Source organism: Catharus ustulatus, chromosome 1 (genome assembly GCF_009819885.2).
Source record: "Catharus ustulatus isolate bCatUst1 chromosome 1, bCatUst1.pri.v2, whole genome shotgun sequence".
Classification (NCBI taxonomy): domain Eukaryota; kingdom Metazoa; phylum Chordata; class Aves; order Passeriformes; family Turdidae; genus Catharus; species Catharus ustulatus.
In genome coordinates, this window is record NC_046221.1 from 111,682,221 (window position 1) to 111,811,651 (window position 129,431).

The 129,431-nt window shown below is 38.9% G+C and overlaps 1 protein-coding gene across 2 annotated transcripts; it reads right to left on the bottom strand.

The window, feature by feature from the left end:
- Window positions 1-4,695: 4,695 nt before the first annotated feature.
- Window positions 4,696-91,564, bottom strand: ROCK1 (Rho associated coiled-coil containing protein kinase 1). Of its 2 annotated transcripts, XM_033064086.2 has the most exons (33): window positions 91,464-91,564; window positions 57,101-57,182; window positions 53,341-53,441; window positions 52,395-52,532; window positions 51,047-51,222; window positions 48,348-48,432; window positions 46,677-46,821; window positions 46,253-46,391; window positions 45,739-45,830; window positions 45,398-45,557; window positions 42,978-43,044; window positions 39,525-39,613; window positions 37,887-37,935; window positions 37,166-37,301; window positions 36,687-36,778; window positions 36,325-36,571; window positions 34,570-34,676; window positions 33,329-33,479; window positions 32,290-32,450; window positions 31,180-31,364; window positions 30,408-30,477; window positions 28,916-29,010; window positions 27,485-27,650; window positions 25,944-26,037; window positions 25,454-25,542; window positions 24,941-25,129; window positions 24,625-24,790; window positions 18,252-18,322; window positions 13,602-13,690; window positions 12,393-12,471; window positions 12,018-12,279; window positions 11,071-11,278; window positions 4,696-6,214 (listed from the first exon to the last, which is right to left on the bottom strand). In XM_033064086.2, exons 1-33 carry the CDS (start codon window positions 91,554-91,556, stop codon window positions 6,211-6,213), a joined length of 4,077 nt encoding a protein of 1,358 aa, XP_032919977.1. In that variant the 5' UTR covers window positions 91,557-91,564; the 3' UTR covers window positions 4,696-6,210. The 2 variants fall into 2 exon arrangements, 1 of the variants encoding a protein (XP_032919977.1); XR_004418407.2 differs by lacking the exons at window positions 4,696-6,214; window positions 11,071-11,278; window positions 12,018-12,279; window positions 12,393-12,471 and adding an exon at window positions 18,828-18,876 and having other exon boundaries at window positions 13,607-13,690.
- Between the last annotated feature and the right edge of the window lie 37,867 nt (window positions 91,565-129,431).

Consider the following 129,431-nt stretch of genomic DNA (forward strand, 5'->3'; position numbering starts at 1 on the left):
TTCTGGCATCGCCAGTGCAACACAGACAGGGAGCTCCTGGAGCGGTCTAGAGAAAGGCAGCAAACATGATGGAGGGACTGCATCGTCTCTGTCACGGCGATACACTGAGAGCTGGGCCTGCTCAGCCTCGAGATGACTGAGAGGGGACCTCATCAATGTGTATAAATATCCAAAGGAAGGTGTCAGGAGGATTGGAACCAGGCTCTCCTCGGTAGTTCCCAGCAGTAGGACAAGGGGCAAAGACAGAAACTGATGCGCGGGAAGCTCCACCTGAACATGAGGAGGAGCTTCTTCACTGTGTGGGTGACTGTGGACTGAAATAGATTGCCCAGAGAGGGTGCGGATTCCCCCTGACCGGAGATATTCCAGAACCATGTGGATGCAATCCTGAGCCGTGTGTCCTAGGACAGCCCTGCTTGAGCAGGGAGGTTGGAGCAGATGACGACTATGCTCCCTCCCAACCTGGCCCATTCTGTGACTCTGATTCTGTGAGAGCTGAGCCAGGCTTTTGCACTCCCAGGGGTCTGCCCAAAAGCTGTGATTGCACGAGGCAGGGGACAGGAGGCAGAAAAAATAAAAAGGCCCTTGTGGATTAAATAGGTTTGATTTATACGAAAGGGTGAAATAGGAGCTAAAATTATCAACAGAAGAACTTCATTGTGAGGAGAGGAGATGAGTAATCAACCAGCAATGATTTTTAGGCTTGGTGATAAATAAGAGCACTGAAGGATGTGATGTGATGGTAACAGCCAGGAGCCTTCAGCATGATAAACCCCAAGTTGTAAACATTAAAACCAGTAGACCTGGAGACCTGAATCTCAACTGCTTCCACAAAAACTGTTGGTATTAGGATGTGGTTAAAGAAACCAAAGCAGTGCTTTAACATACAAGGGAGAGAGTGAGATAGGAGAGAAACATCCCTTCCTTGGACCCCTCCCAGCTCCCACTTCTAGAAACCCAATGCTCCTCTGCTCCTTACAGGTGCAACTGTGAAGAGCTTCTGCCACAGCTTTTACCACCATCTGGTTGTTGGCATGTGCACTTCTGGCCATGCTTTTGTCAAAGAGTTCATATCCTAAACAGGAAGGATCTTGTCCTTCCTGATCCCCAAATGTGATTTTCAGTTCCAAAGAGTAGAAGAATGAAATATAAAATGGCCATAAAAATAATCCAGAGTTTGAATCTAAACCTTAAAATGTCTATCTTTTCAGTTTGTTGTGGAGAAGAAGAGCAAAAGTTGATTTTATTGTCCAGTGTAGGCTCCTAGATGGGACAAGGAGGTTTGGGGAGCAAGGATTACGTTTCACACAGAGAAGCTTCAAAGGGTGTTACGCTGAAATTTTGCTGGATTATGCTGGATCTTGAATCTAGATGGAGTTTACAATTACTAAAGTGATTTAAGTGTTAAAATTGACCAGCAGAAGTGGCGAATCTTTTGTTACTTGGACTTGCTGAAAGCAGCTTTCTAGAGAACCTTTGATCCAGTTCTGGGGTGAGATCCTGCAGACCATTTATTCAAAAGAGAGCAGATTCCAGCTGCCTGCCTGTGATACCCCAGTCGAACATTTTGCTCTTTATACCAGAAGCAAGATATGTAGAGTCACGTTTACTCATGCCAGCTAAATGGAAGTGGAATGCTCTACAATCTGAATCCTTCCCTTTAGAGAAACCCTTAGCTGATCAGGGCTCAGGCAGTCACAGACTATGCATTTCCAGGATTTGGGAAAGGCACTAGAGGGTGCTGTGCTAAAAGAGAAGAAATGGGGTTTGTATCTGCCGGAAGAACCATCCCGGCCTCTGCAAGGTGAAGAACCACTGTCTCCCTTGTTTCCTCCTACACCATGTAGCCTCTTCCTGCAGTAATAGTTGTGTGCCTTTCTGCTCAAGGAGGGGATCCATAGATGCTGGTTTTCCTGAATCTGACATAAAGGAGTGTTGACATCAGGAGACAAAGAGTGCAACCTGCTTGATGACATTGAAGTTGTAAAAGATTGGTTGAACATTATTAAAGGCAGCTTTTTTCTTAGTAAAGACAGGCCCCAGGGGAACCTTGGGTGGGGGCATGGGGACACTGGAAGTGCTTGCCCTGGCTGTGTCTCTGTGGCCTGTGACAGAACCATCTGAGCAGGGCTCCTTCCCCTCCTGAGCTGGTTGGATAGAGGCCAGCTTGGAGCCAAAAGCTGGGGCTGTGTCATCAGCACCGTAGTGCAGGTAGGCCAGCAGGCCTGGCAGGCTTTATGAGCACTGGAAGATGGCTCTGAGCAAGTCCAGATCTGTTTAGAAAAGGTTTTTAATGCTGTGAAAGCTCCTGTGGCCAGGTTCTGAGGAGCACAAGTGGTAGGTGAACCCTCAATACAGCAGAAGATGTGGGGAAGGAAACCAAACCCTTTTGCAAGGCATGCTTTAGGCACCTGTGTGATGCCTGGGATAGAAGAAAGATGCACTTTAAATAACAGTTAAATAACTGTATTTGTATTTTTTAAAGGTCAAGATGAGTTACCCTCATTCAATATATTCACAGGTACCTTTATTAATGAATATTTTATTTTCTGTGGGGAACATAATGTTCTTGGGAACCTATCACAGAATGGTTTGGGTTAGAAGGGACCATGGGCAAGAATGCCATTTACTAGATCAGGTTGCCCAGGGCCCCATCCAACCTGGCCTTGAACATTTATAGGGATGAGGCGTCCACAATCCAGTGTATCTATCTTCTATGTATCTCCAGTAAAGAAAATGTAGCAATCCAGGAGATGTTTAAAGTACCAACACCCCTCCCCCCCCCCCCATTTTTGTTACCTTTTCAGCAGTTCTCAAACATTTTATATTCTGAGTCACAAATGTACATCCAGGGGAAGGAACAAGAATAAAACTCTTACCTGCCTTTTTTTTTTTAATGTTTGTAATTAAATTAATTAATTAAATGTTTGTAATTAAAAATATCCCAGCAGAGTTCACCAGCTCAGAGGGAAGCTGTCTCCTCTTCTGGCTACAGCAGGAAAATCCCACATGCAGAGGAGGCCTTATTCTTTTATTACCAGGCTGTTTTGCTACAGTTAGCTACTCTTTCCATTTTCTTTCCTGTAGCCTTCAGCAGGAATAGGGAGGCTTGAAGAGAAAATTAGATTTTTCACATTCTACCAATGCCAGCGAACCTAATACAGTCATTAAAAGTGAAGAAGTGGAGGCAAATTAACAAAAAATTATCATGTAAGAATCTGAACTTTTTTATTTCTCAAGCAGCTTGTAAAATTACAGCTTCACCAGTAAAAATGCAACCAGGGTGATTTATGATGGCTCTTCACAGCTTACACATTTCTATCTCTTGATGACTTTCAGTTGAGATTGTAAGCATTACTTTTCCTAACATTAGAAATGTTTGGCTGCTTCTTTTTATTCAAAGCGTAGCTATTCCTGTAGACAGGCACCTTGCTTTCAGTAAACAAGTGCCAACATCAGTTCACCAGAACACACAAACTGTAATTTGCACGTCTAGACTTTATTATTACAGCATTTTAGTTGCAATTTATCCCAGACACACGTCAATGTAATTTTACACTTCTTTATGTCTGCTGCTGCTTTCCCAAGCAAAATCAGCATTTTAAAAAAACTGCAAAACTTCAGCACTACTGAGAAACTCTGGACATGCAGTAGGTGCCAATCTGTAGAATAAAAAACATTTTTCCACAATCCCTCTTCCCACTAGTCATTAGCTATTCATAACAGGGCTTATGCTACTTTTCAGATTCATGAAATATGAAATTTCAAGATACTACTTTTTATACTCAAGAAAAAGATTTTGAGCCTGCAGAGATAGCCAGTTACACATAAAGGAAAGCAGAAAAGCAATCCACAACCTAATCTGAGTCCACAGGCCTTTCCAACTGCCCCAAATTTCCCATTATAATGTACATATTTAAGTAAGATCAGTTTAATCATCTTACTATATTTTTCCCTTCCCTGTGTGTGACAGGAGATTAAAGCAGGTCATAATTATCCCTTGATAATTGCTTGACAAGCTCACAGTCAATGTGACTGGTGATCTGGAAGTTTGTCTTCACTGTGGTCCAGCCACAGCTTGGATGTTGCTGACATTTCAGATACAGCAAGCTCAACACAGAGGAACTTGCTGAAGTTACATCAATGGCTTCTATTTATCTGCACTTCCCAACTCTGTGACCTTCAAAGAACATACAATCATTCGCATGTAATTTAGCCTTACTGCTCTATTGTTCTGCAGGCCTTGGTGGATTACCCAGGGAGATTTATGGACAGCTAGCTTCATGGGATGTACAGACTGTTCCAAAAAAGCCCAAACAAGCCTAATCCCAAAACCACCTAACAATAAAAATTGCCTTGTCTTTTGAACAGTGTTTCCTCCCACAAATAAGTGGAATTTCTGAAAGTCCAAATCTGCATCATGAAGGATGAAGCAATCACAAGGCCAGCTCAGGGTGGTAGTTGAATAATAAATATAAATAAGGCTACTACAGCAGGCTGTAGTGAGAATAAGGAAATGAAAACGTTATTTAAAATGGTATTTACTTATTCATGTGGAATAGTAAAAAAAGAAAAAAAAAACAAAACGCAGCCCTAGGCATTATGCTGTAAATACACTTGTACTTGGAAACTGTTGCAATGTCTGAATGCTTAGAAAGATGTATAAGCTGCAGTCAGGAGAAAACACCATGCCAGTCATTTTCAAAAGGGTCTTTCCATAAATTACTTTATTTCTCATTAAATGAGCACAGAGTCATTACCATATTAATAACAGATATGTTTATTATTACATATCCATCAGTGCGGCTTTCAATACCACTTGAAACATGCAAGTCGTCCTAAGGACGAATCAGTTTTTCCAGTGCTTCTTATTTAATACACAACTGCAAAGCCATTATAAATTACTGAGGAGGTATTTGGTTAAGAAATAAAATAAAATAAAACCATACTGCCCATACCATGAATGTATTCCTGCTACAAAGCAAGAGTCTGACAGCATTTACTGAAATTCCTGAATTACCCAGAGCTTTTGCGTCTTTTTTTTTGTTTTTTGCATTGCCTACACATCTCTTGGCTTATGAAAAAGAATCAGTCTTTCTTTGTAAGAGGAATTCTCACTCAAAGATTGTACTTAATTTAGAAATGCATCTAGCATCTACAATACTTCAACCAATTAAAATTCAGTAAAAACTACTGATATGCAATAGTTTTTTAGAGGTTTCTTTTGTTTAGTTTTAGGTTTCTACATTTATCGACATGGCAATAATACAATTATCTGAAATTAAGGCACTAAAAGAACAATGTAAAACCAAGTAAATGTATTCTAAGAATAATTTACAGTTCAAACAGTGCATATATTTCTTAAATGTTTGTTAACTTAATGTACGTTATCACTTAAAATTGTAAGGCAATACATTATACAGTAATAGAAATGATGTACCCCAAAATATGCGTCCAAACTCGGTGGTTCTTTTTATTGTTAGTTTCTAATGCCTCTAACAACAAAATAATTCAGTATGGCTTGGCAAAAATGCATAGATTAAAGGCAATTACTTGTTTTCCCCCTTTTACAAACCTGCTGCATCAGTATTTTGTAAAGCATAATGCAAAATATTTAACACTTTGATCCATTCCATAGTGGGTGGTTAGCATAAAGGCTGTAAAGAACTCTGCAGTGAAGGCACTGAAGTTCAAGTGATAAGGCTTCATTTTAAGCTAGTTCTGCAGTCTTCAAGAGCACAACTTAAGAGTCTTGAAAGCAATTGCAGTCCTTCTCACTGAGAACCTTCCTCTTCTACTCCATTTCATACGCTCATCTTGACATAAATATCCCCTTCACAGGGTTAACAGTCCTTTTCTTGGTACTGGTACGAAGAAAGTTGGCTGCATTTTATTGTGACTGACAGGCTTTTTTAAAAAATCCAAAAGGCAGCACCTTTTTTATATACCTAGCTAAGCTTTATTTGCTTTAACTTGCATTACATAGTAATAATTAATCTAATCTACCTTGAGGCAAACCCGCAATTAAACACCCTCAGCGTGCTTTTGTGCCAAAGCAAGGAGGAGACAGTAATAGCAATCTTAACCCTGAAGCCTGTGATAGTTATGTTGAAAGGAACAACAGCCCGTCTGCACTGCTCTGTGTGGTTAAAAAAAGCCCTGTTTCTCTGACAGCATCCCATGAGGTTCCATTAAGCACTGTACATGTGGTTAGCTGGAACAAAGAAGAAAACAGACAATTAATAACAAATATAAAAATTAGCTTTGTAAAACTAGTGCGTGTTTGCCAAGAGCCTCAGTGAAGAAAATACTTTAAAAGACTTTTTTTTCAATTGACAAGGTACAATACTAACATCATACCTACATCATCTTCCACACTGTTCTCAGTTTCAAACATTAAGCAGAGAGATCAGACAGATGATAATATTACTGCAGCTTTGTAAGTAAGCAATTAAGAGTCAACAATCATTGGTGTATTCATGGCAAACGCAAGGTGAGCCTCTTTCACTTGCAGGACAAGAAAAGGCTCTCTAGGCTAAGAGCACGCACATGCAGTTGCAGAGCTCATCTGATGCACAGGAATTTTGGCTGGTTGGTTGTTTTCCTCTCCAAACATGCATTAACTTGACCAAGTGCCCAACTCCAACTATATTAAAACAAAAGGCCTCAGCTGTGCTAATACAATGTGAATAGATGAGCAGACTGTAAGCTATGAAGTGTAGGTTCCGATCTCAAAGCAGTACTGCAAATGCCAGCAAGTTCATCATGAAGTTCTGATTTATTGTCTTTAGTCATAAGTTGTTAAAATGAGGAATAGAACTTAGGATGAACTTTTGTATGTGAAGCTCCTTTCAGTGGGTCTGAGACACCTCTTCATGAAGTCAAGGAACCACTGCCTACCAACTGCAAAGAAAGGTGGGTCAGACCCATGAATGAAATGTACTGAAATGTCTTCAAGCATGTGTTCAAGTCAGTATCCTTTCAACAAAACAGTTAATGCCTGCTTACATGGTAGGACTCCATCACCGAGAGCAAGTTCTGCTATACTGGCTGACAAGAGAACAATTTTCAGATACTTAGTAAAAGCTAGACATGTATATCCCATAAAAATCATTGCTGCTTCTCTTATTCCCACACCCAGGTAAAATGGTGAAGGAAGAGAACAACTGCAGGGTGCAGCACCTTGACTTCATAGAGGCTGATCCAATAATTGATTGCCTCCTGAGAGGAAAAGAGCTTGCTGTTCCTCACCTTCCTGACCCCAGGAGAGCGTCCTCCTACTTACCTTGCCAAAGCCTTGCAGCTTTGGCAATCACTGCACTTTTCAGTGCACTAATCCACTCACTAGCTTGGCACAGTTAGTCTACATTTTTCTGACAGTCAGGGAACTGAATTGTGTACCTTCATGGAAAGGTCCAAAATGGATCATTTCAAGCACATATCTAGGATCCAAGGACAGAAAAGAAGGAAAAGAAGACGGAGAGGGAAAATACTCCCCTTTAAGTAGCAACAGGCTGTCAAGTTAGCTCAGCTACTGTGCTGAGCTACCAGTTAAGTGTTCAGTACATAAGCTACGCTGTGGATTTATTTAGTAAGCTAAATTTAAACATTGGTACATTAGAAGTGAATTTTCCTAAAATAAATCCACTGCCTCTTCTTTTTAAACACACAGGACAGAATATGTGGTGGTATCAGGGTGCAGGGCACAGACTATCCCGGCAGTACTCGTCTAGTTCATAGATACAACTCACAAAAAATTTGTCTGAGAAAGCCACAAAAATGTCCACAGTATAACTGCCAGAATGAAGAGTACTAACCTGGCTTTTTTCTAATGCTTCTTTGCTCAGTGGAACTCTGAATCTTTACATTGTTTGCTTGCATTGCTCTGCAGGCGCCATGCAGGCTCCACTACACTCCAGTCAACCCAGTGTCAGCTGTCTGATGGGGACAGAGTGTGTCACAAAGACACCCAAGTAGCTCCTTGAGCATCAGGGAGGTGCAAGGGCCCCCACCTGCCTCTTGCAGACATCTCCAGGCAGCATGACAGGCAGGAGCACACACATACCCAGCACTTCCGCTGCTCAAGTGCTGTGCCTCTCTAAATGGCTTATGCTCAATAGGACTCTTTCTCCACAATCAGTGACTACAATTTGCACCATTAAAACAGAGTTTCTTATAATTAATTACATGTTCTAAGAAGCTCTGTCTTTGACATCATCAAGAAGCAAGATATCAGTTATATCATCGAGTTCACTGATGGATTTAGGGTCAGTCTAGAAAAGTAACGTAAATGTTAACTGTTTGATCAATGGTCACAGATAAATTCAAGAAGCTAAAAATATAAGGTACCATGCAAGTATTAACTTCTGAATTGACTGAAGATCTAAGAGCTGTATTTCTTCCCAAGAACTTGGAAGATCTCCCTGGGTGATGGAGAAAGGTGTGAGCAGAGGTTGTACACCAGGGCAGATGGAGAAAATGCAAGGCTGCAGTATTTGGAACAGCTGATCTGACCTGATATTCACTCATGCAAGACCATTACCATCACCCTTCCTCTTGTTCTTGAGGCTTTCCCCAAACCACTGCACCTTCGTCTGTGGAGTTAGGGTTGGATTGTTTTTGTTGACATGCTTTGGGATTTTTGGCTTTTCTTTAGGCAAAACATTCCTGGATTCATTCTCTGCTGAAAAATAGATCAGTTCACCCTGGTAATCTGTGAAGCATGAACTGACACAAGATAAAGCTCAGGAATGTGCAGCTGTCCTCCTTCTGGTGCTGGTGAGTTATTAGACTCATTGTACCTTTAGGATCTTAAAAACAGCTATTAATAATGGTGTTTCTCTTTTTTAAAAAATATTTCATTCCCTACTTGTGTATTTCTGCGATTCTGTAACACTGGCAATAGGACAATGCCAATAGGATTAATAAGAGTAATAGTCTGGGTAACTGATGTCCCCAAACATACCCACTCCTTTAAGAGCTACTGTAAACTTTCAAATATCCAAATCTGTTCCTTCTATAATAGATTAGCTGCACACTTGTCCTTGCTAAAGGCAACTACCAACCAGCACTTCTATTAAGACAGAGTGAAAAAGAATCAATTAATTGATTTAAGAAAATTGATTCTCCTCCCGTAAGAGTATGCATGCAAGCTGGTTATTACACCTACCAGGGGCCCTTGCAAGGATAAATGGAGAGCATACTCAGAATGCAATTCAAAGAGTCTTTTGGAAGAGAAAGTCTACAATTCTAAACATATAAATGTGAAATAAAGAAGAATGCACTATCCTTACCAAGGCAAGGATAAGCAGGGGTGAGGAAAGAAATCTGTACACTCAAGAAAAGAGGATGATTTTTTAAATGTACTATCAGTATCTTTCAAGTATTGTTTTAGATTATCCAATTACCACATCTTAAAGATGCAAGTAAATGTCACATTAAAATAATTATTTCCAATCCCACTGGCTAGTTGGTTGGTTGGTTGGTTTAGGAGGAATTAGTTGTTCTGTTTGTTTTCAGGTTGATTTTACTGTCCAAGAGCACTCTCTCTTTAAAGATCCTTAATGCTAAAGATGCTACTATTTAGTAAGCAATCCCTGACTTTAAAGTCTTTTAAACACGGTTTATCCCTGTGTGCTTTTCCACTGCACTCACCCTTGTTTTCCACAGATTTTTACAGTGAAGACAGCAAAGAAACACTGTCCACTTCCCAGGAAATCTCCCCACAAATCAGAAGTGTTTCTGTATTTCCGAAGTTCAGCTAGATTAAGTGCTGATGTTGAAAACTGTAAAATTACACCACAATTCTGTTGTGTTCCGACCATTTGAACTGTAACTAGTAAATTGAGACTTTGTTCAGGGTTTGTGATGATGGTTTCTCTCCCAAAGACTCTGGCTCAGTTACATGTTCTTAACTGCTTTTCTCTTTATGTCCTTTCCCTCATGCTGTTGCATGATCTCTAACACCAAACTGACCACAACACCACTGATTCTTGTATTGACAGCTTTGTATTTGAGGCCAAAAGTAATTTTCCTTTATGGGATTATCTTGAAGGCCTCCACTGAATATATTACTATCTCAAATATCCTGGGAGTGTTCAAGGCCAAGGTTGGATGGGGCCCTGAGCAACCTAATCCACTCTGGCAGTGAGTTGGAACTAGATGACCTTTAAGGTCCCTTCCAACCCAAACCATTCTATGGCCACTTATGTTTTAGGATGGAAGTCTTGGGGACAAGAAAATCAATGCCCTTTTTATCTTTCATATTTTTTCTCTTCTGTTCCCTTCAAGGAGGATGTTTCATGATGTACTCCACGTCTCCTTATATGCAAAAGTCTGCTTTTATTGCATTTCATGCCAGGAATGTTTGGTAGCCCTGCCAACCTGGGAAGACTCTTTCCTTACTGAGACACTAGCTTCCACTTCATACTGTCAATTCAATTGGCTATTTGGAGACAAAACAACACACATACTGTATCTCAGGAAGCTAATAAAAGTTAAAATCAGATTACAGTAATCTAAGCATTAAAAAAAGTGTATTTTGCACCATGTCTTGGTTAGAGTCACAGTTTACAAAAATGACTGCTGGGATAGAAGACAACTGGGAAGGAGTAAGCAGGGAGGAAGAATACTTAACTGGCCTCACAACAGAAGAACTGGCCTAACAGAATCTGTAAGTTTCTCATTTCAGCCCCATTTGGGGAAGACTGCTAGTGTACGCAAGCTCTGAGTCCATCCATGGATGGGATGACTGTGGATCACCCTTGCTGCTAAATGCCATTACTGACATACCCACTGAGCCTTGCCTTTAAACAGGAAAAAAAATGCAACCAGCTCCCTCCCAAGTATTGGCAGGCCAGGTACCACCTCCTTTCTAAATGTTAAGAACGGATAAATTTACCATAACAACAGGAGAATTCTGCTCCTTCCTTTGAGATTTGAGCAAAGCTTTAGATTTAGTTCAACAGCCATAACTATGGAACTATTTCACAATTTCACATGGAATAGGACTTATAAACAGAGGGTTTTTTTAGCCAAGAAGATCTGTAGCTTTTCTAATTTATATCTCACCTGGTTTTTCCAGAAGTATTTTTAACAACTTTTCGGAATGACTGGTTTGCTGAGGATCTTGTAGACAAAGTTCTAGGAGAAGCACGAACAAAAGTAGATGGTGGAGTCTTAGGGATCTTCTTTACTAAATGTGTCACCCACTTCTTCTGTTCATCTTGACAGGATGCCAACAAGAGCATATCCCTTGCTGAAGTCACATCGTAACTCACTACAAGGAAAAGGGAGGAAGATGATTCAGTGAAAACCAGGGCTCCTTATCAAAGTAAGAGTTATGACACACCAACTGTGCCACTGGAAGGAATAGTGGCACCTATATACATTCTTGTATTGGGTTTGTTTATATATTTTTGGAAGACAACAAACAGCAGGGGAAATTATGAATATAATTTTTTTCACGATTTGTCATTCTGCATTAAGATTCTTGAGTCTAACATGAATATTTGAGAAATGAGAAACTTATACTAATTACGATTTGTGTGGGTGCCTTATGGCCAAGTTCCAGAGTACATGCTCTGAATGCTCCACTTCACAGCAGCACAGAGAAGAAACTTTTATTCCAGTCTGTGAGGTGGCTGAAGAACCACTCTGCAAGGCCTCAGCAGAGCTTGCTGATGCAGCCACTGCAATTGTCCCTAGCCTGGGTCAGATATAAGTGCAGATGGAATGGTGTGGGCCCAATACTTGGACACAAACTTCTAGGGAACCTTGTGCTCTCAGGGCCCTCAGCAGACCTCCATCAGTTATACCACCATAGGCCTCCTTATAGAGCTTTGCCAAGCTGCCTGTTCATAAACAGTGTAACAACCTATTGCTTTAATAGCAACTTTCACATCTAAAATAATAGAACTTTATTTATAGGTTTAATTTTAAACTGAAGTGCTTTTATTCACCTCCAGTAGTTTAGCAGGTTTGGCTTAACCACAGAACAGAACAAAGCATGACTATACCTTTGCATGGTGCAATTAATTCCTCCTTTTTATCCAAGTGGTCCCTGTGGCACTTCACATGGCATCTTCGACATTCTAGGGCAGCAGGGGGTTTAAAGACATGCCAGAGAGGTTTGGCACAGGCCTCACAGTTGGCTGGAAAGTGGTATAACGTGGGAATAAATTCATGGCCTTTGTGATTTAGAAAATTTGTCTTCTCTGCCGGCTGCACTGGTTCTACCTCCAAATCCTTCCTGCATTCCCCCTCATTAGCATAGAGAATCTGAAAAAGAAGATTACTGTGTTACTGTTGAAGCACTAAGTACTTTTGTACCTTTTTCAAAGAAGCCACCACTTTTTCAAGGGAGTTAAATAGGAGAATATACTTCTTTTTACCTGGAATATTTTAGGAATTTCTTCAGTTTCAGCTCTATACACATCTCCTTGAGTTACAGGTCGGACATGAAACAGCTTACTAGATTAGAAGAAACATGAATCAGAAAATGCTAAAAGGTTATGTATGGTTCAGAACAATTATCAAATTGCTTTGAAGTTCTTAGAAATTATGCAAGCAACACAACCTACTTCAACACTGCAATATGATTTTAGGAACTAATTCATCAACCATATAGATTTTGTCTACCTACACAAGACCAAAATATTTCACAGAACGGAAAGAGGGTTATCTTACAATGGATTCAAGATCCATCATGGTGAAATTACTTAAGCTTTCAAATACTTCCTGAAAACACTACAAAGTCTAACATTATTGCTAGAAAAGCTTACTGAAAACCTGCATGGAAGCAACCATATTAAGTAGAATACTATCCAGTAGATTTTTTACTAAATCATATTATGGCTTGATGAACAATCTATGCCAAAACACCACGAAAGGAAATCTGGGGCACCAGCAGTTGAAAATGCTATTTAAATTGGACCAAACACCGTCTTATACTGGGTCAAGACTCTAAGTCCATCTCTCCCAACATCCTGTTTTCAACAGTAGCTGTAGCAGATGTTTATGAAAAGAGAGTACGAAACAGTTCAAAGAGAAAATAACTCTTTTCCTGGCTATGAGCAATTGGCAGCTTAAGCACTTCCTGAGTTTGAGATTCCTTCCAGACCACTGTATTTGTTAGTCCCTGATACATCTATTCATGAATTCTAAAACCTTTTTTCAATTACTATTTTGTAAGATCCCATAATGTCAATAAGCTGTTCAAACATCACAGTCATGTACCAAAGAGGGACTTCAGTGATATTTGACATAGTTTTCCTCATGTATAACCAATGTAAAGTAATCACAATTAATATATTTTATCACTTTAAACAGAAAACAGCTGGAAAAGTTAGAAATGTTTTTGACTAGAACAGCAGTGATCCTTTCTCCTTTTCTCTAACTTTTAGCAATCATAGGACAAAGAAAAAGTCAAAGTTCTGTTAAAGGTACGCTGAAATACAGAGAGACAGATATTTTCCAATCAGTATGGGAAATTAAAAATTATTTATGGACTTTTTATTTCAAGTTTCTGGATTTGCTATCTGCTATTTCACACATACAACACTTGTCAATTTGTATCCAAAACTAACAATGGCTTTACTTACTCTATATCTAGTACCATAGATGGATTAGACTGGTCCTTGTCTTTTTCATCATTGTAGAACAGTATCTTTTTACTGCTCACCACAACATACTGTGGAAAAAAAGGGTAAAACAGTTGAAATTGCATTTTAAAAAGCAATTATTTATCCTAATATACTCCCACATGCCCATAAAAAGCTAGAGTAAATGAAAGGTTTCAAATTAACACCAGGAGATATTTAAATGATCCTAAAGGCAGCTACAGTATGGAGGGCTCTGCAATGCTACAGCTGCAGTGACTGAATTGTCACTGGATCACTCTAAAATGGTTGTGATGACTCTGCAAGTCCATCTGTACACACATGCATAAATTCCAGTTCTACTGGGAGATTACTATGCAATTTACACAATGCAAAATTATCACTTATTGGCAATGTTGTAAAAACTTCTCTAGTTCTACAGGGCTGCAGGACTCACTGGTACTTCACAACAAACTGCTGGTAGGCTAAAACAGAGTCCCATGGCTCCTGCTATTTCCTGCACTTCCAATTTAATGCACTGGTAAAATAAAGAGCCAAAATCAATCAGCAGAAACAAAGATTCTGTTATGAATTTATTGAGATAGTTAGGATCAAACACCTCTAACCTAAGCACTTCCCAGTAAGTTCAAGACTAGAATTCACTGCCTGCTGCTCTTCACTGGGAGTTGCTAGTCCAGCATCTTTGCTCAAACTGTCCACAAGCATAAGCTCAATGACAGCTGTAGCTGTTTCCCTCCCCTGCAGTTTCAAATATTTTAGAAGGAACTGAAAGATCTAAAACACTAAAGAGGATTAAAAGGAGGTAAACTGGCAGCTCTGTCTACACTGATCTCCAGATTCACATGTAATATAACCCAGAAGGAAGAAAAGCACCAAGTGAATGCACCAATAGTTCACCTTGAATTCCAAGTACTGGCAGGTAACTGGATGGGTTTCTGCACAATGCAGATACTGATAATATGAACTCCTTCTACAAGGGAAGGTTTCAACCTCATTTTATATAGGACTTGAAGCTGACCTCAAAACCTGAGTATGAAAATCATCCTAAGTTTACACAACAGCATTTTTAAAATGGGCTGTGCAAGGTGTAAGCTACAGTTGTAAATTTCAATTACTGAAATGCATCTAAAAAAAGCCATGAAAGGTTGTTTTGTCACAATTCCTTAATAGAAAGTCTGATTAGCTTGAGTAAGTACTAAGGTGTAATAGTGTGAGCCTCCTGTGATTTTTCCCATTGAAGAAAAAGACTACAGTAATTTCATGATTATAAGCCGCACCTGATTATAAACCACATGTCCGGGTGTCAGCAACTGTCTTGGGTTACAATGCAGAGTGTGATAAAAGGTATCTATTCTATCACCATCTGTTGAGGGTGGGGGCAGTGATCCTTATCTCCGTGGGAGATATTCTGTTAATGGGCCATCCATTGAAACCAGGCAGGGCATTGTTCTTTATCTTTTCACAACCCATCCTTCCTCCAGACAGTCATTTCTGCTAATGGCCCATTGAGTCCCACTGTGTGACTGATAAAATTACTTCATCTCATGGGGAGATGCTCCAGCCAGGGGCAAGAGCCCAACATTTCTTACCAAAATAAAAATAGATTTTGGGACACTAAGGGAGCCCCTTTTTCCACTGGACTCCAGAGGAAAACCGGATTTCTCCACATCACCACTGGACCTTTAGAGGGAAACTGCACCTTCTGCAGGAGCACTGCTCCAACTGAATCACATCTGTCACTGCAGGAGGATGCAGCCACCATTTAATGGGACTGCTACCAACACCCTGCCTGACGGGGTGTCAGGTTGTACTCCGACTTTGTCAGGGTTTGGAGTTTGTTTCTTTGTAGTACTGTATTTCTAGCTTAGTTTCCCTAGTAAAGAACTGTTATTTCTAATTCCCATATCTTTACCTGAAAGCCCCTTGATTTCAAAATTATAATAATTTGGAGGGAGGGGGTTTACATTCTCCATTTCAGAGAGAAGCTCCTGCCTTCCTCAGCAGGCACCTGTCCTCCAAACTAAAACAGCAACTTTTTGTTCTTTGTCCATATATAAGTTGCACCTGATTATAAGCCGCACTTCCGGGTTCGGACCAAAATTTTAGTCAAAATGGTGCAGCTTATAATCGTGAAATTACTGTTCAATTCCTTTATTCACTCCGATAGAAAACTAATCTCTTTTTCATCTTTAAAGTGTACACCTTTGCCTTTCAGAGATAAGAGCAGGCCCTTAAGATGACAACTAGCACAAATGCAAATTCTGACTAAAGGAATTCAATTATCACACAATATATAAGCCTTGGTAAAAGAACAACTTAACCTCACAGAAAAAAGTTTTGTACAACAGCGTCAATATCCTGTTGTGAACACATTAAAAAAAAAAATCTTCTGGTGGTAGTTCTGTTCTACAGTGGTTTTTGAATAATATTTTATCATCTTCACTTGGGATGAAATGAAGCTCCAGATAAAAATAAGGGTAACCATTTCAGTGTTAGCTTTAGGTATAATTGAACTGCTTATTCTCAAGTTAAGTTTTCCACACTCACTCCTTTCTAACTTAAGCTAAATAACTCAGAGGGCATGGGGCAAAAACATCAGTGCTACTGACATTTAAGTCAGAAATGCAGCAGCTCAAGTTGTAAGAACTCAGGCATCAATCCAGCTACACTCCTAATGTAATTTTGCTTTTCCTTCAAATTAATCTGGGCATGCCTATAATTGAGGTTGCATACACCTCCTACCTTCACAAAACTGAAACTGCAGGAGAATTTGGAAGAGAAGTACTTGAGGAGACTGACTACCTGCCAGCTTGTTTCAGCTACAGTACAGCTCTGCCAACAGAATGCACATGTGAGTGAACATTGTCATTCATTACTGTGTCACACTGATATGAACCTCAGCTAGTTAAGGAACTTTATCAGTACAATTTATTTAATGACTGAGCCATCCATCTGCAGCTCAAATTCCTCCAAAGTATGAGAGCGTTCAAACTAGGAAAGTGTGAATGGATTAACTGCCTAAAATATCTTGAGGCAAGTAAACATGTCTATACTGAGCATGCCTGAAGAAATTCTGATAGTCTTTCACTGGAAAAGCTGCATTTATGAAGAGTTAAACTTAAGTTATCAGAGAATGCAAAAATAATCTCAATTTTTACAGAACAACTATAAAAGGGTGCTAGAAGCATTCTGACAGAAAAATGACACCGTATTTTATATAATCCAGAACAGAACAAAGCTACCTGATATGTGCCAGATACAGTTAATTCTATAACAAGAGGATTCAAGCAGCCTTAGCAATCAAACAGATCTACAGTACTCATCTGCCATTTGGTTTTGTTCCTGGTGGTGAGCACCTTTGCTGTGAAAGGTAAAGCACCTTCTCTTCCTGTATTCCTGTTTTTATTGTGCCTGTCTTAATCTTGCTTTGTGCTTTCAGCAAATTGTTAATTCAACCCATAAATTCTGTATTTGTTCCTCCCTTGCCTAAAGGGGTGGGGGGAAGGTGACTGGCCATCAGTTGAAATAGGGCAGAACTTACCACTCACTCCCAGCAAGCCAGAATGTGGTGGTTTTAACTTACAGACAAATCACCAGGGTCTGATATTGATGTAAAAATAGGCAAGTCTGGTACTCAAACATTTGGGAGTGTAAAAAGAAGGCCATGGAAGCCCACTGCAAATATCAATACTTCAAAGAAGGAGTACAGCAGCTAAAGGCCCAAAACAAACACTCAAGTGTTTCTTTGAGAGGAATGAATCCCTTCTCCTTTAAATTTTATAGGAATCACTTCCAGCTGTTGTAGAATGTGAATGTAAATAGAAGAATTTGAGAAATACCTTTCAAGAAGAATCAGAAAGTTACTCCAAAAGTGTCATGATTAACTCAGAAATTCCCAGTAGCAGTCTTTGCATATAAGGAAGATGAAAGAAAATAAACTTTCATACAACTAGCTTTTAAAATTTTAAAAATTCAAGAGACCATGTTCCATTTTGTATTTAGTTGTACTAAAAGATGTCCAAAGGGTGGAGCTGAAAAGCCAGAAAAGATATTCAGAAACTGGTTCTAAGTATCTCAATTTGAACATTGGATGTTTCAAAGAACCAGATCATAACCTTTCCAGAGGCAAAACAAGACTGCTTTGGAGTGGGAATTCCAGCACAGAGATCCAGTTTCTGAGAGTAAATCAGTTATTTTTAAGAGAAACACATCCTTTTAAAGGTAAGGGAGACAGAAATATCCTTGGAAATCATGTGTGGCAAGTTATAGTGTGACCTTCAGAACATTTAAGTGTGGTATTCCCTATTCTGTGCTGCCAAGTTGCACAAAGAGGTTCTTTTTCAGTAACAGAATTATAAAGATGCTTACTCAAAGAAGAAACGTGATTTTTAATGGTTCAAAGATGCTCATTGTAAAGCATTTCCTCCCCTGTTGTAAATTTGCACAATGTCATTACTAAAGATTTCATACTGAACTTGAATTTTCTTGGGTTTTTTTTTAATAATATACACACACTAAATTATTCTTAATTATTTTGTTTGTTTCCTAAATATGAGTTGTAAAACCAATTCACCACATGCCTAGAAACCTTTCCAAGGAAATTGAGCAAGAAAGAAAAAAAGGCATTTGTACCTGTTTTTTCCAGCCATGCCGCCTTATATTTCCTTTGTTTGGTACTGAAAGCCAACCTTCAAGTCTTGATTCTGGTTTTAAAAAAATGTATATTTAATAATTTTGTGTATTTGTAATAATAAAGCAGAATAGCACAAAAGCAAACTACTACTAGAAAGGAAGATGTACTACATGCAGTAATGGGCAATTACCTATTCAGCAAAGCAGAATAAAAAGCACAGCTAAATAAAATGAAGATATAAGCATTTAATTCATGCTTAATCACAAGCCAACATCTGATTACACAGTTACTGCACAATAAAAGTAAAGCTGTTTTCCTTGATGCCAACATCTAACACTGTATGTAAATAGTTTGCAAAGAGCCAGGCAGGAAAGACTTTGCTTTGAAAATACATTACAGTTTAAATTAAGATATTTTCAATGTAAACATTATTTAACATTCAGAGGGGCTATATGAAAATACTCAGCAGGAAGATGCAGGAAGTAAAACAAATCAGATCCACATTTTCCACAGAAAACAAAAAAGGAGAGAGAGCACAAGAGCAAGCAAAGCTACATGGGTGTCCCATTACTCACAGAAGATAAGCATAGGAGATAATTAAATAAGGAATGCAGGAAGAATCAACTAGATATAAAGAATAAGAGACAAGTGTTTTACTCAAATTTTCAGTGAAAATTTCTCTGAAGAGAAATGTAATACCATATTTTCACACCAATAAACTACTGAAATAATTCAGCATGATACAAAAAAGGGTCACGAGAAAATTAGCATTCTGCCTAATGTGGACTGTTGATTTAAAAAGCCTTTCCAGCTAACTGAGAGTGGTTTCTAAAATTTTAAATTATGGAGCCAGGTAATAGTAGCACTGAAAACTTAATTAAAATTTTCTGAAATGTTCTCCACAACTATTTATATCCTGAGGAGCTAGTGGTTCTTTTTGTCCTCTGTGTGAGGTGTATCCCAGCAAGCTCTGAAATGCATTCAAATGTATAAAAGTTATTGTCCATATGCTTTGCTATGTAGAATTACAATGGGACTGACAGCCCAGCAAGACATTATAATTAGGCAGGTAAAAGCCCTTCCCACACTGGCAGACATATTCAGAAATAGACTATACTTAGGAATATGGAATAATTTCCTATCATTTCTCCACATAGATTAGCTTCAAAATACTGGAGGACCACTCAATTACTGATATCAACTGAAAGAAAAGTATGTCAGCAGAACTCATTCCAGTAAGAAAACTTCCCCGAACCACACCCCCCCAAACCTACCCCCCTCTGCTATCCCAGACTCTCTCCAGTTACTGATACTCAATAGCTTTGGAAAAAAAACCCTATTTCCTTCATGTCTACAGGCCTCACAAATAATGCTAACCTTGTTTTGAATATTTTTATTTATTTTTACATTAAAAGAAGATTCTTCCATATTTGGTAATTATAAAAACTTCCTAAAACTCAGGTTTCCATTGCAAAACAAAGTGATGAGTTGCTAATAAAGAACAAAGTATGGGTGACTGACGTTCAAAAGAAATATAGGAAGGATGACTTATTAAAAATAAAAAAAAAGCAGCATCTGTTGAAATTGTGCCATATGAAAATCTGGAAAGATACAATTATGATGAATTTTAAAAGATGCTTATAGGAACAGTAGAAGCTTTTCCTAGGTTCCCTTCTATTTCAGATTGTTCTGAAAACAATTGCAAAAGAAGCAAGAAGAAAATGAGGTATTTCAAATTAATCTGTTGACATTCTTTTCTGTCTACTACTAATCTATTTTAGGGAACAAATTCTATTTGAATGAGAGATGATTTCTGAGCTGTGAATAACAACTTGCAGTTGAAAGCAACAGTTTCCAAACATACTCCTTTTCAACAAAGCTAAAATTCATCTGGAACCAAATGTACTCTTGAAAGGGTAGATGGTTCATTCCAACCTCGCCACAAAGGTTCCTCCCAAGTAATATTTATAGTGCATTTTCATTTCTCTTGATGGACTTAGATAGCACAACTGCAAATGCTCATCTGGCCATTTCACAAATACTTGATCCAGAAGACTAATATTTATGAGTGTTCTGATTAAGTAGTTAAGAAAATATGGGCTATCTAGACTATTAAAAAGAATCTTCCATTCCTGTCTTTAAAAATAGGCTCAAAACTATTGCCTGACAACTTCCCTATATTTTGAAAAAAACACCAGAATTGATACCTCATATTTGCAATGCAGAAAGTCCAAGATAGGCCTCAAAAATATCTGATGGCTAGCTGGATCTGAATAGGATATGACGAAAGAATTCCATCAAGGCTACAGATCTTGTAGTTGTCTCTGAATATATCTTAAATGTAGATTTGCATTCTAAACATCTTCATGGCTAGTATCCAGACTACCAACATTCAGAGCAATTCATTATGATAAGTGTTCTAACTGTTACGACTTCAATAAAATCACACAAGACAACTATGACTTTCCTGCTTTACGAGACTTTTTGTTGTTCTGAAGCTACGTAATGTGGGTGTTTTCATGAACAGCAGAGCATCTCTTTCCAACGTTCAAGAATTCCTACTCCTAAGAGTCTTCCACAGCAATCAAAAACCTGGAGATACTATCTTGCCAATTCTTTCCATTCTTCCAATTTGGACTTTTCCTTCTGCAGACTGCCTTACGGTAATTTCATGTGGATTTCACCAAGGATTTCTGACTGGATCTTGCTTTGGGGCTTATTCAGGTTTATTCAGGATACGTGCAGGTACTTCAGGAAGTCCTATTTGAGCCCAATAAAACTGCTGGTTTAAATGCTCTGCATTTATTATTACATCCTATCTTTGCACAAAACATGATTTACAACATATGCTGTAAACTATTATGTGCTGCAGTTAAACCTGTAGGACAGCTTAATTGCTTAAATGATCTTGCCAATCAGATGAAAAAAAGCAATTCACAACAGGTTAGGTGCCCTGTAACAAAAATGAGAAAAAGCCCTTCTCTTCCTGATTATGTTCCATCCTGACAAAGAAGAATTCAGTTTACAATCATGCAAGTAAGAAGACTCCCTAAGTCCAACCAGGAGGAAGAGGCATTCCAAAGGCATCATTTAAAAGCAAATACCTCAGCTGTTTCAGCAAGGACTCTGTTAACACTGAGGACACCAACTGAGATCTGAGCTGCTATCTGAATCAATAATCAGGAGTGAGAGTTACAAAACATGCCTAGAATTGAATACAAGGAAAAACCTTCATCCACATAATATTTCCCATGTAAGTAAGCAAAAGCCTGAGAATAGCCTGGATTGTCTAGAGGGGCCAATCCCCACCTTGGGAGAATGTAAGCTGTCCTAGGAGCTACGACAATTTGTGGGAGTATTTAGGCCAATGGCAGACAGAAAAGGCCTCCAAGAGAAATATAGCTGTAAAGTGTGCTATAATGTGATTTCTCTGTGTCTATTTCTAAATAGAAAATTTTTTTCCTTAAAATTTTTTAAGTATAAAATTTTTTCTCAATTAAACCAGATTGTCCATTGCCAGAATCATGACCATGGAATTGTTCTTTTATAGATGCTTATATTATTTTGTATCTTTATTTTTTCCCTGGTGCTGTTTTCATTGTGACAGGAAAAAGAATAAATCATACTATAATTACTTATTATAAATTTCAACCATTTATTTGCTTAAAAGGAGTGTCTTTGCCTTAAGAACTGGTGCATCAACTAGAGAATCCTACTGACTATTCATCACATCCAGCTGTTAAACAAGATGTTATTCAAGGTGCTCTGAAGGAATGGCCATGTTTGGGCTATGGAAGTGATGGGAACTTGGCACACAGTTGAAGACAATCAACATCATACACCAAAACTGCAGCAAATGAGCTGTTGTAATATGTCACCTTCTGTTTTGTAGAGTAATTACTTGGTTTGCAGGTAAAAAAAACCTATGTGTTGGATAATTTCCTCTTTCTGTTGCATGGGCTATTTCTATTCTAAGTATGGGGTTTTTTTCATCTTTATAATGTTACTGCACTCCTTTTTTGCCCTCTGCTTGGCTCTTTGACAAGTGTGTGAAATTTGACTGCACTAATGTCCCTTAATCTCTTTTAATTACCAAATTGCTTCTTATTCAGATCCTGATCAACCCAGAAATTCACTCAAAAAAAAAAAAAAAAGGCAGCATGTAGGGACATGATCTAAATCTAGAGAAGTCCTAATAATATATATTAGAGGTCCTATAGAGGTCCTACCTGTATCACACAGTAAAACCAGCAGGACAACTGCAGTAAAAATCAGAGGCATGTGTAGAAAAAAGGGCAAAAAAGAGAAAAGAAATGAAAGGCTAGCAAAAAGAAACAGTTGAGGGCTAGTAAGTAGATACCTCGCCCAAGAATACTAGAACTTGCACTAACTGTGATGTTCCAATTAACAAAGGAAATTAACAGCTGACCTGAAAAGATCTTGCACAGACTGAAATTTCTACCTCAAAATGGAAACAACAGGTTACACAGCCAAAAGCCTGGCTACACACATCTCCAGAGGTAAAACTGAAAATAACCTTCCTTAATGAGGCAAAGAAAGAGCTTTTTCCTACAGTCCATCCAAGATCTGAGACACAGTGGGGTCATAGTGACACTCTATTGCCCTTAAGAAAAAAATAGGGAAGGTATCATCTATACCTGGATGGAAGCATTTGTGTTTTCCATAACACACAACAGCCATCAACTGAAAATGCCTCAAAAGGGAAGTGAGGAACTGTTTTGAGTAGAATAAATCTGGTCTGTTTCGTTGTAGAAAAAAACCCTAAAGCTCTCTATTTAAAAGAGTTCAGAAATTTTCTGCTAAAATTAGGAACTACTGTCTTCTTCAATTACAAGACACTTAAAAACAATAAGGCCTGATTTTAATTTGTAATTTGAGGGGAGGAAAAATCACTTTAACAAGCAAAACCTCTCTGATTTCTTTTTTATACTCGTTAAATGGAATACACTGAAAATTAGTATCTATGAGAAAAACTCCTGAGAAGTACTGATACTTCAGAAATACCAGAAGGAATTCCTAGAAGGTGACAGCTAAGAAACAAAATGTTCCTTAACCAATCTAATAATAATATGAATTTCCAATGGAAGTTTGCCTTGAAGATATTGTCAAAAGTCAAAATCTTTACAAGATGGCCATACATAGATCAAGCTCCAGAGTGCAAAATGCTTCTTGAACAAAATGGAAGTTGTGAAGGAAAAGACTACCATTATCTGAACAAAAATCTATTCTAAAATGAAATTCATTACAGTATTAACTAAAAATAAAGATCTAAAAATACACTAGGGGAAGATAGGAAACAAAAACAGACACAGAAAGGAGTAACTACATCAAAACATGGACTAAGACTGATAACCTACCTGAAATTTCAATCACTCTAAGACTCCCGGAAAAATTCTAGTATGTGGCAATTTGAGCAGCATGAAGTGCATTAACAGGAAAAGATAGATCTGAAATTATTCTATTTACTTCTATCTGACTACTCATCCACTGAAGTCATAAAATACCCAAAATTGTATTCTGGTTTTGTATGTCTAAAAATATTTTTCTACAGTGAAATTCAGATGCATCAAAAATATTTTTAAAATTTCACACTGAATTCTAAAAATTACTTAACCATATTAAAAAAGATATACCTAGCTATGATGTATGGAAATTGCCAAGCACACCTGTACTGAGAGAAACAGAAGTGGATCATGTGGAACTACTAACTGATTACACTTTTCTAACACTGGGGAAGGGGAGAGGTAAATAACTAATCAGTCTAACAGTGAATCTCAAAGTACAGTGCCTAGTATTGATACATGGAAATGGGTGGCTGCACTGTATTATATGTTCTTATTTTAATCTGCTAAATCAGAGTACCATACAACCATAAATGTACTATGGAAATTCCTCCAATTATTTTTCACACCAGCAACTAATGCCAGTTGTCACAGAGGTGCTACATGACTGAGTAAGAAGAGATAAGATCAAGACAATTTTGCATTCAAGATACAAAACACAATCATGATGTTGTAGTAGTGTTGGCCCTGTCTTCTATTCACCAAACACTATATATTGTAATCACTGTACTTGGAAAACAAGAGATGTAAAGATACTCTTTCCTCAAAAGTGCACATAAGCGATGCTGATGCCAAGCTATACAGTGGGAAGTGTGATGTGAGAAAAAATTAAGACTTAAATATAAGCAACTAAAATATAAAATAAAAAAAAAAAAGAAATGAAGTGGAGATGTGACAAAGAATTAGACAGCCAGAAGATTTTAAGAGGCAGTAACTTGTTTGAAACAATACCTTCTGAAACTATGTGTATGCAACATGGCCAAGTAGTTCAACTCTGCTTTTCTCATACCTGAAAGATTTCCATCTGTTTCATCTGTCGGAAGACTGGCAACACTGGTAGAATCCATTCCTTGCTGGAGGTCCATGATTTTCCTTCGTAGTTGTTCTATGTCACTCTCTTTACTATCCAGCTGCATCTGGAGCTCATTCCTGTATGTAGATTCTTCTGCGAGTTGCTGTATTTATACACACATGCATAGTTACTGTCTTACCAAAGAACATGGCAGCCAAGTATTTTGAAAACAAAATTTAGATATATATATATATATATATACATATATACATATGTACTCCACAATGTGATTTAAAAAAATTAATTATTTTACCGCTTGCATTTCGTTAAGCTCCTTTTGGTATTTCACTACCATCTGATTGAATTTCTCTTTTTCTTGATTAAGTTCTAATTGGAGCTTTCGGTTTTCCTTCTCCTTCTTCCTCAAATCTTGCATGTTAGCTTTCTTTCTGTCTATTTTAAAATCCTTCCGATTCATTATCTCAGCCAGTTTGTTGACAGCCTGTTAAGAAAAAGGAGAACTAGTAAGAAAAATGATATATGCAGCATGTTTTATAAAAAACTTCTCAGTTCCTCTAGTTACAGGATCTGATACAAAACATCCCTTCACCAAAAGTGTGGCCCTTACTCAGAATCAAAGTGATAGTGAAAAGTACACAGCATCAAAACTTCTTCTTTCAAAAGTAAATTTAACAACGCATATTGTACCTCATGGTTAATATAAATTTAATTTGAAAAGAACTAAGAGTTCACAAAAGCAAAACACTTGAAATTCTTCTGTTAATGCAAAGTAATTATCACTATTAAGTTGCATAAAAAGTTGTACCTGTGTCTTCAGAGTTCTTTCAGTGTTTATGCTCTTCTCATAATGCATTCTAATATTATTGATTTCCTCCTCTTTTTTCATTTTGTAATCTGTTAAAATAATATTCAACTTTGAGGTATTTTAGTACAAGGTAAATATTTTTAAACTTAATTACTTCTATAAGTGCTTTTTTTCCCAGTCTGTTTTCCCTGTTGCTTCACTTTTTGAGAAAAATACAATTTGCAAAGACAAAGATTATTAGTTTAACATTACCGCAATGCCAGGAAATTACCAGAAGGATGCATCAGAAAGGCACAAAGATGAAATACTAAAGCCAACATCAAACCCAAAATAATACAGCAGATAAATAGCAATGTCTTCTTCCACTTCCCATTTCTCCACATGTGAGAATTAATATGAATTGATGGATATGATTGATTGATTGGTATGAATTCAGATTCAGTTTTGCTTCAGAACAGATCAACAGATCAAAACTCCAAACATGACATACCTTCCTCTTGTTTCTTAAATTTTTCACTGATCTCCGTGTTTTCCTTTGTTATTAAATCAACATCTTTGGTTAAAGTGTTATTAGTTTCTTCCAGCTACATAAAAAGAAACACATTTTAGAATAAAGAACTTGACATAAATTCTAAAAATATCTATAATACTATTATTTAAAATATCATTTACTTAGAACACCTTCTGACTATGTGAACTTTTAAAAAATGCTACTACTCTTCTGTGCCGTTTTACTTTACCAGAAGGCTCAAAATACACCTGTCCCAGAAAAAAAAAATTATCATTGCAGAACTGACAACACTGTAGTATGGAATCAAAAATGATACTTAAACAAAGTTAAGAATGGAATGTGAGAATTTTCAATTAATTTGCTGTACTTTGGACAAACTTGGAGTCTTGATACTTTGAATCCAGACAGAAAAGCAGCTGACACATGCTAGGACTCCAGCATTAAAGTCTAGAATAGATACAAGGCATATACTGCTAGATAATTGCCATAAATCATGAAAATCAGGATAAAAACAAAATGAAATTTCTTCTAAGACAAGGCAGACATAGGTAAATATGTACAGAACTTGCAAAAAAAAAAAAAGAAAAAAGTTGGAAAGGAAAACCATGACAACTTTGAATTTGTGAGTGCTACAACCAGGATCACTTAAAAAACAGAAATATTTGTATTCCTAAATAAGGGTTTTGTTTAAAGCCTATACAAATGATTGTGTTAAAAAAAATTATCAGAATACTCAAAATCAAAACTATATTGGCAAGAAGGTATTCCTTTGATGCCACAGAGATAGTCTTCTAAATGCTGCTTATGAAATAGTGGTATTCTCGAGATCTCAAGCTTAAAAAAGCAAACTCATTAAACAAACACTGTTTGTATTATCTTTTCACAGAGATGGAATATCCATTAACAGAAAGCTTGAGCAACTGAGCCAAGTTCAGTTACACATGGAGTTTTACACCCCCAGGATTTTTAAGAAACATGCATAGCTGATGCTAAACAGGAAACAAAACTATGCTAAAATAACTGTGCTACGTATGGTCTGCTGTTTGGGACTTCTCAGTTAAAGACATTTATCAAGCTCATACTAACATCCAGAAGCCATGCTATAAAGTGTCTTCAAAAGTTACATTTTGAGGTTTGGGTTGTGAAACTCAAGACTCTCAAGTGATTTTTTTATTAAAGACTAAGTTACTTTGCAATGAGAGTCTCTAACACACAGCTCCACAAATTTACAAGACTCAAATAATACATTTGGCAATGACCAGAAGTAAATACAAAAGGCTTAATAACTGAATTATAGACATTCACTTGATTTTCATTCTGACTTCACCACAGATTAATGAATTTTGGTTTTTAGGGAGGTCACATGATGAAATTTAAATGTTTAAGGTTCTAAGTGACCCCAAAACTTAAGATACTTAATTAGCTATCACTTATGACCAAAAGATTTCATTAATTAAAACCATGAATTTTAGTTTCCAGTTGGAAGAGATTTATACAGGTATTGATAACAGTTAATTTACCCTTCTTATGATGATGTCCTTATCAGTCAATTCTTGTCTGTGCCTTGATGCAGCTTTTTTGCTTTCCTGATTCAATTCATAATACTGTTCTTCAGCAAGTGCCCGTGCCAACCGTTCTGACTCAGCTTTGGTTTCAGCTAAATCCAACTGGGTGGCCAGTGTTTCTCTGTAAAAAGGACATTAAGACTTCTTTTTCCCATGCAAAACATGCTAAATTTTCAGGAAGACTATCAAACCCAAATAATACCACTAAGTAATAGTCACTATCTTAGTTTCTTAAGAAAAGCAGAGTTACAAAACTGCATTCTGTACACCTGTATCTTTTTATGGTGCACACAAGCTACAGCAGCAAGCTTACTATACTTTCATTAACATCTCAATCACCCATGGAACACCAAGATGTATTCTCCTGCCTTTGAGGAGCAGAAAATAAAACTAAATTATATGTACAGAGTGGTCCATCAAATGATACTTAACCTACATTTGCCCATTGTCACAATTCCCATAGTTATATCTAAGTGAGAAATGCTTAGAATGAACATAGTATTGCAGAGAACAGTGAGGGAATAGAATACAAAGAATCTATAAAAAGAAGTTAGAAAATAAATAAAAGACCCCAAGAAGAATAAGGGAAGTCTTGCCTACCTTCTCCTCCCTCCCCATTTCTTTATGATGGTTACCACTCGTGAACAACTTTGCAGAGACATGTGTATTTTCCTCCTACACCTCCTTAGCACAACACCTTTTCTTTGTCCCTTTCTTAGTCCACCAAAATGCACACTGTACATAATCTCTGCCCTTCAGACTGTTTTCCAATGTTGATGCTCAAGCAGAACAAGAGATATAGACTTTAGAAGAAACTGTACTTCATGCCTAAGGCTACAGTATCCCTCTTCAGAACATGAAATAAATTAGGAAATTGTAAAAACAAGCTTAAATTTTTTTTCTTATTTGATAGCTTAGAAAATAGTACATCACAATTAATGGTTGCTAATAATAACAACTAGTTTTGCTGTAATCAGAAGTATACTAAATTTCAAAGCTTTTTTTACCTTTTTAAACTATTTTACTGACTATAGAAATATATTAAGTAATTATCAGGATAATATAATCAAATCTTAAAAGTTGGTAAGTGAGATGATTACCACAAAATGGAATATTTTTTAAAATTTTTGACTCTTACTAAATTCTCAGATAAGTCATTATTCTTCTTACAGACATGTCCAAAGCAAATATAAATGGCCATTTTCAGCATTGTTAGTCAGTATAGGTAACATCCTATGTCTTTGTCACTTACAAGATGTTACGGAACACTTTTGAGGCCTTTTTCTAAGGGAATTAAAACATCTGAGATCTGATTCAAAGTATTCATGAGTGAAACAGTATTGCATGGAAAAACTTAGATGTATATGAGAAACATAATGGGCATACTTTTCATTTTGCAACTCCTGCATTTTTCTTTGCGTTTCTTTATTCTTTTCATCAATTTCCTCTTTCAGTTCCTTAACCTGAGTTTTGTAAAGTGTCTGTAAAACAAAACATAAAAAAAAAGACTCATTATTCAAATTCCATACTGAAATTCTTCCTTGTTTTCTACTTAGTTTGAATTTGTCAAACCCCAACACACGCCAATACTGTCATTAATGAAATTTCCTCCTTCCTTCCTCTCCCAGATGCTTCTTTCTATTGGGTAGGGAACTGATATGACCAAACTAGTTTTCAATTTTCTAGTGTGTTTTCCTACATTGCTACAAAATACATGTGCTGCAAAAGAAAGGGAAGGCACTGTGACACAGCAGAACAGGTCTCCTGGACACAACACAACAAAACTGCACCCTCTTGAAGCATCACTCGTCTCAAAATGTTCATCCAACAAGCCTAACACCATTCTGTGCTTTCACCTGTTGCAGTCTCTTTGTGTCCAAGTACTGTTTTTCTTAGAATCTTAAGTTTTTTCTGTACGAACTTAGAAAGTGATTCAGCTGAAGTGTGATTTACGTAAATGACTTCTGTGAATTACTTTTGGTTTTTATTACTATATTGTTATTATTAACATCACCTGTAACTCTGAAAGTTAAAATTTCGTTTTCCACAGTAAACTACTTTTGCTAAATAGTCAGACTGAATTATGAATGTCTTATTTAAAGAAAAAAGAAGAAACTGAGAAACACAATGCTCTGCATCTTCTTATTAGCAGTATGTCATGGAGAAATGCACAAAAAGCCCCTGTAACAGATCATGAAATGACAATCATATGCAGTTCAGTAAACACAGAAATTTTCATTGCCTCTCTCAGGAAAAACCAAATTTAAAAGTATTTACCGAAGTGAAATGAGTCTGTCCATATTCACAAATGTATCTGAAGTTTGGGTATTACAGAGAATCTTACAGTATTGTTTCTCTTCAGAGATTAAACAGATCAAACGACATCTATGAAATACACATTTTGACTACCTGGAGTACCCAGTAAGGTTCTTCAGAGATTCAGGTGCAGAGAAGGTAGTTTTTTAGAATAAGGAATACATGTAGAATGCTACTGAGTCTATGGTTCTTAAACATACGTTTGGTAGGTCAATACCATGGAATATTTTCCACTAAGTTTGGAGATTTTGAACTCTCTTCAAAGTTTGCAATTATATCAGAAAAATATCTGCTTTCCAACCTCAGAATAGGAACAACTCATTAATAATTCAGGTAAGAGTTATTCAATGTAACATCAGTTTTGGCAAACAACAAAACAACATTTTAGATATACCATCTAATGTTCTCTAATATTTTGTTCTTTGTATTTCAAGCAGGATTTTCTGAACTGCTGATTTATGCCAGGCTGTTTACTTACATTAAAACAGTTTAAGTTTCAACTATTCACTGTTAAATGATTTTATGCCAAAATTTAACACATGCAATTCCTTACAAGTCTTACCGAAAAATACTGCTCAGCTTCAAGCTGATCCTGAAGCTCACGCATCTGACCTTCATTTCCTCTGTACTGTCTTTGAAGGAATAAAAAAAGGTAAACATTTAAAGTTAAAAAAGACAATTTCTAACCAGAACAGCATCCTACAATGATCTTCCATTTGCATATGTATTCCTTCACAAAGAGCAACAGTCAGTTGTGTCCTACAATTCTGATTTAATACAGTTCTATTCTAAATCAGTGACCATTTCAGTATGTAATTTAGAAGCTGAGAAGTACTCTAAATAGAAAAACATTAAGCCAGCTGAAAGAATACATGATAGAAGTCTAGTTAATGAAAAATGTCTTCATATTAAGTAAGTTTAAGAAATACTGAGAAAATAAATCAGGCAATTAAAGGGAACTATTGACTCCCATGTACTAGAATTCCCATATGATTTAATAAGTAGCATCAGAGTCAATCCATAAAGAAGTCATTCAAATAAAATAGGAATATATACATACATATATATATGTGTGGGTGTGTGTGCCTTAATATAGACTGGTGAGCCAAGAACTGTTCTGAACCATAGCTCATAACAAAAATATTCCAACACTGAAGGCTACACAGAAATCATAACATGCAGCTACATAGGAATCATAACATGCAGCTAAAAATACTCTTAGTTTAGGAAAAAATGCCTATGCACCAGAGAACTTTATTCACTAGCAGGAACAGGTAAAATAGTGCATGTATAATTTAGCAGTTTTTTCCATTTTACTTCAGGTTTTTACTTACTTTGCAAGTTGAGCCAACTCAAATTCCAGTAATCTCTTTGCTTCCAACAAGGTATTGATTTCCTGTTTCAGCTGCTTCTCAGAACCCTTCAAGTTATCAGCTTCGAAAGCTTGTGCCTTTAATTCGTTCTGTGCTATAATTCGCTTATTTGTCTCTTGTTCTAGCTTAAGTGTCAGATTTCTTACCTAAACGAGAAATATTTCAATTTAGGAGACTTTGCTAAATAACAAATTACATGTGGCTCAAGAGGTTTCACATATGGATTATTTAAGATTAAACACCACTGACTAGATGCTACACCATGTACCATATATCAAAATATTCCTGACTCTCCAAACACTTCAGTACAATAACCTCACACAAAGCTACTGCCCTTAGAACCTACGGCTACGATACGATACTGCAGGATGATAAAGCTTTCCCATTTTTAGTTTATTTCCAAGTCTGCAGTTTAACTCACCAACAGTTAATCAACAATTAGAAAGAATTGCTAAAAATTGATTCTAACAATTAGTTAGAAAGACAACAATTGAAGAAAACAAAATTGTCTGCAAACCTCTCCATGGATTTCGTATCTTAAAAACCTCTCACCCTAGGAAAAAAATGCAGCTTACCAACCACATAGAAACTAATTTACATGAGTTGTGACCCCTAAGAAAGGTGTCAGAAACTTAATTCCCACTGTCTTGTAAAGAAAATGTAAGGATGAAGCTATTATTCTTAGTACCTAGTTTTCACACTCAATATTCTAATTGCATTTCTTTGAACAAAAGGAAAGAATGCCAACTAGAAAACACAAACTCAGACCTGTAAATCATCCATATCAATCAACTGCACAGTCAAATTCACAAGCAAATTTTTTCTTTAGAAAAAGAGAAAACACAAAAAAAAGTGTTATACTGAATTGAGGTTCAAATATGCAAGACATGCTAGAGTTAAGAAACAAGCAGAAATTACCTACAACTACTTAGGCCAACAACTATCCTCAACTTTGCTGAGAGTTGTATTATATCAGGAGCTCAGTACAGGTGAATTTGATTTTTTGTTTCTCAGTTCAACTCTAATTTCTTATTCATATAGAAAATTATTAGTGATGAGCCTTTTACTTACTTCATCTTCCAGTCTCTCCTTTTGCTGAAGAAGATGTTCCAGTTTCTGCTGAGATTGCTTCAGGTCAAAGTCCAACATGGAACACTGTTTTTCAGCTTGAACGATTCGATTTTCTGCCTTTTCTCTTGCTGCCCGTTCTTCCCTTATCTTTTTTTCCATTTCTAAAAATATTAGGGAAAGAAAATTAACAAAAGTGAGTACATAGCATCTGCAGACATGCTTTTGTAAAAACAGTCATAAATATCTTAATGTTTTTCAGACCCTTTTGTTCAGCCATTTAAGCTATTCAGTTGTTTGATGGACTGATTACTAAGCAAAAAGATCCTGGCATTATTACAAGGAACACTACAAAAGAAACATAATTCCAATCTGCATTCAAAGCACAGGAATATCATCATGATAACTGAAAGACAAATAGTGAAAGAAATAAAAACCACAGATTCTTGAAATAAGTATTTTGAAGTAAGGCAGGTTTATTTCCATGAATTGATAGTAGCAAAAGAAAAGATGCTACCATTATTGTTAACTCTAAAAACCACATTTAGGTTCTGATGACCTTCACAGAGAAAACCTGACACATTCAATTACAAGATCAAGACACACCTTTGATTCATGGATATACATCTGTAAAATAAAGTTCTCACTTCACTTCAGACAAGCCTAATACAAAACTGGTATTTTTAATGCAGTTACACGGAAATAAATGCTCTAAGACATCTCTCTTAATAATGCATTCTTTAAATTCTGTTTAGCATTAGACAGAATTTCAAGATTCAATAGCATTTTAGAAGCCAAGGAAGGTTTTGAAATAAGGTATGCAAAACATGAAGAAACAATAGAATTTTTATGAAATAGCATGTTAGGGAAAAGAATTCAAAATGTGTGGTTTTCATGTTTTAATATTTAATATGAATTTTCTTTATACAAGGGATCAAACACTTGTGCAAGAGTACTACATTGTAAGACAATGTGCATTAAAATATCATAATCAGAACACATTTTATTACATATTTACCTGAAACTTTCAGGAAACACTTACCACACATTGCAACTGATCTTGCCTCCTCTATTGACTGGTGTTTGTCAGTTAACCGCGCCTTAGTCACTTTGTGCTCATTGACTTCCTGTTCTAACCGGTCTTCTACGGATTTCAGCTTGTAGTTCAAATCTATCTCTAAATTATTCTTTTCCTAAAGGTAAGGATAAAGTTACCAGATTTCTGTAATACCTGAGTGAATCACATTGTTAGTCCCTTTTCTAATATTGAATTTCTGTAATCAAGAGATTATCAATGTTATTTTCCATGCTTAGCAAAAAACAGTAACAGACCAGAACTGTATTCAGTGCACTGGAAAAAACGTCATTAACTTTTTTTCAGTAGTCTATAAGTTTGTAAGAAAATGGAAACTTCTCAGTTTGTATAATCAATAGTCACCTAAATTGGAAATGTACATCTAATGAACTGCCATCTTAGAGCACAGAGGGATCTGAATTATCGTTACCTGGATGGACTTGGGTTATTTCATTGCTAGGCTTGCCAAGCATTAACAGTAATTCACCAAACAAGCACTGGACATGTGCTTTGAGAGACGAGGACTTGCCTTTGAATGGCTGCTTCACATAACAACAACTTAGAATTGCTTGTCCCTTCCCTCATAGGCTGTCATATCTCTGCTTTATTCACACAGACCACACAGCACAGCAAGTCTCTACCTGACCTCACTAGACAGAGTTAACTCTGCAGTTTATCTGGAGAAAGGGTGCAGGATTTCCTTTTAACTTGTTTTTCCATCGTATAGAAGGGATCAGAGATATTAGGGGAACATTCTTCTACCATGCAGAAGGAAGGATGGAAAGACAGAAAAAAATCCACACCAAAGTTTATCAAAAGGCTGCCTGGCACTGATCCAGTCAAATTAAAATCCAGTAAAGGCCAAGAAAAAACAAAAAACCACTATTTTAAAAAGTTCATAGATTTTCAGAGGCAAGTCTTTGCAGTCACAGTTAGGCAGGCAAAAAAAAATTCCTTGCTACTGGCAATATGACTGTGAATCCAGTGCTAATGAATGACAAACACAATTTTTATGCCCAATGCTACAAGAACTACCTGACGACTTGTGAGACCATCCTGATGGGATTGTAAATCAGCAGTACTTAGTTAATAATTTAAATGCAAGACTCATTTAGAGCAATAACACTGGACTTGGAAATATCAATAATATTTGAAAATACAATCAAAAGCTGACAAAGAGCATCAGCCTCAACATCATTTCACCATACCTTTTCAGAACGATTAAACATATCCTGTGCTTGTTTTCTTTCTGCATCCGCTCTTTCAAAATTGTTTTTCGCAGTTTTTAATTCTTCTTGTAAAGTTGCAATCACAACTGCCACAAAAAATTAAATACCACTCAGTATTAGTTATTTTACATAGATCAATTGGCTTTGCAACTTTTGATTTCTGGGCCCATAAAATATTTCAAATACATCAAATTTTTCCAGCATGCAAAGGCCACACATTGTAGAGGAAACTGACCTATTTAGATGCTCTTTATGTATGTCATCAGTAACAACTCACAAAAACTAATCATGCAAAAATGGTTTCTGCCTTCCATGACTTCCATTATCTAATATTCAAAATTTCTTTCATTAACCTAAGTTCTGTTATTGCTATGGAACAAGCACCTATAAGTGATGCTAACTTAATTAATGGGAAGGGCAGATAAGGTACATTACACAGAACATAAGTCTCAGATGATTTTTGGGTACTAACACAACATGTATTCATCTAAGTGTGACCCAAACTATGGGAAAGTCAGGCACTGAAACAGGTTCCCCATGTAAGGTGTGGAATCACCACTCCTGAAAGTGTTCCGAAGATATGTAAATGTGGCACTTAGGGATGTAGTTTAGTGGTGGATTTGGCAGATCTGGGTTAACAGTTGGCCTCAATGATCTTAGAGGTCTTTTCCAACCAAAACCATCCTATGATTTTAAGTGATATGACATGGAAAAAGGAACTATTCCTCAAACCTCACAGCATCTACCCTTGTGTGGCATAAGAGTTTATATGAAATACTAAGTAGAATCACATGGTTTGGAAGGACCACTGCAAACCATCTAGTCCAACTGCCCTGTCACATGCAGGGACACCTCTCACTAGACCATGATGCTCAAAGCCCCATCCAATCTAGCTGGAATCACTTCCAGGGACAAGACAAAAACAGTTCCTCTGGGCAACCTGCCCCAGTCTCCTACCCTTACTGCAAAAAATTTCTTCCTATATCTAATGCAAATCTACTCTCTTTAAACTTAAAACCATTGCCCCTTGCCCTGTGACCACAGACCCTGGTAAAAAGCCTCCGTCTTACAAGCTCCTTTTTAGTAGGGAAAGGAAAGTCCCCCTCAAAAGCCTGCACCTCATGGAAACTCAATACTGCAGACAGATGGTTCAAAATGGCAAGAGAGTCAGGGTCCTTTTAGGCACAGTCATGAATTAATGCATCTGAATAGTTTCTAATATGGAAAATCAATACAAATAGTAGAAAGTTTTGAGCATCTTGAAAAAAAGGATTACACATCTGCATCCTTTGTTGTGTTCTTAACCTTGGCTATAAAAGTAATATAGAATCACCATAAAAGAAAACAAATGCCATTTAACAAAAAAACCAGCCTTCTCCACAAATGAAAGAAGAGCAAGTGCAGGATATACCAACTTGGCTGCTGCATAAGGCAGTAAGACAGTGTTGCATCTTCTGCAACATTGTATCAGCTCTTCATATTTTTGCACCACTGGACTCAGACTTCTAGTCAGTGCAGCCCCAGACACAAAATAGTGTGTGACACTCTTTGATTTTGATAGTCTCTGTCCCTCCCAAGAGCTGCTCAAAATGATCAGGAAGCCAGATTAAATCTTCAGAAATTGCTCAGTCACACTTTGTTTGCAGGCTGGCTTTCCTCCCATTATCAAACTCTCTTCACTTTGGTAGGGTTATTACAACTTTTTTTGGTAAAAAATAAATTCAGAATAATTACCCTGTAGTTCTCCAATCATTTCAGATCCATGACTTCTGTCCCTTCGTTCTGACTCCAAAGCTGCTTGTAATTGGTAATAATCTTTCTCCACCTGCAGTTTTTTGCTTTCCAGAACTCTGCATCTTTCCTGCAGTTCTCTATTCAGTGATTCTACCTGACTTAATGACTTGCTCATTTCCGTGTTACCCTTTCTCAGTCTTGCAGCTGTGTCAGATTCTGTCCTCAGCAAATCATTTGCTTCTTCTAGCTGTTAAAAATAAATCAGACAAGATTCTCAAAAATAAAGATTATGGAACGAGTTTTGCTACATTTGAATGCTCAAATCTAAGAAATAATGAAGACAAGAAACACAAACAACCTACTTGTTTTTGTAACTGTGTTATCTTCTCATTTGAAATTTGTGAATGCTGGCTGATTTTTTTCAAGTCTTCCATCTGATCTTTGAGTGTGGACACTAAAGAGAAATTGCACCATTAATACAGCATACTGCAAAACCCCCAGGGTTTTCTTCTTGTTTTTTTAGAAAAAACATGCTCCAAAATATTGTTTTGCATTGAGAGGCTTTTTGTTGACTTTTTGCTTCTTATATAAATATTTTTATGTCAAATTTTGTGCTTGCAGACCAACAACATAGCATAATGTTGCAGAGAACAGAATTTGAAAATAAGAACAAAAAAACTGTGTTCAAATAAAAATGAACTCCAAATCTCTGTTCATTATTTGAAAAGATCCCTTTTCAAACTTTAAAGTTGCATAGCACTTAAGATACTATGATACTAAATTATTCCTCAAAACACATCATATACCTCCTCAGTGTCAACGTTTGGACAATACTGCATACCTTCATTTTCCACATTACGTCTTTTTTCATTCTCTTGTTCAAATTTTCTTTGGTACTCGTTTATCTTATGTTGTAATACCATCTTTTCCTTCTCAATCTGAGACACTGTTGTTTCCAAGTTCTTCCTTTGATTTCCCTAAAATCCAAATAATTGGTATTGTTATACTTATATTTGAAGGAATGATCAACAAACCAGTATCTCTACAACTGATAAACCAGGAAACTGATGCATTGTTTCATATGAATGAATTTCTGGCTTCCTTGGAAAGGCTTTCAGAAAAGACAGCTTTTTAAATTTCTACAAGACAAATTTATACAATTACTAGAAAAATAGTTGTTAAAGCTATTATATCTAAAGTAACCATTAAAATTATTATTAGGAGACAAGAGAAGGACTCAATAGAAAATCATCTCTATTTTTCTAGTAATTGACTTTGATAAACTCCAGAAAACTTGCAATGAGCAAGACTAAGTAAAATATTTAGCAGAGTAAACAGAAATCAGTATGACTTACAGAAAGGAAAGTTTTTGAAAATGTAATAAAATACAAATAAAAATGTAATCTCCCAATGCTATGTATTGAAACATGATCGTTAGGTCTCAAACTTGAACACAGAACAATTTTCAAGTCACAGAAAAAATATCTTGGAATCATGAAAGTACTATTCCTAACTCCACTCTTTACCTAACTGAGGTATCTTCAGTGAGGAAAAAAAATTACCTCTTCATCCAGTTCTTTCATTATCTTGTCTAGCTTTATGTTTGAAGATCTAAAAATAAAACAAGATCATTTTATAGATACATTATACATACTGTTTTTCTAGTGAAATGATTTGTGACCATTACTAAAGCAAACATTTTGACTAATGTTATTTTGCAATGAGTATTTAAAGCAGAAGAAAATCAACCATTGCAAATAATTTAAAAAAATAAAATATATCACTAAGTATTTATCAGCTTTGTCGCAGATTAAATCTGCGAAACTTTAGGTGCCACATTTTATTCCTTAATCTGCAAAAAACAGTGTATGTACATAACAGATTATCCTTAAGATCAGAATGCTCTGGTAAACTGCAAAGACTTCCTCTAGTTGTAACCTCCAAATATCTCAAATAGTTCATTAATTCCAAAGTAGACAGCTCCCTACTACAGTTAATGGTATATGAAAAATATTATTTGAAAGTCACTCTGTTGAACAATATATTCGAAGATTGGACTAGAGAGGGAGTGCGGCAAAATGCACAATAAAACCTCATTTAATTGGTAATAACATTGACACATCCATTGCATTTCTGTAGGCAGCTACCCCTCTTCAAAGAGGCAACAGAGAGGACCCAGACAAGGATGTCTGGCAGGTAAAAAAAGAGGCAGTTACTATAGTTAGTAATAGCTCCTATCTACTAACTCTGCAGTGAATGGCATGACATACCAGAAGACACAGTTGTGCTCTGACAACTTCAGTAGTACTGCAGGAAGACAGCTATTGAAAATTCTTCAAGAATGTACGTCCTGCTTGTGGAGAGCAATCAGAACGTGCCAACAGTGAGCTTGTGTTTAGGTAAGCAACAGTGTCACACAGCCTATATTCCCACCAGACCATTTCAATTACCAGTTTATACCTAAGGAGCTTGTACAACTACACACTATGGTTCTAATTCACAAGTCTAAATTCTTCCTGCATCAGATACCTAGTGTTGCCTCCTGGGATTATTTAATCCTTCAGGAAAAGAGCTCAGAAGGAGAAGCTAACTGAAGTGGAATTTAGTTTGCATGACTCTGAGTAAAAGAGTCTTGAGTAAAATCTTCTCTGATTATCAGAGAAGAAGAAACTCAACTGTTTGCTCATAAGTGTGACTGCAAGAAAAATACCAATTTTCACATAGCTGCTACTTCAGCATGGTAGAAACAGAACTTAGGAAAGCAAATAGGTGTTCTTATATGCCAGCCATAGAAAAAAAAAAGTGATTTTCCTACAAGTACCCTGTATTTAGGAAACAACAAATTAATTTTAATAATCCAATATATGCCATATATACAGAAACTAACATTTTCAAAAAAGTCAGCATGGTGAGTGTGTACCTCAGTCCAATAACACATCTGAATACAGAGATATCAGGTACACTCAAACACTTAAGGGTTCAGAAAGAATACATGTTACATTGCTGTTAATGAAAAAAAAAAAACTTCTTTATACCATACTCAGGAAAATTTTAGAATTACTTAAACCCGTGCCTGGAACTCCCTTGGAGAACTACAACACTATTATTAATGTTATCCTGGTAATCCCTAAAGCAGTAACACAGAACTGAAGTGTTAGATATATTTAAATTATGTAAGCAATTGAAGTTCAAAGTCTCACCTGCACTTCTGCTCCATTTCATCTTTCAACTGCATTTCATTATGTAGCTGTTCTTCTAACTCATAGATCATCTTCTGCATATTTTCCAGCTTTAAGTATATATTTGTACATGAAAGAACATGCATTAAATTTAGAAACTTTTAAAAAGTATTTAATAATACTCATTTCTGCTTACACTGTATCTCAGGTTACTTTCTCCTACCAAAATAAGACATTTTACTTTACTAAAATGTGATGCACGTCCCTTTCTCCCTGCCCGCGCCCCACAATTTAATTACAAGACATAAGACAGGTTTTTTTCATTTGCATGGACATGAAATTTTAGGTATCTTCAAAATTCACAGGGCTAAGCTAAATCAAATCCTTCTTGTTTTACATATTTTCAGTATCTGACTAAAGATATTACTGCAAAGATATAAGAAAGCACTTTAGTTAGTCTCAAAATTTCTTCCAGCATGAACCACCATGTGTATTTTGCAATGCATCTTCAAGCTCCCAACAAGTTCAAGAAGCAGAACCAGGCCAGTCAGTTACTGGCAATGGGGAGAAAGTGCTCTCACCATCTCTTTAGTCAGAGATCATTTTTACAGCTAAACTGTATCAAGGTTTGAAAGATAGTAACACACTTCAGATGCTAATACAGTACATTACTGCATAGTATGTACTGTTTGCCAGCAGGATAAACTCAGAAATTAATTCTTTTCATGTAGTCTCAAAATATTTTCTCTCTACTGAACATCTAGGCACAATAATCCTATTCCCACACCAAAATTCTCAGTTAACATGATGGTGTCAGCTTTGAACAAAGGAGCTCATCAAGTCAACCTTGTGTTGATTCGTTATAAACTTTTCCATTGATAGAGTAAGGATTTCAGCCTATTAAATTTCGACACATTTCCCTCAATGGTCTTGGAACTGCATAGAGAAGCATTAGATTTCTGATCTAGACTCTCTTCAAAGCAACATATTCAAGTGGTTCTGATATCTGGCTTTCTTGTTTCCTGTTTTAACTCCAAAATCTCAAAGAACTTCCAAAAATTAGACATTTCAGCACTTAACAGAGCAGCTCTGGAAAACAAATTACTGGTGTGACATAGAACATAACACTATGTGGATCAGACAATGCTTGGAGTTAAAAACAAAGGATGGTTTCTAAATCTAAACTTTGAGGAAAAAGGAAGGACAACACATTTATCTCCTTGGTATGAACCACCGAGAAATAAAGTAAGAAGCAAGACTATTTAAAGGCTCTCACTTCAATAAGAAAGGACCACAGCAAATGCCCCAAAACTGAGGATAACAAAGGTTCAATGTGATCACTCTTCCATTTCTTTTTACTCATGTTATAGCCCTTCCAGACAGGGTGCACCGAGGAACTAAATGGGATAGATGAGAAACAGGTCTAAAAAGACATCTGGCAACTGAAGCATTTCTGTGCTGACTCCTACTAGCTTGGACTGCTATCGCATCCTCTTGCGTCTCTCTGTCTCTGCATGTTCTCACATCAGGCTGTACCCCAGGGGACCCATCTGAGCTTGCTGAGCAGTCTAATTATATCAGTAGAGACAACAGGCTTCCGGACAAAGTTCTGCACAATCTGCTATCAATAGAATAAAGAATACCTCAAGAAAATCCTGAGTTACAATTAACTCAATATAAAAGAACTCCTTTAGGTTTTAGTTTGTTCTTAGTTTCTATTTTGAGTAGGAAGCAGGGGAGGAAGGACTACAGAAAAGCCTCTCTGCAACAGAGAAGAAAAATCCCTCTGTAACTGTCATACTTTTTTTTTCTTCTTTTTATTGAGTCTGGCTTTGAACCCTGAGCAATGAAGAAAACTTAAGATCCAGTACAAAAGAATTGGTTAATCTCCTTTTTCTTAAAATCTAAACTGTTTACAAGTGGTTATGGCAGCACTAAACCAAAGAAAGCAATCAGATCTTTAAAGAGGTTTGATATCCAGTAAATGACATTGAATTCTATTTTTGCACAACATCATGGCCTAATTCTGCTATGTTTTACACACTTGTAAAACAATTAATTCCTTGGAAATTTGTGGCATCCCTGTTTCTCCCCAAAGACATTCAAAATGCAGACATTAAAATGCAGAGAGACCAGATAACATCTCGTGTTATATTTCCAGAACTAATTAATTTGCTAACCATATGTCAACATTACCGTTTTCATTGCAGCATGTAATGAAAGAAAAACAGCTGAGAAAGAACTGTGGGGGAAAAATACCTTGTAGTAAAGACTTAACATTGCTTTAAACCTTCCTATATCACTCAAATTTTTCCAGACCTTCACCTCCCAAAACTGCTAAAATCACATGCCATTTGAATATGCCTGACAATATGGACAGGACTATTGAGGATTCTGTAACTACAGACTGAGTAGTATTCCACTGAGTATGCCAAATCCATTCAGTAACTCTCTCCAAAGTCAACCAAAATCCAGCACACAGTTTTAAGTACTTTCAAATATTGGAAAGTCTGGCTTTGGTTTTAAATTTTACTGTACCAACAGCTTATAAGGAAAACAAAGTGTACCAAACACATCAATATACATTAAAAATCAAGACGTTTCAATAAGTAAATTCAGTTGCCCAATAAAGGACATAATCAGTTCCCCTGCCCTACACAAATTTTCTCTGGGTAGTGCCATGTGCTATTAAACCTTTGTATTGTTAGTTTAAGAGAAAAGGGAACACAGATCAGTATCTTTTCTACTCATAACAGAAAACAGAACAAAATAGGAACAAAGTAAATCATAGTCAAAGTCAAGATTTATTCTAGAGTTAATTATCCTCTGGAAAGGATGTGATTTGTAAAATATCAAACCATTCTCAGGGAACAGCTTGATTTAGATCAGAACTTACATAGAATCCAAGCACTCAAGTCTGAAACACCTTAGCATATTTTCCTGGAAATCTGACTGTTGAGATGCTTGGGAATAAGTAACTGAAAAAATTCCTGGGCATTTCTTGCTAGGTGAACTGCTCTAGAAATGCAGATCATCAGTGCCCCAACTCCCAACAGCTTGTGGGCAAAGTTGTGAAGGAGCAGAATGCCCAAGCTTGGTACATTATTTTCCACCTCCCACTGAGTTCACTGGAAGTCCAGACTCCATGGTTGCCACAAAGCACCCAGGATCAATAAGGCACTCTAAAAACACTGCATAAGAACTTTGATATTTCTAGAGATATAAACTGTGAATCCTTTTCCACAAAAAGTTTTAGCTATTTTATTCAATTCAAGAAAACCAATGTTATACTAAGAAGTGAAATTCTGCTTTTCCAATAACTTCATTAGGGAGGCCATACTAATGAGCTAAAATTATGTATTAATTTCTCATATCCCAAACAGTAAGATAATTTGAGACATTGCTAACTCAATCAGTTTATGCCTATAAATGCAGTAGACTCTTTATTAGGATACAATAAAGATGAAGACATACCACACTTTTGTCCACACTGGAGCCTGTTCTGTTGTCATTGGAATTTTCTGCAGGGACACCTAAATACCTGCAAAAACATTTTTAAAGTTATATTTTAAGAGTTATTTAAAGGCAAGATTATGAAGAAAAGATTAAGATAATACAGACATCCTAAAATATAACTCCCAGAATTACTGCTCCAAAATGTGGATAATCAAATAGTAACATAATCAGATTTAAGCACATTTAATTGAAAAATTCAATTTATTATAAAGGTTAAAGTAGAAAGCTACAACAGAAGGCCTCTAGAAAAAAAGGATTTCTGCCAAATACTAAAACAACCACTTTTCTTTTTTTTAATAGCTATTAAAAAAATCTTTGCTTTCCTTAGTTACAACACTCTCATTGGCCTCCATCCCATAAATATTTACTCAGGCACTTATCTAGCAAGTAGCAATAATGAAGCAAAGTCTGCAGAGATTGTGTAACTTTCAACAAAGTTACTAAGAGTTCCACACACAAAACATTTGCCCTGAAGCCAGTGTTCTTACTTTGCGTAAATGTTTTCTAAAAATATCATAAATTTCTAGTTGTAATGATTCTGGAGAGTCAGGTAAATAAATACAAATTACTGTTTTCAAATTCCTTTGGTATTTGATGTGATATTCTTGGCCTGATTAACTGATCTAAAGAGAATAAAGCATCTATTAAGTGCAGATTACATGAGAATTAACTCTCCAACACATGAAATGAGAAAGATGGACACATATTTTTTGTTTCATGTTGATATTTTCAGATATAAAAAACCCACTCCAGAAGATCAAGGAGGGTAAAATCAAAGGCATCTCCAAACCATGGTCAAATTAAACATCAAGCTGGCTTTCAGAAAATCAAACGACAAAGTGGAAATGAAACAGTTTCCCATGGAAACAAGTTTGCTGTTTGGAGCACAACAAGCCATCATATTTTACACACCAGGGTTGTTGAGCAGTAAGAATGTGATACTTAGACAGGCACAGCACCAGCTCCATCAAATCTAGAAGGCAACTCACAAGCCAGATAAGGCTCAGCTGGTATTATGTCCAAATACAGATTTAATGCTTGAACTATTTTCAGTACAAGAAGGAAAAAACGTTAGGATTACAGGTTGAGTAAGCATGAATGGTAATTTCAGATTTTTCAAGGCAATCACACCAGCAGAATACTACAGGACAAAATTCAGTCCTAGGCCAGTATCATAGTTCTAGTAAGCCTACAAAGTTACAGTAGTAGCAGATAGCAGCAGAGCTCTTCAAAGACAGTAACAACACAGCCACTTAGTTCTCTAAATTCCTGATATTGTCCCCCAAAAAGGAAGATGGGGATGAAAGAAATTCTGTTATTCTGTTATCCTAATATGCTACTTCTTGAAAATATATTCCAAAATATTCCTGCAAGGCAAAAATTAAAACTTTTCGAAGTTACAGACTAAAGGTGCAACAATAGGGGAAACTCCTGAACTGCTGAATTCACCCAAAGTGTATGGAAAGCCTGCAAGTCCTTCTATGCCTTACCATGGCAAAAAGTAACAACAAACCCAACTCTTTGCAGAGATGGAAAGAATTTCACCACAGGCTTGGAAAAGTGTTTCCTCTTCCATGCAAGGACGAAAACCAGATTTATTTCCTTTGAGATTTTCCTATCCAGAAATGCTATTAAAACAGCAGTCTCTATCTGACAGTTCTGCTAGAAGTTTTAGCCCATTCTAAGCCTGACTGACACCACAATTAAAAGCAGCTTTCCAAGTATTAAAGAGTGGAGATTCTTGAAAGTAGATATCCATAGGGCCTACAATAATAATGACTGTTGAAAGCATGAATTAATACAGCTTTAACTGATGTAATTTAGAAGTCTTTTAAGCAATAGCGAAAGCCATAAAGCATCACAATCTCACTCTGTCAGCGGATGTGGACTTAAAAAAAAGAAAAATTATGAAGCAGAAAGCAGGCAAGTAGGAAATATTTCTAGTAAGCTGAGGTTTAATTTACCACACACTAAAACACTGATGTAAAGTATGGAAACTTCATATTCAGCTCAGGGACAGTAATACTCAGTAAAATGGACTTTCAAACTCTGATTCATGACTCTACATACAGTTCAGTGCTCTGCAGGCAGCTCTGCCTGGTAGTGGCAACAGTGGATTTTTCTTGCTTAGTCTCTGCAGCATCACTATAAAATCTTCTTGATGCAGAATAGGACACTCAACAACACAATGTGATATTTTAAGCTAATGATGCCTAGCAGTACTCGATATCATTGTTAAAGTCTTCAAAGACTCTAATTTTTAGTATTCTGGATGATGAATAAGTATCTGAATAGATTTAAACCTGAATATTGGTTGGTAAGAGTCAGAAACAGTGGCAACAAAGAATATACCATTAAATTGTTTTCTGCATACATACCGACGGTTGCTGTAGTATGTAAATCCTACAAAAGGAAGTTGGTTGCCCACAAATGCTTTGGGAATGGGAAATGTTTCTTCCTCTCCTTTGTCTTCTTCCAGGTCATCAAAATTACTAGTGTCAATGTCACTACTTAAGTCAGGCACAACTGGTGCTACAGCTATAAAAAATGTGAAATAGTATGATAACAATCAATATATTACTCAAGTCACTAAGAAAATTTTGCTTGGTACAGAGTAAATAAAACTTTAAACTCCTTTAAACAAAATACACCAGTCCTTTTGCTAACATGATACATAGATAAGCCAGACCACCATTTCCAAGAAAAGCACTATACTTACTGTCTCTGAGTGTTTCCCAAGCCCACTGATCATTTTTGAAGAAAAGGTGCCGTTTAATTTCTTCTACACCATTTCGTCCTAGCCTGACTTCCCTGTTAAAGAGTGTTTCAGTTAAACACATGAGATTCCATACATTATTCTGAACGAAAGACAAATTTTAAAGTATAATCTAACAACCAAGACAATAAAATACTTCTCAAGCTACAGTAAAATGTAGACACAATTCAAAAGTTTTCATAAGAAGATCTCTACATGAGCACAGCAGTTATGTTTCAGAACACAGTCTGGTTTTACATTTTGTCTATAAGAAGCTCTGCTGCTTCTGTTTCCACCATCATGGACAGCTCAGGCAATTGCCAAGGTGTTACACTGCATTCATGCCCAGGCACTAAGAATTTCACTTCTTTTAGGCAGTTTAAAAATGCACACAGAACAAATACTTTTTTCTTTCAATACAACAAGAAATACTCTTAATGAAGGCTTATTTTCATTATGAGTAAAGCATAAACCTTACCTATCAGTTAAAAAGGCGCAAATGAGGTTTTTTGCCTCTTTAGAAATGTCACTGTCATCAGGGAAGGTAAGGGAGTTCTTATGGTTCATAATCTTACTGTACGTTCCAACCAAAGAATCTGCATAAAAAGGTGTATCGCCTGAAAAAGCAGAACCACGAACATTAAAAAGCAGATCAAAATTATTGTAGACTTGATTTCCAGTATTTGACTTACATATACAACAACGTATGCAACCAAGTGAACAAGAGGAAAGGACAAATGCCTGAGAACTCTGCCAGAATTTTTCCAAAATATATTCTGCAAATGCCAGGATCTGTAAACCACAGCTCATGCCAAAAGAGCAGTAACGTTAAAAACAAGAGTGGTTTTAACAAGGGAGTCTATCTAAGCAGTGCAGTCAATTCTGATGATCCTACTACTCACCTACAAGCATCTCATACAAGAAGACTCCAACTGACCACCAGTCACATTCCCGCCCATAGTAACCATCCCCTCCCTGGGACTTCAATACTTCAGGAGAGATGTAGTCTGGTGTTCCCACAGCCGTGTCACATCGTACCATTCCTTCCTACAAAGGAGAGGAAAATAGCCAGGCCCAAATATAAGATCCAAAATTGTCACTAAGTTCCATGGGCTTAAGCAACATCAACAGATCCACATCAAATTTTGTCAACAAACATTTCTTTCAATTTTTTTTTGTTTTAGTAATTTTGAAGTCTGCTAAAGCCAGAACAAAACACTAGATCTGTCAAACACAATAGAAGTTACTTTATAAACCTCAGGTAGTATCCAAAAAGTAATGAGAATTGCATCTAGCCCCCGCACACATCACATAGTCACTCATGCCAGTATAAATGTGTCATTTGATGACAAGGTGTACTGTAAACAGTGAAAGCTCCTCTGTTAGTATAAATGGGTCAACATCAGGGATTTTGACAAGAGGAACAGCTGAACTGCAAGTTTTTGGCCTCTGGCTCAAAATACTGAACGCTAGGAAGACTAAAGGTAGATAAGGCTTTGAAAAGCTATGTAGAGAGACTTCAAAACACGTAACAGGTGTGAAGAACGTTTGATGTTCCTCATACCCCTGAGAAAGGTCTGGCAGAACGGAGATCAGTCACACTGGAGTTGTCATCCAGAATGCTAAAAGTTTAACCACATACCCTTTTCCAGTGCCATCCAGGCACTTCTGAAATAATCCTATGCCATTCCTAGAAATGGATCAGTGGAAAAACTTGCATAAAAATATATACCTAAGCAAATAAAATAAATATTAATCTGTGCTGCACATGCAGCAAATCCTAAATTAAACTCCTTTTCTGAGTAGTTTTTCTTCTAGAAAGAAACCTTTCCAAAAGACCAGAGGAATCAAAACTAGGCTCAAGACTACTAGGATTTTCACACACAACCTGCACTTGATTTTCATTGATGCCCTTCATTCAGCAGCTAAGTACAGTAATTTATTCAAATCTTCTGGAATACAATGAGAACATATTGTACTTATTACACCAACATTACTAAGTACGTTTTTTTAGTGACCTCAGAATACATTTTTAAAAAACAAATAATTCTATTACACCTGTTTCCTTCAGATTTGCCCTCATGCTATGTCAGTAACAGCTAATAAGTACAAGTGGTATTCAGCAACTGGCATGTCAGTTTTGATTCTTTCATTTCTGGCACACTATGTAAAAATCATCTTGGTTCTTGGCACTAACTTTTCATACCAAAAACTTAAAGCAGTAACACTGAGCATCTAGAGACAATCAAAGGCTTGACTTCAGAAAGATTCTCTGGAAAACAGTACTTGAAGAACCATTTCTGCACTTTACATTGTCACTGAATAAGATGCATGAATCACAGAATCATAGAATTATTTGGGTTGGAAGGGACCTTAAAGATCATCTAGTTGCTTTTACTAGGTCATGAAAAACAGTAAGGGAACAGAGTGGAACTTTACATTCGTCTCATCTAGCTTAAAACTTTTCAGTATCTTTTCTTTTCACTTTTAATTATGTTTTCCTTTCACAAACAGGAAAGTGAAATTACAGAAAAGAATTTTAAAAAAACAGAAAGAAAATTAAATATGTTTACCTTGTTCATTTTCATACAAGTACCAAAATCTGCTAATTTTAAATGACCGGCTTTATCTAGCAGCATATTATCAGGCTTCACATCTCTGAAAGAAGAAAAATACATATATTAAAAAGTAAAAATTCAATTTAATCGATTTAACTTATGAAAACAATGGAAGTCAACTGTTTTACAAATGCAACATTGCATGTAAACAACAACATTAAAGCACCATTATTACCTCAATTTTTTTCCGCTTTCTCTAAGTATCATGACCAACACGGACTGCTCAACTACAGCATTTTTTAAAAGTAGAACACATGTGACAATACAGCCTTAAGTCACCAGATTTACTTGAACCTCAAGTTCCTATAAAACACTCACCGGTTACATCAAAGAGGCATTGGAAACAGCTTCTTTTCTGTACTGCTTCTATTCCAAGGGAACAATTGGATGTCATTTTCAAAATTCTATTATTGTGAACAAGTATTTTCCCATGACTCAAGAGAAGTATTAACTTATACCACTCTCCACCAAGTACTTTCACTATAGAAGTTTTCATAAAGTAACTGGTAAAGTGCAGCATGTTGATGTCACTGAACATACTGAAGCAGAATAGCAGTAAGAAATAATTATCAAGATAGCATAACATAAATTTCAGGAGAAAGTATATTTCAGAGACCTCAACGGAGAACTCTGGCCATAACTGTCAGATGAAATGCAGTGCAAAAGTAACAGTATATTCACAGAATAACTTTGGTTGGGGGGGATTTTTCTAAGACTCTCAGTTAAACTGCCTGATCAAAGTATAGTTACAAAGTCAGATTCAACCTCAAAGTTACATTAGGTTACTCAGGGTCAAACCCAGGCAAGTCTTTTTTTTGAGAATGAAGAATCCATAACCTTTCTCTTGTACTGTTTGACCTCCCTCATAGCGGAAAAAACAACTCCTAATGAATAGGGAGATATTCCCCTGCTGCAACTTGTGTCATCCACTGCTTTTCATCTTTTCACCATAAAACTTTAAGTTTGGTCCACCTTTTCTATCCTGGTGGGCAGCTGGTGACTAAAGCTTTCTGTCCTGCCTAAGTACAGAGACAGAGTTGAACCTGGTATCAAACCTCTGGGGAAACACTGGTAGCTGTCTGTTGCCAGACAGTACAATGTACTCAGAGAGTATCTAAACAGTTCTACCTGTTCAAACTGTACCTTTGTAAGCCAGCTACATCTACAACCTAGTTGAAGTCCAGAAAAGCATACTCTGCCTTGTCAGTGAAGCCCATCATCTCAACCCAGAAGGTAATTGTTTTGGGAAGGCATGCAGGAATCAGTAGGAATCTCCTAATTCCCACATCCCTTTCAAGGTGATAGAGAGCAGTATCATACGGCTGCTTGGCAGCTCCTTCACCACCCATGGCATATCCCACCGTGTGTCCCGGATATGTGCACGTGCAGTTTGCACAACTGGACTCAGCTTGATCTTCCTCTGCCAGATCAATTCTTCCTCCTCTCCCAAGCTCTGGCCACTGGGCACAGGACCTGAGAGGCCTGAAAGCAGACCTTATCAATGAAAGCTGCGGCAAAAGCAGCAGCCTCAGCAATTCCCATGTCCTTTGTCACTCAGTCCCTGATCCATTAAACAGTAGGCCCATATTTTCATAAGTTCCTTTCAATTCATAAGAGTTGAACAGATTAACTACAGGGTAAAACAAATTCCAAAAAATATCCTGGTGTCAAAATAATCTAAATTTTCACAAAAAAACTTCTCTGTGCTGCTGGCATCTTCAAATGCCTGCTTTCTAAAGCCTGCAATACACATGTACAAATGGTTCATTCAGCCAGATAATTTACCCATTAGATGCAGCATAGCTACATAATTAATGATGTACTAGATCCTACTCAAGCAATGGATTAGTAGTTTATTTTGCTTTGTGTTTTTGTTTTTTTTGTAAAAGTTTATGTGTTAACACTAATCTTTAAACCAAATTACAAACTGAAAATATATATTATTATGTATACTACACACTACTCAAATTCTTCCTGCATTTTCTGTTGAAAAAATTATTCTTCTGCTCCTAGTTGATACAACTAAAAGCTAGAAACAGATACAAGTCCAAATATCAAAAAGAAAATCTCCCAACCTATCCAAGAATTGACTACACTTTCACTTTAGGGCAAGTACATAATACGAAACTAATCCAAGTCCCTTTGCTCTGTATCTCAATTTTCCATCTTGCCCCACACGAGAAAACATATGGCTAGGAGACTTTCCTCACATTGTTCACAGATTCTTTTCTAATGGGTCACTGAGGCTTCAAATGCCTAGCAGAGAATTAATTCCTAACAGTGGAAACTACTGTGATCAAATTCCCTAAACAGCTTTTTCTAATCAAAAGGAAAGAACCATTTTGGGGTCAACCTGCTCATACCATTTTTGTTCTTGTTATCTCTTGGTAAAGCGTAACAGTTTTATTGCTTAATAAAAATTTATTTTATTTTATATATACTGAGGAACCTCAGCCTGCTGAAAACCTTTACCTTGACTATAACACCTTAGACTTCCAGTTTCTGATGTCAACAAATTTTCAATTTGTAAGATGGAATAATCATGGAATAACAATAAAGAAGTAATATCTTAAATTTTAAAACGGCCTAAACTGAAGTAATTCTGGCAGCATCAGGTAATAAAGAATCCTATGTAACATCTTTTTCATTCTCACCTGTGTATAAAACCCATTGAGTGAATTGCATCTAATGCAAGTACAACTTCAGCAGTATAAAATCTTGCCCATTTCTCTGGAACATCGTAGTTACTCATTAAATTCACAAGGTCCCCACCCGGCATGTATTCCATCACCATGTAAAGGTAACGGTCATCTTGGAATGCATAAAATAACTGCAAAAAAGCAAAAACAAAAAATAAGCCACTTAATGTTCCAGTCGTCTTTAGTATTTTGCTTGTTGGCAAATCAAAGGTATTTCTGTGCAAGTTGATTTCCAAAGTAACAGAACTGCTACAGTAACTGCAGCAACTCTGCATCATTCAGCAAAGCTCCTAAAAAGAAGTTAACCTCTAGATCAAATTTTAGTCAGGTCCTCCATTCCTTTATATTACCCTGGAAGAAGTAGAGTGCTGGTTACAAATTAAGATTAGTGAATTTGGTGCAATAAATATTGAGACCATTTCATTACATTTAAACAAAATGTTTTTCTTACTGGGATGTCAGTTGACCCATACGCAAAGATAAAACTACTCTGTTGCAAACATCTGCCTAATTCTACTTGTATTATCACTAAATGTTTATGTTTCTATTGTCAACATTTATTTATTAGATAGAAAATGAACCTACACTTCAAACAACAAAAATACTTCCCTTTAAATTGTCAGCTTTCTGTTTAACATGAGTAGTGCAGGCAGATTTTTCTTTACTTAAAATTGTATGAAATTCCTAAGTTTTATTCTGAACAATCACACCCAGATAGTAAAGCAGTTACCCATTTCACTCAGGTAAATCTTAAACAAGTTTGTGTAATTCCAACATAACAGAAGAATTTATATGCTTAAGGCTAAGAACAGTTTAAATTAACAAGTTGACATGTGCACGCACAATGCTCGATGATTGGTTCAGGTATGCTCCTTAGAACTTCAAAGGCAGCAGCGCCTCCCAAAAACCTGTCAGTGACAACACTGAAATGGGGAAAAAAATAACCAGAGCCAGCAGCATTTGCAAAGATACACAGAAATTAGAATATACAGAAGCTCTGTCTTAAGTATGTCTTTCTGGTATGACAGATGATTCAAATAACTACTACAGAGCAGATGCACCAATATGTATCTGGCAAAGAGCTTTAATAATAAACAGAATAGTTTATCTTGTAAACGTGACAAAATATGTTTGAAGCAAGTGTGATGCCTGCTCTTCCGTATAGCATTCCTTATCTTTGTCATGTATTCCCCAGCAGACAAAAAAACAAAAAAGAGACTTTGAAACATGTAATTCCAAGTCATGCAGTGCTGCAATCAAACTATTCCATAATGCCAATATTTTAAAAGTAATATCATTTTACCTGAACAACCCAGGGACTATTAGCAAAAGCCATAATATCCCTTTCTTCCCAGAAGAATGCAGAATCAGATCTTTTTATCATTTCAAATTTGCTCAGAAGTTTCATAGCATACACTCTCCTTGAGGATTTATGCCTTACCTGTGAAGACAAATGTGACATATGGAACATACTAGTTTGCCATATTACCATATGAAGAACATCACTGAGAACATTACTTTTCCTGCTTTACCATTTAACACGTTTTGTAAGACTCTTCACATTACTATAAAGGATTATATACTGTACGTTCACAAAATAGTTACATCTGACAATGCATTACTTTTAAAATACTTCCTAGAACTTTTCAACACAGAAGTCCGTAAGCATATGAGTCACGCAAATTGCATGTATGGGCCCTTAAAAGGACAAATATTGGCAGATAGTGTTGTTAAATACCATAAAGTTAAAACTACAAGCATTTTCCAGAGTTCATTAACAGATCTGTGCACTTGCTGCTGTACTTCCAGCTTCTCCCACCAGCCCTCGATTAAATAAAGCAGGATTAACAAGCCTGGCTGCTAACCTATCACATACAACACACATCTCTCATCTGTGAGAACTATGTCCACAAAAATCTGGTGTAGTCCCTGAACTGGCAGAAACTCTTCTACACCTTAAGGGCTCTTCAAGTGCCCACGTAAACAGTGGTAAAGGCTAATTTTCTTGATTATGAGGAACACATTCCATTTTAAGAGAGAAGACTGCAATGCAAAACAAGTTCTTGTGTACTTGGACAGGACCGAAATAGGACATTTTCAGAAACATTTCCATCAAACGCAAAGGAATAAAATTTCACTGAGCCAAAGGTTTTAATGTTTTAAGACTGCATCTTCTGAACACTACACTAAAAAAACAGATACATGAGCAAATACTACAGAATACGTTCAAAAACAGAAACTTAACTTACCAACTGAACCTCCCCAAATGCCCCTCTACCGATCACCTTCACCACTTCATAATCTTCAGCTTTCATGCGCAGATCTCTCATTTTATTTACTGTGTCTTTATCTATATAGAACAAAATTCACATTTCATATATAGTCAACTTAATTGAACCCATTAGTCTAACTCTAATTTTTCATCGTTTTTAGAAGAAGTGCTGCTCAAAGAACCTATCTTCCCATTGAAAAATTCTCTGCAAGAACCTTATTCTCATGACCACAGTTACCAAAACCTGATACAAGCTAATGGAATGACTCTACTGTACAATCCTATTAAAGGAGATCTTAATTTAGGAATTTCTTAAAAATAATAACGTGCAAAACAGGAAAAAAAGCTATGCAAAAATTTCATATCCAGCATGATCCTGCTTGCAAGCTGATCAGTACAAAAAGATTATTTCTGAATAAATATGCAACACAGCTGGGAAAGTGTATAACAAAATATACTAGAAGACACTTGAAAAAATATTTTTTAAAAAAAGCTTTGCTTTTCTGCACTTTAATGATTCTTAATACACAAAAAAGTAGATTTTAATTTAAAACATGCAGTGGGAATCATTGCAATTATTTATATAAACCTGTCATTCTATAAACTAGAATAATTTACAAACTCCCAGTGGGTAGATATTCTAATTCCAAATTTGGTAAAAGATTAAAACAGTCTATTTTAATCCATATGGGTCAACACTGGCATGAGACTACGTAGAAAAACTTCATGCCTCAGTATTTCTAAAAGCCAGGAAGTTCTACTAAAACAGATATACTTCTAATAAAAAAAAAATTGCAATGGTATTTTATTTTCAAAAATAATATTCTAGGCCTAAAAGCAAAGTTTAAAGAGAAGTAAGGACAAGGAAAGAAAAGGGAGGAGAAATAAAATATTTTAAGTTCATATGTTAAAAACTGACAAAGCAGTTGACAGAAAAGTATCATTAGATTTCTACCCACACAGGTCACAATCTAAAACAAAAGTAGCCTACCTACAATAAAAATTCAATAAGATTTTATTACTTCAAGAGGAACAAACATAGTTCTGTTTAAATAAATACTCTGTGGCATTACTATCTAATGTAAATCAACCATTTACAATGCAGCATAACACAGGCTTATTCCGGGAAATTATAGCAGAATTCTAAATTCTGACAAATTTTTCACACAGGGATCAAAATACTCAGTAGTTCCAACAAATAACGCATTGCCTTATTTGCCCTGGTGACAACTGACTTACAGAAGAGGAGGAGCAAGATTTCACAGAACTAAAATGCAGCAATTTTCATGACAGCAATTTTCTAGCTATTGTTAACTTCCTGCCTCTCACAACGGGAGGTTCACCTTTTCTTAATGAAAAAGCTTAAGCACAACATAAATCCTTTAAATAGTATTCAATCACATGCCTTGCCTATGAACAAAGCAGAATTAAGGAAAAGGCATCTGAAGAGCAATCTAAACTAAGGATTTTTAAATAATGTAAGCCAAGCTAGTGATCAGCTGCAAATTGAAATTTACTGCTTGAGATACCTACTAACACTCAGTCATCTTCAGACAACATGTTACAATAACAACAGTGTTGGAAATTCAACCTCTATATGATCAGATCAGTTAAACAATGTTTATCAGGCTGCAATACACTTCAATAGGCAGTTCCGTATCTCCCAGGAGCAGTGAAGGACCTGGCCAGTTATGCTGTATGAACAGCTGGGGTGGCTCCCACGGCAAAAGTCACCCTCTCCAACCTGCCCTGAGCTTTGGTATCAGGCTCAGATGTTGCCTTGAAATAAACTGAGTCACCACTGCAAAGCAGGGCTCACAGATACCTCTAATACTCATTTTTTTATTCTTTTAATCCTATATGGTAGGGAAAAAATAAGATTCTACATTTGCAAAAATCATCCTCATAACCTCAGCTGGTAGAGGCAGTTTTTGGAGACTCCACAAATATACAATGTAAATTAGAGAGAAGGAAAGAGAGGATAAGGCAACCAGTGTATAAAATAAAGGAAGCAAACTCCCATTTTATTTGCAATCTAGAAATTTATTTTAAATTTCTGCAATAATGTTGCAAATCAGGCAGCTAATACTGCAAAAAGACATTTTAAACAGTCTTCTAATAAAATTAAATAAACATGAAAATATCTTTTTTAAGAGAAATTCAAGGCAAACTAGACTTCACAGTTCCCTCTAAGGCCACTACTCACACATCCACAGCTTGCTTTCATATTTCAGCAAACACTGCAAGTGAATGTTTCAAAGGTAATTTGAAGGGAACTAATGTGTTCTGTTCTACACCTTCAGATTACTTCAGGTCACATCTTACATAGTATATAATTTATATCTAAAAGGTATTCATTTTCAGGTAGTAAATGTAAAAGTTTTGTTTCACTCAGCCCCAACTGCAGAAGTAAAGTTTTTTGAGACTCACTAATGATTTCACTACTCATAAAAATTACATTCAAATTATCTGTTGCAATGAGTATTTCCTTTGCCTGATAGAACTTCTCTTTTCTCCAAGAGTTTCACCACACCTTCTCAGCAAATAACTGAGTGTACAAAATGTGCATGCAACTCAGCATATGGTATCAATACAGTCAACTGTGAGAAGTTAAACAGAGCACTGGAGTTTAGGCTTTCAGTAACCAGCTTACGTGCAAGTAAGCCATCAACTAGACCGAGTGGACTCAAATATTCACACAAATGGAGATTCATGTAAAATAAACACCACAAATTCACTACCACAGGTCACAGTTGCACCCAATAAACCAACTGAAAACATTGTGGAAATAGAAAAAAAAAAAAAAAACCCACATAAATTTCAAAGCAAAGACAAAAATTATTTTAGTCAAATTACTTTATATTTACCACGAAAAAATTATAGAATTCAACTGAATTGCTTAAGCCTATAAAAATCTATGACTAGTAGCTTAATTTCAAGTTTTGCCCATTTAGTCAACAGGCAGAAGCAAGTCTTCAATCAGCAAACATTTCTGCCACAATCTTCAGAATTTGTCAGTTTGGCAGCCTTCAGACAAGTTTTCATTCATAAATGCCTTTTTGGGGTTTTCTTTGTTTTATTTTTAATTATGAAAATCATGGAACTATTATTTCTATTAAAAATAAATTTTTATAGCTTCGAAATGTTATGATGGAGTATAACATATATGTAGAGTATAATGTGCAGGAGATCTGCTAGTGGAAGAATACAGAGTAAATGAAGAGAATTCTGCAGAGACATCAGCTGCATTCACAACTAAACGCATCAGCTATGCAGCAGAAGATTTTCATGAAAAGAAACCTTTTATACTAAAAACTCAAAAGCTTACAAAATACATGCTTCAGTCTGTTAGTGAACAAAAATTTAATATGATTTCATGACATTGTATTCATCACTATGTCATTTCACTGTTAATTGCTTATGATATCTTAGTACATTACATTAGAAAACAAATTATAGGAATCCAAGGAGCTGCTCTAACAAAGACAAGAGGCCTTTCTCTGTGCCACTGCAGACAAGGCCATTTACAGGGCAACAGATTGGACAGTCAATTGCTGGGGATGGGATCTGCATAGGCAGCTGTCACTTCTCAGTGAGAAATAAATGAATAAGACACTTGCACCCAAAAACTCAACGCACCCCAAATCCCTAGCTGCCTTTCAAAGAGCTAGAACAGGTGTTTTCTTTTTGATATTACAGACTTCTGTTATTTAGTAAATTAAACACTAAATACTTACACCTGTTTAAGAAGTTATCAATGTTCTTGTTTTTTCTTAAGGCAGGAAAATCCAAGTCATATACCAAAGCATCTAATCCATCCTGAAAAAAAACAAACAAAACAATAAGCAAAATTAAGTATTTGGAAAAATAATTACACATCCTGCTAAAGAAGAGCCAAGATAAAAAACCAGTTGTCCCTATCAATCTTCCAAGCAAATGAAATCATTCACATTTATTTAATGACTGTTAGCAGTTACATGAAACAGCTGTTACTCCTTCACTTCCATGGGACTCATTAAAATTTAATTCCATATGCTTCTATGTATCATTAATTACCTTAATTAGCTCCATACTTACATGAAAATAATTACTTTTTCAAAATACAAAAAAGAACAACTAGTAGTTCTAATGAAGTTCAGTAATATTAAAAAGTCACAGTGCATCACACAGCAGGCATTTGTACACGAAATGGTAAGTGGTAAATAGGACAATGATGGTAATTTAATTCTCAGATTGAAACCCCTGCATTTTATCCACTGAATTCAGTGTCAATTCTCATGGACAAGATGTTGGCTTTATACATTCCAATTTAAATCTAGAAGCAAACAGCCACAAGCCCATCTGGCACTACTACCACAGCATACATTCCCATAAACAAAAGCAAACCAAATGTCATCAAAAAACCCAGCAGAAAAATACAATAAAGAAAGAGAGAGTTTTAAGGTCTCGTTAAGTGCTGTGAATTTTGTGACCTAAAGTTTAAGTCCATGATTTCCACTAGGTGTAAATGACTCCTCAGTGTCTTATCTTCTTGGAAAAAAACTAAACCCAGTGTTTTGGCTGAAAACCACAGATATGGCATTCACTGAAAAATGATCCAGTGTACTAGGGAATTACATAACAAAAAAAATCAAAGCTCATTAGGGAGTCTTCTCTCTCAGGTAAGTATTGTCTAAGTGATAACTGCAAAAACAGAGACAAATGTCTTAAAATATAAATTGATGGATGTTTCCAAAGCATGACAGAGATGTACTCGTCCATTCATGGTTAGGTGCTTATGTTACCTATTTGTAACCTGCTTGGAGTGAGATATTACACCAGACATATCTTTGATGTGATCAGTTCAGATCTGACTAGACTTAATTTGATTGCTTTCAGCTTTTAAAAGGATTTTTCTATCATTTTTTCAGGATTGAAAACTGATCCATCCATCTTTGCTAAGTATATCAAGCAACCATGCCTGAACAAAAGCTAGAGCATAAGCTTTTTGAAAGCTTATTTTCCAGGAATATATAGTTGAGAAGACATTTGATTTAGACTGAAATATTAATCTTTGATCTTTCACTTCAAATTCAAAACTATTTTTCACCTCAGTCTTTAGGATTGACTTTTAACTATAAAAAATTCCAAGTGCTATCAAAATCAAAATTATTTCTTGGCCTGCAGTCCTCACTTTTAAAGTATGTAAGATAGAAATTACTTCCTTCAGCTATAACAAGAATAAGCAGTAAAATCATGTTAGAATTTGAAAACGCTACACAGATAATCAGAATTACTTTAAAGGCTGGTTATTATTAAAATTGTCAATTTCATAAAAACATTCCTTTTTTTAAGCTACCTCTGCATACAGTGGCTCATCTTGAACTAAGAAATGTTAAAATGAAAATTTACAAATCAAAAAAAGCATCACAATATCTCACTTCTCTAAAATAAATTCATTTGCATCTTGTGTATTATAGGATCATTTTTTTTGGACTGACACTGATGATGAAAAGGGAAAGCAAATAGCAAGGAAACAACATTTAATGGGTGAGCAGTAGAAATAAGAGGGTAAGAGGCCAACAACAATTTGGACTCAAGACAGATGCAGAAATAAAGCTATAGAGGCAGGGTAACTGTAACTTAGTGAGAAATACTTTGCAAACTACTAAAAGACATCTCCTCCAAAGATACATGGTAAATATCCAGGAAATCCAGGGGAAAAAAAACTCAATTATTTGGTTCTGTTGAATAAATTCAACACAGAACCATGATAACTGTTTGCACAGCAGTACAAAGCCCACCAGTAGTTTCTGTGCATTTATCTCCATGCTATGTGAAGGAGCACGAAACCAGCCAGGAGGCTGTTGGGTCTCATCCAGTGATTTTTGAAAGCAAATTAGAGATGGCAATGAACTGTCAAAATTCGGGGTTCAATCTGCTGTGAAGCCTTCATATCTGTAGAGTCAATGGATTTCTCCAGGTCCACAGCCAACACAAAACTTCCACATACCAAGCAGCAGCACAGAATTCTCAAATCCTAGCTGGTTCTGGGGTTGTGCGATTGCCTGTTTCATTTCAGAGCTTGTTTCAAAAGCCAAAATTCAGTCTTTTTTTTAGAGGAAGGGAGGTTTTAAACAATGAATACAAAAGACACAAAAAAGGGGAATATGTATAAATTCATAACATCAATTTTACTTTTGTATCATACTTTTTCTTTCAAAATACTAAAATACAAGCCTATGCCAAAAGAAGTACAAAGTACAGAAAATGTCATGGCTTCCTTGGTGTCTCAGAAGTGTTAAGTATTTTGTTATTTTAAAAAGTTTTAATTTAAAGATGGGAAAAAGTATACAAATTCACTTTTAACAGTAAACTCACTTCTATTTACTTCACTACTGTTTAATTCAGAATTCACCATGTACAATGTTCCCTGTTCTGTTCTTCACCTTCCAGTTCTTAGATATGAACTCTATCAATTAAAATACTTAATTAAAAAACTCTGAAATACAGACTCAAGCTGTTGATCTCCCATTCATTTCAAATCATATTTCAAGATCATGCAAACAATATCTAAGGAAGCTACATGCCAAAAATTGTTTGTTTAAAAGACTCTTCAAGAATCAGCTCCCCTTCACTACAGTATCCTGAGAATAAACTATCCTGGTTCAAAATGTCCTTTTAAAAAAGGTAAGGATGGGTGATACTCTATAATTAAGAGATCTGCAAATTCCTAACTCTTAAAATAATTATTTTCTTCAACTGAAGTAAGTTTCTGAAGAAAAAAAGCAGCTTAGTATTATTTTAGTGTCCAACTGCAAATGCAAGACTACGCTTGAAGTAATTTTATGGAATCATAATTAACGGAAGTAAAATATTTGGGATACCTAGCATATAACATAAAACACGAAACAGCCTATTTCACTTACATTAGCTAAAGCAGAAGAACTTGCAAACACTACAAGCTATCCCAACACAAAGGGAAACACAGAAGCACAGCTATTTTTAAGTGGTATCACTCACTGGTGAACAAACAGGGAGGAGTACACAAGCTCAAAGTTACTGCTGATTCAAAGTGTTGAGGGTCAGAAAGACGCGAATATATTATGGAGCTGTAAAAATAATGGCTTGCAGAAAAAGGGTAAAGGCCAAATGAGACATGATCATTACTGCCAGTGGCTGCAGAGGTCTCTCAGCTTTCTTCATTCCATCTTGCTCAATCTTTCAAAATGTCACCTTTTTTGCCAACACAGAAAGAAAGGGACATCATCTTTCCATCAAGACCTATAGTAGCCATACTCTTGACCTCTTAAAGGATGACAAGATGTCATTGTAATAGGCAACCATACCTACAATAGTTCCACGCACTTTATTAAAATAAGGAGGCTTCATCTTTATGATGGATTTTTCCTCTACTTGCATGGGTTCCACGTATTTTTAGTATGTATCTTCTTTAAATACAGCACATTCCATACTTCTTGGAAACATATATTGTGGTTTAGAGGCATTTTCAGCTAACACTAAGTTCTACCTTATTTTGTCATTAGAGAGCAATTTTCCTATTTAGCTTTCAGGTCTACACAGACATTTTCCTTTTAACAGTTAAATTAGATTACTAAAATAAATTGGTTTATACCTCCACTTACATGGTAACAGTATTTCAGAGGTGACTAAAAAAGAACAGGGGAAAAATTTCATTTCTGATGTTCTTCAGTCAGTTTCATGGTCTGATACAGCCTTTTCTATATTATATTCATTCAATGAAATAATCAATAATTTCATTATCTATTTAAAAGACCTCATTTTATCCTTAAATTAAAAAAACAAAAAGGCACACTAGGGAGTTGTTACAACATGCGCAGTTCTTCCTTATGAAACCAACAATTCCACATATTCTGTTGGTTTCATTTCATTCATTACTACATACTTAAAAGCTTGAAAGGCATAGTTATAGGGAGTAAAATCAAAGGTCAGTCCAGATGCATAGACTAGCTCTGGAGATGACAGTAAGAGTATCCAGGAAAGAGAATATGTGCAAGTACTGCCCAGGTGTATGTGTGAGCCAGAAATGGCACTGTCATAGTTAACTATGACCAAATTTTTCTAGGCAACATTTTCTTAGGTGAATGTTTTCTGTCTGTTCTAGTTTCTTGCATTTACAGCATTGCACATATAGGAATTCCACCACCAGTAGGCTACATGAAAGTGTACCTCATTTCGAGCTTACCACTCTCTTCAGCCAAAAAAGGGACAATGACTCTCTACCCACCTCCCCTAGACCCAGCTTTACACACTTGCAGCATTTCACCACTGACCAACTCACTTCCAATTATCCTTGTATGAAAGCTATTTCAATTCCCACCATCAGCACCCTTTGGTGATTTGTTATTTCCACCACGTTCTTTTTAACTGGGGCAGAGGCACATGTGGAGAAACTGCACACTGTATTTAAGTTGTGAGCACATCATAAGTACACAATGCATTACAACAGTTCCTGTTCTGTGCTTCATTATATTTTCAGTTATTCATCAAAATAGCTGGTTAATTTTTAGAGTCACTGGGTACTAGACTGATTATTTCACAAAACTAGGCATTACAAATCAAAGCTAGTTCAACATAAGTACATAAAGATGAGAGATTTTTCTCCCACGCACTCACTCAACATTCAGTGATGAATTTTACCAACCACTTTTAATCAGCCAGGCACCAAAAAGTATTAATTTATTTAATTTGCTAGATCTTTAATTTTTACTCTTCTACCATCATTAATTGATCAACATTCACCATTTTAGATCCCTTATCACTGTGAAATACCATACACCTATTAAACTCCATTACCAATCTGTTTTGGATAGACTGATCACCAGCTTTCCCTTCATTCATCTATTCATACAACGAGCCAAGTCCAACATCCTTTTCCTTCACTTTCCCTTCAGTTTTTCTAGAAATACAGAATGATGTAACATAAAATACCATTAAAACATACATCAACTACACAATCTATTAACATTGAATTTCTCAGGTTGTTATGCTAACTTCTTTTGATTAGATTCATCTCAAATGGACTGGTTTTCTTCAGTCTTAAGCAGTCTCACATCAACTGGACTTTTCCCCTAAATTTTGGTCTATACTTACTTCCAAAGTTTTAATGCATCAAACTGCCATTACTACTATGACTATACTAGACTTATTCACTCTGCAACTCCATTCCCTAATCTCAAAACTCACTACAAGTATGTAATGCTGATTTTATTCAGATGTATGAATTAATATTAACACAATTTTATATGGATATTTGAAAGCATATACCATCAGCCAATTTCCAATTTAGCAAAACATATCTCATGATTCATAAGTGATATAAAGTAGAAAATTAAGTATATTATCTATATTATTCAGGGTATAATTACAGCATTTTTATATTTTGAAATTGTATTTCATACACATTTCATTATGACACAGTATCATCTAGCACATAATAAATAAAAATACATGAAATTCAACTGAAACTTTGTTATTGAGACATTTGATTATTTTCATTTATTTAACATTCAAATCACTAAAAAAATACTAATGGGTATTACCAGCATGCAAAATTTGCATTCCTTGGACAGACTGGCACTTATCCAACTTTAAACTCTTTGCCACTTTTCCTTTTTTCAAGAGGTGAAAGTCTTAAGATCTACAACTCTTAACTATCCTTATTTTAGTTTCCTGTATTGTAGCCATTTTCCTATCTCTACAGTAATATGACCTTCCCCCCCATACTTTCAAATCAACAAACCTGACTGACCTTGATTTGCACGTGTTCATCATAATTCACAATAATGTCCTGTCATACATAAGTGAATACTCTGGTCAAGTATGCCAATAGTGCTACATTTATCTATCTCTAATCAAGTACACAAAAGATCCCATTAAGTTTCAAGTTAATCACACTCATTAATTTTGCTGTCCAAATAAGAGAAAACTGCAATTTAGCACTTCATCTTTAAAGTGGACAACACAATGTAGACAGAGTTAAGGCACTTCACTTAAGAACTTTCATTAAATTATTAGAGTAGGCAAAGTACACAAACTGACATGTGAGTCTGAGTAAAAGGTCCTTGATTCATCACCCAGCACAACACAACTCTACAGAGTTCCTTGCTTCCTAGTATCCTGCAATACTGACAGGAGCTCTTGCAAATTTAGTTAAACAGATAGCCTTTCAAAAAAAAATATTGGGGGGTGTGGGTTATTAACTCAATAAAGAGCTAAGAGTTTGACTCTGTGTAAGATTTAATACCTGAAAAAGGAGATCTTGAAACTTCAAGGCGTTATTGAAGGCAGTATGGATTATTGCTTTGATTTTGGCCTTTTTAAAGGGTTGTTCCAAGTGCAGTTGCAAACTTTGCCCACATTCTGTGCAGTTCCATGTGTAAGTACATGTACTTGCCTTCTGTTCAAACAGTAGTAGTTAAATACTTGCACTGACAAATTCCTAGAATATATATTTCCTACATGACTCACCAGATTATAAATCAGTAGAGATATCTCAATTTATATTGATTTACACAAACACATACATCAAAATACCCACTGAAACTAACATCAGCGCCAAAAGTCCTATCAATACAGTTATATCCATACTAGCATTTTAAGAAACCTCAGGTGCAAGTCTACAGACAGATACACATACAAGTAGTACAGTAATTTCACAACTATAAGGCGCACCCGTTTGACTAAAATTTTCCCCCGAACCGGGAAGTGCGCCTTATAGTCCGGTGCGCCTTATATAATGTACAAAGTTGCGAAATTCACCAGCCCGGAAGTGCGAGCCCGCAACAGTCCCAAGCTGAGCAGAGCCCGCCCGGTGGTGGCATCGGGGCTGCGCCAGCGTGGGGGAAAAGTCCGGGGGTGCGCGGGGCTCCCGAAGCTGCATAGGGCTGCCGGAGTGGTGTGGGGAGGGAGGGAGCGGGCTGCTGCAGAAGTCGCGAGCCCTGGCCACTCCATGACGCCGCAAGCCCTGGTCGCTCCGAGCCCCGGCCGCTCTGAGCCACCCCGAACCACCGCCGCCCTAAGCCCCACCTCGGCAGCCAGCGCCAGGGGCAGGTGAGAGTGCCGGGCCCTGCGCACACGGAGGGCGCACGGGACTGCGTTTAAAGGCTACGCCAATCTGTGAAAAATGTTTGCAAATTGAGCACCTGCCAGTAAACGCCACAATCACGGGATTCCGTTACTAATTACAGTAATTTCACGACCATAAGGCGCACAGGACTATAAGGTGCACTTTTTATTTGCCGCGAAGATCCGCGCTGCGCGCAACAAAGTAACTAATTAGTAACGGAATCCCACAATCATGGAGTTTACTGGCACATGCTCAAATTGGAAACATTTTAACAGATTGGTGTAGCCTTTAAACACAGCCCCAAGTGCCCTCCCCGTGCACGGGGTCCGGCACTCCCGCCCACCCCTGGCTGACGAGGCAGGGCTCGCGGCTACCACTGTTCAGAGCGGCCACAGCTCACACCTCGTGGTTGCTGCGGTTCAGGGCGGCTCAGGACCGTCCACAGCTCGGGGCAGCGCGGCGCTGCCCGCTCCCTCTCTCCCTGTGTGGCTCCTGCTGGCCGGGGGCTGCCCGCCCCTTCTCTGCCTGTGCGGCTGCCGCTGGTCAGGGGCTAGGCAGTGCCTCTCAGCCCGTGCGGCCGCTGCTGGCCGGGGGCTGGCCACTCCTGCCCCTCCTTGCGGCTGGGCTCACAGCTTGTACTTTTTTTTTGCAGCGAGGAGCTGAGCCGCGTGCAACAAAGCAACGAATTACTGGCAGTTTGCAAACATTTTCCACAGACTGGTGTAGCCTTTAAACGCAGCCCCAGGTGCCCTCCCCGCGCCAGAGCCGGGGCCGGCGGCAGCTCGCTCCCTCCCCGCACAGCTCCTGCCAGTTGCGGCTGCCCACTCCCGCCCCCATTCACAACTTAGTGCTCCCGCGGCACCGCCCCCCATTGCGGCTCACAACTTCCGGGTTTGCAAATTTCAACACTTTGTCCATTATATAAGGCGCACTTCCGAGTTCGGGGGAAAATTTCAGTCAAAAGGGTGCGCCTTACAGTCGTGAAATTACTGTATATACAGTAAGCATGTAGGAGTACTGTCAGCACCCACTACATGCCTCAGTCTTTCACTAAAACAGAGGGCAAGTCATAGATTCTTCACATCAGAGCCCCTCTCTGTCCACTGCCTAGATGGAGAAATCTTGAATCACTAGATCTGTTCTGAATGACACTTATTTGTGAGACTATTTTTTGCCTAAAATCATGGAAAACTGACATTGCTTGAAGATGTGTTCCAGAAAATGTATTTCAGTGGGTGTTTCTTTCTCCTCCAAATTCTGTCACTATATTTCAACCTTAATTTTACTACACTAGCATAATTTCTTGTGGTCAATAGCCTTTATATCCAAACTTCAATTTATTACATTACTGCTTTATTATTTCAATTTGTCATCAGCATTAATTCCACTTAGTATTGCATCTTTAGGAACAGCTATCAGACAAGAGAGTAGTGTCTTTAAGGATGATGAAGAACATAGACCAATACAGAACCAAGAACGTATTTCAGTAAAATCTAGGCAAAAAACAGATTCCATATAATTTGAAAATAGTTCAGGAAGATGTGAAACAGGAGTAAAATCAAACTGCAATTAAGTCAAATTATACTGATTTGTTTCACAGTAAGTGAGATTGCTGGATCCTTGCAGCTTCATTTCCTTAAAGGTTCACTTGCTTTGGTTAATATGCTCTGTGGGCAAGTTTTACAAACTTCAAAGCTTCTAAACCAAATGTGGCGCATTCTACCACGAAAAGAATACTTTATATAAAGACTAAAGCAGTTGTAGAACTATCTGAAAGGATACAGAGATTCTTTCAATTTTAATGTGTAGAGAATAAGAAAATAGATAGCCTACTTTAGGTTTAAAGGCATCAAACCATGTTTGACTAACACTAGAATTAAATAAAGCATGAGTACAGCTTATTAAAACCACCCTTTTCAAGAAAACTACTAAATGTGATTAACACATATACACATATACAGTAATTTCACGATTATAAGCTGCACTGACTATAAGCTGCACTTCTGGGTGCCAGCAACTTTTCGTTCTTTGTCCATACATAAGCCGCACCTGATTATAAACCGCATATAAGGTATCTATTCTATCGCCATCTGTTGAGGACGGAGGCAGTGATCCTTATCTTCGTGGGAGATATTCTGCTAATGAGCCGTCCATTGAGATCAGGCAGGCCATTGCTCTTTATCTTTTCATAACCCATCCTTCCTCCAGCGAGTCATTTTCTGCTAATGGCCCATTGAGTCCCACTGTGCGACTGATAAAAATTACTGCATCCCATTGGAAGTTGCTCCATCCAGCGGGAAGAGCCCAACATTTCTTACCAAAATAAAAACAGAGGTTTTGGGACACTAAGGGAACCCCTTTCTCCACTGGACTCCAGAATTTCTCCACATCACCACTGGACCTCCAGAGGGAAACTGCACCTTCTACAGGAGCACTGCTCCAACTGAACCACATCTGTCACTGCAGGAGGATGCAGCCACCATTTAATGGGACTGCTACCAACACCCTGCCTGATGGGGTGTCAGGTTGTACTCTGACTTTGTCAGTGTTTGGAGTTTGTTTCTTTGTAGTACTGTATTTCTATTTTCATTTCCCTTGAAAAGAATTGTTATTCCTAATTCCCATATTTTTGCCTGAAAGTCCCTTGATTTCAAAATTATAATAATTTGGAGGGAGGGGGTTTACATTCTCCATTTCAAAGAGAAGCTCCTGCCTTTCTCAGCAGACACCTGTCCTCCAAACTAAAACAGCAACTTTTTGTTCTTTGTCCATATATAAGCCGCACCCAATTATAAGCCGCACTTTGGTTCAGACCAAAATTTTAGTCAAAATGGTGCAGCTTATAATCGTGAAATTACTGTATATTTAAATCGTGTAAGGAAAAAGTAGGAGTGCTGGTAGTTAAAGAACTGAGTGATGTTTATCACCATGGAAGCAGCATTCCACAGCCAATGCAGCACTAGGCATTAGGAAATGCCTCTCAGGTCTAGAGTTCCCAGCTACTGTAACAGCTGCAACTGGAGATGAGCAGACAACCTGACACACTATCCACAGAAATACCTCGTGGTGGAAAAAAGTGACTTCACATCCTTTCCACTTCCCAAAGTTATGGTATTAACAAAAAATACAAGGCAAGCCCTGTTTCCTCAACTAAGATATAAAATAACTACTTCAATTTTTTTTTTTTTTTTAAAGCCAAACATCACTTGTAAATGACATCAGCAAACGCTCTTTGAGGTCCCCACAGCTTTCTTGGTTATCCTGTGAGGGCAGATTCTTCCACAGGCAGCACTGAGATCTGCCACTCTGATTTGGGAGTCCCAACATTTTCATTTGAAACATTAACGCTTAAAACTACCGATTTAGATCAATGGGAGTCAACATTCTAAGGAACGCTCATTAGAAAGCAAAAGTAACATGGATAGAAATTAACACTATGGATGCAAATACTGGTGCTTAACTTCCCTTCGACAAAATGGTATAAAGACAGATCAGAGATAGGAAAGAATGAAGAAAAACTGGTCCAGTCCCAGCTCAAAAGTCTAAGGCTTCTTTTGCAGCAACCTGCAAGGAGTCGAGTAAAGACTTCAACAAAATAAAAGAAAACTGCAACAAGTCCATTAAGAAATAGTGGTATTTTACCAAAGGAAACAGAACCCCCTCCACATTTAGGAAATTGCCTAGGAAATTGCTGTCTGCCTCCCAGATTTTTTTCCAGGCAGATATCCATAAAACTTGACTTCAGAAAGTAAGCCTCAGTCACTTGGGCTAGATGTGACTTAGCAAAACACCAACATGTTCATAGGAATTATTGCAAATAACATAAATAAAAATATTTTTGCTCTTGTAAAAGCTGTCGAATAGGTAAACCAACTTTAGATCTTTTAGCTTTACATTATAGCAAAACTAGCCTAAGTTCTTCCATCAATAGCTTAAATTGCTGCTTCTAGCTGTTCCACCATGCTTTTGTCTGAAAAGTGATACCTCTGCTATGAAAAACAAACAAAAAAATAATTACCACTAAACTATGCAATATAGTAAGTCACTGGAAAGGATATTAATTTTTCTGTAAAGCAACAATACCTTAGCAGCCATACTTAACCTGTTGCCACCTGACCTGGATTATGCTTGCTGCAAACATAGCTAAGTGCTAACTACAGATATAAACAATAAACTATACAACAATAAAAAGGGAAGTAAGTAAAGTTCCCTCTTTAGCTTTGACAACTCAGTCTCTGGAGATTATATTAGTTCAATAATTATGCTTTAGAAAAGACTCTAAAAAGGTGCATCCAGGGGAAAAAAAACAAAACAAACAAACAAACAAACAAACAAACAAATAAAAAACCTAAAAAGCCCTGCTAGTAATAATATCCACCCCACAGAAAAATAAACCAGGGAGTGGAAACAGAGGTTGAGAACAAAAGTACTTAATTTTTTAAACAGAGCACAGACAATTCATTGAATAACTTTTCAAGAAAGAGTGCAAACATCATAATTTTTCCAGCAGTCTGGAAACACTGCACAAAATCTCCCCTTCCCCACCACCAAAAGGGAAATTCTTCCCTAAAACTCCACAAGTCAAAGCACTTCTACAACAAGAGGTGAATAACCATGAGAGAAGTCCCCAAATGAAGATTATGAAAGAATTCTACTAAAAAAACTCTGTAGAAACTGAAACAGGGATTTGTAAAGCAATATGCCTTTCCTCAGTATCACATGCCAAGCAGTGTGCAAAATGAAAAATATGGGAAGTTAAGCACAACTGAAGCAAGGAATCAACTCTGAGAAGCTTCTCCGATTGCGCAATCTCCTGTCAGAACTCTCACTACATTTCTGCAATAAACATTCCAGCACAAGCAATCACACGTCAAGCAGATATTTGAAATATGCAACTAAACAAGAACTTAACACTATTTAAGAATCTGCGCATCATTAGACAGTTTTGTACCCAAGTGACGTCCATAGATTTTTTCATGCATTGATTAAAATAAAAACTTCACTTTCGAAAAAAAAGATGCCTGTATGCATAAACCCGATGTTTTTCTATATTTGTTCTTTTTTTCCATGATGAATGCACCCACAAAAACGACTTTTAAGTGATGTTATTTTTTAAAAAGGTTATAAAAATTCCATGAGAATTATTTTAGATATAGACAAGCTATTTCTATTTCCAACCACTAACATACGTCTGAATTAACAGGATTTTGTAACTAACAGGAACAAAACAGCAAGTTTTTCACATTTTTGGGAGATTTTCACTGCTAATGTAGAACAAAACAGTTCTGCTAACAGATTGTTTCCAGAGTCTAGAATCCAATGAATTAAATTTACAAATTTATAAATTTAAAAACCATGCTTTTACCCATAACCTTTAAGTAATTTTTTAAAAACAGTAGAAAGACAAGCTCTCTTTCAAAACCCACCCGAAGAAAAAATGGTAACATATACAGACAATGTCACTAGCAACACAGTTTAATTAATACTGAATGTTTAAGTATATATTCAAGTCACTAAAAGTGACAACTTTCGGGTCAAAAAAGACTCCCCAGTAGATGCTTTCAGAGAAGTTGTGAATGCCCCATCCCCAAAAGTCTTCAAGGTCAAGTTGGACGGGCTTTGAGCAACTTGGTCTAGTGGAAAGTGTCTGTCCATAGCAGGGGGGCTGGAACTAGATCATCTTTAAGGTTCCTTCCAATCCAAACCATTCCACAGTTCTCTGATTTAAACCAAACCTCCTCTAAGTACTCTTTACTCTTTCTGACATCATAGTAGAATCATGACTAAAATCTTGAATGCTTTGGACTGCAAACTGCAAGTCTCTCTCATTAAAATCAGTAAGGATTTTACCGTATGTAATACTGCAACAATATAAGCCGGTTTATATGGGATTTTGAAGTACAGTATTTTAAGACCAGAGGAGGAAAGGGAGTATTAGAAATCCATTAGAGGATCTAACAGTTTTAATTTCAAGAAAGTCCAATGATGTTGTGATTTATCATGCTTACAAGCTTGTTTGGGACATGCAAGTAAGTTTTTCTTTGCTCCTTTTCAAGTTTTGTGACTGAAGTTTGAGGAAAACTAAAGCCACTGACTCCATACACCAAGAAAGAAGCTTTTCCCCAACATTTCCATTGCTCAAGTATGAGACATGGATTTCTAATACATTTGCTCAAGCATGAGACACAGAGAGCAGAACTTTATAGAACAGTGGTATTTAACTTCTACAACACTGGGTATTTTCACCAAGCTCATATACTGCAATCATAAGGATGAAAAATACTAAAATACTAAGAAATAATTGTAAAAGAACTCTTCTATCAACTTCTCCAGCTGCATCAAAAGAGTAAGTCAACTCTTCCCTAACACCATTCTTCCTACACAGCACTCCAGAACCTGAGAAAGCCATCCCCCCCACCCAGAGGGGATGCAGCAGACTGACACATGTACTCCAAAGGCATGATTTTCTTTTGGATTTAGAACACGGGAGAAAACAAATCTTAACCCAAGAGGAAAGAGAGCCAGGGTTGTCTGGACCATTGCCACAACCACGGAATCTTGTCAAAGTCTCTCTTGTAAGTGTCCTTACAAGGGAGCAAGACTGAGCTTGGGCTGATTAACTTAATCTCTACAGGAGATGAGGGCAGGCAATATTTTTGTCACACCATAAAAGCCTGCCATGAGACAAATCAGAGCACACCAACATGGTATTTTCTGTTCCTCCATCCCACAGACCATTCTGAGTAGCTGTTATTATGTTTCTTATTAAGCAGAGAGCAAAGTTGATAAAAATATGTTTTCTAAAAATAAATCAAAAGGGAATGAAAGGCTACTTTTTACTTGCATCCAACTTCTATATGATTTTTACCCCAGCATTTGCTTTAGGAAAACATTTTTCCAGTATCTAATTCTTTTTAAAAGTCATTAAAAAGCACTACTATCTTGGAAATCTACATGAACTAAAAGACGAGAGATATACTGTATGTGTGTATAAAAATGTAATTCAAAAGCCATGTCAAATGAGGTCAGGCAGTATCTGCTACTTCCCATTCATATAAATTCTGTGCTTGTAAAACACTGAGGAAACCAGGTTTTCAATTTCTAAATACTACGAAATATCAGTATGAGATATCATGAAATATAATTAAAGGGCAGTAATATCAGTTCAAGAATTTAGAGTTACACTTTTGTCAGACATCCTGCACTTCACTTTCCAAGAAGTCTGCTGGACCACAGAGTCAGTTTCTGAAGACCTACATAAAACATGGATGGAAACAGTAATTTTCAGAACAGATGCTTGTTACCAATCATGATCATTTTATAAATGAACATATCTAGCCTCAGAGACTTCAAAAGGAAATGAAGAAGGCAATTATATATTTTGTGATACTCAAACAAAATGCACTTTCATTGAGATAAACTACCATTAAATTTAACTAAACTCTAAACTACAGATAAACAATTTGACTTAGAAAAGGAAAAATCCAACCATCTGACATTAGGAAAGGTCTAATACCAGGAAGTGTGTGTGTGCATACATCCTCTATACACAGATTTCACATCCCAAACAACCAAATATTTAAAATTTTTTTTCTTTTAAAGCGACCAACCACTTTCATTGATTCACATTCTGCAAACTGTTTGCTTGAGAAATAAGAGAAATAAGAAGTACTAAAAACTTCAATAGAGACATAAACTCCTTTGCACTTGCAAAATTACAAGTAGTTCATGATGCAAAGCTCTGTATGCTTAAGGCAGTCTGCAGAGAAGACAAGCAAGGCAGCATTTCATCTAATACTGTCATGTAAAGCATGTTCAAAGTCCCCCTTACTTGCCTCAGTCAAGACAACACATTGTGTAACTTGCAGCACACAGAAAATAACTAATTTCCTCTTTTCTGAACTGCTGTAGACCAACTCTAAGATCATGTCACATTCACATGGTTTAGAGCTCTCTTTCTTTCCTTCCAATATAGAATGGACAAGTATGAGAACTCGTTTTTTATAATTTTGTCCCTTTACCTACTGAACTATGACATGACAAATTTCCAATTTATCTAATCTTACCTCATTGAAAAACCTCTTAATTTGTTTATTCTCTGAAGATACAATGATACTTAGTCCAGTTCAACAGATTAAGTCAAAAGCCAACTTTTATAAATAAGAACACAGGTAGAGACGATACCACTTTTTGTACATATTGCTGAAAAGAATTAAGAAAACAGCAGAAAACCAGTCTATGAATAGATAAGCTAATCCTTCTGAAAACCAATATAAAAGTCCATGGCTGCGCAGAAAAAACAGCATGAAAATTCAGAGAAAAAAAGCTGAGTGGAATAGTTCTAAATTCTCACATATTCTTTCAACATAGAAAAAATACCCTATAGCCTGACTTGCTCTGTTTCCAAACACTGTTCCATAACATGAGTATGCAAAAAACATATTTTTACTTTTCATTACCATGTTTTAAAAAAAAAATTACTAGCAGTATGATCTCAAAAATCACAAAACAAAATTAGGATACTATAGCTTACATTCCTTATCAATCCTCAAAATAAATTTGTTCTTTTCTGTAAAAAAGAAGCATACCTCTGAGTGTCTTAAAAGGACAATGTGGCTTAGATCTTCTGTCAAGGGTCAACTATCAACACACTGAATGATTCTGAAGCAGAAGACACATAACAAGAATCTGATGGTAAAGGGATGACTAAAAGATATCCTGATTTAACCTCTTTTCCTTGCAACACCACAGTGACAGTGACTGAACTTGCCTGCTTGGCACCACAGATCTTCAACCATCTAATTTCTCCAAAAGTGCATGGGGAATGCCAATGACCTCACACAACTGCAACTGGGAAAAGACCATAAGCAATAGCTGAAATTTGATTTGCTCTTTCCACTGAGTTCCTCCAATGTAGTCTTATTTCGTCTAATACATCTTCTGCTATGGGTCATGGTAGCTGTCCTCCTGCCCCTCAACCCAAAATGTAAGGAGGTAAATTCTAAAAGCCCTGTGGCTAAATACTACAGCTACTGAATGTAGCACAAGGGTAGTTAGCTGTATTAGATGCTGACTTACAAAACAGAGGCATAGGGCTGCTGTAGAAAGACTGTGGCCTCACTCTTGATGGATTGGCCTGAGGATTGTTGCTACAGAACCCTCTAATACCAGACTCAGTGTACAGTGGAATTCTAAAACAAATCCCTGGCACTTCTAAGTTTTATTACAGAAAAATAATCTGCAGAGAAATAGAATACACTTGAAATCAGAGCATATTTTAGACAATTTATTTTTCTTCATGATTCTTAGGGCTCCATCAGAAATATAGGTTCAACCAACTACTTCAGTTAGTTTTTGAAAGTGTACCTGAAGCCTTGATTTTATACCCAAATAAACTACATATCTTCATCTAGTAAAAGTCAAACGTTGCTTGGCTATATCAGACTGTATATGGTAACAAGCTTTCATATCCAAATTACCTGTATTACTTCCATACTCACAAAGAAGAATTACATCCTATTTACTAAAACCTTCATTCTATGCTAATTCTTAACTTGGAGACATATACTAATTAAGCAACTTCCCACCTGAAATCATCATAAGACAAAACTCCCACTAGCTCCCGATCATTTCACAAGTTTCTCTTAGCTTAGCAGAGGTATCTTTCCAATCTAAATGGGTAATTTGAACTTTCTGGTTTAAATCCTCAGAATATTCTTTCCCTCCTTCCAGACAGAGTTCATCTTAACTTATCGGTATTAAATGTCACAGAGACAAAAATTAACTCTTTAATATTTTAATTTAAAGGGAGTTGCTTTTCCTATTGCTTTCTTTTATAAATTCAGATACTATTGCTATTTAGAGTTACCATTTAGAATGAAAATATGTAAGAAAATATCAGCTGTTTACATTTTTGTCCACTTAGAAACGAGATTTATTATGCATGCATTCTGTGGTTGAGTTTCTTCCATGTCTTCAGGCCACTACCTTTAAAGGTTTTTCTCTTTAAGTCTTTCACTCTCATGAGACCAGATCTGCTGTTAAAAGAGAAATTAACATCATGGTGCTCAGCACAGATATCATATCCTGTACAGTGTCACCTCAGAAAATGGGTCCTTGGTAGCTGAGAAAACCATTTGTACATACAGCACATACCATTATTACTTTGTGCTTACCTTGAACTACTGCAAACATGTCTTTGCACTGATTTAAGAGCTTCACTGAGGCTCAGAAACCAAACTAGGAAAAGGCAAAGGGAGAACCAACCAGTGAAATACTGTTAGAGATGTTTTCTCCAAAGATTGAGGGTCACAGAACCACAGAACAGTCTCCATTTGGTGGTAACCTCAGAAGTTCACCAGGTCCAACTGTTCATGCAAAACTGAGTCTGGAGATTGCCCAGTACAGTAGTTTCACGAATACAAGCCGCACGGATTATAAGCCGCACTTCCAGTGCCTCGACAATGTTGCTGTCTTTGTCAATAGACAAGCCGCACCCCGAATATTAGCCGCACTTTCGTTCGTCGCGAGAATCCGTGCGCAGCTTTCACAAATTGGCCAATTAGTAACAGGATCGCGGCATAGCGGGCTTTACTGGCTCGGGGTGGGGCCAGGCAGGCTCGGCCCGCTCATGGTTGCCGACGGGGCCGCGTGGCCCAGCTCAGCGCCACGGCTCGGCGGGGCTGGCCGGGTGGTGCTGCCGCCGCCGCCGGGCTCGCTGGCCCCCCTCTCCCGTCAGCACCGCCCCGTTGCCGCGTTCGCTCGCCCGGCCGGCGGGCTGCCGCCGCCGCCGCCGGGCTCGCCGGCCACCCCGCGCCGCGTTAGCTAGCCCTGCCGGCGGGCTGCCGCCACCGCCGCCGGGCTCGCCACCCGCCCCCTCCTGTCTGCACCGCCGCCGCGTTTCCTCGCCCTGGCCGGCACTGCAGGCCCCCGCACCGCCGGGCTCCCCCACGCTGCTGGCCCCGATTCTGCTGGGCTTCCCCCGCTGCCAGGCAGCCCCACCCGCCGGCCTTCCTGCTTCTGCCATGTTCCCCTGCACTGCTAGCCCCAGTTCTCCCGGGCTCCCCCGCCCTGCTGGCCCGGGCTCTGCCGCCCCCCTGCCCCGCCCTGCTGGCTCAGGCTCTGCCGCCCGCCCCCCACACTGCTGGCCCCGCCTCTGCCAGGCTTTCCCACCTCTGCCGGGGCCGGCCGGGCTCCAGCCTGGCTTGGGGCTGCCGCGGGCTCTCACTTCCATGTTGGCAGCTTTTAGAATTTTGTTAATGTATTAGCCGCCCCGGAATATTGGCCACACTTGCGGGTTTCCACCAAAATTTTGGTCAAATTGGTGCGGCTTGTATTCGTGAAATTACTGTACCCTGCTGAGTCTTGAAAACCACCACTGATGGGGATTCTACCACGTCCCTGAGGACATTGTTCTAATGACTGATTAATGTCACAGTAAAAAATTTCTTTTGTACATAAACCTCTCCCAGTGCAACATGTACACATTGGATCTTGTTTCCTCCTCCTGAAAAGACAGCTTTCATCTTCTTTGTAGCTGTCCTTTAGTACTAGAACACGGTGATAGGTCCCCCATGCCTTTTCCAGGGAAAAATCTTCTCTTTTCCCTCACAATCCAAGTTCCCCAGCCCTTCGACCACCTTTGTGACCCTCCTTTAGAACTCTCCTTGAATTGCAGGAAGCAAAACTGGACATCTCCCTACAGATGTGGCCTTACCAGCACTGAGTGGAAGGATTACATCTCCTGCTCTGCTACTGACCCTCTGTAGATGCAGCCTAGAATCCAGTTTGCCTTTGTTGCTGCAGCTGTGCTCTACTGACTCATGTCTACCTTGCTGTCCAACAGTTCCCCCAGGTCAGCAAGGCTATTCCCAGCCTCACAGATCCCAGCCTGTACTGGGCTCTTTGGTTGTGTCATCCCAGATGTAAGACACTGCACCTGACTCTGTTAAACTTCATACTGTTCTTGCTTGCCCCCTCTTCCAGCCTGTCCAGGTCTCTCTGTAAGATGTCTCTTCCTTCTAAGGTGTCTCCTCATTACTCAGTTCAGTGTCATCGGCAAATTTACTGAGGGTACTTTCAATGACTCCATCCAGGTCATGCAGGAAGATGTGGGACAGCATTAGGCCCAGCATCCACCCCAGGCTGCAAGCCTAAGTAAAACCCACTGACCACCTCAAGTTCAGATGTATTTTTAGAATAATACATAATGGATGTCTCACCAAAATTAATTCAACTATGTATTAGTAAACTTTAGGTAGATTATTCCTTGTACAACTTCAGTGTCACCATTCAGTATACAGAAATATTCTCATCACAGTTTTCTTCTAACAAAATGTAGAGTAGTAAACTGTAATTGCACAGTATTGCAAACAAAAACTCCTATCAATTTTTCTGAAGCTTAGAATACTTCAGTTGAATTTTCAGATTTTTTTATTTTAAAGAAAAATGAATGTCATTATTTCATATTTTTCATCACATATAGTGTGTATGCATGTATATAAAACTCTGTGAAGGTACTGAGCATAAATTTCTTTTTATTCAATTCATTTATTTAATGATGCTCTTGAGTGATTAATGAAGCTTTTCACAGAAACACTTTACTGGAAATCTGTTAAGCAAGCCTTTAGATATAAAAAGCAAGCACTAGTTGCACATGAATCCATTAAAGTACAAAACTACTACCTACTCAGTATGTAAGGCTGACAAGGAGAATTATTTCAGAGAACTAATAAACTTTATTTATTACAACCCTCAAACTGCTTAGGTCAATGGAACATTTTAGTGATCTTCCCCCTTTCCTCCAGTGATTGCACCACTGGAAACTATGGCAAACAGGAACAGTCTCTCGTTACACTAATGAGCATTATCAGTTGAGTATCGGACACCACAGTTAAAGTGCAACTTAAAAAACATATATCTTCATTTTAACAGCTTCATATACATGCACAACACAGTTCAAACACTCAGTACTGACATTTTTCCATTGAAACGATCAAATTTCATTAAGCTTCTCTTTGCATACAGTCTTCCTCCTAGAAATACAGTGATTCTCTACCACATGTTCAATGCAAAGAGAATGACAAACATTACGAACATGCTACTTAAAAAGCTAATGTATTGTAAAAATTTACTTATTATATTGAAGCACAGGAATTTCTAGGTTAGCATGCAGAGAAACTAATTTGCTTTACTTCAAAACAGTATTTTGCAGTCATAAACCCATGTTCTTGTAAATCAGTTTTCCCTACTTGTCTGTGGGAACATCTGGAATTTAAGAAAAATACAGTTTTAACTCAAAAGGATAACCCTCTCAATTATTTTTGAATTATTTGGGGAATCTAGAGAAATTCTAGCTGACTGGAAGCTGGTAAACACTGTCTCAATTTAAGAAGGGCAAGAAGGATGACCCTGGAAACTACAGGCCTGTCAATATCACTTCAATGACTATTATAGAAGAGCTTATTTAGGAAGGTATTGAAAAACACCTGAAGGACAATGCAGACATCAGACACTATCAGTATGGGTTCCTGAGAGGAAGGTTCTGCTCAACAAACTTAATTCCCTCTTATGATAAGGTAACATACCTAGGTATCAAGGGAAGCCAGTTGATCTAATCTTTCGGGATTTCAGTAAAGCTTTCAGTACTGTCTCATGGTGTCCTACAGGACCAAATGTCAGCATTCAGCTGGATAAACACACCATGGGATGGGCGAGCAACTGGCTCACAGGTCAGGCACAAAGGACTGTAGCAAATGGGGTGACATCAGACTGCTGACCTGTTACTAACAGGGTTCTGCAGGGCTCTATCCCTCCACAGGGCCTTGTGATCATCAACATATTCATAAATTATTTGGATGCAGGACTGCAAGGAATATTAAGTTTGCCAGTGATATTAAATTGGGAAGAGTTGTTGACTCCCTCAAGGGCAGGGAGGCCCTGCTGAGAGACATCAACAAATCTGAGGGCTGGGCAACCACCAACCATACAAAGTTTAACAAAAGACAAGTGCTGGATTCTACACCTTGGATGGGGCAACCCTGGATGTACATATAGACCAGAACGAGAGGTTGGAAAGCAGTGCTGCCAAAAGGGACCTGGAGGGCCTGGTCAATGGCCAGTTGAATCTGAGCCAGCAGTGCCCTGCCAGCCAGGAGGGCCAAGCATGTCCTGGAGGCACCAGGGACAGCATCCCCAGCCAGGCAAGGGAGGGATTGTCCCACTCTGCTCTGCACTGGGGCAGCCTCACCTCGAGTCTGGGGGCAGTTTTGGGTGCCACAAAATTAGAAAGATACAAAGCTTTCAGAGAGTGCTTTATGAGGAGTGGTTGAGATCACCTGGCTTGTTCAGCCTGGAAAAGAGGAGACTGAAGGGAGACCTTGCTGCAGCCTTCAATATCCTCATGAGGGGAAAAGGAGGGGCAGACACTGATCTGTTCTCTCTGATTATCAGTGACAGGACCCAAGAGAACGGCATGAAGCTGTGTCAGGAGAAGTTTAAGTTCAACATTAGGAAAAGGTTCTTCACCCAGAGAGTGGCTAGACACTGGAACAGGCTCCCCAGGGAACTGGACACGCTACCAATACCGACAGAGTTCAAGAAGCATTCCAATAATGCACATGGTGTGATCCTTGGGGTTTGTAAAACGTGCAAGATCAGAATCATCCTTGTGGGTCCTTTCCAACTATGTGTTTCTGTGATTCTACAAAAAAATTAAAAATTTGAAAGCAATGCATTATATCAAAATAGCAGTTTGTAACATAGCAATGAAGATGCAGTGTTAAACAGATTCACACCTGCCTTTTGACTTGCTGTGGAGATTTTTGTTGGCCATTCATGTTTGACAAGTCCTTGATGTCTGCTTTTCTAATACCTAATGACCTCTCTACTACCAGTGAAATTTCCCTACTCCTTAAAAGGAGTGCAAAAAGTAACTTGCCTCCACACCATCAAACCCACAAATTGTGGGGGTTGGGGAAAGTACTTCCCTATTTTAGATGCAGGAAACAGAAATACAAAATAGTCTCACAAAAAGACTGAAGAAATCAGGAAACCCTAACTTCAGGCACATTAGGCCAAACCAACAATTCCAACATCAAAATCATCTTTAATTATCATCTTACTAATTTCTCTGCCTGTTTTCCAAACCTCATATTTGTATAAGTATATTTCAGACAGACAGGACTTCCTTCTCCACAAAGGGCATTTTTTCTGTTCTTATACCCAACTCCTGCCACACCATAAATGTTATCTGCTGTATTCTGCAGTTAAAAATATTCAAAAGTAAAGAAGGATGTATCACAGTATCAAGGATACTACACTGATGCTTCCTGTTTGTTGATATTTTATTTACTAAGGCAAGAGGATAACATGGCACACCAATTTATTTCACCTCCTGTCTTTTCAAGAGATATTTGACTGGTACTCAAGCAAGAAGTAGTATTTAAATTGAATGATTGACTTTCCACAATCCCAACATCAAAAGATTATATTTCTTATAACTATCAAGAATTTAGTAATTTATGGCAGGCAAGTACCCATTGTATGAGTTTAAGAATTATCTCAATACTATAAATTTACATGACTGGCATTACTGACAAAATCATTTTTGTTCGACTGCCTTTGCTTCTCCTTCTCATACCAGAACATGATTATTGGTTTTACTTCTACTGCAAAAGTGAAACAGAAATTATCTGAAGACTAAAGAACACATGATAACAGACACCACCCTTCTGGGTTTAAAAATTAGGTGATTTTTGTATTTTGCAGAGATGAGGACATGGATATCTTGCCCAGCTTAATCAGGTGCCCTTATGCATAACACTGCTTCCACCTTCTTCTGGATGTAGAAAAGAAGCTCAATAAACAAACCAGTTCATTTCTGTGAGTTGCACTTCATTACACCTGAAAGACATTTGTTTATCATGAAGAAATACAAGGGAAGCAAGATCTACAGAGAATTATCTAATCTTAAGCATAAGCTTTAGCTCTAAGTAGCAAGTTACTTGTTAAAGATTGTGTCTTTTTCCATTGTTATGAAAGAGGTTATGTTGATTACAATTCCTTACTTATTTTTGTAAAAATATCATACTACTTTTGAAATTATTTCTCTAAAAACTCATGACTCTATTTCCTTTTTTTCCCACTTTTGCTAACCCATTAGCTCAGAAGACTTGTTCCTAAATTACATATAAGGGCCTATAAGAGGAATTATCAGTCAGAAGAAAGCTTAGGATTTCAATTTTTTTTACAATACACCTCTGCAGAACACTGTTATTTCCTCCCACAAAATATGAGTAATGCAGAACCACTGTAAGGTTAAGTTTTTTGACGTTGAAACATACCAGAAAGAAAGCAAAAGATGTCCTGCTTTGGTAGAGTTAGTCACCCTCTCATAAGATAGTTAGATTTGAAGAAAACCTTCAGCTGCCTATTTTGGTTGAATCTTGCACTGAAAAATTAAGCTTCTACTTACAGGGTTTTATAAGCAGAAACTTTGAAAGAAACTTCCCAACCTGCAAATAAACGGTTTTGATCAACCTTTTCTTTTATTCCTCACCATATCTATGAGTTTGTCAAACTGCAATGAAACGGGGTATGTAAAAAGGAAAAAAAAATCCCTTTTACTCTCCCCTAGAATTCATGGTTCTCAGACCCTTCTTCCCCAGGAACTTACCAAGAACTATGACAGAAACTATTCTTATATGAATCTGACTCCCTTTTTTGCCAGAAGCTCAAAGACGAGATGACCAAAGGAAAAAACAATGCAGCCATCCCAACTATTTCCTGATGGTAACCAAAATCAACTGTACAGAAGGCAGAAAGTTACAGAAGAGTTGTCTACAGTCACTGCAGTCCCAGATCCAAAGCAGCTCCAGTAGCACCAGTGTCTAACCCCCCAATTTTACCTCTAAATGGTATCTGCTTAAATCCTAAATCCAAATTACTAATGATAATAATGCTATGTATACATTGCATTCACAAGGACAAAAGCTTTCTTATCAAAGCCGGAAGGCATTTGAGGACAGAAAAGAAACAAAAGAAAAACACTTCAAAGATTCCTCTGACCTTACACTCATCAAGATCCAGAGCAAGAGAGACTTTTAGTCTTCCTCACTCCAATCCAATCTGCCACAAAGAATCAATGAACAGCTCTGAGCTTGCAAGTTGCCCGATACAAGACCTTCTTTGTGTTACAACTTCATTCTTTAGACAAACAACCCAGAATGCTCCTAAATACGGTTTTCCTAACGAGTATTCATGGCTTGATTCAGAACCACATTGTGACTAGCTCTGATGATTCCTCTGACCATCTGATTTTGGAAGTCAAAACTATCTTCAAACACTTTAAGGTCATGCTACTTCCAAAAACCATATGCACAAAACAGTGTGTGGAATATCAGAAAGGCTAAAAATAGGCATGGGCATTTTAGTAAAAGACAGAACACAAAAGCTCTTCCAGGAACCCTACTGATTTATTTGCTACAGAGAAAGCCTAGCCCTTTAATGACATGTCCAATTATAAATTCAGTGTATTGAAAACAAAAAACAAAAAAAACCCCAAAACAACCAATCAACAAACTCGCTGCTCAAACAAAACGCAACCCAATAAAACACACAATCACATCAATAGTTCAGCTTTCACTCACAGGTCTTCATGGGCATTTTTTTATTTCATTACCATCTTTGCACCACAAATATTGGCAACAGCAGCCCCTCTTTCAAAAGCCATGGTGACTGATGCCAATACTAGCAGAGCAAAAACTTGAATTCCTAGTGAGTCTACCACTTGGCTAGCACCACTTTTGGCCTTGAACTACCACAAAAGAGGATATATAGCATGTAACAGCAGGTTTGAATGGTCCCAAGACCACCAAAAATTGTATCATTGTTATGCTGTTTAACAGTCAATGAACTCAGTAGTAAATTAAGTTGAAGGAGGAGGACAGTTACTCACAGAAGATGTATTAGAGCAATAAACAAAGCATCACTGAAGTGACAGAACCACCTTCCCTCTTTGAAAGGGGAGAATAAATTCTCTCGGCTCAATACTGACAGTATTCTTTGCATGCCTACAATCAAAGCTACTTTCTAAGAAGAGACTAGTATAAAAACCACATTTGCATAATCAGATTTCATAAGAAAGAAAGGAATTCTATGATTCCACCTCTAACACTGACAGCAGTGCAGAGTATCAACACAAAGTTGTGAGCCATCAGTATTATTTCTATTTTCAACATCAATTTCATTATTGGCACAATCTAGCATCTGCAAAAAGCACAAGCCAATTATAACCTGCGCTCACTCACGGATTGTCCTACTCTCACCTCACTCCTCCCTGAAGAATCTTCCCATCCACTCCCTACTTGGTTACCTCCTGGGTGGAGAAGTTTCCTCCCCTCTTAAGTACTTAACAGAGTCACTGCACACTTGTAGCCAAATGAGCTCCCAGGTCTCAACAACGTGGAATTCACATGCTGGTCTGCCATCCATACTCTAGGAAGACAGTGCTTGTTGCACTGAATCCTTTCACTTCAGCTTCTCTGAAATCAAAGTTTGAAGCTGAAGTCTCTCCTCTGAAGACTCTGCCTGAAAACTCTACAGGCAGTCTCTCCTCTCCACCAGTCTCTCAGGGACAGTACCAGGACAATAAGGAAGTCTTACCCAGCATGCATCACTGCCTGTCAAGAGGAAAATGATCTGTGTACATGGATAAGAAAATATAAAGTTACATAATCATGAAAAACTGAAACAGCACTCATGGAGTGAAAACTGGAGATCACAGCAAGGCATTCACTCTCTTTTTAGTTCTAACAGAAAAATCCTGTATCTCTTTCAACCACAGTCACAAATTGAATATGAGTTTATGAATTCACAGCAACTGACCCCTCAGACACAAATCTTTATGCTTAAAATATCTGAATTTACAAATGCCTCCACAAAGAAAGTTCCTCTGGTCTTCTGTGGCAGATACCTTTCAAAAAATTATTTGGGCTAGAAACAGATTTAGTGAACAAGAAGGCCAGACTCTGCAAATAAATGCCTAATGATTACTGATGATTTTTCTATTTAGTTTTGGTGAATTTCATTTTCTGCTGTGTGAAGCACCAACAGAGAAAGTATTCTTCTGAGAAGCAGAAAATTACAGGTTGCCCAGAGAAGTTGTAGAGTTGTCAAAAGCCTTCCTGGGCAATCTGATCTAGGCCACTCCAGCAGAGCAGGGGGATTAGGGACCCCCAGAAGTCCCTTCCAGCCTCAGTCATTCTGTGAAAAAAAACATCATTTGTACTCAACAATACACTACTTTCCACAATACATGGTAACAAAAATTAAGAAGGCAGACTTCCAAATCATCATCCAAAGTAACTGATTTAGACAAAAGAAACAAATGATCAAACAGTAGCCAGTTGGAGATTAAGGCCAGAACCATTGTTCTTTCACACTTTCCCACTGGAAATAACCATTATGGCTATAATACAAGTTTTACTAACCATCTGCTGAAAAATGTAACATCTCCAACCACAAAACAGGAAAAAATTTCCTAGCTGAAATCTCCAATGTCAAGAGAAGCTTCTGGCTTCCTCTTCTTCAAAAAGCACATTCCAGATGACATAATTAGTTTTGTGTAGTCAGGGGTTTTTTTGGCTGCTATTTATTTGCTAAATATTAAGCTCAGCCTCCACAGAAACAATTTTTTTCATAGCAGTCAGTGACTACACAGGAAAACAGTCATTAATGCATTTTCTATGTAGGTACCTCACCTCAAGTTTTCCTCTGAATATATTCACACCTTAGTATTCGATACATCTGAATATAGCACAGCACTGTCTACTATGCTGCTTTTAAGAGAAAAAATATAAAGACACAATTAGTCAGTATTTATATAACTATTAGAATTTGAGGATTTTTTTCTAAGTGAATATTATGACTCATGAAGATCTGTAAGAAAAAACAAGGACATGTTCCACTCGTGTTTCCAGTTCAGTTATAAGTTTCACAGCCCAGACACACTCAAGCTAGAAACAATTTTAGGTAGTTCCAATCTAGAGTCTAAAATAAAGCCTTAGTGTGTGCAGTGTTTCCTACAGAGGTTTCCAAGCATTAGGTCTTTGCATCATCTCAGACCATGCAACTGACAAAAAAATCAAGAAAACCCTCACATATTTCTGAGCCCTATGAAAGAAACAGAAAAATGAATGCATATAAGGAACACAAGAGAAGTTAAAATAAAGAAATCTGCAGTTGGATTTCAACTAGGACCTACTAATAAAGAGATCTTACATAATGTCCCATGACAGTTTTTATTGTATAAATATTGACAGGCAGGGGAGTGGCAGCCTTTCAGTTAGTGAAAGCCAATCCTTTACAAGACTTTGAGTATCGGAATAGACTTTGACCCAGGCTCCAGTCAGAAGTTGGTGCTGATCCTGTGCCAGTTCTCCCACAGCCAATCCAGCCAAGCAGCTCCTGTTCGTCCAGACAGTCTCCAGACAGCTGTAACTGAAGGTGCACCACAGCACCTCACACCCTGCTGATGCTGAGCACACTACAGACACATCTACCCTGCTGACTGCAGACTTCAGCACAGGCAACCCAACCATCTCAGCACAACAAAACAACATGGACAAGAGAAGCTCCAAACCACTTTTCTTCTTCTCAAAGATCCTGTTTCAGTGCTTGCTCAACTACTGTTCACAGAATCACTTAGGTTGGAAAAGAACTGTAAGATCATTGAGTCCAACCATTTCCCCAGCACTGTCAAGAACAATCACCGAACCCATGTCCCCATGTGCCACATCTACACATCCCTTCCAGGGATGGGAATTCCATCACTGCCCATTTCAGTGCCAGTGTTCCAGTGTCACAGTTTTCCTGTTGCACATGGCTACCCGATCTTCCTGCTTGCTGTCCATGCTGTGTGCCTTGACATTAATTCGAGTGTTAATTTCAGCAGATTGCAGAGGAAGCTAAAATATGGCGTTATTTGCATTTGCTTTAATTGAGCTATAACTGGGTGTTGCCTGCATAGTGCCTGCAGTTTTACCAATATTATCTCATCATCCGTTTGGCTTTATTGCTGCTGGAATGACTGGACAAATTGAGGTAAAGTCAGAAACGTTTTCAACCATTCTTCAATTCTGTAGTCAGAGAAATAAGCTCAGTTTTTCGGTATTTCCATTCGGGATTGCAATTTCTTGACAACAAAGGAGTTTTGATGAATAAAATCAAGCAACATCCACCTAAAAAAGATTTTAATTACATGGTTTGGGACCTCTTAAATTCAAGATAAACATCCTGTATCAAGACAAACATCTCCGTGCTCTTTGGTAAGAGACTTTACAAAGTTTTTTATTTTTATATAGTACTAACATATGACCTAGGGAATTCTGCTAACAACAACTGTGAGACTACCAACATCATCTGCTCAAAGGGCTTCTCAGTATTTATTAAGTTCTCAATGAGTGGCTCCTGAAGCTATCACTGTCCTCAAAGATTTACAGACCAACAGGTTGATTTTCAATTTGTCCAACAAACAAATTCCAGGTGTTTCCCTCTTCCTTCCCTCTAGCAACAAAAAAACCCACTCTGTAGTCGCCAGGGAAAACAACATTGTTTACAAATATTTTTACTTTGTAAGAGCATTTATAGCTTAGTTGGGTGTTTCATTCCTCTTGTTGAAACACGTCTTAACATCAACTTTCTATTATCATTCCTCATTTAAACTTTTTATAAGAAAAATAAATAATTACATTCCTACACAGCCTCTACTTCTATAAGCAGAATAATTGGCTAAGTTAACTATTAATTCCTCTGTAAAACCCACCATATACCATGAAATAAATGCTAACATTTTTACAGTTCCACATCTCTACTGTTAAATTTCTAAAGGCTAATGTAATACTAAAAATTCTTGAGGTGCAATCTGAAATAAGAACCCATCAAGTTACTGTATTCCCAAAGCCAACTTAGAGCTGTATTTTACCTTTGACTAACATATCAAGACATAACATATTTTATCATTAACTTGAGATCAATCTTTATATTTCTTAATCTGCAGTGATGAGAATATTAACATTAACATTAAATAACATTATTAACATTAATTAACATAACACTAATAATTAACAGAGTAATCAACAATAATTAATACTAATTATTTTTGCATATAAAGTTCAGATACAGTGACTTGAAGACATGGAATCGCATTTCCAGGTCAGCCAGAATCTAACTACCAAATCACAGAATGGTTTGGCTGAGAAGGGACCTTTAAGGATCGTCTAGTACCAACCCCCTGCCATGGGCAGGGACACCTTCCCCTAGACCAGGCTGCTCAAAGCTCCATCCAATCTGGCCTTGAACACTTCCACAGATGGTGTATCCAAAACTTCTCTAGACAAGCTGTTCCAGTACTTTACCACCCTCCTGGTGAAAAGCTTCTTCCTCATGTCCAATCCCAATCTACTCTCGTTTGAATTTAAAGCCCTTGCCCTCACACATTTTGCCTTGCCCCTGCCAAAAATGTCATTCTCTGACAGATGAGCCAGAAATTCAGACAAAACCCCCATGTCCTTCCCCACAGGGCTGCTCTCAAACCATTCAACACTCAGTCTGTAGTGATACTGGTGATTGCTCCAACACAACTGCACACCTGCCACTTGGATGTAAAAAATGGTAGAAACACGTTCAAGGAGATTTTGTCAGTCACAACACTTTTTTCTTACTTTGAACTATCTTCAGACAATTTACAGAATTCTGAAGCTGACAATCCGCAAATGTTCATGAAGTTCTGCTTCTTGAATATATATATATATACACACACATATATATACACACACAAGAAGCTTCATTACCAATCAAGGAAGCTTGTCAGATACCAAATTTTTTTTAGCATTTAGTCACTCAGACTTTAAGACCAGAGTTAGTGTAGTTACAGTCAATGTGATTTCAACAGTTATTTGTTTAATATCTCTAAAGTAAAGGTACTTTCAGTTACTTACTTACTTTTTTTTTTTTTTTTAATTTATTATCCAAATCCCTAATCACAAAGTCTTCAGAAGTGCTTTCTAACACGTTTAACAGAAGGGAAATATGTTTAGTAACAGAGATATATTTATAAATTTCTCCAAAGATGAGGAGACCCTCTTGCCTTTTCCTAGGCAAGACACATGAACATGAATTAATCTAGCTGATGAAATAGGCCTAGGAAAAACAAGTGAATCAAGCTCTGTAGCTATGTATTTTTGGTGCAACAAAAATGGAAACCTCTTCAGAGTAGATAAAACAAGTCTGTGATATGCAGTGTTTACTGCTGTCAGTTAATTTGAAGACAAACTGTTCAACAAATTAAATATTTGGTATATTTGAAGATTAAGACCTCAAAAAGTATGAAGTTTTTAAAATCAACCATGGAAGCAATTGAATAAGCACCTGAATAATTACAATATTATATTGTTAGATACATATAAAGAGAATATATATAATAACATGGTATAAACCATGAAAACACTCTTCATGAGTTCTTACCTAAACACAAAGAGCACCAAAATACATTTTCAGGAAAAGTTACTAGTTATTTTAGAACCAGAAGCATAGGCAATTTCACATCAAAGTGTCCCCTATCTATACACTTATTACACCCCTTAACTCCCCACTTTTCAAATACTGTAAGCCCAAAAACCCCAATAATTTACTAAAACATGGGTTCATTCCAAAAACTGTTGTAGACCAATGAATACTGAATACTGCTTTTCAGTGTTAAAGCTCATGAGACGCTTAGTTCAGGTTAATAGTTACACTGCCTTTGGGCCTACTCAGCACCCCTATGGAACTCACCAGGATCTGACCACTGCACACCCCACAGTGTGACCACCTCTCTAACACAGCCTTCACAGTGTTATTAGATCTTTTGGAGATTACAGAACTCCTAATACCAAATATTTTGAGAAAATGTACTACATGATGCTGTGACACATTCTCTACACTTAACTCAGGCTTGAGCCTCTTCATGCCTCATCAAAAAAAAAAAAGAACACTTTATCTATGATTCTTCTGCCTAGTGCTTAACCAAGTGCACAGAAGTGCAAAAGAAACAAATTTAGTTACAGACAGTTACAACTTAAATTTGTTTTCTTACTTTTTTATTACAGTTGCATAGGAGAAAACAGGAAAAATAAACACATCTCTGTCCTGCACTTCAGCTTTATGAATTTCCTTCCTGCAGCATGTAAATTGAAGTTACAAGGCCTCACTGTGCTTTTTCCGCCTGCTCTGCTCTGTTGTCAGCACTCTTCTCCCACACCTTCCTGAAACGGTAACACATCTTCCTTTGTATCAGGTCCCACCCCCATCTTCTTTTCTTAGATTTCTCATACTACTTCACCTATAAATTTGGAATCTTTCTAGCATACAGAACACAGTTTATTACATTTACAAAACCCAAAATGGCTACAAAGCTGATTTAAAGGTTATTCCATGTCTTGCCTGTTGGTCTACAAAGGGTGCAAACTGATGGGGAAGAAAAATAAGAACAGAAGAAAAATTAAGCCAAGTTAGAGGATAAAACCATCCCAAGAGAAGCCAAAAGCATTGCTGAGACTTTTCATCAAACAGTCAAAAAAAAATGTTTCCTGAACCTAAATGAACCCCAGCATGTTAAACCTACACATACAGAATATCAGACACTAAAGTATCTGTGTATCAGGTATTCATGTATTTCCACTCAGGCACTGTTATCACCTTTGCTTAGGAAAAGTCAAAGGAGTTACAAGGAACATCAATGCACTACTTTAACCAAAGGTTTTAAAAAATTTTAAAATTTTAAAGTTTTATTAGAAAGAATTTTTGTATGTAGTCTGATCAGAAAAACATTATTTTACTTTAAGTATACCATACCTGAAGTCTGTCAAATTTCCCTCTTTAACTGAGACTTTCAGGGAAGGGAATGGGGAGTTCATTTCAGAAGGTATTTAAATGCAGATCGATTACACCTACACCTAAGCATTTCTTCCTTAAAAGCACACCCATAAAGATTTAAATGAATTTGATATTTAAGTAGTACTTTGGGTCAAGAATGATGATTGTAGCGTGAATCATCACATTAAGAACTGGCGTAATATATTTAAGCTGTTTAGAAAATGTTAGGATGCTTAAATTCTTCTACAGAAAGACCTCAAGAACAAATGAAAAAAAGTGCAAGTCCAGCCAACAGGAAGACTGATGTATTGACCAAACACACACAAAGTTAGCTTACCAAGCAATTCCCTCAAAAGTAGCATTTTCTTTTTCAATTGGTAATAGTTTAAAAGAAATTTGCTAAAAAATTGTCACTTCAAAGGACCTTAAAAATATGTAATGTAAACACATGTTCTAAAACTTTCAGCAAGCATGACAGGAAGTACCCAAGTTCATTCCCAAACTGACTACAGCTTAGCTCCTAATCACAATTAAGATAACTGAAATGGGGCAAATCCTTAAACTGATTATAAGATTAAGGAATACGGTTAAAGATACTACCAACTGCATGCCTGATACCTGCCAATTCCTTCCTACCACTGTAGGAAGGTCCCCACAGAACAGCCACCACTCAAGTACATACAACAAACTGAGCCATGGTTAATGTAAACTCTGGACTCTTAGCTGACACTATACTCTTGGCACCTATCAATAGAACTTGGCTGTAAAAATGTCTGATTAGTCCTGAGGTACCAAAATTGACAGCCTATATCCTAAGAACCAGAGGACTTCTCATTAGCTGTGGTTCTGAGATGATAGATAGGTAAAGCAGATCAAGAGAAGCAAGTTAACTAGAAGATGCTGTGCTATTTTCCTTTGTGACAGTAGTATCCACAAGGCTCTGCTTTTATCTAGGGACGCAGGTTTTACCTGCCAACACTTCAGAAGCTCACAAACCTGTAATAAGCTAAAGAGAGTAAACAATATTGTGAACTTGCACAGATTCTTGCATTACTCTTTTAATCCCTCCACTGCCTTATGCTCAAGCAAGCTTTCTGCCAAGAACCATGCAGCACAAAATGAAGAATGACTATTAAGAGCTATCTCCACCCCCACACCTCCCTTCCCTTCCAACCCCAAATGTCAGAGTTCATACAAGGAACAAATTCAATTTATTTGTTCCTCTCTCTGACAACAGAAAGCCAGGGGAAAAAAATACACTAAAGAACTTCCATCACTTGCTCCAAAGAAAATAAGCCCTCTACTTCAGTGTGAAAGCACAAATTACACTTTGGTACTATTTAAGGACATCTCTAGGCATATCTAAGGACCCAGATGCATCCCAAACAAATTAGTTGGATTTGGCACGCAGTTTACTGAGGTACTAAGTGAACTAAATGAGAACTAAAAGATCATCCAGTTCTGTCAATCAGCTACCAAATGACGTTGGTTGGTTTTATATCAGGAAGTGTTACGGTTTGCTTCCCTATGGTGCAGTTTTAACACTGACAGCACTGGTGAGATCCAGCAATTCGGTACGATCAGTCAGGGTAACAACAAGCGAGCAGCCCTCTACCCCAGGCCTAGCACAACCAGCAGTTTGAAATGCATTCAAACCCCTGACCCCACCCGTGAGGGCGAACTAATCGTGCTGTACTCAACTGTCAGCGCTGCAGCGCTCAACCGCAGCATAAGAGGACCTCAGCCTTTTAAAAAGTTGTTGTAGAGAGAACCGGTATCAAAGCTATCTGAAGTCCTGCACTCGCACAGAGGAGCAGCACCCACGAATTCCGCCTTTGTGGAAAGGCTCCACCGCCGCTGTGACAGCCGGGGAGGAGCAGGGCAGTGCGCGGAGCCAGAGATGACAAGTGTGAGCGAGGCAGGAGCCGCTCTCCCGGCACACGGGCACATTCAGGCACCCTCAGCCCAACGCCGAGTAAACAAAACACCGGCGCAGAGCTGAGCAGGGCGGTGACTCAGCCAGGAGTGCGAGATTCGGTCCCACAGGGTAAGGAATTCGGGGAGACGTGACCGGGGGCCCATCGGCGCTCCCTACTCACCAGCAAACAGTCCACGTTCACTTCGGATTTGGGGTCCTTCAAAGTCACGTCGATTTTCTCAAACCGAGACTCAAAACTTTCTCCCGTCGACATGTTTCCGGAGATAAAAAGTTTCCCTTATTCCAGAGCAAAGTAAGGTTTAAAAAAAAAATTAAAAAGTAAAAAAAAAAAAAAGACAGGAACGGGCGAGCACAAGAGAGAAACCACAGCCTGTACCAGGCTGAGGAAGCGCCTCCTGCGAGATCCCTTCAATCACAGAAGTCTCTGGGGCAAGTCCCCGTCGAGGGGGCAGAGAATCCAAGGGGAACCCGCAGCAGGCGGGGGACGAGGCTGCTTCTCCCCCCGCTCCTCCAGGCACGCACGCAGCTTCCCGGGATGCTCACAGCTCCGCAGCAGCAGGTTTCCTCTCCCTCCCTCCTCTGCTCGGGCCCCACCGTCTCAGCATTCCCATTTTCCCAGCCGGGGAAGCCGTCCTGGGATCCAGCGTAGCGGTCCCTCCTCCTCGCCCTGCTGCTGCAGCGCCGGCGGGTCGGTGCCAGGTTCCGGAGCGCGGCTTTCTTTCCGGTGAACCAGAAGAAACAACAGAAGAGGGGAAAACAAGGAAAAAAAAAAAGAAAAAAAAAAAAAAAGAAAGAAAGAAAAAAAGACAAAAGCCTGTAGGCACACCAACAAGGCAAAAATGGATGGAAAAATAAAACTTAGGAGAATCCTCTCGACGGCGTGTCTCAGCACCCTGGGGTCGGTCCGTCCAGGGGCACGGGGCGAGGAAGCGAGGACGGCACCGGGCGAGTGCCCCCGCGGGCGGCGGACGAGTCACCTCACCGGCGGAACGGCCGCAGCAGCATCTTTCTTCCTCTCTCCTCCTCCTCCTCCTCGCTGCCTCCCGCCGCTGCCAACGCCGGTTCAGCCCCCTCCTCTCCGCTCCTCCGCCTCCCACGGACGGGACGGCAACCCGGACCGCCTCAGCACCGACCCGAGGTTGCGGCGTGCGAGGGGAGGAGGGAAGGAGGCGGCTTAAGGGGAGGGGAGAGCGTGAGGTCCGACGGCTGCAAAGGGACCTGCGAGAGCCACCAACATGTCCGCCTTCCTGTTTGAACAGTCGGGACGGGGCGCATGCGCGGGGGAACGGCGGCAGGAGGTGCGCGCGCGGAGACGGAGGCGCGCGCAGGAGGCGACCGGAGCGAGCGCGCGCCTGGGAAGGAGTCGCAGTCACAGAGTCAGGTTGGAAAAGAGCTCCGAGACCATCCAGGCCAACCTGTGACCGAACACCACCGTGCCAACTAGACCAGGGCACCGAGTGCCACGTCCAGTCTTTCCTTAAATGCCTCCAGGGACCGTGACTCCACCACCATGCTGGGCAATCTATTCCAGTGTCTAATCACCTTTCTCTGAAGAAACTCTTTCTAGTGTCCAATCTAAACCTCCCCCAGCACAGCTTAAGGCCGTGCCCTCTGGTCCTGTCGCTTGTTGCCTGGGAGAAGAGGCCGAGCCCCAGCTGTCTGCAGCCTCCTCTCAGGAGGTTCCAGAGGGATAAGGTCACCCCTGAGCCTCCTTTTCTCCAGGCTAAACACCCCCAGCCCCCTCAGCCGCTCCTCATCTTGTGCTCCAGACCCTCCACCAGCCTCGTTGCCCTAGTGAAGGAAAACCCGGGAGAGGCGCGAGACAGCGCACTCGGCCCTGCCCCGGCCCCGGTGCGGGCGGGCCGGGTGTGACAGCCGGGGATCCGCCTTCCGGGAGCGCTGTCTTTGTGTGCCCGCCCCCGCCCGGCGGTTCCGGAGCCGAGGGACGGCTTTCTGCCGGGAGAAGCGCCCCTTTCCGCCGGCTCCCCGTGCCGTAGGGGGATGTTGCCGCCGTGTTTCCGCCCCGACTCCCCGGAGGCGCCTCAGCGGTGGTGGCTCCCGCCGCCTTGGCACGGCACAGACACGGGGGGACAGGTGGCAACGAGAGTCGCCCTTAGAGCTGCTGTGGGCTCCATCCTTGCAGATCTTCAAAAGCCAGGCCCTGGGCACCCGGCTGTGGGTGGTCTTTAGGTGATCCTTCACTGGATATGTTCCAGAACCATATGAGTGCAATTCTGTGCCATGTGCTCTGGGATGATCCTGCTTGAGCAAGGAGACTGGACAGATTACCCACTGTATTTTATTTCCAACCTGACCCATTCTGTGATTCTGCAGTTCAGTCCTGCCTGATCGGGGGACTGGAGAAATTTTCCTCCAGAGATTGATTTCAGTGGCACCACTCTGCCATCCTGTGTGTCCAGGGAAGGAGAGGTCAGCTTCTGCAGTGACAGAAGTTCAAGCATTCCAGTTTATGTCCAGACAAGAGCCACCTGCAAGGTAGCACACCAAACACAGAAAGAATAGATACCAGCACTAAATATGTAATCTATGCAACCCGTGTTGGTGTTTCCAATTCAAACCTTACCCTCAGACCACAGCAGGCACCTTTTCTTCAAACAAGGAAACAATCACAGAATCCCTTAGGTTGGAAAAGACCTTTGAGATCATCCAGGTGAACCTCTGACCGAACACCTCTATGTCAATTAGAGCATGCCACTAAGTGCTACGTCCAGTCTTTTCTAGAACACCTCCAGGAACAGTGATTCCACATTCTCCCTGGGCAGTCCAATGCTTAACAACCCTTTCTGTGAAGAAATTCCTCCTAAAGTCCAGCCTGACCCTACTGTGGCTCAGCTTGAGACTCAAGTAAAGTAATGATTTCAAATATTACTGGACAGAGGCCACTGTGCTGGTTCGGTTCTTCAACTTCCACTTCAGTTCGATAAATGGCAATGGCATTTTTACAAAGATCACTATAAACTGCATAGAGATTGTCAAGTCATTAATCTCTGGTCACTGAACAGTTGCCAGTAGTAAACCTGAATCAGTAGCACTATGAGTTATTTTCCATGTCATGGTTAGGAAACAAATTCATAGCCAAGTGTTAGAGCATTTGAGCTATTCAGTCTTGCATGACAGTACTTGCTATCTTGCTTTATTCAGAAAAAAATATAAGAAATGGAATTCTACATTTTGCTTTTTCTTATCCAGCAGCTGCCTGCATCTTTTGTTTTTGTTTTCTGCTGAGAAGTATGTACAGTTAAAGCAAAAATACAGGCTATAGCAACATTTCTTGCTCTCATTTTGTGCTGGCTACTACCACAGCCCTTTGATTCAGAGGGTTTGGTTGCTCTTGGAAATGGAGATGTTCCATTTCAGCAACCACAGTCCAAAGAGAACATTTCTGCAAGCTACAGGCTTAGAATCATTTCATATGTGATGCAGTAAGTAATTTCTAAAATGCACAGAAAATGCTTCTTGCAGTCTTCATCTAAAGCAAGATGAAAATCACCATTAGAGATCTAGACCCTAATTCTCAGTGCTCTTGGGCACCTGATTTAGGCTTTAGGGATGATGCCAGGCCTCAGCAGGGTGGTTTGAGGCAGCTAGTTGGAAACAATGCAAAATTCATGAGCCTGTAATAGAGTACGGAAGAGGAAGCCTGACTCTGCAGCTCAGTGGGCAGGATCACCACTGTAATCAGGAGATGCCATTTATGAGTTTTGTTCAATGTCTATGGGAAAACTTACAGATACTCTTGGAAATGCAAAACACCTTGCATCCTCTCCAGATCTCCCTGCAACAAAGCTACATGGGTCTTGCTACCTCTTGCACTTTGCTTCTTTGCATTTTTTTTTTAACAGTGGCCCAAATTCAACACAGAAAGTGGAGAGAAGGACCATACCATGGTCTGGCAACTTGGAGAGTTCACAGAGATGAGAGCTGGGCACCGGACAGGCCCAGCTTCACGTTGTTTATTTGCCAGTGAAGGATCTTGCCTCTGGAGCAGTACACCTGAAAACTTCTACCAGTGTTTGCAGTGAGAAAAGCTGCTGTGTTTGTGTGCATCTGCATGCAAACTCCGTGTGTTTCAAACATGTCTGTCAGACTGGGCTTTTCTCACGACTGTGATGGACTAAAAGTGCTTGTCTGTCTGTCTCAAATAGAATAGAATTTGTGTGGGAGGTACTCATGCAGCTGTGTAGGAAACTCTGAGCACTGCGTCGAAACTGTAAAAGGAAGGCTTTGGCTACTAGCATCAAAAAGGATAATAGATTCTAATTTCTAAAAAACAGGTATGGGTTAAGTGTCTGGTTAAGTGCTCATGTTGTAACTTGAGAGTGTAATGTAATAGTTTTTAATCCAGAAAAGACTCATTCACATTCTGGGATCTTGAAGCCCATTTTCACAAACTTCAGTCAGACTGTTTGTATCTATATGATTAGGAACTTGCATATTTCTAGCATTGGCCCTTTTGAAGTCATATGAATCCCCATCCTACATAACCAATTAGTGCATTGAACTTTTGAACATTGAATTGTTTTATCTTCCTGATAAATAAACGAATAATGGATAATTTCTTCCTGTTGCATTTGTTGTGTCATATATTTTGGAATCAAACTAGGTTTTGTTGAGTGAGATAGGAATTACTCAACATATACGTGACCTGGTAACACTGAGCTGATAAAGCATGCAAACCTGAAAGATCTTTTTTCCTCTCTTCAAAAGTACATAGTCTCTAATTCTTGAAAGTGTCTCTAAGTAAGTTGGTGTCCATACAAAGTAAACAAACTAATAATCCTAGTAAAACCAAAACCATGGTCCCCATATCCTCTCGCCTGTTTCATAAGATACTTAAATATTATTGTTTTTTGTGTGATACAAATTGACACTGACTTAAGAGCTGATTGTTTGGCAGAGATTGAAATTTCTTATTAAATACAGAATATCAGTAAACTGTAGAATGACTACATCAGCTTCCTCTAAACCAAAATAAAATAGTTATAAAAAATACAAGTAATACTGTTTATTGTGCAAATAACATTCTTATACATGAGAGTAATAAAACTGTGCACGTAAGAGGTTTCAGTAGTGCTCATTTCAGAAACATTTAGCAAACAGCAAGAACACAAGAGCAGTGGAATACTCAAAGTATTGGCTCAGCCCACTCTGAACAGGTACTGTTACTCCCATCCTCTTGTGAAAAAGCTGAGAAAAATTAAGCAAAAGAGCTTGTAATAAAGTCAAAGGCCATTTACATTTTTCAGGTCACTGAGTGTGCATCTTAAAAGGCATACATTCTCAGAATGAGAGAACAGACTGGAACACCCATGTTCCTGAAGTAGCTACTGACTTCAGAGGAGTTGCACAAGGCAGAAATGAGACTATATCCTGTTCACCATATTAGGCCAAGTTAGTAATGCATGATGTTCCCTCACATTCAGCTTCCGATTTAGTCAGCATGAAACCTTCAGCAGTTAAATCACATTATGTTAAGCCTGCCTTTGGTCCAACACTCTCTCTCCTTCTTTGCCCTGCAAAACTGGCTTAGTTTAGCCTCTGCTCTAGTCTTAGGGACAGTTAATAGTGCAGGCCAGTGTGGCTTGAAGCCCTGGGATGAAAACTGGTGAACAAATCCAGTCCTTGGGCAAGACAATTTATCATTACTAAAGCCCATCTGTGCAACAGGCTATTGGCAGGACCTTCCAGCTTCAGGCAAGGTGTGATGGATTCTCAAGCAGACATATCTCAACTGACTTTGGGTAATGATAAAGTCACGCTAGCATTGATCTCAGTGCGCTTGCAAAACTTGTAAAATAAAGGCTATGTTAGGTAATGAATGCTGGTGGCTGTAAGTAGCTGATTTAAAGCAGCCCCCTCACCTCCCTTAGGGACTTACCTATGCACTGAAAAGACTCCTCAAGGAATTACAGACTGAAAGCTTGAGGTGCCATGTGCACTGAGCAGTGAACACATTAAAATACTCTATGAATTGGAGAGAGAAAGTAAAGAAATGAGAGAGATATTATAATTTAGTATGCTGAGAAAAGTTATCTTGGCTTTTGATGAGGCAAAAATAGGACCTATAACAGAAAGAATAGAATAGAATAGAATAGAATAGAATAGAATAGAATAGAATAGAATAGAATAGAATAGAATAGAATAGAATAGAATAGAATAGAATAGAAGTGGTCTAGGCAATAAGAACTGCTAGCATAAGAAAACACTTTTGCATATAATAGATAAAAAGAAAATTTGCTATGGGTAGACTCAACAAAAGTAGTATCTTTCAAACACCTGTTTGGCAAACATGTTTGATGTTGAAATAGTGCAACATATACTTATATAAATATGTTTTTCCTGCGTGTCACCAGATTTAATAAAGGTGTGAGGCTCCAGGGATACGGTGTTGCCTGTTCCAATGTATCCCAGCTTCCCAAGAGAGGGTAGTAGCTTCTGTTCCCTATTACAGTGCATTTCCTGTTTTACTTGTGCTGGAACCCTGAGGAGACCCTGCTCCCACTGCCTGTGAGTGGTGACTGATTAGTAAGAAATGGGGCACCTAAATCTGAGGTTTTGTTGTATGGTCTTGAACAAGCTAGGAATGCAGGGGGTGGGAAATCACCTTTTGGAACTTAATGGCTCAGTTTGATGGAGAGGATCCGGTCTGAAAACAAACTACTGCAAGGGAGGAAGTAAACTGGGTGGCATTGTCTGTTCCAGTGCAAACACAGATGCGTTTGCTGCCAGCAGACAAGGGCATCGTTGTATAAACAGCATAGACACTCCCAAAGTAACTTCTGTTGTATCTGGAAAGGAGGGGAGCTGTGAGCCCAGAGATAGATAGCAGCTACCATACCTGGTCACCATATGGCTCAGGCCAGTATCAGCGACAAGTGCATATACAGCACAGGCTCCCTCTGCTTTTATGCTTTAAAAGTGCAGAAAAAATCCTTTAACCAATGTATGCCAAAAACTCACAAACTGATTTGAAATCAAATCAAAATTCCACTGGAATGCTGAAAGCTTCATACCTTGGTAAGGATCATTTCCACGGCAAATACTGTTTTCCTGTTAAAGGCACTTGATGGGTACAGAAAATGTCAAGATGCCAGAAATTCTTCTTTTACCTTGGGAAAAAGCTTTTTTATTTTCACTATCTCAGGGCTTAAAAATGGCTCAAGTGCTTCTTGTTGATAATCTCTGAAAAGCCAAACAAATTCAGCTCTAAGTCAAAGAAAAACTGTGGAAAAAAATTGCCTGAAAAAACAAAGGTTTCAGCAATGTGGGAGTATAGTAAAGCAAGAGCTAAAAAGTAATCTCCTGGTCTCATCCACCAGGACACCAGGATATAAGCAGAAGTAATATATCTTTTGTGTCTATATATTTCCATTGTATAAATGGAAATACAAATAAATATGTATTTCCATTAAAAGTAGAGTGATTACCATCATTTTAGACCTCTTAAAAGCTATCATTAATCCAATTTTCTGCACTGCTAGTATTTGTCAACTGTGAATCACCTATGAGATTAATAAGTTTTCTTCTTATTTCTCCAGTTCATAACCCTAAGTGCTCTCTCCTAGAACAAATTTCTCCCACCCCACCTTACTCTTATTTCCCTGACGTACACATATCACATTTCCTGTAGTTGGATTAGTTTTGCAGTCATTGCTCAAATAGTTCTTCTGAAGACAAAAGTTAAAAGTAAACCGGGCTGAGTTTAAAAGTAAACTAGCTTTGATTGCCCTGGCTTTGTTTTTATGTATGCCGTCCTAAATATCTACACTCCATGTAAATGCTTTGCTCTAATGAAGACTATGACAAATCCATAAAAAGCCATGTTTTTTATCTTGGGCTGGTAAATATTTAACAGTTTCAGCTCTTAACAGATAATTAACTTCTAAATGACACGTCTCACAACTTTGCTGGTATAAACAGAGAGATTTATATGATGATACTTTTTGGGACAGAACAGCAGAAGTTATCACTCCTGTCACTCACAGTGTGAAGATTCACAACACAAGTTACAGACAATTGCTGCAGTTTTAAAAAAATGCATGTCTTTCATATGACTGTCTTCTGGATATTTTAAAAAAATTAAAGTTTAGCCACTGAAAGATATTGAAATTCACTGCAACTGCAGGGATTATAAATTAATCAAGTTAGTAATTTTTGGTGAATTTTCATAACTAAATCCCAGAAGCTGATTTTGTTCACAATCAGGATATTTTCAAAGTCTTTTTTAATCTCTTGCCACTAGGCAATCAGTTAACAGTTACTTTATACCAATGCTATCACTGTTGTTTTCTTTGTAGAGCTCTGCTACTCTTAGAACATATCTATAAGGTTTGAGAGAGTCTAGTCTTAGACAGTTGAGATGATCTATATATTGACTTTTATTATAATTCTGTTTTCATTTGACCATAACAACCCAAACCCCAGAAATGAAAATTTTATAGGTGTGGTCATAGACAGAAAACTGTGTGTATGAAAGTGCGAGCAAGCTCCTTCTCATCAAAGAGTTAATCTTTTTCTTCTTATTCTTCTCTTCTTCACCTCTTGAAGATAAAAGACACCAAACTTCCTACTTCCTGTGGTAAAATGCTGTGCAGAGTCTAATTCAACTCTTGATACTCGGAAGATGGGATTTTTATATCTATTTTGCCTCATTATTTTGCTTCTTTATTATTATCTATTTTAATTATGGTTACTTCAAATCCCCAGAACTGCCTTTTTTGAAATGGAGAAGGGAGATAGGACAAGAACAAATGGCATCAAGGAGGGAGGGTTTAGATGGGATATTAGTAAAAAGTTCTTCCTGATAAACAAAAAGGATTGTCAAGTATTGAAACAGGCTGCCCAGGGAAGTGGTTTAGTCATCAGCCTTGGAAGTATTTAAAAGATGTGCAGATTTGGCACCAGGGGACATGATTTAGTGATGGACTTGGCAGTGCTGGATTAATGATTTGATTTAATGATCTTACAGGTGTTTTCCAACAGAAACCATTCTATGATTCTATAGACTCCTAATTTGCTGACAGCAAAAATAATCTGATAAAAAGACAAGCTAAAGGCCAGGAACAGGCCATTTCAGAAGTGTAGTAGATGCAAAGCAATATCTTCTTGATGGAGAGTTTTTAGGCGGGGTGGGGAGGAAAGGGCCAACTCAATTTGCTTTTTCCAGAGTAAAATAAAGCCCATTCACTAGGACTAGAGAATGTCAGTATTATCCTAAACTGCCTCTATACCATAAGAATAGATGAGGTTTCTCTATAAAGCACTGGATTAAAAAAAGTACAAGGTGATTGACTCATTCATGGCCCATAGCCATACTCGTATACTTGCAAAATTACCTCTGGCTGAAGGTACCATGGCAAACAAAGCTGTCCTTCAGAAGTCTCATACAATGAAAACAAAGCTGGGAACATGCATATGCAAAGCAGTATTTGTAAAGAGTTACATCATTACACCTTTTCCTGTCACTGCTTTTTAGTGCCAAGCTTTGCTGAAATTATGGAATAACTCAGAACTAGAGTGAGTTCTTGTAAACAGATTATCGAAACTATAAGTACTATGTCCAAATTATTATGGAGTTTGTGTTTGTTTTAATGAAAATGTCTTTTTTTTATCTGATTGCATGAAGTTCCCAGTACTCCTTGATGGTGGTCATGCCATCATTTTATATTTCTATGAAGGTAGAAATGTTATACTGCCAGCACTGTAAAATATTCCTAGCAACTTAGACCACATCTGCAACGTGTTGACAGATGTGATTGTACAATCCAGCTGGCTGAAGTCAAAGCAGGTAATGAGTTATCTGCTAGCCCCAGGTCATAAGACCAGAAGTTTATAGCTTTGCTTGTCAATGTGCATGCAGAAAAGGGACATACAACTCCACAGCTCCAGAATTACCTGAACTAGTTTCTAGCCAGCTAGCTGAGGCATGTACAGTGACACAATCAGCCTCCACAGACCATCATGTTACTTGCCCAGGCCCCAAACCCTGTGTTGCTGCAGCTTCATGCAGCTGTTCCTCAGTCAGCTGGATTACACCATCACATCTGCTGAGCATGGTGTGGACATGGTCTGAATTCCTATGGGCATTTCACAATGCTGGGAGCATAATGCTGCTACCTTCACATGTGTAGAAAATGATGGCACCCTCACCACAGGGGCCTGCTGAGAACTACTCCAAGTTGGATAAACACAAGACCTTTTCACAGAAGGAAACCTGAACTCTGTTATAGTTTGGATATTATACTTGTAGTTTCAGTAATTTGAATGTAGGAATCTGTCCAATTATAATACATCTTGCAGTTATAATAGTCAGTGGTCAGTGATGGTATCTGCAGTGTGGGTAACTATGGCAAGAATTCCTTGTGGCCAATATTTCTACTATTTGATGACCACATGATTTTTTTTCTGTTAGTTGTTACTATTTCCATCTTGACTCACTCCTAAAAGGCACTGAAACATCACAGATTTATCACTCACACAGCAATAACTGCCAATGTCCTTAAATCAGTTTTGCAAGCCTGCATCCAGACTATCCCCTTTGCATCTTGTGAAGTTGAAGTCTCCCACTTTCTTTTGATGTGAGCCATGAGATCCACCCTTTCATTTGGGCTTCTTTAGACTGGATTGAGTCTGAAGGGAAGCGCCTGGATGCCACACCATGGGAAAATGAGGAAATAAATGTATGTGTCCTGCAGTGTGGGAGACAATCAGCTATTTGCCACCATTCTTCTCAGCTGGGTGGAAATTTTAATCCTCCCACCTCACCCTGGGCAGCCAACAGATCATTTCACAGCAGTCATCTTTATAGCATCTATGTGAGCATGGTGGGGTGCCTTGTACTTCTGAACACACATTTCATTAATGTCTCTTTTCATGTCCTGATCAGACTATTGCAAAACCCCACACGCAGACTCCCCAAAATGAGTCATGTCTGCCGGCAGGGATGTCTGTAAGATGTCTCGGCACAGAGGTGCAGAGCCATGCAGGAAGCATGGGAGAAGACCACCCTGGCACAGCACAAACACTTATTTATTAGAGACAATGCCTTAGTGGAGCAGAGGGGTATATAGCTGGTATACCCCAGGGGGCAATCCATTAGCTTCCAGGTAAAATGTAGCGCGTTCATTGTGACCTCCAAAATCTGACTGCCATGGGGGTTGCTGATCTATGAAATACATCTCCTCTTGCATCTGCAGAAAATTGAAGCTTTATTCAGGAAGGGTGATCCCCCAGTGGGGCTTAGGACACTGGAACATGATCTGCTCTGCGACTCCAGATCCCCAGCTTTTCCTTTCTTGTGGCATGTTCTGATTTGTCTGGTTTTACACCCACTGTCCATGAGATTTTTCCTGTACATCAAATCTGACACTGGGAGAAGGAGCTGCATTACTCATACATAATTTCAAAATTGTGGGCAAACTGGATGGTTTCTTGCTCCCATAGACATATGACTTCATCGTGTCTATCTTCCCAACTTCATGTACTAATATACTCATTGCTTCAGAGGCCTTATCACCAGCTGAAAAAGAATTCTTTCCTTATCACCTGTTAAGTTGAAGGTTCAGTTGGGGCAGCCATGTGGCATCTCTTGGTTTCTGTCTGCCAGTAAGTTAGCTGCATTTAGTTTCAATGACTAGGGTTTTCTTAATACATTAATTCATTTTTTTGTTATTTAAATGAGAAAAAAATAAGTTGGCATGGGACAATGCACAGTCCTCTAAAGCACAGTAGACTAATACATTAATGCCTTGATATTAACAAAGCAACAAATATTTTCCCCTTTAGCTCCAGAGCTTTCCACAGCACAGTTACCTGAGCAATTTACTCAGGTTATTCACAAGTAAGTTGTGATTAGCAATATGTTATTAATTGCTGAAACCCTCTGGTTTGCTGCTATTTGTCCATAAAGGATAAAAAAACACTTAGGTAGCCCAGTCCATTTCCAGCCCAATTTAAACTCACTAAATAGGCCAAATCTATATTCAGAAATTGTTCCATCCTTCTCCATATGCTTTCTCACTCTGTTTCCTTTCATCTTTTTCCAAGCATGTATTGGACAACTTACATGCAAAAAATAACATTCATAAGACTTACCTTGATTTTTAAAATATTTATTCTCCTATTGATCAAAACAAACAAAAAGAACCTCCCAACCAACCAACCAAATAAAAAACCAAATTACAAAGCTATGTCCAAACTGATACAGAGAAATAGTAATGCAAATTTACCCATCTTTCACACTCAATACTGTTTCTAGTACTCTGCCTTTGTCCTTAGGATTTAATTAAATCTCTCACAGAAAACAGAATTTGCTAGTACTTGACCTTTGTTTTCAGAGGCCCGAAACACAAAAGGCATTTAGAATCAATGACAAGGCACAAAACACAACGCACTCCATTTAGCGCTCAGGGCAACACAATGCTCATCCTTTATATGGAGAGACCCTGGGTTAAAAAAGGATTAAAATTAAGCCACAGTATTCTTTTCTAGGTTGTGTCCTGAAGAATCACGACTGCTGCTTCAAGCTGATTATATGTTATGCAGTCCACCAGCACATGATGCCCAATGCTACCCCTAATGTAACCTCTTTTTTTCACTACATAAACTATATCTCCACTCTTTATTTGCCTTCACGGGCTTCCTTCCTGTCTTAATTCTCACTGCAAGCTCCTCACCCTCCACTTGAAGACCAAACACAAACTCCCGGCTCCCATTTCTGCTCCCACTTCCCCTTCCTCCCATCCGGGCTGCCTACAGCCAACTTTGCTCCAGCAGCCTTTCTGTTTTATTTCCCAGCTGCTCTCTCCTGCATCACTTCAGCTGCTCTTTACACCACTTACATCCCTTTTCTACACGGCGTTTTGCAGAGATTCTTCACACTTTCTCTTCCTTTTCTCTCACTGATTTCTTGCTGGATTTTTTTTCTTCACTTTGGTGTTAATGGCAGAGAAATGGTGGATTTATGATAAATAGTGAGTAAAATTTTAGCTCTTGCAGAACTCATTGAAGCAATCTGAAAATTAACACTCAACTGAAACAAAAACTAGTGGAAAGCTAATTAAGGGAAAGTATGATGTTTAATGGCCTTGAACCATGTAGAAAACATAGTTTTCTACAGAAAACACTGAACGAGAAGTTACAGGGAATAATTTTGCTTCTGGTCATGGTAACAAGGGACAGTAAGCCATTAACTGTATTCCTCGAATTAGAAGGAGTTTTGAGGATGAAACTCTCCTTAGCCCTCGCAGGGTGGCTCACAGTAGGAGAAAGGTGTGCTCTGCCTGTCGCATCAGCCAGCCAGGCCCATAACATTTCCTTCTGTTGATCTCTTACTCATTTACCATCCCACAAGCTGCAAGGAAGCCTGCTCACAGCTTCTTTCCCACTCAGTGACAGGCTACACCTCTGCCTGATATTCACGCAGCTGGGAAAAGTTCGCCTGCTTTCCTGAGATAAAAGGTGTCATTCTTGTGTCTATTAAAACATTGTCGCTCAGTACAGCTTACAGTCCCAGGGTTCACAGCCTGGCTGTTAGCTTAACTAGAACCTGGGCATGTTTTTGTTTGGGTTTTTGAGTTTTTTTGGTTTTTTTAAAATGTGGGAGTGAAAGCAGCAATAAATATATTTGTTATATACAAGCTAATATATTTTAGGGAAATAATTTAATAATAGCAATAATTAAAATTATATTGTAACTCAAGTTATTGCCACGATTATCCTGCAGAAGGATCATAAGGTTTGCTTTGGCATATTCAGACCTCGCCCCCACCACCCATAATATTCCTCATTGCAATTTGTACTGCTGAGGGGCCTCCTACCCCCTGGGATGCCTTCAGGGATACCTGGTTCTGGCCCATATGGTACAAATCATATATTTTAAGCCTTCTGTAGGAAAAGCAAAAGGTGGGTAAAACTTAGGAAAACAAGGAAGTCTGGGGGAGATGCATTGGCACTGGTCCCATTTCCATATTCCCCGCTGGTTAAACTCTATTTTAATTTTTTTTTTTTAAGAACAAATTATTCTGTAGGTCATTTAAACAAATTCTCGTAATCTATACAAAATCTGAGGACTTTTAAAGGACTTCCAACCCAAACATACACACACACACACAAAGGAATCTACCTCTGCCTCTGCTGGGCCTCCCAAGCAACTCTGTTGGCAGGAGTTGCTTTGAGGATGTGTGAATCACTAAGGTGTTCCCAATTTCTGTTTTACCAGGTGCCAGGCAAGTTGCAAGGATACAACCCCCAGCCGGAGGGACTCTCTCTTGCTCATGGCCCTCTGCCGGGCTCTGCACAAGCAGGCGCCTGATTCTGCAGACAGATGAAGGAGGGAAAGGCAGATGTTCTCCCAAAGGAAAAAAAAGCATGAACTGGAGACACATCCTGTTCCACGACTGCACATGCCTACAGAAAATGCTCCACATTACTCTGCTACAGAGGCTGCCTCTCCAGGACTTGCATTTCCTTTGATTTTCCTATGACCAGAAACAGCAAATAACAAATTGGGAATCAAACCCAATATCCACCCCTGAAACCCTCTGCATTTAAGAGAAACCAGCTGGTTTTCTGCAGCATTTTTACAGTAATCTATTAAGCTATTTTCAGACTGCTTGAACCAAGAATAGCAGTGAATGTCAAGTCCTTCTGTGCATGGCTGTACCCTTCATTTCTCTGCAAGACACATTTCCAAGCAAGTATCAGGCCTCAACAGCCATATCAAACGTTCAGATCAGGAAATGTTATGTCCAAGAGGTAGATAATTTCCCCCCCTGCTGTGGCCAGAAACACACAATATTCTACAACCCAGCTCTTCTGTTTCTTCCCATCACATATGCCAGTCACCACTGTTTTCCTTATTCTTCTTTGTCCAGAGTTTTGACCTCTGATTGACTTTGAAGTTTACATATGAGGAAAAACAGTCAGGCAGCTGCTAAAACAAGCGCGGAGAGATCAAACGGTTCTGAAAGAATTAAAAACAAACAACTTTTATCTTTTTCTTTTGTGTTTACCAATACATTAACAGATCCAGATAGACGGAGAGATACACAAATGCACATACATATATATTTAAATGGCAATGTTAAAAAATTGCATTAAAAGAGTATTGTTTAGATTAGTGCAGCTGAACATTGAAGGATAAGGAAATTAGGAAAATTAGGAAATACCAGATTAAGACTGCTATGCTAATTTCTTTCTGCCACTGGGTGTGATTATCCTGTGTTGTACAGAATGAGCCATGCATCCTGTGGGAAAGTCTGAAGTCTGACTGTGTCATGAACGGGTTTGTAAGAAAACATATGCACATGGGGAGGGACAAAAAAAGATTGCCCAGAGAGTCTTAAATCTGCCATTTTCTAATGTATCGGAAACTGAACTGTAGCTTAAGTGGCACTATTTAATGACTGGAGCATAGGGAATTGAATGTTCTAGCTTGTTTTCAAGGGAAAAAAAAGCTAGCAGGGGGAAGTCCCCTGCAACATGTATAGAGAAACACAGACTCTTGCCATTTATTGAGTCATTGCAGACATTTAATTAATCAGGTTTGCAGTGTCAGGCATAAGTAGGAATTATTTGGTCCAGGCCTTGGAGCTGGAAGACCACTTAGTAGAAACCAAGTTTTGTTTCCTCTACCTTTTTAAACTTCATCTCTATTAACTTGAATCCAGAAATTTCATTCTGTTTTTGCTGTATTGTTTCTCCTAATGCTTCATCTCCTATTACTGTTTCAGTGTCAGTAAGAACTCAGGTCTTTAAAACAGTGATGTTGCCCAATTACTATACTGGCAGACTGCCTTGACCTTTCCTGGAGAAACCAACAAGAGAAAAGCAGTGGTGGTTCCCAACAGTTTCCATCTCAATGACTCTCGCACAGAAATTCACAGAACACAGGAAAAATGTTGTCTCTGAGATGAATGACTTTGAATTTCAAAGGTCTGCCGAAAGTAATAAAGACGTCAAACTTCCCAGAAGATGTCAAATTTCACAAATACCTAAAAAATATTTCTGCAGATACCATGCAAACATGAATAATAATCTAAACCAGAATGTTTTAATTGTCAATAAAGTTCTATTTACTTCATGAGAATTTTCATTTTTTTTTAAATAAGATTACTCTGGCCTGTATAATATGAATTCTGTAGTGCTCTGTAACTTGTGGCAAAGGCAAACCAGTCTGTGCATTCTCCTGCCTCTTGATATTGCTTGTACATGTAACATAATTTCCATAGTCAGTTAATTCAAATCTGCTTTCTAAAATGCTTAAAAAGCATTAAGTTATAGGATGAAAATTCTGCTAAATCACAACTCTCTGTGTGTCATTTTGCCTTTCTGCCATAGATAAGCCGTTGTCTCTTATATAGGTTATAACAGACTGCAAAAGGACCAGTTTGGATAAATGGAAATACATTTTCCTGTGTGGCTTTTGTTAGTTTTTGTTGTTTTGGTTTTCTTAATGCTAAATTTCACAGATTGTTAAGATCATTTTTGTAGAGCAAAGTAGCAATATGAACAGAAGTTAAATCTTTTCAGTATTAGCTTCAGAGCTAATGTGTACAGTTGTCTTTTCTATCTATCCCTTGGGCATAAAGGCAGTGAAAGTATTCCTAAAGAGGGGAAGGAAATTGCGTAGGTCAAGATCAAATTGCAAGCATGCATAATTTGATGTACTGATGACTGTCCACCAGATATCACAGTAGGAGACTTGCCAAGATGTTAATTGTCCTGAGGACTGCAGTTTGATGCTTAACAAACATCTCAGTTTCGTTGTGGAATGAAAGTTATGACAGCTGCAAAGACCCCTTAGTTGTATGTGCAGTAGTGAGTAGCATTGAGAGAAATTCTGATTTTAAATGAAAATGTCTTCTGCTTGCAAATAGTAGTTATTGGTAGAGATACTAGAGAGAGAGGAAGTGTAACTTCATAGCTTCAATATGTGGAGTCAGTGCAAAACTCCACGGTTGACTTTGTGCTCCGAATCAACTCAGACACTAGGGGAGCATGTAATTTTGTGTAGTTCTTTCCACTTTTGAAAATGTCAGGTTGTATCTTAGAGACAGTCTCACAGTGAAGTCCTTGTATAAAACAAACCTCTTTTTCACAGTCTTTGCATAAAAGTCTGCAGGTTGCAAACCTGGCATATTGCAGGTTGGGAGATGTCATTTGTAACCTCTCATGTCCAGACATATGATCCAACAAATGAACAGGTTGCTTTGTTAACTGTTTCTTGAAACAAAGAGGTCAGTCAACAGCCCATTAAAAAGACTTATGGTGAATAAAATATTTTTAAATACAGAATACTCCCTTAATCTGACTTCTGTTAAGCAAACTTGCTATTCATCACCCCAGTCCTGAGCAGTGTACATAATGAGAAGAAATACTTCTCCATTTAGGACAGAAAATTTTCTCACTTGATAGCTAGGATTTCATCCCAGATATTAAGAAAACTCTGCACTAATTGTCGATCTGCTGGTTGTGCAGGGAGGATTAGCCTCATACCAGCCAAGTAATTGTTGTCCATTTGGAGAATGATTTGGCCTTTCTCTCTGATATTTCCCCTTACCACCAGATGGAGAAGAATCCTTTGACACAAATGTTACCATGTCTGATTTGTTGTAGCTGTTACTGTGGAAATTGTACACATGGGCTTGGATTCTGATTTTGGTTGAAGCAGGTTAAACTGCAGAGGGAATAATTGGAATTAACCAAGAGCTATCACACATATGCTGGATTACTGAAACATGTAGGTGATGAGCATTTCCCATGGGCACCAGTAAAAAAATGTCAAGTCCTTTTTCTGCAATAATCCAAGTTTAATCTCAATATTCTTCTGAAAAAAAAAAAAAAGTGGTAGTTATGTTTATCCACAGCATATATGAATGATTGTTTCAGCTTCCTCTCTATGTAAAACTATGCAGAACACATGATCCAGGGTGGAATACATGAATTATTTTATTTGCTGATGAAACTGGTATCTTTGCTATAGTATTCCTAGACAGCTGCTGGAAACAAATGTAAGGGTAAATATCAGTACATAATGTTGAGAAAAATAATAATATCAAACCAGAAGAATTACTGGGCTGTAGTGACTGAAAGCTGAATCTTCATCAGGAATACATCCAGATACCTTAAAATAGTGTGTACTTCAAAGCTCTGTACATCTATATTGATGATGAGAAATAACAACAATATTATGGCCGTTCCATAATTGCTACTGGTTCCTGAAATGCTTGTCTATCTGCAAGAGATGCTGTCCAGCAATCTCAGTTGATCAAACTGTTAAGCATTTTCTTCCAAAGCAAGAGAACCCGGCATCAGCCTGGAGCTCAACCTGGAGTGGGCAGGATGAGCTGTGAGCTGGGTAGAGCAGCTGTTGATCCTGTTTTTGTTTCAACTGCTGCTTGCAAGGAGTTATTTACCCTGCTACACTTCACAGGCTGCTCCAACTTGCCATAAGGCTTTTCTTTCTTTCTGCAGCATTCAAAAGAGGCAGGTCTGTAAATCGTCTTCTCTGAATCACATTAGCCTGCTCTTTTTTGTAAGCATACCCCATAGTGATAACAGAATTCAATCAGGCAGGCAACTGCTGTGTCTCTCTTCCCCACCTGCACATACATTCCCGTGTTCACCACCTCTTGGGGAGCTCATGCCAGGAGCAGTTTTATCCCCTGCACCAGTGCAGCTCTTGGGGCTCTCCTGCTGCAGGCACAGGGAGGAAAACCCAACTCACCTGCCCTCTGGGGAACACATAGCCTGTGAGAAACCTACACAGAAGGGAGGCCATCCTCTAAGAGAAAAATCACCTTGTACAGTTTTGTTCTAGGTGCCAGGGAAAATTCTGACATTTATCTGTGGCACTGGTGCCAAGTTACATTTAGGCTTGCTCATGCTCAGGAATTTTTTTGGCTTGGAGAAAGAAGAAAAATAAAGCAGTTAGGCCACAAGGCTCTTCACTGCCTTTCATTTTGTCCCTCTGGGCTGCTGCCTTTTTCCTTACTCCACAGCAATTCATGTGGGAGGGGAAAGAAGTGACTGTGGCAGAAAAGCACAACAGAAACTGGAAGCAGGAACCTGCACATTAGGGCATGGTGACCAGCAAATCTGCCAGGAGCTGGCGATAGTACTCAGGGCACAGTAACCCACACTAACAGCTAGGAAAATTACTTTATGTTCTCCCAGGTTTGCTGGCCTGTTTGTGCTCTTACACCTTCCTGGGGAAAGTATGGAGTTGCTGCTCAGTGTCAGCACTACTGGGCACCTCAAAAGAGTTCCTCCATGCACTGAATACTTGCCTCTGGGAGGTTACAAATTTTGGTTTGCATAAATAGTTAATATTTTATTACTATAACTTACCCAATCATACATTTAATTTATCATTTATTTTATCATTATAATGTGTTATGTATTTTATGTAAATATATTTGCTTCTCTAACTCCAATTTGGGCTGCCGGCTTTACTTTCCCAGGAAGGAAGAACCCTTGCTTTGGGAGAGTGTGTATCCACCCTGTGAGGAATCGCCAAAGGCTTGAAACCCAGGCTTCTCCTGCACCATACAAAGTGAGGAAGATGCCATTGGTGATTATTATCTCAGGCAGAACTGAGGATGAGCAACAAAATCTGAGGAACACGGTCTTAAAAGGGGTGAATTTGTTTGCTTTCCTATCCTGGTCTCCTCTTTGCTCTCTTACAGAAGGATGCTGGCCTGGATCAGTTTCTGTTTTTCTGAAGGGAGCTTGCCCTGGGACACTAGGGTAGCTGAGAACAACTGCTGAGCAAGGACATTCCCCACTTCAGTTTGAGCAAAATACTGTTTACCCCATTCTCACTCATTTGCCTCTCCCATTTCCCTGTTTCTCACTGGAGGCAATGGCTGCCTGAGGCATGGGAGTAACAGCAGATTCCTCAGCTGCAACGTCTGTCAGACCAGGAAGGGCACACCGAGCCCAACAGAATGTATCCAGGATCCTTGGAAATCTGCTCTTTGCTTCATGGTCCTGTTATCCTGCCCAAAGCCCCCTACACCCAGGGAGATGCCACTGCGTGGTGTGACATTCTTCATACACGTACCCCGCACTGACTGGGGCACTCTGGCATTTACTTCCAGGTGTCACTGTACAGCATGCTTATGCACAGCTGGAGATGATCCTCTTCTTCCCACCACCCTGTCACTGCTTTGAGATACAGAGGATCCCTATGGATATGAAAAGGGATATCTCTAACTGTGGCTTCTGGTCCCAGATGTGCTGGTGCCAGGACAAGTGTCCCTCATCCAAGGGAAAGCACAAAAGAAAGAGGCCCAGCAACTAGACCTGTAGCTGCCTGAGCTCAGAAAGTCAGAAAGTCTCAGGTTCTCCACTGTCGGCACTCAGACTTGTCTCCCTTCATGTGTCTGGCCCCTTTCCCCCTGCCCACAGTTCTTTTCAGTCTTGCCCGTCTTCATTGCAGGAGAGACCAGGAGGCTTGGGCCAACTAGTTCTGCTTACATTTGGTGACATGGATTGAGTGCTGGTTCATCAGGACTGGTTTCTGCATATCTGTAAGGTTACTTACTCATCACAGACACCACCACCTGTGGTGAAAGCCCAGGTTCTCACAGTGGACCATGAGGGAAAATACAGCTTGCCACTGCCCGGGCCAGATTTGTCAGTGGGACACTTGATGGCAACAAGAACAGGAAAGCTTGGGAGGGGGAGCCCAGCTAAACAGCCTTGGGCATGGCACATGTGTGAAGGTAACTCTGACCTGCCTGCACAAACCATCCTGGCTTCCCGTACTTGTGTTTTTTGAGTCCCACTTCTAAAAATGATTTATAAGATTTGCTGCACCTGTCTCTGCCAGCTACATAGTGTGCACAACAGTGAATCGCCATGTATCAGCAAACCTGCTGTGCACTGGAAGCTGCTGTTGGGAACCACCTTTCCAGTTGGGAGACAGATGCTTTTGTGTACTTGTACCTTAACATGACATTGGAGCCAGTGTGCTGAGGGTTGTTTCTACAGTGTGAAGAAATTTGTGGTGGAGCCACTTTTCCCTGGAGTTGGTTACAAGACTGTTTCCTCAGATGGAGCAAAAGCCAAACATCAGAAGGCAGTGCCTTTGTTTGTCCTTACCAGCTCCTGCCACACAGAGTTCAGCTGAAGAGGCTCTTAATTTCAGTTTTCCTCAGAGACATGTTCCCTGATTTATTCCCGGACCACAGGATCGAATAATCTTTTGCTCCCTTGTTTCATAGATTCTCCCATCTTTTCTGTTTCTTCTTCCACGTATTTCCAACATGCACTGAATGTTTGCCATAGCTGGTTATTCTCTCACACGTGTCTTATGTCTGCTCTGCTACAGGGATTGACTTTCTCCCACGTTTGGGATAGAGATTTCTGTCGTTTGTATGGTCTAGCTACATGGAGATCCCTGAAAGAACTATCTTAAATAAGGAATAACAGTTAGTCAAATACAAAGTAATGTAAAGTAAGAAAAGGCAAGTTATTTGAAAATGGGGGGAATGAGAGGCTGGAAAGCAGTGCCGCAGAAAGGGACCTGGGGTCCTGGTCGATGGCAAGATGAATCTGAGCCAGCAGTGCCCTGCCAGCCAGGAGGGCCAAGCATGTCCTGGGGGCATCAGGGAGAGCATCACCAGCCAGGCAAGGGAGGGATTGTCCCACTCTGCTCTGCACTGGGGCAGCCTCACCTCGAGTCTGGGGGCAGTTTTGGGTGCAATACAAGAAGTGTCTGAAGATGTCTGTTGGTTTGTTCAGCCTGGAGGAAACTGAGGGAAGATCTCAACACAGTCATCAATCAACATCCTCATGAAGGGAAGTGAAGGGGTCAGTACTGATCTGTTCTCTCTGGTGACCAGTGACAGGACTGGCATGAAGCTATGTCAGGGGAGGTTTAGGTTGGATATTGGGAAAAGATTTTTCACCCAGAGGGTGGTTGAGCACTGGAACAAGATCCTCAGGGAAGTGGTCACAGCACCAAGACTACTAGAGTTTAAAAAACATTTGGACAACACTCTAAGGCACATGGTATGATTTCTTGGGCTTGCCCTGTGCAGAACCACGAGTTGGACTTGAAGATCTTTGTGGGTCCCTTCCAACTCAGCACATTCTATATGATTCTAAATGTTTGCTCACAATTGCCCCAGACTGCTCACTCAAAGTTAAAAAGAACTTTTTGCTCTGATCCCCATGTTCTGCTTCACATATAGGGATGACAATACTTTGCTTCACTAAAATAGAAATATCAAGAAATGTATGCAAATCTCTCAGATACTATAATAATGAGAAGCATAGAAAAACCTAGGAAGAAGCGGATGGTTTTTCCTCTGATAATAAGACTTGGGTCAGGTAAACATTTGATGAAGAAAAACTCAGTTCTACCATGATTTTTTTCCCTTTCTTTTCCTGCATAACATTCTCCAAATACTGTGAGACATGGGGCAATGGTTATGGTAGAAGGAATCACACCACCTCCACCACATTACAGCAAAAGAGATCCCCTATTCAGCAGGGAGAATCTACTGTGGGAATCTCCAGTCAGTTTAAGTTCATGCTCTGCATGCATAAGCAGAGCAAACTTGGCAGGCTAAACAGTCTGTCCCTTGAGAATATTGACAGATTAATATAAACGCAATTACCTTGCTTTTTCATTCCAGTTGGGTTTCTTTTGCTGTGTAACTAAGTAAATCAGCATCTGGAGTCACTCTGAACGACAGGAGAGAACATTTTCTGGTGTTGAAACTAGAATTTTGTACAGCATTTATAACTTGCAAAAAGCCTGGAGGCTGGTTGTGCTTTGTTTCCCACCATCCTGTAAAAACCAAACAAACCAAAACCAAGGTAGAAGGGTCACCACTACCAAGGGCTGGGGTTTCTTCTTTTGATATAGCTAAAAGGCTGATAGCCATTTTGCCTATGAGCCTGCACAACTGAAAGATGCAAAACCAGCTCCTGAGTTTTCCTTACCATTCTCTCCACCACCACCATCTTCACTATCCATCAAGCTGCCTCACTGCTGAAAGCTGAAAACACAAAAGTAAACATTAGTTAAGGTGGTTTGCACCTGGGGGTGGTAAACAAAACTGCTCTCTGTGTCTGTCAGTTCTTGAAGGGGAAGTCTGCTGTAGGAAAACAAATCTCATCACAGTAAGAACAGGTCTGCCTGGGATAGGGTGTGTGTGCATAGAATGAGAAGAATATTTTCATTTTTCTGATTTCACAGTTAGGGAATGATAAGGTACAAAATCTTTCCTAAATGTGTCCCTCCAGTTAGAAAATACATATTTGCCTTATCTTTGTTTTCATTGTAGCTAGAAGCAGAAGTTGATGCTAATCTGATTCCTTACTCCTCTGTAGTTTGGGACATTTCAAATACATATTTTTTGTCCTGAGATTTTTTGTCTCAAATTGAGACAATTGAGACTTTGTCTCGGACTAAGAGAATCAAGACTTTGTCTGAAATGCAATAATATGGCGCATGCTAAACAAAACAAGTCTTTGTGTATCATTGTTATTAAAACATTGTAGCAGCAGGAAATAGCTGGACATGGACTTTCCTTTGCTAGTTAACTGCTACTATAGATCTGTTAAAGTTCAACTCATTATACATTTAAATCCTATTACAGTAGCTGAATGCTTTAACAAAGAAAGAAACAGCCTGTAAGACAGCTCCTTGCAAAAAAGTAGCGCATGTATTAAATCGGTCTGTTCTCACCTTACCGTGTCCTTCATTCAGTCCACACTTCTCTGAACGTGACTTTCACTCCTGCACCCAGGCGTGACCTCCTCCCGCCTGCCCAGTGGAGCATCACCAGCGGGCAGGCAGGAACCCCCCGGCAGTCTGCCCCCTCGGGAGCTGCACGACAGGGTCAGGTCCACCCCTTCGGCATCGGCCACCAGAGCCCGGCTCGGTCCCAGTCTTTCAGGAGCTGCTTGTGAGTCGTTGGTCAGAAGAAACCCCGCATAGTTTAATGCCCGTGGCAGGGTCTGCTCTCTCGTTCGGTGCTCCCCTCTCCGCAGGGCTATGGTCTGAAACAAAAGCAAGCTCTATAAAAGCTGATTTCCCCAGTCATACATTCAGAGATGGATTTTCTCCTCTTCTTCTGTTGCTCAAATCAGGGAGAGGACTAATTCCTCTGAAGATAATGGAGCAAACCAACACAAGTCAAAGGAGAATCAGGCTGCAGCTGTAAGAAACACCTATTTCTATTACTTCTAGGTTTTTGTTGGGTTTTTTTTACTGCAAATATATAAATCTTTGTTTTAGCTGACTTCAAAGATCATAAAGCCCTAATTGTATGTGCAGACTACTAACGCAATGTACTGCTGATGCATAAAACACTCGTAGATAGTACACAAATACACTCAGGCTGGGCTTAAATTTAGCTTCAACCACACAAAAGATATCTTTATAACTAAGAATGATGGGAAGAAAGATCTCATTCCAGACCAGATGAACAACTCATTTTTTCACTAATCCTGGATTTGGCTGACCTGACTTAAATGTGTCCTAAGACATTTCTTAGTGCTTTGGAAATTACATCAACATACTTGGGTTGGAGATACTAGAGTTAGAAAAAAAAAATCAGGGATTCTATTTTTAAAATTCTGCTGTTCCTTTTAAAAATAGATCAGTGAAGCATAACTTCTCCTATAGCTGTAATTTTTCAGGCTAAGCAAACTCCAGTAATTTCAAAAGCAGTGGGAACAAGGGGTCACTTGGGGGCAGCCAGAAAAAAAAATTAACTCTTTGCTATTATCCAGTACACGTTTTTGTCATGTTATTATTGTTGGAAAGATTAAGCTTATAAATGAAAAGGTAAGCTTTTCCTTGCAAGAAAACATAAACTGTTAAAAGTATGCAGCAATAGCAATTTCAGAGCTGTACAAGAACATTAATGAGGGAAGAGAAACAACAAGGGGAGTTCAGCTGTGCATTTTCTCAGTACCTATCACTAGAGCTGGACTAGATTTTGCTAAATGACATCTGTCACTGACAGCTGCTGTCATCAGGAGACTGCCAGGAGCTGCAAACACCTTTCAGCAGCAGGAGGCTATCAGCCATGGCAGTGTACGAGCTTTTCATGACATTTCTTTCAGTGGTGAGAGCTCCAAAGCCTTTCCCTAATAATATTGCTAAAAGTCTTCAGTTTAGAGGGGAAGAGAGCCATGTTACAGCAGCATGACCTGACTCTCTTGAAAATTTAATGTGAATAGTACAGATCCTTGTTTCATGATTGTTTTGTATGGGACAGCTAGACTTTCATGAGCTAGTGTTTAAGGTGATTTTTAGATGTTACATTTTATACTAATATACAAATAACCCCAAAACACTGAAAAACCGAAGCACAGGTAGATAGGCTGTCCCTGCCATTAAGGTGTGTTTAGCAAAAGGATGGACTCCCCCCCAGCCCAAATCCACACCTTTGAGCTCTGGCCGTCTCACAGATAAAATCCCTAGGAGTAAAACAGATAAAATCCCTAGGAGTAAAATTCCATCTTTACTTAACCTGCCACTTGTAGCTCAAGTTTGCTGATTTCAACTGGGGCTCCAGTCACATTTGTATATTTGCCAATGTCCTGGCAAGTCACAGGGTAGATGATTCTTTTCTCCCAGTACTTTTCAAGTATGGGAATGGGGGTTAAAAAACCTATTGGTTTCCCAAGTGGCTTCCAACAGGGTAATGATAGTTTGGCACTGGAAAGGCTTGGCCTCTGTTGCTTGAGAACCAAACTGGGGAAGCTAGGATAGATGTTCAGGCTTTGAAAACACCAGCTATCTTCTGTTTGTTTGTATCTACATTTGCATTGGGATAAACAGCTCTCAGCAGAGGAAAATGCAATTTGTTTAAGTATTTCAGCCAAAGAACAGCAATTATAAGAGTAAGGCACTCCTTTCCCTACCTTCAAAGTGTTTGCTAGTGTCAATAACTAGGACCTGAGACCAAGTCCTGAGGCTTAAATCTAACTGAGCCAGCTTGACACTTAAGAGATCTACTATTATGCATTAGGCATTGTGAAATGTTACAAACACTTTCTAGTTAGAGCTTCTTTTGTCCCATTGACTAAGGAATAGTCACACTGCAATGATGTCACACAGCCGTGTTGTAGACTCCTCCTCGAGAAATGAGCTGCTTTATGCTGTAACTGCAGAGTGTGATCAGGGGATAGACAGGACACCAATGAATCTTTAGTTACAAGCTATCCATGCGTTCAGTAGCACCCTCTGAAACATCCACAGCTCCTCACTTGCCAGGAATTGTGTTGCCTTAATAAATCACATCAAAAATCTTTAATGGTACTTTAACACCTCTGAGAATTCATTATTTCTAGGAAAAAACCCCCAAAACCTCAAAACCAGATGTAACAATTTGAAGTAAAAAAACCCCTTGGTGATCTAGAAGTGTATACCAGGAAGGAAAACCCTGTAGCTACAACTCACAGCTCTGATGTTGGCATTGACAAAACAAAAGGGAGCCTTCTCCAATGTAACAAAGATTTCCATGAGTAGATCAGACATACAGAACTCTTTGACCAAAAGTCGCTTTTATACAAAAAATGTCTGCCATATATAAGCAATTTAAAGAATCAAATTTAAGGGCTTAATCAAATATAAATTTCTTTCATGAAAGATAAATTTCTGCTTATAAAGAAATTTCATAAAATTTCTTTATAAGCAGAGATTGAAAAGTATAATATAAAGGTTAAGTTGCTTATTTTTGTGTCTTACTGAATGAGTTTTCCTGCTAAAAGAATAAAAATAATTAATTAATATTTTTTTCTTCCTTTTACTTTTCAACTTTTCTAGATTTTCATTTTTGCATTTTGTTTCTAAAAAGTAGATTAAATATTGGGCCAAAATTACACTTGCAAACGACCCAAATTGGTGTGATCAAGTGGCTCAATGCAGACTGCTGTGTTCAAAGACAGTAGATGGATCCTACATGAAACACTTCCCTAAAAATCTAGTCACCTCAGGCAAAGGCTATTTTGAATTTTAAAAGATAAATAGTGCCAGACCACCAGTCAGATGAGAAATATGCAAAGAAAAAAAACTGTAAATGTTTCAAGGAGCTGTAGTGTGGGGACAGAGTAAATTTGGATTTAGGACTTCCAGTATCAGACCAGAAGTTGGCAGTCACATACTGTAAAACATTTGGGGAAAAAAACCTAATGCTTTTAGCTGAATTCTGTTAACTCTATGCAGGTGGCACTTGGGCTTGTATTGATACTACCAGAACAAATGTCATCAGCCAGTCCTCAGTTTCTTGTTATTTCTTCATCTGCAGGTTGGTGCTGCCAGTCAGTGTCCTTTAATTTTAGGTTCAAATCAGAATTTAATAATCTCTGCATTGCAGCCATTTCCATAATTTGCCACAAATATCTTGCATGCTCTTTAGACCTCTTCTTTTGTATCCTCCCTTTGCCTCCCTCCTCACATGCTGAAGAAAGTGAAGAAACTCAGGATGATCTCAGGGACAGTTATGGGTTTCTATGCATAAAGAGGCACACTATAAGTCACGTGCACTGTTTTTAATTCCCTAGCCCTGTCTGCCAAAATTCAGCCTGGTCCCAGGTTGTCAGCATACATCATGATAAAGTTTACAATGCCATTTCTATGTGGGTATCACAGGATATACACCAAAGAGAACTGGACCTGTACAGGGACAGAGTTTTGAAGTGTGACTGCAAGAAAGAAACAGATGACTTGATGCAATGGAGTGCTGCTGGTTCCTGAGGTGACCAACTCATACAATGAAAGTGGGTACAGTGGGAGCTTGAGGGCAGATTCCAAACTAAAACTTTGAGCTTAAATGCTCTGTTGTCAGAAAAAAAAAGAAAAGGATTCAAGGATTGTGGAGGGGATTGTCCTAGGGGTGGCAGCCAAAGGGTAGATGGGTAGATGGGCAGATGGGCTCCTCTGTCCTTGGGTGTTGTTTACAGGAGAATATAAAAATAAAATTTAAAAAACCCAAACCTGCCTCTGGCCCAAGCAAAGAAGCCACTATGAGAGCTCTCTTCTGCTTGCATTTTTTTGATTGTTTGCTTTATTTCTTTTATGGGGTGCTCCAGTTTTCTGGGCACGTCTCCAGGGGTTGTGTGCTTTGCCAAGTGGCAGCTCCACATTCTCAGGCAGGCAACATCCTGGTTCCACCCTATCCTGAATGGGGTGTGTTCACACACCCTCATCTACCGTCAAGAACACTTTATTTCAGACAGATGTCTGGTGAAGAGAAATTAGACTAAATCTGCATTTCTCTCACAAAATGGCCTTATTTAGTGTATCAGCGCCTATAAATATGACCTGTATCTTGACATAGGAGTGTTGTATCCTTTGGAGAGGTCCCAGAAAAAGAGATATTCCCCGAGATGTGCACAGGCTCTTTCCACAGTCAGGTTCACAATGTCTCCTCAGGCATCATTTGCTGGTGGTGCATTGTGTAGTTTGACTTGACTGACAAGGCACTTCAACTGATGAGAAACTACCTGGATCACTGTCACATTCTCCAGCAGGGCAGAGGTTTCGCCTGAGGACCATCGCCTACAGACATTTACTGTCTCCAGGGCCGGCCCAGACAGGGAAGGAAAAAAAAAAAGAGATGCAGTTTCTAAACAGGAAGGAAAGTAGTTATTTATCTGTGTAGTAGAGGACAACTGCTTAAATTTTACAATATCGCAATACCATCCCGGAACAGGGATGTATAATTCAAGGGAAAGATGATAAATCCACACGGGTAAAAAAAACCAGGGAGCCGGAGAAGGCAGCGACAAGGGGAGGGCTCAGCCCATCAAGCACACACTCGTCCCCTGAGCAAAGCCCTGCTCCCGGGCAGCCATGGGCTTGCTGCCGCTGCTAAGGAGGGCCGAGAACAACCAGCTTGTTCGGGGGAAGGGAGAACCAAATTTCTCGGGGCGAGTGCCGCGGTGCCCTGCTCGCCGGCCCGGGCCCGGCTCCCCGCGCTCTCCGGGCCGCTGGGCGGCGCTGCGGCAGCGCCCGGCCCCGCGCCGTGAGGGGAGCGGGGGGCGCTCGGCTGCTCGCGAGGCCCTGGCGCTTGTGGGAAGCGGAGGAAATGATACGCGTATATATAGTTTTTAAAAATTAAAATAAATAAATAAATAAAGTGATTAACAAAACTGGTTTAGGCGCAGAGGGAAGATTCAGTGGGAGGATGACGTCCGTGGCGCTACTTGCGCACGGCAGCGAGCCCCCGTGGCCCTGTCCCTTTTTCCCCCGGAGCCATCGCCGGTGCATATCCCGCGTTTCCCTCTCTCCCGAGGGGACTGGCCGCCCGTTCCCATGTGTCTCCCACACTGAGGCAGTGCCGGTACTGGAGGGCTTGTCAGGATTTCCATGGGAAGCACAGAGCGACAGGCGGCACGCAGCCAGGAGAGGCGGCTGCCATGCAGCATCACAGGGGCAAGGACGGCGCAGAGATGAGAGCAGCATAAATACAGATAATGAGCATTTCAGAAGAAGGTTTCTCTAAAATGGTAGTTACAAAGGGATTTTAATAATGTATTAATTGCTATATGGGGACAGTGTATAAGTGGTAGTGGTGATATAGGAAGGGGTGAAGTTTCAACCGACATAACTGTGCTCCAGTAGGAAACCCTTCGAGGGGATTTGTTAAGACTTTGCTTCAGTTTTGACTCAAGTTTGCCCGGGATTTTCCCCTATGCACAGTATAAACCAAACAAAGATTTGTAATAGACCTGTTTTGGGAATGCCAATGAATACCTTAATTCTTCATCTGGGAGAAAAAGCAAGTGGAGTCCCTGCTGTGGAGGAGGAGTAGGTATGTCAAAATGCTCAGAACAGCCATAGATACCTGACATTCTCACATCAGAAAGTGTGACAGCATCCCAGAACTTCCTAAGAGCTGGCAGAAGCTGGTCATTAAAACTCACTTTCAGAAGACCTGGAAATCCAGGGGATCTCCAGGGGGTTGAAAAAAAGTTTATGCTGAAACAGTGTTTTGAAAGATACACAGAACAGCCTAGGCAATTCAGGCAGTGAACTTCTGTCCAGCCCTGACATTGCCTGGATTCCTCTGGCTGTGGGCCTGATGGAAATCCATAGCCTGAAACGTGTACTGCCTAAAGTGACTGTGTTAATAAATATCAAGATAAAAGAAAGTATATTATTTATACGAAGTAACATGGATTTACTGAAAGCGGATTTTTCTGACATAATCTAGTACCTCTTTCAGAAGAGTAAGGCATTTTCATATAAAGCTGCTTGATGCATGAGGCTTTAGTTTTGTGCAGGTCTTTGATGGAGAGATTATAGTATATCAGTATATCAGTTCACAATCCAGTGGTTGACTCTATCAGTAGTCTCAGTGTTAAACAATCATTGTTCAGTATTATTCATTGTTCAGGGGTGTTAACTACTGAAGCTCCACCTAGATTGTCTCCTGGCTGTTTTCCATTTTGATCTGTGGTACAGAAAAAAACCCATAAACTCATCATATGGCAACAGACCAGAGGAACAGAAATGAAAATAGGCCACTGATGTAATCAGATGGTAAACAAAAAGCAAACATATAATATGCTACCTTATTACAGGTAAATATGAATCTATATATCAAAGGACAGAGAATGAAGGCCACAAAATTAAGATGGGAAACTATACTTTGAAGCAGTGGCTCTGGAAAAGACTCACAAAAGAGGAACACAGCAACTGAACAGAGAACCTAGAGGGATAAGGAAACCTTTAGATGTACAGGCAAGTTCTTGAGTTGGGCTAAGGAAGATTTTTGTGGTTTGTTATTAATCTTGCCATTATGTTAAAATGTTTGGTCTAGTTCTCCTATGCTTGGGTCTGGGAGGATGTTGTTATGTTAGTGGGGAGAGAGGTCAGTGTCATTTTGCTATATTAGACCCAAAGCACACATGAAGAAGCTCCTAATAGTCTAGGGACTTCTCTTATAGACAAGAAAATGGTGTAATTCAGCAAACAGAATGCTGACATTTGTGAAAGCTTTCTCTACTTGAAAGATTGATTCCTGGCTGTTATCAAGTATAATTTTCCTGGAACTGAAACCATTCAATACAACTGTTTTTTTCTCCTAGACAGAAGTAAATACCTTTGAGGTCAAGCTTTCCAGCTTCTACCTGTGACTGGGAACAAAATTATGACCCATAGGATAGTTATCTGACCCAGGAAAACCTTATGCGCTTCTGAGGATAAATGTAAGACTAATTCTTTTACTGGACTTCTGAAAATAGCAAATTAAATCATAGAATCATAGAATCATTAAGGTTGAAAAAGAACACTAAGATAATTTAGTAAAACCATCAACCCAGCACTTTCAAGTCTGCCATAATTCTTTTTGCAAGGGTTTCTTCAATCTCAAGCACCCTTTCCTCTGCCCTCATATTTTGCTATTGGACTACTTTTGCACAGAGCAGCCAATGTCAACCATGTCAACAGTTGTCACCTATGTCCCTGTGTGAGGATTTATGTATTTGCAAGTTGCCTGCATCTTAATACCTCATCATTGTGTTAATTTTTTTTTCATTTTAATTACAGCAGCACAGTGCATGCAACTAGGAGGCTAAAAGTTCCTAAAAGTGTCCTTTCATTTTTACTGAGTCACTATTCAGTTGCTTACTGGTGATAGAAAAAAGGGACAACTGGAGAGCACCTGCTCCAACCCCCTGCTCAGGACAGGGGAGATTTAACACATGCTCCTCTGAGTCTTTTCCAGTCAGTTGTAAATATGCCAAGGTAGGAGATTCCTCAGTCCCACCAGGCAACCAGTGCTTGAAAGGGTTTTTCCCCCCCTAACATTGTGATGGAGTTTCCATTCTTGCTCCCTGATAGGCAAGTAAGTGTCAACTGGTGTTTACAGGGAAGGCAGTATGCCTGATGGTGATGCGATGAAGGACAAACGCAGGGAGGTGGCATTTACATTCTTCAGCTTGCTCTTGGTCTTACTGGTTGCTCAGCAACTCGTCTTCAGTGAAACCAGATAAGATTTGAGTAGCAACATTGCTCTCACAGTCAGCGGGCAGTTAAACGACCAGGTAGCTGACCAAAGTGTTTGATGAAGTCAAAGCAGATTCTGTTTCGACCAGTACTTTGATAGCATTGTCTTTACCTGCCTCCATTTCATATCCAGCTTTCCATCCCAGTTTTAGTTATTTCTGGTTCCCTCCTTAGTTGTATTTCTTGAAACATTTTATAAACTATTCCTTATCTGTCCGTTTTCAGCTCTGACTTGCTGATAGCACTGGACTTCTTCCTCAAGTCTTCACCTCAAAAGTTATATGCTTTTTCTCCTACACTCAATTTGGAATTGAAAAGTTCAAAGTCTGGGAATTTTCAAGTTTGCTTTTGCATAATGTTCATGTTCCTGGTGTTGATCATTACAGCAGATGTAGATAGCACACAAGCACCAAGAGTATAGTGTCTGGCAACTCTAAAAGTTGCCACCACAGCTGGAGCCACCATCTGTAAGATATCACACAGCTCATTTGGTACTTTAGGAAAAGTGTTACTCTCAGGCAGCCTCTTGAGGAGGTTCCTGCTGAGAGGCAAAAGTATGTCTTACTTTAATTTGGGGGTGTCAAAACACAAGAAGAACTTTGGACTTTCAACTACAAAACATTACGTAAAACTGAACTTAATTATGAGGAAAAACCTTTCTCACAGGCTAGGGAAAATAAAGCAAACAAACAAAGCCCAGAACCAAACAAGACAAAAACAAAAGCCTAATCAACTAACCAACCAAAAAGCAAAGGAGGGCAGGAATACCATATAAATTCATAGATTGCTAAACATCATGAGTGAATATATAAGAGACTTAGATGACTTTTTGTTAATTCAGATGAACAACAATTCTTTTTAAACAAACTGGAAAACACAGAGGAATTTGTTTTGCATAACCCAAATCTGCCCTTTCTGGGGAGCTACTGGAACATGGGCTAATCTATACAATAAACACATAATAAGGAAAATAATAGAGATTAACCCACAGCATTAATAAGTTCATGTTTTGTACCCCTCAGGATTTTCTTGCTCTTTTTGGCTGACTGGACAGACAGCGGCTGTTTTTGGAAGTGTTTCTAACCAGCAGAGCAAGCAGGTAGGTTTCCTTCCCTGCAGACAGTGATTACAATCCTGTCTGTTTCACTGTCAGGAGGTACCAAGAAACTGGTACAAAAAAACAGTATGTAAATTAAACATGACCTGAAATTACACGTTACACTCATGGGGATCCAAACATGTCTGAGCTGGGACTGGGGGCCATAGATTGGCTGTTGTGGACTCTAGGGCAAAGCCATTCAGGGAGCTAGCGCAGCAGCCTTCCCTGCTGGCCAACCCACATACAAAGCCCTTCCCAGATTGCTTTCAAAATGCTAGTAAAGACTCTCCATCAATTCTTTTTCACTGATGCCATGAGAAGATCCACAGAAATCCAAAAGCTGTACAGCAAATTGCTAGCAGAGGTTACAAACTCGCTGTGCATTTTTTAGAACTATGTGCCTAAGAGATGGTAATACAGTAAAAGACAGAAAATTACACTAATTTGATGAAACAGCTGATTTCCCTGAAACCCAGATGAATCTTCGTCAGTTTTAAATCCAGTAGTTTTGTGAGCCATTAACCTAAATTAATCTCCCATGAAAGTTGCCCACAGAGAAAGAAAAAGAAGATGGGTAGTTGGACAAAAGTATTTGTAATTAATACATTATACAGTAATTTCACGAATACAAGCCGCACCAATTTGACCAAAATTTTGGTGGAAACCCGCAAGTGCGGCCAATATTCCGGGGCGGCTAATACATTAACAAAATTCTAAAAGCTGCCAACACGGAAGTGAGAGCCCGCGGCAGCCCCAAGCCAAGCTGGAGCCCGGCCGGCCCCGGCAGAGGTGGGAAAGCCTGGCAGAGGCGGGGCCAGCAGTGTGGGGGGCGGGCGGCAGAGCCTGAGCCAGCAGGGCGGGGCAGGGGGGCGGCAGAGCTGGGTCAGTAGGGCGGGGGAGCCTGGGAGAACTGGGGCTAGCAGTGCAGGGGAGCATGGCAGAAGCAGGAAGGCCGGCGGGTGGGGCTGCCTGGCAGCGGGGGAAGCCCAGCAGAATCGGGGCCAGCAGCGTGGGGGAGCCCGGCGGTGCGGGGGCCTGCAGTGCCGGCCAGGGCGAGGAAACGCGGCGGCGGTGCAGACGGGAGGGGGCGGCCGGCGAGCCCGGCGGCGGCGGCGGCAGCCCGCCGGCAGGGCTAGGGAACGCGGCGCGGCGCGGCCGGCGAGCCGGGCGGCGGCGGCGGCAGCCCGCCGGCAGGGCTAGGGAACGCGGCAGCGGGGCGGTGCTGACGGGAGAGGGGGGCCAGCGAGCCCGGCGGCGGCGGCAGCACCACCCGGCCAGCCCCGCCGAGCCGTGGCGCTGAGCTGGGCTACCCGGCCCCGTCGGCAACCATGAGCGGGCCGAGCCTTCCTGGCCCCGCCCCGAGCCAGTAAAGCCCGCTATGCCGCGATCCTGTTACTAATTGGCCAATTTGTGAAAGCTGCGCACGGATTCTCGCGACGAACGAAAGTGCGGCTAATATTCGGGGTGCGGCTTATCTATTGACAAAGACAGCAACATTGTCGAGGCACCGGAAGTGCGGCTTATAATCCGTGCGGCTTGTATTCGTGAAACTACTGTAATTCATGCACAAATTTATTTTTGCAACAAGATTTGTGGGCATATAGATACTGCAGCATTTAACTTGGTTTGTTTTCTTTTTCTATTTTGTTGGAGAAACAGGAGAAACAGCTGGGAGATGAGTAACTAAAGTATTCTGTGTCTGCACACCTGCAGAGTGCAGGTTGAGACACCTCAACGTCAAGACCCTGGAAGCTGCCCAAGAGAGAGATGGTGGGTATCTGACATATTTCTGAAGCTTTGTGGGAAACCTTCACTAGAAAACTCAGATGCTGGCAGGTCACACCCCATGGCACACACCCATTTTTCTTTCTGTGGTTTAAGAGAATCAAGCTAAGCTGTCTGCATTCATAATCTCAGTAAATTTTTCTGGAGAAGATGGAAATTTTATAAATATAGGAGTAGATATCTGTGTAGGTTTAGATGTTTGCCTTCACAAGACTAAGGCTGCATTTGAGACAGCTAAGATACAGTGAATGCTGGACTGAGTTCCTTTACCAGCTAAGCTTTTCATTACCATAAAGCCTGGTCTACCGTGATGTGTGTGGAGCCAGTAGGAAAACTGGGAGAAGAGCAAGTTACTGTTACTTCTGGCAGCTACACAAGCCCAGGAATTTTACTACAGGCTGCTTTAGGTAGGAATTTTTTCTGTGTAAAGGGATCAGTGACAAAGCCATGAATAGTTAAGGCTTGTGCAGACTTATCTACCTCACCTTAGAAGTATTTTCCATTTGCTTCCAAAAGCTCAAACACATCTGTGACTTTTTGGAAAAAAAAACCAAAACAAAGTCACAAACCAAGATGAAAATTTGATACCCCAGATAGAAAAATCTGCAGAGATTATAGGTAGTGGAAAACACTAAAAACTCCTTGCACTACAAATATTACACTTAGGCCATGGGTGACATTCCACTAAAGAAATGGGTGCTGTAATTGTGAGATGACTTTTTTACCTCTAAGATTACCAGTTTCTGTGTTTTGACTCCAGTATGGATTCAGGGCCATTTTCTCTGCTATTGTTAACATACCTGTAGTTCATAAGCAGCACCTCTTATGCGGTGTAAATATCTGTAGATATATAAAAATATAAAGTAGATATATAAAAATAAAGTAGAAAAGGAACTAATTGCCATTTCCCAGCTGGATTCAGAATAAATATCCCAACAAACATCAACCAACACTAACAAGACCTAGCTAAATGGAGATCTGAGCAACCTGGTCTAGTGGAAGTTGTCCCCGCCAATGGCAGGGTGTTGGAACTAGATGACCTTTATATGCCTTCCAACCCAAAATATTACTCTATGATTCTTTCCCAACTTTGATGAGAGTCACTTTTCTTATCACTTTTCTTACTGATAACAACTGTAGGAAACCTTGCAAATTCGAATTTTAAAAAACTAACCATTTTACTTTACTCTTCAAACCATGTCAGTGCCATGAAAACCCCCTCACCTCTGTAAGCTCTAAATGTAAATGCGTATATGAAGCAACTTATCTTTTTGTTGTATATGACTTACTAGCCAGGGGACTCACAGCCAGCCTGTGAGTGGTTCTGTTGTGCAAGTTCAATGGTGAACAACAGGGCAAAATTTTTTTATATCCCCGTGGCAAATGATGGTGACCCCAAGGAGACGATTCCCCCAGTATTGGTGATGTGTAGGTACATAGTCTAACCTAGGTTCCTAAACTCTCTCAAAAGTAAATGAGAGCAAGAGAGGAGGGATTGCCTTTTGAAGGTGTTCATTTAAGAACTGTCAAGTCACTTTCCCTGTCTGTAAATATAGATTAGATCTCAGGTTCTATACCTTTGAAAGTTAGGCAAGACTGCCTCCTCTGTAAATAAGTCCTATTTAAAATGATTATTTCACTCCGGGCTATACAGTAATTTGATTCGATTAGATGTGTTTGGCAATGGAGGTGTGTCAATTAGGAGTAATGGATCTGAGTTTCAGTAGTGTCTCTGAAGGAACAACTCATGGTGAAGAATCCAGAGCAGACTGGAGTATTTTACGGAAGAATCAGTATTATGCATACCTTTTCCATATTGTTGAGATTGCTTTTCATGTGGTCTTGCACTTTGAAGACATTTAAACAATAGGTAGCATTACTTTTTATTATATCCAATTAGCTAAGTAGCCGTTGCAATTTTTTTTTTTTTAATAGTGTTTCCTGATGAAGAAAAGACTATATCTAGATATCTCTGGGGGAAAAAACAAGTCTTTGTTCTATGGGCCTCATGAGTATACTAACCATGCATTCAAAGATAAATGGAAATTCTTTAAAAGTGAACAAATCCAACTACAATCAGAAAACACTTCTTGAATTATTTCAAGTAGTCACCATGCTTTTAATTTTTCTTTTAAAAATAATGGCGGTATTGACAACATTTTGTTGTATAGTAAAAAATCTGTCTGCATCTTCTCACTGAAAGAGATCAAAATGGATTGTGGTAATCACATGGTGTATAAAAGCCAGGCTCAATCCCAAAACCCAAATTCACACTGTGTGATTCATTTTACTCAGCTACATTCCATATAAATGCCCAGACTGGGTAATAAAAATGATTCCTTGATCAATAGCTATTAAAAATGATTCGCTGAAAGATCAGCAAATTCTGAAAGTGAAAAATGACATCAAAATTTGTATTTAAAAACAAGAGAAAACATAAAACCTATGTAGACGGTCAGCTTTGACAAGTGCTCACTTACAGAATTTTCCTTAACTAAGAACATACTTTTTTTTGCAATATGTGTGGTACTACCAGAAAGGGGTAATCCTTTTTCATTGCCTTATCCGAAACAAAATTATTTAGAACATTATGAAGACACTGTCTCCCATGTAGTGCATTTTCCCTTTAGCTGGCATACAGGCTGCTGTTAAAGACAGGCTTCCTAGCAAAGGAAATAGCATCCTGCCCTGCCTTTCATGATGGATGCTGTACAGTTACCAATCTGTAAATGAGAGCTGACACTACAATACCAAATATTTTACAGAAGCTTCTAAAAAATGGAGATAATGTTGTAGTTTCTAGAGTAAGTGTGACTGAGATCTAAGTGATTAACTCCAGGACTTTTCTACAATCATGCTTTTCTTTTTGTGAAGTGATTATCTCATTATCTCATTCTAAATGACCTAAAATCCTACTAAAATCAAAAAGGAATAGAAAGTATATGCCTGTCACTGACTATGTATTACGGCTGAATTTCCAGAAAAGCCTAATGATGAATTGCTCAATTTCTATGGAGTGAGTAACGAAAAGATAAAGCAAGTATGTCCTTAATAGTTGTAAGAAACACTCTTGTCTCTCCCATCTTGCTGTGTATTGTCAATATTTTTGGTAGGAGGTGTGCTAAGTATTCATGCTAAAAACATGGATTACAAAATATGGATTTTAAAAACATTTCCATGAAATAATAGTGATAAGGAAGCCTAGATATGATGATTTGGAATTGGAATTGCAGCAG

Bases quoted from the DNA above. Each gene is read 5' to 3' on its own strand.
- ROCK1 (XM_033064086.2), bottom strand. From the start codon at position 91,556: ATGTCGACGGGAGAAAGTTTTGAGTCTCGGTTTGAGAAAATCGACGTG. The intron at 46,392-46,676 runs GTGAGTAGTAGG...CTGCTTTTTCAG, and splicing joins CTTGTATGAGATGCTTGTAG to GCGATACACCTTTTTATGCA. The intron at 45,831-46,252 runs GTAAGGTTTATG...ACTCTTTAACAG, and splicing joins TGCGCCTTTTTAACTGATAG to GGAAGTCAGGCTAGGACGAA.